Below are 129595 nucleotides of genomic sequence, written 5' to 3'. Positions count from 1 at the left end.
GTTTCAAAGTTTCGTCCACGGTAATCTAAAGTCTTAGGGACACAGCTCCTATACTTATACCAAGTTAAGGGGTGGGATTACCTAGGAGGTCCCGCCTATGGGTGGACCTGAGAAGGGGGTGGTTACACCCCTTTCCCTTTGTCCAGTTTCGCGCCAGAGCGGGCTGGAGTGCCCCAGCAACTGATTTGAACCGGGCTATGCATGGAGCACCTTGTGTGCCCCAGGCAGTGTCTGGAAAATGCATTCTGAATGCAGCCCTCCCTGCCCGAATACACTACAGCCTGTCTGGGGAGGTGCTGGCACCTCCCTGACATAAAACCTATTGTCCAGGCCTCCCCTGCTGGAGTTTCGTCCAGCAGCAGGAGGACAGACTCGTGTCTGTGGCAGCAGCATCCATTTTGTGATGCTAAGGCTCTGTTTAACTTTAACTGGGTTGTACAGTAACTACAAGTCTTCTCCCTCTAGAAGGGTGGAATGCTACCCCCGCCACCACGACTGGTGGGGGGGGGGAGTAGTATTCCAAAGTGTTTGACACCTTACATGACATGTTTTGATAAAGCCAAACCAAAGTTAGCAATAACCGCGAGGATTATAATGCACTTAAGAGTATATGGTATGGCTATATCATAGAACAGCTATAAGGAGATGGTTCCGAAAGCTGCAGAGGGGCTCAGATCATGCTAGGGCACCCTTTCACATGAAACCAAGCACTCTGCCTCCAGGATTGATAATGCCTGCCATAGGAGTGACTGATAGGTTACTATGTGTCTATATATACGGTAGATATAGGTATACTATATCTAAGTAAGGGGTGATTACACCACCTTACCCAGGCTGTGTGAACAGACCTGTGGTGTCAGTTTGGAGGGCCAGCCAGGGGTGGCATAATACATGCTGCAGCCCCTGGTAGGCCTTGGATGCACCTATGCCCTGGGTACCCAGGGTACACTATACAGGGGCTCACAAAGGTGACCCAATACCGAATCTGGTATGTACCTAAAGTACATGGTATCAATTTAGAGAGAACAGCTGTGGTCCTGATTAGCAGGGCCACAGCCAGTCTAAAGTCAAAAAACCAGAGTATCACAGCAAAAAGTGGGGGTGACCATAGGAAGCAGACCCTACTCTCCTACACCTAGCACAAACGCAACCATTTTACAGCAATTTAACAAGAAGGCATGTTTAATTTCAACGAATGCAGTAGAGTAGTCCAAAAGTGTTGCCAAGGCTACTTCTAATCGTAGATATATACCGAACGTAAACACAAACATTGGCAAATCCAATTATGCTAATAATCAACGTCTGTGTTGTGGTATAAGATAAGCATATTGGAGCTGAAGCATGTGTGTAGACGAATGCATCTCTAAAGAACCACTGTGAGGGCACTGCTAGCAAAATGATACAGCGCAATGCAGCTGGCCAGCCTATGGCAAAAGCGGCCTCTTGGATGTGTAAGATTGATTAAAGAGACTAGTGCAGACATTTCAAATAATAATAGTAACAGCAGTGGCGTAACGTAACTTGAGGGCCCCCCTGCAAAGTATATTGTGGGCCCCCCTCCAACCTACTGAGGTGAGCTCAGGCCAGTGTACTGTGCTGAGGCGGGCACTGGAGCTCGGGGACCCCCCGCAGTAAGGGGGGCCTTTGTTACACCCCTGATTAACAGTGGAAGCAAGTCAAACCACAGTTGTGAATTTCAGTGGAAGAAAACACTGGCCACTTTGAAGGATGGTGGTGTATCACTGTGTATTATGGATGCAGCACCCACTAGCTTGTGGGGTGCATGCAAGGATACATACTGTTTCTGAAACACTTGCGGATGTCGCCAGCTTTGTGGTGGGGCCGGGCGGAACTTCTAGTCTACTCAGTCGTAAAGAATCCAGTGGACAGAAGGCAGTGGGGCAAGCCGTGAGGTATCACAACACACACAATGCACCCAATGTGCCTAATTTAAAGAGTGAAATATCTGTAGTTAAAGTCTCAAGAGACATACAAGACAGACCCACAACGTGTAAAGCCTTCGCGGCAGGCAGCATGTTGTCAGGCCGTCTCAATATCTACATTTAGAGAAAAATAATCAAAACAAGTGAAAGCAGACACCAACAGCAAAGATAAAAATGAATTGAGCGGAACTAAAAGTGATCGCGAAAGCAATCCCTATTGTAAAAAAAAAACGCTTGCGAGTGGTGCACGAGCGCCACTGCAAGTCATATGTTTTCAATTATCGCGCCATTGTCTGGGCATGATAATAGAAAACATATGGGCTTTGGTGCGCGTAACAGACACCAACAGGCAATGGGTGGAGCAATGCGCTCGCCTTTGGCCTATTGCGTGCTCTGTTTAAAAAATACACGCACTCAAAGCCCAATACCAGAAGAGCAAACTAAAAACACACGCACAAGCTCGTATAATTCCAGGGTCCATTTCAGAACCCCGGACAAAAGAACTCTCGTTGCGTGCGCACTGCTGTGCAGTGCATCGCTAGGCGCGAGACCTAAGAAATGACACATTGCCTTAATCCAACATTCTCATTTTAGCTCATGACACCAACAACCATCGAGAGGGTTCATAGCAGTATATAAAGGTATTCCTTTAATGTTTCGTTTTCTTTTGCTGTGGTGAGGATAGCCATAATTCCAACCTGCAATTTCTTTTGTTTTGCCACTGATTTGAAATGCATTGTTTTTAATGTTGACCTGATGACTAGTCGGTGTCTTTAATATATTCTCCAGTCTAACCCCCATAAGGTTGTCTCTAGAAGGCATTACACTCCTGGTCGAATGAGCACCAACAAAGAAAAGTCAACACCTACCTCCAGAATTACCCACCTAACCTATCTAGCCAAAGTAGGTTAGTGACCACTTTTACGGTGTTCAGTGATAGAAATCAATTCTTTGTAGGCTCTTCTGGGTCTTGGCTGTCGCAAAACTCTTTTATAATTTTCCAGACATCTCACTTCACACAATTTTGATTCAGTAGTCAAGGAATTCTGGATATTGTTGGATTTGGTGTATCTGAAGATGTAAACCGTAGGGTAAATGATTGATTTGACAACTCCAACACCTGTACGTCCCCAAAGGACCCTACGATCAGCACAGCTCTCCTACACCTTGGTCCCCCGCACCAGAAAGACCAGATCAGGCGGCCGCTCCTTCTCCTTCCTCATGCCAAGAGCCTGGATCGCCCTCCCTCTCCACCTCAGACAGACAACATCCCTTCCCATCTTCACAAGAAACCTCAAAACCTGGCTCTTCCACAGACCCCCTCCTTGATGGACTGGACCCTGCAAAACCTCCCTTCCCCAGCGCCTTGAGACCCTCACAGGTGAGTAGTAGCGCTTAACAAACATGTGATTGATTGTACGTCTGAACCCCTTGTTGTCTGGCAAGCTGACAAAAAATGTGTAGGACCTGGTTTACTTCTCAGGTCTCTGCATACTTGGAACCCGTGGTCCAGAGAATCTGATACTCATCATAAGTTTAGAAAAAAGAGGAGAGAACCTACTGAACTTCCTGCCATGGAAGATGTCTCGCTGAAATGACTTAATAGTGGAGTATAATCTTCTATCCTCTGCTAATTATGAAAAAGATGAACACAATGTTGGAGCATAGGGTATCCAACTTTTTCTCCATTCACTAAAGGCAGCACGCTTACCATCCAGATCTGCAACCACTAAGGATGTCCGGGTGAGTGGGAAGCATGACTGAAAGTTCGCAAGCCATCTCCAGGAGTAAAGGGAACCATGGCTGAGTCCTCCATATCGAAGTCACTTATATAATTTCAGCTTGTTCACTTCTATCTGAGTCACTACCTCAGTGATCATGGAGAACAACTGGAAGGTGCAATTCAAACCTTTAACCAGTCTTATAGGAAAGCTTCCACTTTAGTTTCCTCTGGGTCCTGTTGTCAACTGAGTGTTCGGTCTAGATGCAAACAAATCTCTGACCTAAGAGCTCAGTGTACAGACCAAAAATGTGACTGTATTAAAAATAATATTTTAATCATAGCAAATCAATGTACACTTAATATAACAACACTTTCTAATTAAAAAGACCTCATATTGATGGCATTGCATGATACATTCATTTTACTGACAATACTTTATTTTTGTCATACATAAATGTCCTAAAAATACAATTAAAATCAAGGGTGACAGAAAATAAATTATTTTTAATAAGTCACATTTTTGATCTGGACACTGAGCTCTTTCCTTCTTTTCTTATTTTTAGTCAATTTGTTCCATTGTGATATAGTGCACAATGCCTAGTAATGATATTATCAATTGTGAACTGCAAGTCTTACCTCCTTTATGCCACGTGTTTCTAAGTGTTAATAGGAATAATTTATGTATGTCTCTCCTTTAATGATTGCTGAGTTAACCAAAGTCTGGGGCTGAGATTCCAGCATTTGGTTCACCTGTGCTCAGAACAATGAGTAATCACACAAGAGTGTGGTACCATTCAGGTAAGAAGCAAGTTACTTATTCCTTGTTAGGCCCTTGCGTTGCAGCCACAGTCTGATAGCTTCTGGTAGGGTTTCATCCGCCCTCCAAATGTAATCAACTCCCAGGCTTCACCTGGCACAAAGAATCCAACATTCTTTCCATTATTAAATTCTCACAGGATCCACACTTAACATTCTACAGCTTGCCTACTCACCTCACGCATGGACTGATATATCACATCACTACATCATTCCCTTCCACACAGGGCAAACCAGATATCCCACATCACTAAAAATAACATATAAAACCTGGTCAAATAGTCTCATTGCTTACAACGTTAGAGGAGCTTTAATGCTTCCGAAGTTTATGTACGAGTTGCTCATCTAGTCCAGGATTTTTCTTGTAATTCATATCAAATAATGGAATAAACAGCAGCGTTCTCTATTTTCCAAAATTTGAAGGAGTGAGAACTGATTAGCAAATTGAGGATGTGACCCGAATTGAGGTCTGTGATCGTGGGACGATGGCTGGACGCCTCGGGCTCGGTTATCGAGAAGGGTGAGTGTCCGATACCAGGCGGTCCGGGGCGGGCTTGGGACGGAGCCGCACCACAAGGTCCTATGATTTTTAACATTGAGTATGTCAGAGGAAATAACATTGATGCTATAACAGTAATGCTCACAATAACTGTAATATTGAAAGCCTTAGTAAAATAGACCCAAATTAAATTTCTACAGAATGTACAGAGTCCTATCTGCTGTTGCTGCTGTGCACCCCTTAAGTGCATCCTGGTCCTAGACAGTGCTTCTGTAACAGAGTGAAGGGGACGGGACTGTGGCATGTGAGGTATCATGTGGTAAGAATAATGATACCTCCCAAAGCGTGCCCACCACGAGCCACCTCAAGTCTCTGAATTGTCCCATTGATGCTCTTAGCTCGCTTTGTGGCTTACTCAAGCACTCCGGGCAGGACAGGCTCTGATGCAAAGTTAAAGCCAGATATGTGTCATGCAGCAGATAATGCTAATTTTGCAAGAAAATCAACTCTCTGTGTTATATTCCTGAGTTAGGCCCATGTAACAAAGTAATTTTGTAAAACTGAAGAAATTGCACATAATTAATTTTTAGCAATTTTTAGCAACTTCTTATTGTTTTGTAAAGATTTTAATTAATAATGTACAAATAAATAAATTACCTTACCTTACCATGTTGCGAAGCAGCTTATTTCTTACATTGAGCTCACAAATAACATTTCCAGCTGTGACATTTTGCACATATTTGCATGCACAACAATGTTGGATTAGTTTCTCTGAAACGACACTTGTTTTCACATCTAGCTTCCCGCAAAATTCACGCAACGCTTTGAACATTATGTACAAGGTCTCGTTTCCCACTATGTACAAATGTCACATACTATCTTCATCCACGGGGCGAAAGGGCTTCTACATATCCATAACATCCCTAATATATGCACACATCGAAAGCCTGCTTTTTATTAGCAATAGTCCCGAAGCCATCTTAACTAACTTTTATTTCCTGTTGACACTCTTTGATACTTCTGTTCAAATGTTTAAATATTGTCTCTCCATGTGCCCTATAAGATTTGATGCTCTTGTGGTACTTTACATGTACCAAAAGATGGGTTGATACCTCTGGTCAACATTGTAATTTTGTCTTTCCACGTGCTCCATAAGACTTGTTGCTTTTCTGGTACCTCACATGTCCCACAAGATGGGTTGTTCTTGTTTTTTTTGTATTTGTGCTTGCTAAGGTCCTTTATGGTGTTGTATTCATGCTTTTACCTCCTTTTACTTTTGCTCCTTTGTACAGGGCTCTGATACCCGTACAGGTCATGTTCGCGCTTATAAAACATTTCAAGTAAAATAAATAAATATAAGATGAACATCCCAATAGATTAGCAGAGAAGGTACTTCCGCTGACACATAGGGTCCTTGCATGCTGAGAGATCACCATGCAGCGGTCTGACATATTGTGAGGGGTGACCAAGACGGGGTCCTTCACTATATCCCATCAGTTAATGGGGTTGGATCGTCCCTTGTGGGGATTCTTGGCTCAACACTACACACACTCTAGGTGCACTTACAGTAGGGTTTGCATAGTAGGAGTACGCTAAATTACTGCCTTGTTTATATACCTGCATATATACTTTGTTTAGCACCATGGAAGAACTTTATCTACTATTTACGCTTTTGGTGCTTGGGATCACGTTTATCTGCTTCTATCTAATAATCCTTGCTGCACGTGCATTTTATGCAAGAATAACAGTTCAATAAATATTAATGATAATGCCCCACTGTGTATTCTCTGTATATTTCTCAGAAAATAAGTAAGCATGAGCAAAAGATTCTGTACTGTTTTCACGATCAATGAGGGATCAGGTTGTCATGTTCAGTGGTTGCTAGAAACGATTTGCTTCCTAGTAGGCTAGGGGGGCTTATGGTGGCACTGTGAGCAAGCTGGTCTATAGGGCAACATATCCCGCGTGCATGTCCGGAATCAGTCTTGGCATCAAGCCCCTAGTTTATGTTGTCTAAACAATGCGCAGGTCCTATGGATTGGTAGGAACTACACAACATCTGTTTGTCAGCTGAAACTCTGACCATTTGATTATTCTTACAGCAATGTGTGGGACTTGTGAAATCTACAACACTACTAGAAATCCAAGAATGCAATGTAAAAACCTGGGGTGAAAAGGCCACCCACCACTTGGTAAACATAAGAGCTCTGAAAATGGCTCTTCCTATTAAATGGAGGGATTATTAGGAGGGGAGTTCTTATAAGGTGGAAATATTTCCTAAAGCTTCTACAGCACTTAACAGAGCAGTAATCAGAGTTATATTTAGAGTTAAGGTATTACCCCTTCCTTCGCGGTGTGAAGTTTAGCTTGTGGCATCGGTTATCACGGTCATCTTCATTTAGGATGATAGCTTTAAGACCTGGAGCATTTGCTAAACTAGACTTAACACCTGGAAACCCCTCACCAGAGCTCAAAGTCTACTTAAATTCTGTACTTCTTTTTAACAACATCCTCATGTTATTAGTTTGATCAGCAAATTTAGGGACAAAGTTGTTATAGAACTCAGTAACTCTTAAGAAAGTCACAAGTTGTTTCGTGTCTCCACTAATGGGTAACCCATTATAGTTCTCACTAACTCCTCCTCAGCTTAATTCTCTGACCAGCGTCTGATAATCGAAGGACTGAATCACCTCTCTTTTGAATGTACAATTGACCCCTTCAGCTTGAGCCCCTTATCTCTGAGTTGGGATATCATGTTCCTGAGTCTGCTCAATTATTATGATAAATTTTAACCCCATTAATACCAAAGCGCTTAGAAACAATCTAAGTTGCAGTATTTTAGCACTATACAGGCTCCACGTACTAGTTCGATTTGGTAAGGGGATACATTTGTACTAATCACTTAGATATAACCATATGTATGATGCATATGATAGATAGAGAGATAGATCTACAAATACCTGGGGGGCAAATACCTGGGGGCAGAAGATGAACCTCAGAGTGCAACTAGGAACATTTCCCTACACATTCTCTTTAAATTCTTAGTAAGAATGCTATATAACAGACATTTTTTATTTTCCACCCTTCACTGTCCACAATGAGCATCCGTTTCTGTATGGGTTGCTAAATAGGGGTTTAATGCAAGGTGTCTGCTCACATTGTCCCTCCTCTGTTACATTGAGGGTTGTACTGAAAGTCGTCCCTCGCTACCCCAAGGACATATCTGAATATCTGCTATAAAAAGTCGGTTTCCTTTTTGAACTTTTTGTGGTTCAAGGACACACCTTGAAACACCTAGGATAGCTTTGTGAGGCTAAAATGCATATTCTTCCAGTGGAGGTTTTCAGTTCTCTCACAGGACACTGTTTTCATTTGAAATGACCAAGTACATGGAACCACCATAGGCAATTTAATATTTATTAGCTGTGGCTATCTGGTCAGATGGGGATGCAAGGATAATGTGGAGGGGGTTGCTGTAAGAGAAATCAATTTCCATGCATTTCAGCACCAGTCACATGCTATTTATATGGGGTCATTGGACACTGGTATGCGCAGGTATACATAGGTACCGGTACAAAAACAAAGACATCGCATAAAACCTATCCCATTCGGTCTTTGGTGATTCTTTTGAACTTTGTAAATGACCATAAATGTCATTTGTGGAAAAGGGCGGTGCCCATTACACATAGTGGCTTACGAAATCGGAGCGTGGGACTTCATTCCTTCAGTAGCACAGCAAGGATGCCACTGGCCTCAGTGCAAGCAAGGATAATGCTCCTTTGACTGCTGTTGGGATAGTAAAATACAGCAATTATCAGGGCCCAGTGGCACGCAAGGGTATGGGACCAGGTGGCACTGCACCCATGGCACCAATGGTGGCTTCGTCCCGGCATACCCTTTCTTTGCTCGATTTGGACTCCTGTTTATTGCTCATGCAACATCACAAAGCTAACCACTCTTGCTACTTGTTTTCAAGCAAACAGGAATTAACCTCTTCGATGCTCATGACGGCTCCCGGCCGCCATGAGTCACGGTGGGCGTGTGCTGATGACGGCCGGGAGCCGTCATGACCACGCCCGCGATTGGAATGTCAGCATTGCGGGGGAATTCGCGCCGCAGTGATGAGGTTATGTCATGAGCGGCAGGACAACATAGGGACATTATTTGACTGCCTCTCAAAACGCCAAAAGCATAAGTTTCGCTCATGCATTTGAACTGCTCATATTTAACAGAAAAAGTGCAAAGGCTCTTGTCCCAGTAAGCAACATAGCATCTATAGGGGGAAAGAAAACAAAACCAGGAATTGTATGTTTATATATAAACACCAATGGAAATCCAATTTAAATAACAGTATCATTGCAAGGATTCAAAGTGTTCCTCACTTTCAGATTGTTCTACAGATAATTAATGTTGTATCTACGCTTCACTCCATGCGTCACCCGAACGTCTAGGGATCTGACGGTGATCCCTAGACGTTCGGGTGACGCATGGAGTGAAGCGATCGCGCTATCCTTCTCCAGCCCAGGCATTGATCCGGCTGAAGGGCAATTATCCAGGCGGCATCGACCGCTGGCCGTCCGAAAAGCTACTAGCAAAATACCGATAACCAAAGTCGGCCGGCACCGTCCGCCATTCTTGAAATTCTGCCACGACCAGTGTTGAAGTTGTTATACATGGACTTCGATTCTGTCTACAGTGTACCCGGCCGGGCACACTGTAAGTTGTTTGATCCTTCTTTATCACGCATGGGCTGCTAGTTGTGTAATTACACACTGAGAGATGTCCCCTAATGACCAGTCCTGACGAGACCCTCATTCTTCTGGGTCGAAACGCCGTCGACGCAAGTGGGAATGAACCACGCAAGACAGTGCCTAGAAACTTAGACAGCCACTGTACTAGATAATTAGTGTATTATTGCATTTGGTCAAATTCCCTTGTCTGTATATATACCCAGTAGAAACCTGTAGAACACTCACTTATTGTCACTTAATTACTATTTGGTTCTCACCAAAAACACTTGGGACACATTGCACTTTCTTCACTTTACTATGTGTATAAATTGTATATTATTGATAGAATCAATGTTTTGAAAATACAAAAACCTTGATATAAACTACATGTATTATGAGTTGTGCCTTGCTTCTCTCTTTGCCATCCCTTGTTAAACCCCCTAATGTTTTTTGAAAATTGCTATTATGCTTTGTATTGACTTTGCAACATACAAATACTATACCGCAGGAACCATTGTTTTCCCTTGATAGTCGAGGGTGGAGCGGCGCCTCGCCGGTGGGGGCCGATGTTCTGACCGACCGCTGCCAGCGGTAACGACACGAACTGATCGTCGTGGACCCTCGTGGGACAGAGTGGTGGCGTGGGATCGGAGGGGGCACTTGACTCCTACCCCCTCCCCAACGTTTGTTGCCCAGGCATAACCGTAGATCGCTCTGTTATAGATGGGCGCCTCCCGGGGCCCGGCGGGACTTTAGCCTTTTGGTGGCTCTCCTTTCTGGACCCTGTCCCACAATTTGTTTGTCCTGGAGATGCATCCTGCGGTGTCCCCACGGTGCGGCCCGCTCACCTGGATCTGTGCAGGGGACCAGCGCCGATCGGCTCAAGATGGCGGCTGGCGCCTTTCTTCGCGGCTCGTGTCCGGGCCGGGCGGCTGTTGCAGAGATGGGACGGGGATGCCCGCATCGCACGACGGAGTTCACGCCCCGAGATGTGTTGGCTGCCTTAATGACTCTGCAGGAGACTGTTGATTGCTCCGCCCGAGTCCTGGGTATGGGACTGGACGCCATCGCTGTTCCGCTACCTATGTCGACCATGGTCCTGCTCCGGGAGTCGGCCGCTGCCCATGCTGCTCCCTCTGTGGGGAAGGATTCGATTCCTCAGAGACTCGTCGGGCCGCTTGGAGCCCGGACTTCTTTGCCCGTGCTGGCCGTCTTGATCGCCTGTATGACTTTGTCCTCGGGGCTCATGTTTGACCGGCGGAGGGGAGTGGAACGCTGTTTTCCTTCGTGGACTGGCCCCGAGGGTTTGCGGCCATGGCCAGACTGTTTGACTTTCTCCTCCTGGATGCTGTTCTTTTGTGTCAGCTTTTGGAAGATCCTGGGACCGGCGCTGTGGTTGCCTCATCTTTACTGTCTGTATTTGGGTGGCTTTGAATTATTATGCTTTTTTATGGCCCAGTTCCGTCCGGGCCCTTCTATCCTGTTTGGACCTTCGAGACTGTGCTTCCCATTGCTTATTAATAGAATTTCAGACAGTGTTCTTATCTGACAGGGTCAGGGCTGAGGTGGCCTGTCCTCTATTTGCTTTATTATTGACGGGCGGTGTCGTGGATATCTGTGATTGCTATTTCTTTGTTTCCATACCCAGACTCTATTGATCTTCTTTGTGGTATTGCCTCCTTTTTGGGATTTTCGTAGTGTTGGGGTGCAGGTCGGGGCCGAGCGGCGCACTGGGGGTCCTCCTCCATTTCTCTTTTTTTTTTTGTTTTCCTTCTTTTTTATCTTTCTATATTTCGGGTTCTATTAGGGCGACAGGCACGCGGCTGGGGGGTAGGCCATGACCTTTTGCGGGTGTGCAGGGTGGGGGGTTGCGGGTGGGGCGTATGTTTGTGTTCATTATTATGGCCCTTTAGTTTTCCTTTTTCTCAGTTGTCGTCGTTGCCAGTGTTTCTTGCGGTGTGTATGGCGCTGAGGGGTGGGTTTGGACCTGTTGTATGCTGGGGCTGTGCCTTTGCTTCTCCTGTTATGTATGTTTTGTCCCCTGGGGCCCCCCTCATCGTATGGACACGGTTTCATCTATCCTGCTTTAAGCACTATTATGGGAATGCGTGTGATTGCGCGACGCTTCTTTTTGTTCTTTATTAGTAAAATGAACCTTTCATATCCTTACTTGAGCTGCTATGCCGCATTCGAATTCTGTATTGTTACTGTATAATCCTGTATCTTGAATTGTTGCCACAATGCTTATCGCTTGCAATGTTTTGAATTTACTAGCGGCCGGCCGAGATGGTTGTAGGCCCATCTCTGTACTCTGATTTGCTACAAATAAAGGTTCGTTAAAAAGAAAGCCATTAAGTCTTGCCTATGCATAGTGTCATGTATTGGAGTGGTATAGATTGGAATCATGTACAGTGGCGTACAGTGGACTGGTGTAGAGTGCATGGGAGTAGATTGTTGCAGAGTATCGTGGCGTGTAGAGTGCTATAGCATAGAATTCAGCAGGATACAATGCAAAGACATAGAATGCAGTGGCGTAGATTAGAGTGTTGCATAGTAGAGTGCTATCAAAGGGGATGATGAACGGAGCCTTAGAGCAAATCAAACACTCACCCCCAGTCAACTGATCTGGGTTTAATCCATCATCATTCTTTAGCTTACTCCACCACCCCAGTTCAGACATGGCCATATACAAACCAGTCTGACCCTGGTGCTCCGTGGGAACAGTCCAGCCGGAGCTGCCAAGACATGTCTTCCCTGGACCGGAAACAAGCATCCTGGGACCCCCTTTGGTATCCCTTTGTTCACCCTAAGTTGGCAGGGTGTGCCCAGACGTGGGTCCCTTGCTCACTTTGCCACTGGATTCAAGCTAGCCTGGCTGATTAGCCAGAAACCAGTCCCAGCATGCTTAATTCCGGTCAGGGAAGACATGGCTTGGCAGTTCGGGCTGGACTGTTCCCATGAGGCACAGGGTCAGACTGATTTGCATATGGCTTTGTCTGGTGGAGTGAGTTAAAAAAAATGATGATGGATTAAACCCAGAACAGTTGACTAGGGGGGAGTGTTTGATTTGCTCAATCGCTCCGTCCATCGTCCCCTTTGGTATCGCATAGTAGAGTGCAGCAGTACAGAGTAGAGTGGCGTAGAGTAGAACATAGTTGTAGTAGAGTACAGTGGCATAGAGTGCAGTAGAGAGGAGTGCTGCAGAGTGCAGTGACGTAAATGGGAGTGATGCAGAGTGCATTGGCATAGAATGCAGTAGTGTAGGGTTGAGTGGCATAGAGTTCAGGGGCCTAGAGTGCAGTGTTGCATAGTAGAGGGTCATAAACTGCAGTGGTGTAGAATGGCGTAGAGTGCAGTGGCATTGAGTAGAGCAGAGTGCAGTGGCGTAGAGTGCAGTAGAGTGATGCAGTTTAGTGGTGTGGCGTAGAGTAGGTTGGTGTAGAGTGCTTTGGCACAGAGTGTTGCAGAGTATAGTGACAGTGTAGTGGCGTGGAGTGCAGAGGCATATAATTAAGGGGCATACAAGCAGCATTATAGAATGTAGTGGCATAAGCGTGGTGCATAGCAGACTGGAGTGATGCAAAGTGGAGAGGTGCAGAATGGCATAGAGTGCAGGGGCGTATAGTTCAATTGGATAGTGGAGAAGAGTGGTGCAGGGGCAGAATGGAGAGATGCAGAGTAGAGTGACAAAGTGCATTGGCATAGAGTGAAGTAGTGCAGAATAGAGTGGCATAGATTTCAGTGGAATTGAGTGCAGTGTGGAATGCAGTGGTTTATACCGATTTAGAATACAGTGGTGTAGAGTGCAGTGGCATGTGGTATAGTGCAGTGGCATAGAGTAGATTATTTCAGAGTAGGGCAGAGTGGTGTAGGGCAGAGTGCAGTGGCATAGAGTACAGTCGTATAGACTTCAGTGGCGTCCAAGTGCAGTGGCATAGATTTGGGTGTTACATAGTAGAGTGGTGTTGAATGGTACAGTGTAGAGCGCCATAGAGCGTAGTGGTGTAGAGTAGTGCAGGGTGTAGAGTGGCATGGTACAGAGAAGATTGGTGTAGAGTTCAGTGGTGTAGGCTGCAGTGTTGCAGAGTAAAGTAGTGTAGAGAGGCACCGAGTGAATGGATATAGAGTAGAGTCGTGTTGATGACAGTGGTATAGAGTGTAGTGGCACTGAGAACAGTGGTGCAGAGTAGAGTGGGTGGGGTAGAGTGATTTGACAGAGTATTGTAGAGTATAGTTACATAGAGCACAGAGGCAACAAATTCAGTGGCATACAATGCAGCATCGTAGAATGCAGTGTCGTAGATTAGAGTGGTGCATAGTAGTGTGCAGTGGTGCAGAGTACCGTTGCTGATGGCAGAGGGTGCAGTGGCATAGTGCAGAGATGCATGGAGTGATGCAGGTTAGAGTGGTGTAGAGTGCATTGGCATAGAGTGCAGTAGTGCAGAGTAGAGCGGCAGAGTGCAGTGTTGCAGAGTAGAGTGCATTTGCATAGTGTGCAGTGTTGCAGAGTAGAGTGCATTTGCATAGAGTGCAGTGACAGAGTTCATTGGCATACACTGCAGTGCCATAGTGTGGGGTGGTCTAGAGTAGAGTGCATTGACAGACAGTAGATTGTTTCAGAGTGAAAGGCATGGAGTGGTGCTGGGTAGAGGGCAGTGGTATAGAGTAAAGTGGTGTTGGGTGCAGAGTAGATCAAATTGATGTACAGTGGATTGACAGAGTGCAGGAGCGTAGAGTTGAGTGTTACATAGTAAAGTGCATTGTCAGAGTACAGTGGCATAGAGTATAGTGTTGCAAAGTGGAGTATAGTGTTGCAGAGTGGCCTATAGTGGAGTTGTGCAGAGTAGACTGGGGCAGTGACTAAGAGTGCATTAGTGTAGAGTGGCATAGAGGGTACACAATGGTGCAGAGTAGAGCAGCATAGATGGAGTGGTGTAGAGTGGCACGGTGTAGAGTGCAGTGGCATGGATTAGTACAGAGTAGAGTATGCATGGTGTGGTAGCACACTGCCATTACAGGCAACACATTTTCAACTGAAAAAGGCCATTATATTTGCCCAGACATACAGTTTTACTAATAAAACTATGCAGTGCACAAACAATGTGTGTAAATGGCATCACCTAGCGTATTGATTTGTCTTAGCAATATTAAAGTATTTGTTTCCAACAAACTTCAGAATTAGCATCAAAAGTGCTTCATTTGTGCGTTCCTAATTCTGAAATACTTCCAAAGTTCATTTAAGTGTTGTGTGCTAGAAAGAAAACACCTTTCCTACCCCCAGTAGCCAACAAGATTGTCACATAAATCCTACCACTTTGAAGTCAGACATTTTGAAACCTAGAATTGTTAATCTTTTCACTGCAGATGTTTGTGTAGGTTACCATAGTCAGATAATTAAATTCAGTCTCATAGAGGGAAACGTGATTGGTGTATTTATTGTTCACAAGGACCAAGCAGGTGTCAAAAAGCATGACTAAGGGTGAAGAGTAGAGTGTGAATACGTCAACATTTAAACTTGCATACTGTACAAGATAGCCTGCCGCAAAATGCATGAGTATGTTTAGCATTTAACTGCTTCCAAAATATATACTTCTGTATTAAGCAATCATTTTTTATGTGTCCATAAACTCAGCTGGTAATCCCCTTACATCTCAAAATTAATACATCTTTGCCATCATGAAGCTTCAAATTACTCCTTCAATTAAAGCCATATTCTGACTTCCTAGCAGCCTTTATATTTGCTGATGAATCCATTGCACACATTTATGTCTTTCAGGAGAGAAAGCAAAATAAATGTTTGTTTGTCTCGCCACAGGCTTCACAGCAGAGACCATCCTCCCTTATATTTCAGCCCAGGTGTCTCAACCTAAAGAATTAACCATTCCTGGACTGTTTTTTAACAAATAGGAGAGGGAACTGTTTTTGTTACAAAACAAAAAAAAGTTTGAGCCTGTTCCCCATATCTCCTGTCCACTTCGACCTCTAGTTATTGCACAATAGCTTTTACATGCTCTTTTGATGGTGAATGTTTAATGATGCCATAGAAAAGGACAGTTCCACTTTGCGCCAATGCTCGAAGCACCTTAGTCACCCCCATTTTGTAAAGGACCATATAGCCAGGTCACTTTTCACAATCCCCAGTCTGTAAATACCAACATCCATGCCAGCTTAAATCCAACATTTAAAGCAATGTATAGAAAAGCGCCCAGTATTCCAGAGTTTATAGCATAATATCCAAGCCAGTATCCACAATTCCTCACACACCATCTCTAGACCAGTATCTAGATTCCCCTGGTATTCTAACCATCATTCTCAGAATAACATCCACAAAATTAAATGATATCATGTACCATCACAAGGCTGCTATTCAGTATACCCTATAATGTGATTGTACATATGAACATGGCAACCCAAAGCCTGTCAGGTACCTGGGAATATAATTATATTGCAAAAAAAGGTCTCGCCCTACTGATTTTACTTTTTTTTAAAAAAAAGTCTGTAATGCATCAATTATTACAGCCGAAAGGCAGACACACATATATGCAACCATACCAATCTTTAACTTCGTATTATAGTTTTAAAAATTAAGAAATCATGTTACAAACAAGAAAAATCAATATTATACATGTTAAAACTATTTGAATAAGGTTATAAAGAAGCAAAATCGAAGGGTGCATTAACAATGCAGAGTTTAGTACAACGAAAGTGTTTTACTATCATATAATTGCAGAAAACTAGGTCGGATTTACTTAAGGAATGATCCATGGATCTCAGAGTATATGCACTACCTTTTTCACTGAGCCACAATCCGGTTCAAGGAAAAACAAAGAGAATTTGGTGATTAAATGGGATATTGCCCACTTAGCTTGGGAACGGCCGAAGATGAAACAATACTGGGCTGGTGTTTGGGACCAAGTGAGATTGAATTTAGGTTTGGGATCTCCCCTAACTGCTCAGGCTGAGTGTTATAATGAAGACTCGTGAACCCAAGTAAGTTAACTCTTCTTTATTGATGTCACCCTGCTCTCCAACTGACAGGATTAAGTCGCATTCCAAAGATGACTGGGGGGAAGATACCAAGTGGATGGGGGGGGGGGGGTGTGGAGCGTACCACTTTATTAAAGTTTGATAAGCATGCACAGGTTACAACACATCTCCCTTTGAACCAACAAAGCATTTGCCAAAACAGCTTAAGTTACAACACATCTCCCTTGGACCGAAGAGAAAGAGGGATGGAATAGAGGGGGAGGAGAAGGGGAAGGCAGGGGTGGGGGGGGGGAACTGGCACTCAATGACAGTAACACACAGTGATGAGGACCCTAATAACACAACCCCCAAGGGGCGGTTGGAGAGGCTAGGAGGGTATAACTCTGGTCAAAAAACAAGTACCTCCTCCTGGAATAGGTAGAAAAAAGTTATTAGAACACATAGTTTGGATCCTGTACCTCTTCGCTTTGTACCATTCTTACTTGACTCCTCTCCCCTTCCTGACACACCCTTGCGAAGTGGCCCCTTCTGTTACACTTCATACACATAGAATTTCGAGCCGTACAATGCATGCTATTAGCTAGATGATTATTGCTTTCGCACCTGAAGCATTTCAACCCTTCTGTGACATTAAAGGGCTTATCACTCTTTACCTCTTTAGATTTGATCTTGTTACCTTCTCCTTCTCTTTTATCTTCCAACACCAACCCTTTGATTTTGTTCACACAACCCATGGATTCTTTAGGTTGTTCCATCTCCTGGATGCATTTTGCGGTGTGCTCAATGGAGTGGGCGATGGCCACCGCTTCCCTCAACGAGGGATTCTTTGCCAGAAGTTTTTCTTTTATCTTGGGATTATGGGTGCACCTCACCATTTGATCCCTAATGAGGGAATCGTTCAACTCCCCAAACTCACACAGCTGTGTGAGACCTCGGAGGGCAGCAATGTAATTAGTTATGGATTCACCCTTTGCCTGCACTCGTGAAAAGAACTTGTGACGCTCAAGCACAACGTTAACCTTGTCCCCAAAATGAGTCTCTAGTTTAATCATTGTAATTTTGAAGACATCAGAATCTAACTCGTCGTCTTCCAATGTTGGGTTTGGGAGAGTGTCATATATTTTCCTCCCTTTCACTCCAAGATTATGAAGCAAAACATGTTGCTTCCGCACCGCTGAGAATTTCCCCCCCCCTATGGCTATTAGATATGAGTCAAACAAGTTGATCCAATCCTTCCAGTGTATATCTGGATCGCCGATGTCATTTAGGAAGGAGGGGGGGGGGGGATTCATAGATGAAGCTGCCATGTGGAAGATTAGCAGCTGGAAGCACCACTGCACTAGAAAGGAGTGAAAAGGAACCTTTGAGGTCCTACAGATGCCTGGATATTTGAAATGTTTACTTACAGAAAACAGGGAACTAAGTTATGCAGAGGGGAAAATCGTAACCCAGGAGCGGTAATTGACTTCCTGTGACAGGTGAAACAACAATACTAAAGGTAGAGGGGGACAGCTGTATGACCTAGACAATGAGCAAAAAAAAAAAATACTGCTTACACCTGAAGCTAGGAAAACTGTAGGTGTACTTAACACAGTACCCTGAAACTGATGGAGAAATTCCCCTATGCCTACGCTGCTTAATGGAAAGTCAAAGAAGTCCACAATTTAATTAAATTGGATTATTAACGCACAGTTGTCACCATTAGAATGTTCACCCCTCCCAAAACCCATGCATGAGCTGATTATGTCTGCTACCTAAGTACTCCTCCTCTACAATCAGGAGGTTGCACTTATAATTCTGATTTGACTGTTGTGCAAATGGACGATCTCACATCTATCACGTATGTACCATGTATACACAGTTAGAACATTGCACGGTGCACTAGAGAACTTACAGTAGTACCTTTTTTTTCCCTTAGTAATATGCTGCGAGGACAAGCAGCAATGCACATTAATGAAATGGTAGGTTAGAGCTAATTAATGCTTGTAAGACCACACACAGTAAGCACAGATGACCTCAGAGCCTGGATATAAACATGGTCGTATTTTCACCTAAGAAATTCTAAATGTGGTGTAGATGAAAGAAACGTTGCTTGAGAAATAACCAACAATATACCCCTGCTATGAACTACATCAATTTAAGTATGTTCCAACTTCCTGACTTGATGCCGATGACCTGCAGTTGGTAAAATGCTCGACGTCAACTCCTGACTTGATCACCACTGGACACGTGAGGGCACTAGATTACAGGTATTGATTCCCTCAAGATATTTCAACAGTATGAAATCTGCACCTTTTCAACCATGCATTTAATGATATGGAATTTCTACGTGAGAATTCCTTCCCCACAATTATTATTATGTCTTTACTTCCTTTCCTTCCGCCCGCAACTTGTAAAAATGGTATGAATATTAATAACACCACAATCCATAAAATGTTCTGCAGGCTGTCACCTACTAACAGGTTTATAGTCTTTACAATGCTGTGCCTGTCAGCGCGAGGAACAGTTCACTTATTAGGTTTTTAAAAAAAAAAAAAATTTTATGCGCAACCTTTTCTTCAACTCCGAACAGCTGTGCCTATCAGCGTAGGAAATGAAAAATGCAAATAGGCTCGAAATTTCTCCTGCCGTTACCCTCCGCCTCAGATTTCAAATGCGCTTCTCTTTCTCAAAGACTGAATGTCATATGTTTCACTTCAAAGTCTTTATTTCCTATTAATCACTTGCATCGCCGTCACTATGCCATGCGCCCTCTTGTGGTTTCCTCGCATCATCGCACCCCGAAGGTCTCTCGGCTTAGCTGGTACTTCATAAATCAGTGTAGCACCGCGCCGACTGTCATTCCGCCATAACAACAGCTGCAAGGTCCGTTGAGGGCACTTATAGATAAACGTGACTGGATTTAATCACGGCTTCTGCTTCAATAAATCTCCCGAAATCACCGGATGACAGACCTTCCTGAATACTTAGGCTACTGGTCCGTCGAACAGAAATCACAAATGGAACTTTTCACCTCATATGTACCAAGCACGAACTTCACAGCATCACTTGAGCACCGGTTGGAGAGAGTACTGAAAGGGGAGGTGACATGCTGGGCCCCCTGCGCCAGGTTCTTCTCCTCGTCGCCAGTGTTATAATGAAGACTCGTGAACCCAAGTAAGTTAACTCTTCTTTATTGATGTCACCCTGCTCTCCAAATGACAGGATTAAGTCGCATTCCAAAGATGACTGGGGGGAAGATACCAAGTGGATGAGGCGGGGGGGGGGGGGGTGTGGAGCGTACCACTTTATTAAAGTTTGATAAGCATGCACAGGTTACAACACTGAGCTATTGCATGATACATCTGTGATGGTTTTACACAACGACAGCGGTAGAAGAAGGGGGGGGGGGGGAAACACAATCGGATCCTATGACTTTTGCAAACACAAAGCATATCAACACAATTCCAGGTTGAAGGACATTTTCCATGTGGCATCATATGAGAGGATTGTGTGCATATATAGTATTAACGCTCAGATGGGCAAGTTTGGTAAAATATTCAGTAGATATTATATGATATGATCATATGTTTGGTGGAACTTCCGACCTCCAGAGGGATCATGATACTTGTGAGTACTGTGGAGGAATGTGAAAGAGTATTTTGACGAGAGGTGGATTCCGGTTGGTATTTTTTGTTGTAAATGGTTTTCCTATTGATTTTGAATTTATATTCAACAGGGATATAGATAATTGCTGTCCTGACTCCAGAGTAACCGATATACCATGCTGCAAATTCATGGCTCTTGTGTGCTAATTTTGTTCATTTTCTGTATCACATTAGAATATCCTTCAGTAAAGAAATAATGATTTTAATAAATCAATAAAAAAAATAAAAAAATAGAAAGGTTAACAGCATCCAGAGTAAGTTGGGTTTCAGAATCCATTATTATGAACTTTGAGGAGAAGCTCCTCTCTGGATTTTCTGAACCCTCCTCACATTTTATATTTAACCGCATGCGCGCTAGCGGTTTTCTAGCTGCGCTTTTGAAAAAGCCGCGTTACATGAGCGTGCGAGCGGCGCAACTCATGACGAGCTCAGCTCGTCATGAGCGCGGAAGGGGTTAAGTACATAATACATCACTCTCTGTATGCCAGGTGGTCAACTTGATACATTTTTATAGTGCGCACTAATTTATTTATTATTTGAGGGAAGTGTTGTGTAGAACCAGATGAATGGTCGTCTTGTAGTCTGAACAAATTTTCCTACATCTTTTCCCCGATATATGTTTTCCAAGGAAACTCGCGAGTGCTAATTTCTGCTGGAAGAAAAAAAAAAGGTGCCATTTTCTCACTGGTAAACATTAGTTTAAATAATTTTATTGAAAGTTAGGTTTCATCAAAAGTCCTTCGAATCAATTACTACTACCAAGTTTCATGTTGGCTTCACCTCACACACAACTTCCCTGCTCCCCTCTAACTAGCAGGCCTCAGTAACATTCCTTTAATGTTGGTGGTTGTCTAGGAAATCATCTTCCCTTGCTGATCTGGTCAGAAGTTCAATTTAATTGTTTGCTATATCTTGCAGCCCTGGGGCTCTCGGGTTCTTCAGACAAGTTATATCGATGCAGTCCTCAGCTAGAAACTGTCGCACGGCCCCCAGAGCTTTTAAAATTCCTCTTCTTTTATTGTCAGTGTATATACCCGCTTCTTACAGTTTGCCCTCATGAATTTGAAACTGGACAGGTGTCAGCAACACAAATTATTGAAAAAGTGGGCAAGTGTCTAAATTTTATCAGGAGAACCTATACAGAGAAAACATTGTGACCAGCAGGTAGAAATGGTAATGGCGGGCGGGGGGGGGGTGGTCCTGTTAGGAACTCTTTCCCTATCCCTAATTAGCATGCAATGACTGGGGTCTTCTACACTTAAGGCTAGGGTGGCAGAAAAGTGAGGTGTCTAACTAAAAACAGACAGGTTGGTTTAAGGGAAGGAGAGAGACCAATTTATAAATTGAAGGGCTTTTGTTCCCTCCAGCAACCCCATTTTCTTAAAAATTACTTTAACAGACAATGTTTTACTACTTAAATCAGATTACTTGATCCTGAAGTTATCATTCAAAACACCATTACCAGTGCTGGTCCATTCTTTCCTTTTAAACATCCACTCCAAAATATTTTGGGTTACGTCTACAGACTGATTTTCATAGCTTTTTTGTAGCTCTTAAACGTTTCTTATATTTGCATGATTTTCCAACACCGGATGAATTTAATAGGTAAAAATAAGAACACGGTTCACACCATCAGTACAAACAAATTGATTTATCACATAAATAAGAGAAAAATCCTACTCAAATCAAAAAGAGAAACCCCACCAACAACCCCAGATAAAAGTCACAAGATAAAAAAAATGGACCTATAGGTTATCTCCGTGGTCCTCCCATCCCCAAATATAAAATCTTTAGTTTAAAACATGGTTTTTGAAGAACACTGAAATACCCTCAGTTACATTCATCCCATGGCTCTTGGCATTTGTAAACTCATGACCCCAAGGTCAGCAGGACACTGCGATCCTCCATGTGTGTTGGGGTCAGGATCACCTAGGTTACAAAACCTGGTATCCAGACGTCCACAGTGCAAGGGTAAATCGATGGCCACTTCCATCATCTGGCAGGCGTCAGGGATGGGACACCTATGTAAGAGACTATCCCATGAAAAGTTTCCAGCCCTGAAGCTTCACAGCTCAGATTGGGGAGGATGCTTACCTTATAGAAACAGACCGCGGGTGAAAATTCCAGAGGATAACACCAAACATCAGTGGGGATTCTCATGGCTGATTTATTCAGGAGTTGGAGGTTCCCTTGGAGTCAACAACCACTCCATGGAACGGACACGATTCCACACAATTAACCTGCACTCCACTGGCCCCAGCCATGAGAATACCAGTTATGGCATAAAAAAAAAAAGAAGCTTTTTGCATACATGACTGGTACGGAAAGGGCAGCAGGGAAGCATCCTTCCATATATGTGCAAAATAAAACTCTTCTGCATGTCCTACCTCTGTTTTTTCATTGAACAACTTTCATTATATAGAAGTCGGATCAGCTGCCATTCTCATCTTCTAGGGTCCTACCCGCAGGTCTCGCCAGGTTTCTTTACCAGAGTCTTCTTTAAGTAACCACGGTCTATCTTGGATCTTTCTTCCAATCTGTCCCTGTAGGTGTGTCTCCTAATGAAGCTCAGCCAGTCTCAAGGGGTCATTTTCTTATCTGTCCCTTCTATGTATGTTGCTCTAATTAAAATCCTTTTGCTCCCCTATGGATTGCCACTCTAAGAAGTCTAGGCGGATATTGTATTCTTAGATACTGCTACTTTTCTGCCAGTTTTGTTGTAGTTTGACTTATGGTCAAGATGAGATTTAGCATTTGAAAAGGTCACCAGATTGCTTTGAAAACCAAGGCAATTTTCAAAGCTAATAAAATGGTTACAGGGAAGCTTGGAAGAAAAGAAATCAATCATATTCACAGTCAGATTAGACATTTCACCTAAACTAACAAAACATTCTTTTTAAAATGGATCACTAACAACTGCACAATACACAAAATAAATAGAGAACACACAGTTTTCTAGGAATCAAATGCCTGTTATTCCATACAGGACAGTTTATTTCCTGTAACCAATCACCTGTCATTCCCTTTGATACTCATCATCATTACACTTTGATATTATTTATATACATTTTGCAGAAGACGTTTATAGGCTTATTTGGCATTAGGTTAGTGAAAGATAAATCACACCTAAAACTTTGGAGAAACAACAACTGAAGACAAAAAAAAATGCTTATAGTCGAATGAAAAAAATATATCAATATAAAAAAGTACATGGATTTAAAACACAACTGGAACTTAAGTGCATACTTTTGTTAAGTGTTACTTCACTAATCAAGTCCTGCTTTGACATGAACGGAAAGATGAGGATTAGCCAAACAGCCTTGAAAATCTCAAGGAGAGGTAGAAATAAGCTGGTCCTTTGCAACTCTGGTTTGAAGAACATACGTAAATATTAGTCAGATGCCGATGGACAGTTGTAATCTTTTCAGACTGGTGTATCCACAGATATCTTTGGTTCAGTTTTTTTCCATATTTAGGCAAATGTTTCAGAGTCGAGGATCCTGTAGTCTTGAAGTGACTGCCTTCCCATCAGTACACAATCAATAAATGCTGCCAGCATCTAAAAAATATAAAATAAAAAAATACTACAAGTAAGAAACCTATACATACCTAAAACCAATAAACATGATAATATTTTGCTGTATGTATAATAGTAGTAAGAGGGTTTCAAAGTACAAATGCACTACAGACAGACCAGGCACTTATTTGAAAGAAGAAAAAAAAAAAAAAAAAAAAAAAAAAAAAGGTGCTTCCTGCTTCCTGCTACATGCATCAGATAGCAGAAGACCCAGACTTAATATTTATTTTTTAACCCCCCAAACCTCTTTTGTCACCATTTCTTTTTTTGCCACTGCCCTTTGTCTGAAAAATGATATCCTCAGTTTTACTTTGCCTACGTTTTCCAAAGTATTTTTTTTTAATTTAACACAATGGCTTATATAAAAGCTAAGGGTTACTGTATTTTAACAGTATACTTTTCTGAAAATTAACCCTTGAACATTTCTGTTTACATTTTAGAGAATAGAGGGCATTTGGTGTTCATCTTTCCATTTCAACCTGAAATCACTGTTTAGCTTTCTGTTGGGTAAGCAGGGTTGCGTTACAGCTCAAATTAGAATTGTTTTACAAAAAAAAGTGTTGTTTTTAAAATAAACAAACAACAAGCATTGGCATAGCCAATATGTCTCGCCTTTTTTACCTTGTAAGTGTGTAGTCATGCAGCACATTATCATGGGTGCGGTGCCACCAGGGTTTGAAGAGCAACACAATTAGTACACACCGGTCGTGCAGTCTGATTTAGGAATACATGTTTGCTGCGTGAAAAGGAAACAATGCACTACAACCATGATGTGCCACTCACTGACACTGCTGCAGACAACACAGATTGTGCAGTGCTGCTTCAAATTAAGCCCACCACTGCACAAATGTGTACTCAAATGTACATAAATGCCCATTCTGAAATTGGCTACAATAGACAGTTAAACAATGTGTGTATGTATGCTCCCCATATCTAAACTGTTTGATATGCACGGCATACTGTGGTGTTGCGGTCTAGCTGCCCAACTACCACATGAAGGGCGCAATACCGGATGGGACGGGGGAGGCCTTTGTAGACGGGGGTAGGAGAATCGTACGCCCGCGCTCTCCCTCCGAGGAATAAAGTAACATAATAAGCACTACCTGTGTCCGTGGCTTATTTGCATGAAGTGTGACCTGACCTTACAAAGTGGCAACGAGGATGGGATGAACCTCGAACGGTGTTCACCATGCTCTGCACCTGCCCATGAACGTTTGCATTGAGCCGCTAGGTACCACCACGGACCTGAGTTACAGCCATTGGAGGGGGAGTGCAACGGTGCGAAACCTGCCAGGGGGCTGCATTTTCCGATTCCCTCCCGAGCTTACTAATAGGCCTCACTGCCAGCTGCATTCCAAGGCCAGCCTCCGCTCCGGTGCATGTGCGCACCCAATTACGAGGCCCTGCAAAACAAGGCACCATGAGGCAGCAGTAAAGAAGTAATGATATGCAGTGCTTCACAGAGCCTGCAACAGGTAGTTAAACTCTCTCCAACACCCTTGAAAACACACACCAGCCAATTCCCTCAGAGGCTGCTTCACGCACCAGCTCATTGCTGCGGACCTGGCAACCCCTAAAGACATTCACTCCATGGCCCTCCATGTCAAGTTGCCCTGATTTGCTGTGTGGGGCATCCTGGAGCACACCAGCACATACCCCTGATACACTAAGTAAGGGACACGCTTGGCCCACTTCCACTTGCATTGTGCGACACTGGTCAGAGTGTGCAAGCCGTCCACTGCTACTCCTATCAAAGGAGGTCCTCAGTCCAACCTCCACTGATCAGCCAAAATGTGTGCACAGACCTTCTCGCTCACCAACCCCCTCCTGTTCCTGGCGAGCCAGCCATGAAATGGACTGATTGGAAGGGCTACTTCCTAAACTATCTGTCTGTCTGCCCTGGAGGATGAAGGGGAAAGAGGCCTTCGAGTGACCGCAGGAAGAAAATTCTGTTACATAATCTAGGACCGGAGGGGTAGCGAGTCTACTAGAGTATGGTAAAAGAGACTAGGGGTCCCAATGACACAGATGTATTGCAGCATGGGTTGGAAGATTTGGACTGTCATTATCAACCAGTTGTGTGTACGGCCATAGACCGTTACAATTTATTTCAAAGGAAGCAAAAGGATAAGGAGACTGTGGAGGACTACGTGGCTGCCACCCTCTTTTGTTGCGCTGAAGAGACTGGCAGTAAATTGCAACATGGCCACCATCATGATGATCTAGTGTGAGATCAGATAATAACGCACACAGTCAACCCAGATGTACAAGAGAAGTTGTGGGTTAGTGGGGATGCCCCCCTGAATGAGATTATTGCTATTGTAAAAAAATGCAGAACTGTCCAAAAGGTGCACTGTAGCAGCAAAGAAGGACAGCTGCAATAAACCCACCATGTGCAGAGTGAGAGACATGAAAGCGCCTAATGACAAACCTTCACCCACTGCTGGTACCAGAAACAGCAGGAAGCTGATGAAAAAAAATACTGGACCCAACAAATTCCCTGGTGACCAAAAAAGGCAGTTGCTACAGATGTGGAAGCCAAATGCATATGGCCAATGACAGGCGGTGTCCTGCTTTTTGAGTCAAATGTTGCTTTTGTGGGGTGATGGGTCATTTTGGGAAAGTCTGCAGACGAAAACCTAGCAATGTTACCGTCAAATGTGTTATGTACGAGTCTGAAACTTAGAGGGCGATGCTGATGACTGTATTTTATGCATTGATGACCAAATCATGGGGATAGATTGCAAGAGGAAGCCCTCTTGTATGCGGACCATAGGGGGTGTCCAAATATCCATGGTAGCAGACTTAGGGTCACCATACACCATTATTCAACAAAATATCTGGGAAAGAGACTTTAGTTGCACCATAGGAACTCCCCTACACCCCACCGATGTACACCCAGTCACCTTCACGGGAGAGAAAATTCCCATGGTAGGCTTCCGTCAACACACATTTGAATTAAAAGGCAGGAACTCCGTAGGTAAACTGTACGTTGCTGAAAAGGGGCCCTCTATCCTCGGGTGGGCCGATCAAGGGGCGTTAGGAATCCAGCTCAACCCTGGCAGAGAGACGCGAGTGCTCATGACAGACAACCCACCAGCATAGTTAGAAGCCAAACTTAAAGAAGAATTCCCCTCAGTCTTCTGCGGTACCATAGGAAAACTATCCAAACTCACGCACAGAATCCTCCTGAAGGACGGCACCGCTCCAGTAGGTCATAAAGTCTGGAACATCCCTTTTCAACTGCAGAGAAGCTGTGCAGATGGAACTGCAGCGCCTGGAAGACATCGGCATAATCAAACCCATCGACATCGCAGAATGGCTGGTGCCCTTGGTGGTGGCACGTAAACCAAGTGGGAAGGTGCGTCTCTGCATAGACCTCCGGGAATTGAACAAAAATATAATCGTAGAAAAATTTCCGTTACCAAAAATCAGTAAAATGTTAGCTCAGACCAAGGGGTTCAAATGGTTCTCCATGATAGTCCTTACGGCGGCGTACCACCAGATATCGCTTTATCCCTCCTACAGAAAATTGACGTCCTTCATCACCCTATTCAGGTGCTACATATTTCGGCAGATGCCATTTGGGCTGGCTTCTGTAGCAGCGGTTTAAAAAAAAAATTCAAATCGATGCACAAACTGTTCAAAGACATCAGTGGAGTCTTGTATTTCCAAGACGACATACTAGTCATGGGGAAAACTAAGGCAGACCACGCCACAAAGCTGACAGCGGTGCTGCGGACACCATCATTCAATGGCCTCACGGCAGAATTGGAGAAATGCAGGTTTGAACTACGCTCAGTAACATACTTGGGGCACGAAATAAGTGACTTTGGGATATCTCCGAAGCAAGCAAATGTAGAAGCTATCCAGTCCGCGCCCACGCCTCTGAACAAGAAAGAGGTCCACTCATTCCTAGGAGTGGCTGAGTTCTAGAGCAAATTCGTCTGCAACTTTGCCAAAAAAAGACGCACCATCTACGTCAAATCTTGCAAGAGAAGAATGCCTTCAGCTGGTCACCAGAGTCTAATGAAAAATTTGAGAAAGTCAAGAAGTATATCAGAGACGCTGTTTCCCTGCACGGATTCGACAGCTCCGCTCCAAGCATCTGGACCACGGATACCAGTGAAAAGGGCTTAGGGGCTGTCCTGTCACAGATGGCCACTGATGGGACGGAAGCCACTGTAGTTTTAAATCCCTCGCCCCCAATGAAGAGAAGTTCAGCGTCATAGAGAAGGAGGCTGGCAGCCGCATGGGCCATGGAGAAATGTTGACCGTATCTCTGGAGCTCCCGGTTTACCCTCAGAATGGACCACAAGCCGTTGGTTAAAGTCCTCACGTCCAGTGGTGTGGTACTGAAAATTCTGGACCAGTGCCATGAAACATTGTCGTATCATGACGAATTTGGTATCAGCAGACTGGAAATGACGAGTATACTATGCACAATCATTTTCGTCGCATTCGGGTGAAGAAAGCACCCTGAAATCAGAGTTTCCATCTTGAACCCTCAGGTTCCATTTTGTGAATAGCAGCCATTTTGTGGATTGCCCTTACAGTAGGCCTTCACTGTGGCAGAACAAGTATTTAAGGACATAACCTTAGCATGGGTTTCTCTGTCTCTGAATGAACTACAGAGAGTAACCCTTTTTCACCTGGAACTGACCTTTCTGTAAAACTAGTTTCCTAGCTGATTGGTGTCTAAGTTTTTCAATTACTGATTAGGATCTTGTTAACCATTAAGTTTCCTTGCGCATGTGTTATCTTAAACAATATCTAAATGGTTTCTTTTTCTTAAAGACTTTCTTTTCTGAAACTTGGGTTTTTGTTATGTGTCGAGACTGCCATCTAGTGTTACTTTTATATAGGTTTTCAGAAGTTAGTTTGTGCGCAAAACAGTCTGACCTGTTGTGAATCACATATACATATTAACCAGGGATTTCTTCGTGCACTGGAGTTAATTTTAGAAGCTGGCCTTTCCTTGCCAAACCAGTTCCTGCCCTTTAGTTGATCAAGATTATAGATCAGAGCATAGGACATCGTAAAGATTTACTACACACAAACGTGCCTATCTTACTTCCATCTGTTCTTGTTCCTGCCTCCACGAGCTATTTATGACATGGGCTGTGACCTTACTGTTTTGGGTTTATCCGGCCTTGTCAGCTAGAGAATGTATGCATTATGTGGACATTGTTTATGGCCTGGACTTATCTTGAAAGTGGGTTTTGCATCTGTGTGCACGTTCTGGGAATGTACTTCAAATGTGTGCCTAGGGCACAATGCATGGTATAAAGGGTCTGTGCTCAGACCATTCAGCAGACTGCCTCATTCAATTGCTAAGGCAGTTGGGTGACGTAGCCTCACAATTAATTGTAATAAAGATGTCTTTTCATATTTCAGATTCTCTGTTGATTTCTTTGCTGCATTTGAATGGATTACTTATTGGTAAGACCCCTGAGAAGGAGTTTGTGGATTTTTGGAACCACAAATGGCGCGACCAACGCGGGCTTCATCAAGAAGTGACTGTCTGGAGGAGTAATCTTGTCAGAGGACATAAATCTACTGGGGAAGGCAAGACAGAAATCTACTACAAGAGGTACTCTGTGCACAGAGGTTCTGGGGGATTTTTTTTGGTCTTTGCGGCCCAGTATATTTTTGATTGTTCTGACTTAAACTCTCCAAAAGATGTCACTCCTGACTGAGGAACCTTTTTGGCGTAAGCGTTTTTTTTTTTTAAGAATAGAGACTGTTAGTGCAGTTAGAACTTGGCAGTTAGAATTTGGACAACTGTTTGGTATAGCTTTGATAGGTTTGTATAGGTTTGTATATGCGAATTGCAATTTGTGTAGGCAGGTAATGAAGGGATTTTTCTCCATCTGCTTTAGTTGAGGTATAAGTGGGTCGCTCCCAGTCCTTTGTTCTTTGGTTCTGTGGTTCTTTGCTTAGATTGTTTGGTCCTTAGTTTATTTGAAGATTGCAATTTTCATTAACCAAGGGTCTTGTAAATTTACGAGTGTATCGATAGAGATAGCGCCCTTGAAGTTGGAGGCTGGATTAGTGAGCTATAAGATGCCTGAACTTAGCGAATTTGGAGATTTGTGTTGGCCAACTTTGTATACGTTTGGATTTGCCGGCTTCCCCTAAAGGGAATATCTAAATAGGTTTAGATATACAAACATATTTCTTCCTTGGTGACTTTGTATCCCCAGGGAATTAAAATATGACATAATGCAAAACAAGGATCCTTTGCTCTGTGCAATTTTACATGCAAAACGAGTTTTGGTGTTCTGCCACCTAAAGCTAGTGTATGGAGTGTATTGAGTGTATTTTTGGTTTCCTGCACATACAGTGGTCTGTTGGGCTGTTTATGCAGTCTTTTTGAACACTATTGAGAAGTGTTTCTTGTAAATATGGTTACAGCTACAATGGTTGGGTTTTGAGTACAGTCTGGGCTGTCCTGTTTTCGTCCTGAGTGTTGATTTGTGGGTTTGATGTATGTTTAAATGTTTATGTGGCTTTTTCTCATTAGTGTAACTTCGGTATGTGAGTGGCGTTTGCGCAATTCATGAATCAGATGCCTGAAAGCGCTGTATTGTGTGTCCTCAATGTTTTAACACTTTCTGTTTATGTCTGCAATGAGCTCAGTGTGTGTGTATCATGTATAATAGATATAAATAAGGCCCCTAAAAGAAAAAACGAAATTGTCTATTTTTGCAAAAATAAATAAACAGCATTTTTTTTTTCCTTAGTTGCACTGTATTAGATGTTCACAGGCAAACCTTTCAGCTGCAGTATATTTGATAGGAATGTTCATTTAGCCAGCACTTTTCCAGTTAAACATGGGTGGAATTTTGCATAACCGTCCTTTTTAGATGTGGCGCAGAAATGTGACGCAGGAATGTGACGCGTTTTAAGTTAGGCATATGCGCTCAGGTTTGTGAGTTAATGCATCCAAAATTATAGGCAAGGGATGCAATGGGCTCTTATATGTAGAACAATCACAAAAAGGAATAATTGGATTTATTTGAAGAGAAAAATTATTAATTATGAAAAATAATTATTAAAAGTGCTACAAAAATCGTTTAATATTTATAAAGCTTAACACTCATACTATGACCTCCTAGCATTAAAATTTGATTTAAGCTATGTTGCATCACTAAAATGACAAGCATTCGTGTGTATAATTTTCCCTTGGCATAGGCACAAGCAAGCTCATTTTTGTAAAATATAAGTTATTATTTTCAAATGCCTGACTCATGGGTTATGTAATAGACATTCTAGTAATGCATATTATGCAAGAAAATTGTAGGATATTCATTTTTTAATGTCCAAACTATGAAAGTCGATTTTGAGTAAAACACTGTTTAAACTGCATTTTGCTTTCATTCAGAGTACTTTTAAAGTGTCTCAGGCTTAAGTAAATGCATACATTTAGGTTTTGATACATATATATTTGCAGGTTGTGCCTTCTTACGAGTCAGTGGGTTAATATGCCAGTACAAAGGCTTGTTTTAAATATCAGGGTTGAAGGTTCTAGCTTCAGCTAGGCCTACGGAGAAGTCTGTTCATTTCAGACTGATGAAGTGTGTACCATAGGATTGCAACAAGCATTTACTCTAGAAAAAAAAAAAACTGGTCTGTGTGTCTTTAGGTTTTGAGAAACATTGACAGTAAATGTAGTTTAATGATCTGGGAATAGAGATAGTTTTAGCGCCTAAAAAAAAAAAATAAAGGAGAATTTATTTTTCAAAATAGAGTGAATTATTGCAGGTTAGGCCTTCTGGCTTTGACAACGTCAGTGTGGCAGAGGCTGAGGGCTGAGGTTATGCAGAGGCTGGCTGAGCCGCGCTGCTGAGATGTAATCTTTTAGTTTTCCTGTCGGGCAATGGAGAAGGCCGTCGTGTTGACATTTATGACCCTTTTAATTAGGACTTTGCCTCTGAGGAATGTAGAATGACCTTGTTGAACGGGTCTCTAAAGGTAGGGTTTCTGGTTTCTCCGTGAGAACATCAATAAAATGAAAGAACTCAATTTCATATGGAAAATCAAAGGGGTTTCTTTTCCAAATGTCGTGTTAAATGCTCTGCAGAACTGATACATTTGTGTCTCCATGCTAAGAAAATTAATGTTTGCCAGCTGCATTTATTTGACAGAAAAAGAAGTGTTGCATTAAGTCTTAGATAGAAAATAAGATGCAGCCCTTTTCCAAAATTCTGAAGGATACAGGCTACAGGCCTGAGTGGAAAATAAGATTTGCTAAAAGGAATTATTTTTCACCATGGAAATTATAGGTGCCAAATTAATATGGAATGTCAGTGTAACAAGAGGGCTTCAGGTTGCAAGGTGACTGACAAGATGGTAACAGTTAAGTAATGGAAACTTATTTTTGTGTTTTCTTAATGTGTACCATGTTTTGTCTCCTGATTAAAAGTTATAATTGATATTCGTTTGTGGGCAAAAATGTCTCCCTTGTGTGTTGTGTATTTTTTTCTGTTGCTTCTGCCTACAGACCATTCATGGATTGTTCTGGGTGATTTAAAGCAGACAAGACACGCGAGTTTGGTTAATTGAAAGGAAATGTGTTTTTTGCGTGATTATCCTGTATGTTAGAAGAGAGACAGTACATTTGACAGTGGACTCCAACTGCGTTGTGTTCGACTGTCAAAAGGAGGGTACAGGCCTACAGGCCCAAATATTGGGTTTTTTGGGCTGCAGGTTTACAGTGCATAAAGTACATGTGCCATGGTGCTGTGTGTCACCGCTTTATTTTTTGTATGTTTTGTTTTATGTTGTTACTATTATAAGTTCCCCAGTGTTGTGAAAGGATCCGTATGACGATACGTATTGTTTCACAACAGTTGGATGGTTTTGGTATAAATGATAAATTTCACAGATATGATTTTTTCATATTGTGAACCAGACAGGCAACACTTTTACCAGTGCATGCCTAAATTTGGCTATAATGATATTGAAGAAAACGAAAAGGTATACAGGTTCAAAGCGTATCACCTGATGTTAGTCACTTACTGCACATTCCCTTAAAGGAATAGGCAGCCCTACATTTTCATGTATCCTTGATTGGACGTAAGGATAAATTATAGATTTGTGACTCTTGTACATGGTGACCTAATTTCTATATTGCATTACCTAATCATGTTCTGCTTCCCAAATAGCATATGGCTTTGTCCCTTGAAGGGAAACCAGGTTTAATTTTTCCCTGAAGAAGGAACTGGAACATTAGTTAGGATTACCGTATATGATGTAGTTGCCAGTACTCTTGGTGCTGCGTCACAGGCCTGAGGCACCCAAGCAAACTCTTGTTCTTCCTATAGATTTTTCTTTTGTTGCTTCTTCCCTGACCGATGTCGCATCATGCTTAGTTATTGGGGATTTTAGTTGTGACCTACTTCCATTTCCATATTTCTTTCACCAGTCAGCCCATTTATTATTATGGGTGTATTGTTTATGTGCACACTTCTACACTGAAGTGATGTATCAGGGATCCCCCATGTTATGTAAAATGTTTTTTTCAGTCTGACTGTTGGGGTAGTGACAGGCTGGTTAACTGACCCAATATTATAGTAAGACACGTTTTCCATCTCAATAGGAGATATCTTAAGTTTACCTTTTGAACATGACACATTTTCAATGCCTATTTTTATTTCTCAGTTCCCTTTTGTTCCTGCTGCTCTAATTTTTGGTGGGATCAGATGTGTTCTAATCATGCAAATACCAGGACTTTCTAGTGTTTGTCCTTTGTCTGCACATTTGATCATTAGCCTTCGTATTGCATAGTGCACTTGATGCACATTTTTAAAGGGACTTTTCTTCATATCCTTGATAATCTGTATTATGTCATTTCTCTATTTTGAGATGTTCTAGATAAGGAATTTAGGAACACCTAGGCTTAATCATTGAGGAAAATATGTATTTGCACCATTAGACAATGCCACCATATGTGAAGACATCCATTTAGATAGAATTTTTGTCTAGTTATTTACCCTTAGATGATGAAGGATATGCTCTCACACGGAAACCTAATTGAAAAACTTAGAGACACTGTTTTGCCTACTGCCTTTATGTTTGAATTGCTTTTTGAAAATGACAGTGCATTCTAGACCAACATTGTCCCATGGCGTGTGGCCACTCCCTTGCAGATTGTAGGCCACCTGCTTGCAGTCCCCTTGTTAAAACCCATGAACTATTTTTGTGCTTGATTTGAAGGAAACTAACAATTGTGTTACATTTCCTATATCACTAGGTTCTGCGGGATCTTCCAGAGTCAAAGGAAGAGTGATACCCTGCAGACCTGTGATCGAGACTAAGCCCACTCAGCATCTGTGACCGCTACAGATGAAGGACAGATTTCTTGGCTCTACAATTTCTGCAACCAGAAAGTCGCGAGGCTGAACAGCGATCATCAGCGTGCCGTCAATGGTACCTCCCAAGCAAGGCGTTTGCTTCTTTGGAAGGCGTTGCAGAGAAAAAGAGGAGCTGGTTCCTTGTTGGTCACAGAATGACAGTTTTGTTTGTGTGTACGTGCTGGAAACCTCTGTCAGTGTACAGTCCCTTGAGCTCTTGGCCCGAGTTTTGGCCACACACAAACCCCTTTTCCTTTTGCTCCAACGGAATGGCAGTGCACTGGAAGGTCTAAGATTGGAAGAAGGCACTACATGTGTGGTATCCATAAAAGAGCAGCCTGAGCATCCTCTGACACTGAGTGAAAGTGTTAGAGCCTGAAAGTGTTGAAGTTTGTTGCTCTTTTACTTGAGTTTGCACGAGATGATCTGTGCTCATGATCCATGAAGAGCACACTGTATGTAGTGTCTGCCACAAAGGAGAGAGATGAGTGCCATGCCTTGAGACATTGAGACTTTGTGAATGAGCTATGAGTGTTTGCCAGGAGGGCACTCCCAACTAAGCAGTACTTTTTTCTCATGAAAAGGCCTGAATGAAGGGGCCCAACACGAAGAAGACACTGGAAGCGGATTTGATGGACAATAGAAGCCTGCCAGGAGAGGCTTTGACGGACTCTGGGTATTTTCTGTGAGCTTGTATAGAATTGGAGTTTGGAAACTGATTTTTTTTTTTTTTTTGCTGCTTTGCTGGCATTGTTTTAAAGTACTATTCTGTTTAGTAAAAGCAGAATAAAGTCCACGCTCTGTGGAAGAGTATCCCTTTTCATCTGAGAGCATTGATAAGGAACACCACTGTTTCACTTGACATAATAAATTACTGAAATGCATAGGAAGCTATATAAAATGTACAAGATAATTTTAGTAATTACTTTTTGCTTATGGTTGTGGAAAATTATGATTCATTTGTAATAGCGGTCACTAATTTTGTCTATATGTTCTTAATGACGTGTTTTCTAGTGTTTTTTAGACATGGCATTATCTTTATGGGTGGGATTGTTTTTACTGCCCAATTCACATCTGTACCCACCTCCAAACCTATGTCTTTTCCTACTTCTACTTCTTTGCATCTTTCCAGATTTTACCTGAACATGGATAGTTAGGAGATCAGAGTTTACTGATAATTCCTTTTGTACAGTTTCTGCAGCAACACCAGTTAGTAGTTGAACATCACTGATTGTTGGGCGTGTGGTCTTATACCACATACTACAGATAGAGGCATTCCCTATTTGGTCCTGCCATATATGGCCTTTGTGCCACTACGTGTGTAAGGAGACCTGTCCCGAGAGAGTTGCTAAGTAATAAGATGATACTACAGCAACACCTTGATGATCTGATGAGTATAGACCTAGATTCAGACTGACATGGGTTTAGGTTATTGCCTATGTAAGGGCAAAAGGAGCGTCTGTGGTACTGAAAATTCTGGACCAGTGCCATGAAACATTGTCATATCATGACGAATTTGGTATCAGCAGACTGGAAATGACGAGTATACTATGCACAATCATTTTCGTCGCATTCGGGTGAAGAAAGCACCCTGAAATCAGAGTTTCCATCTTGAACCCTCGGGTTCCATTTTGTGAATAGCAGCCATTTTGTGGATTGCCCTTACAGTAGGCCTTCACTGTGGCAGAACAAGTATTTAAGGACATAACCTTAGCATGGGTTTCTCTGTCTCTGAATGAACTACAGAGAGTAACCCTTTTTCACCTGGAACTGACCTTTCTGTAAAACTAGTTTCCTAGCTGATTGGTGTCTAAGTTTTTCAATTACTGATTAGGATCTTGTTAACCATTAAGTTTCCTTGCGCATGTGTTATCTTGAACAATATCTAAATGGTTTCTTTTTCTTAAAGACTTTCTTTTCTGAAACTTGGGTTTTTGTTATGTGTCATGACTGCCATCTAGTGTTACTTTTATATAGGTTTTCAGAAGTCAGTTTGTGCGCAAAACAGTCTGACCTGTTGTGAATCACATATACATATTAACCAGGGATTTCTTCGTGCACTGGAGTTAATTTTAGAAGCTGGCCTTTCCTTGCCAAACCAGTTCCTGCCCTTTAGTTGATCAAGATTATAGATCAGAGCATAGGACATTGTAAAGATTTACTACACACAAACGTGCCTATCTTACTTCCATCTGTTCTTGTTCCTGCCTCCACGAGCTATTTATGACATGGGCTGTGACCTTACTGTTTTGGGTTTATCCGGCCTTGTCAGCTAGAGAATGTATGAATTATGTGGACATTGTTTATGGCCTGGACCTATCTTGAAAGTGGGTTTTGCATCTGTGCGCACATTCTGGGAATGTACTTCAAATGTGTGCCTAGGGCACAATGCATGGTATAAAGGGTCTGTGCTCAGACCATTCAGCAGACTGCCTCATTCAATTGCTAAGGCAGTTGGGTAACGTAGCCTCACAATTAATTGTAATAAAGATGTCTTTTCATATTTCAGATTCTCTGTTGATTTCTTTGCTGCATTTGAATGGATTACTTATTGGTAAGACCCCTGAGAAGGAGTTTGTGGATTTTTGGAACCACAGTGGCCATGCCAGTGCCACCCCGCGCATCGCCATGATGAACCTCAGACTGCTGGACTTCATCTACGATGTAGAGTCCTTACCAGGGAGAAAGAACAAGGTGGCGGATTACCTCAGCCGGTTAGCTGCGATGGAGAAGGCATAGATACACACGGACTGGGATGAGTACACTATAGCGTTCACAACAGACCAAGAGGAGGTGATTAGTGCACAAGAATGGGAGACAGCATACAACACGGATCCCCAACTCTCCTGCAACAAAACGTTAGTTAAACAAGGATGGCCTGAGAATGGGCACGTGAACGTCGACCTCATAAAATTTTGGGAATTGCGGGATGAACTCTCCATTAGCGATGATGCCTTATTTTTGCTACCAGGAGACAAAGTCATTCCTCCACAACGGTTAACAGATCGCCTACTCATTATTCATGAAGGCCACCTGGGAATAGCGAAGTTGAAGAGAAGAGTTAAACAGTCTTACTGGTGGCCTGCCATCGACAACCAAGTGGAGAATTACGTGAGAGACCGCCTTTGGGGAAATTCACCACCCTGGACAACCCATGGGAGGAGTTGTCTATCGACATCTTGGGCCCTATTCTGGATTCATGGGATGTACCGAAATACTCCATTGTCCGATACTCTAAGTGGCCAGAGGTAGAAGTATGCGAGAAAGTGGACACGAACGCCATGATCACCTTTCTCACCATAGTTTTGAGAGGGATTCCGAGAGTCATTACAAGTGACGACAGCCCCCAATTTATGTCGGAGAAATGGAATGCCTTCATCAAAAGAAACTGCGTCACAACCCAACACACTCCAGTGTACCACCCTGCAGGTAACGGCCTAGCAGAACGATTTAATCGAGTTCCCATGGGCTCCGTTCAAGCAGCCATCAGTGCAGGAAAGAACTGGGAGACAGAAATCAGACACGGTATGGGTATACGGCATCACACCCACTCTGACTGGCTACAGTCCATTTAAGATCCTTCGAGGCAAGGGACCATTCACACGTGACAACACTGTTTGGATGAACCTCAAATTACAGAGCAAATGGTCCCCAGCGGTGGTCAGAAGCAGTTTGGAGAAGGCACAGATAATCTACACGGACAGCTATAAAAGAAGCACGGAGTGCGAGAAGTCTCCCTAGCAAGGGGGGACAGGGTCTGGGTGAAGCTAGGCCACCCAGGCAAGAAGGGAGACAGCAAGTTCAGCAAGCCCTTACAAGTCAGAGAAACTTACTCACACTCCGCCCCGTTGAGTGACTGCAAAGTATGGTCACAGAGTAGGATGGCTAAGTGCAACAAAGTGATCAGATGGAATACAGAGGACTTCACTACAAGCACCGCACATAGTGGATGGGAGCTCGATAACGATGAAGAGGGATTGGCCACAAACACACTGATAAGAGGTAAGATGGGGCGGGACGTGGCGACCCCAGGGGAAGAGAGTAACACTGGGGTTACACAACACACGACATCCAAAGGTACAAACAACAGCTCCAACCCAGGCACCACACAGGGTGCTTCCACCTCACATGACAATGCCCTGGAAGGGAATACTGGGGATGCCAGTTTCCACACAAGAGAAGCTCAGGAGTCATGTCTGCCCCTCACACGTACCCACACGGGTAGAGTGGTTGTATTACCTAAGAGATATAGCGAAATTGAGATGTAAAAGCTTATGCACCTCATTATGTTTACACTACGAAGATTCCCGATTTCCTCTTTTTCCTTTGTCCCCTCACCCACCTTCCTCCCCCCCCCCCCCTTTCGCCTTGTAAACATGGTTATCTGTTTTTATTGCGCAACCATGGTATAGGCACCACTTTTGTGCTTTTGGATATGCATAGCTATGCTACTTTTTGGTGTTGTTAAAGGGGGAAGATACGTGGTGTTGCGGTCTAGCTGCCCAAGTACCACGTGATGGGCGCAATGCCTGATGGGACAGGCAGCGGCCATTGTAGACGGGGTACTGAGAGAAGCGCATGCCGGCTCTCTCCCTCTGAGGAATAACGCAACGGAGTGTGACCCCGACCTTACAAACACACACATGCGTCTAATTTCGGCTTCTGGAAGCCAGGGAAAGTGAACTAAGACACAAATAAATGCTTATTTAGGGATCACTGGTTTCATGTAAATATTTGCATTGTAAATGCAAGTGTAAAAATATAATCAGTGCAGGTCCACATTTTATGTGGAAAAATGGCTGCTTATGCTCAAAATGTAGTTTATGGTATGCAGAGTGAAGAAGCGATTCTATGTCAGGACGGAGGCGAGGATTATGCAGTCCTTTCTTCTCTTTATTAAAATCAGCAATTCAAAGAAAAAACCAATCAACACAAACTTCTTAAACCACAACTCCCATGAGCACATGGGGCATAGTGTCCATAGTAACTGTCATCCAATCATGGAGCCGTCCGCCGTAATATTAGCCATGACGTCCCATCCTCTTCCTCTTTCTTCTCTGCTCGTCAGTTAAGTCAACTTCTTATCCTTCCTGACGCATTGTGTTTTGTTGTGACTTTGCTAATATATTAATTGCCTGTGCGATAGCGCTTGCTTGTGGTGCGCTTTTCTCGCTTGTTTGGCATTTTTTCAGGCTCGGCAGCTCGACGCGCGTCAGGCTCTGCTTGCGCCGTCCCTGCCGGTTGAACGCGGGCTCTGTGGCAAGCGGCCCCGCTTTCCCTTGCTCCGTGGGGCGCCACCGCTGGGAATCAGGCTGCGCTCGCGGTGCTCTGATCCCTGCGACGGCGCGCTGAGTCAGAGCTTTCACTGACTCACCAACCCTCGCCCGACGCCGGTATCGGTGGATTTGTGCACTGCGCACAGCGCCATCTAGTGGCGGTTTCAGGTCACCGCACCCTTAATTTTCAGTCAGCAGCACTGAAAGAGCACTGGCGAGGGGGCTACCTTTGGGGATATTTATAAGGTGTTTTGTGCTCACGCCCTCGCATCTAGCATGCAGTCTTCGGCTCAAATTGACCCCCTTTCTCAGGAGGCGGTGGAAGTGACTGGCACCTCACTCTTGCCACCTGAGGTGAGTCGCGTTTTCTCGCAGGCACTTGACACGGTACTGGCACCTCTGAGGGAGCGAGTGGATGCCCTTACCCAGAGTATCCCCGGGGTGTTCGGTGGCGCGGGGCCTGCGGAGCGCGAACCCAAAGGCGCGCAGGGTGGGGGTAAGCGGTCTGCAAAGCGTCACGCGGGGCACTTGGAGGAGTTTGATCGCTTGAGAGACTCCTTTCGTAAAAGTGCGCGTACGCTGAGGACTTTACCCTGCCGGGAGGGACTCTACCCCGGAGAGGATGGCGACGAGGTCGCCCCGGACTCGGACCAAGAGTTTGGTTTCCCCTTGGAGGGAGAGGGCGTTACTGATGATGATGATGCCTCCTCGGACGATGAGGATGGGTATTCGGGGCGCCCTTGGCGACCGGCACCCCATTCCTCGGGGACGGGCGAAGGCGATGTTAAGATCCCAGATATGTTTGACCCGACAAAGATCTACCACCCGAGATCTTCGGAGTGGACCCCGGATCCCAAAGTTGCAGCGTACGTGGCTGGTAAAGTGCGCCAGCCTCTAGAGAAGGAGGTTAGAACCCGCATGCGGGGTGAATGCCCACGCCCGAAGCTGGAAGGCAGAGTGTCGGCCACTCCTGACATCGACGACAAGCTCTACGCGTTCTTCGCAAAGTTTATGAAGGACCCTAGGAGGGGCATAGACCGCTCCTGGCGCAGCTGTCAGGACAAACTCCTGGACGTCGTCGGTCCTGTGACACAGATTATCCAGCTAGCCGAGAGGGCGAAGGAGTCAGGGACGGCGATGTCCACGGAGGTCGTGGCAGGTTGGGCGCAGAGGGCCCTATGCTTTCTAGGTAACGCAAACTGCGCGTTGGCGGCAGAGCGGAGGAGGTCTCTCCTCATTAAAATTGATCCTAAACTTGGAGATCTGGCCACCTCGGAGGCGGGGCCTATCGCACAAGGCAAACTTTTTGGAGAACCTTTTATTAAGGAGTTAAATAAATTTGTCACAACCTTCTCTGCCCTGGACAGAGCACAATCGTCCATCAAGAAAATTTTTCCGGGTCGGGTTTTTGCAGGGGCCGGAAGAGGACGGGGTCGCTCCTCCGGCCGCCAACAACAGCAGCAAGGCCCTAACAACAAAAACCAGCAGCGCCGGAATAACGGCTGGAACGACGGCCGTCAGGGGAACTTCTACCCTAGCCGAGGCGCCGGCAAAGGGCGCGGCAGAGGCTACCACGGCGGCGCCAATGCGCCGGGAGGTCCATCCGGTGAGTGTTACCCTTTTTTCCCCATCCGTGCTGGGAGGGAGGTTAAGGGATCACCTCCCCAACTGGTGCAAAATCTCATCAGACCCCTGGGTGTTACAGACGGTCAGGGGCTTCCGGATAGAGTTTTATGGCACCCCTCGTCAGAGGGTTCGCCCTCGTCCATTGGTTTTTTCGGTAGAAGACAGTCTTCTGATCGAACGCGAGGTTTCAGACCTCCTCAGGAAAGGTGCGATTCGCAGAACACACCTTCACCCTGCGGGGTTCTTGAGCAATATTTTCCTAGTCCAGAAGAAGGACAAGGGATTCCGACCGGTGATCAACTTACGGGAGTTCAACGAATGGCTGGTGTACCGCCATTTCAAGATGGAGGGAATCCATCTCCTACGCGATATTCTCCTGCAAGGGGATTGGATGGTTCGTCTGGACCTGAAGGATGCGTACCTCACGGTACCGATCTTTCCCCCTCACAGGCGCTTCTTACAGTTCCTGTGGAACGGGGAGGTCTTCGAGTTCCAAGCTCTCCCCTTTGGCCTCTCGTCGGCCCCATGGTGCTTTACGAAGCTCCTACGGCCAGTGGTGGAAACGCTACGCGAGAGGGGTGTTCGGATGATCATTTACCTCGACGACATCCTGATTATGGATCAGTCGCAGGACCGTCTTCGTTCCAACTTGACCATGACTATTGCCCTGCTCCAGGATCTGGGGTTTGTAGTGAATGCTCAGAAGTCGGAGCTCCTTCCGGGGAGACAGATGACCTTTCTGGGATTCCTTATAGATTCGGAGGCGGCCTGCCTCAGTCTCCCGCAGCAGAAGGTGAACAAGATTCGCAAGGAACTCTCCCACACGCTGCGGAGAGACAGGATCTCCCTTCGTCAGCTGGCGCGAATCGTGGGTCTTCTCTCATCCTCGATTCAGGCGATCTTTCCGGGTCCGTTACACTACAGGGCCCTTCAACGTCTGAAGGCGCAACACCTTCGGAAAGGTCTAACTTACTCCGAAATCATCTCCCTTACGGAGGAGACGAGGACGGAGTTGCGATGGTGGATAGAGCACATGAGTGCGTGGAACGGGAGAGCGATCTTCGGCTCAAGCCCGGACCTGATTATCGAATCAGATGCCAGCAGAGCGGGTTGGGGAGCCCGGTGCGGCGATGTCACGATGGGGGGCCGTTGGTCGGAGACGGAGCTACAGCTCCACATCAACTGCCTGGAGCTACTGGCGGGCTCTTTCGCGGTGAAGTCCTTGACACAGAACCAAGTTTCGTGTTGTATCCTGCTACGAATGGACAACGTATCGGCGGTGCAATACATCAATCGCCTGGGCGGGCCTCGGTCCAAGGCACTGGCGAACTTGGCAAAGGACTTCTGGCACTATTGCCTGGAGAAGCGAATTTCGGTGTCGGCGGAGTATCTCCCGGGCACGCAGAACTCGATCGCGGACTGGCATTCCAGGAACTTCCTGGATTTCAGCGACTGGCGGCTGCACCCTGCGGTCTTCCAGGCTTTGACGGATGTTTGGGGACCGTTCTCAGTGGATCTGTTTGCTTCCCGGCTCAACCGTCAACTTCCGAGGTTTGTGAGTTGGAGACCGGACCCGGAAGCGCTGGCGGTCGATGCATTCTTACAAGATTGGTCGCTGGAACAGGCTTATGCCTTCCCTCCGTTTCTCATGATTCCGCGAGTAGCGGCGCAAGCTCGCCGTCAGCGGGCTTCGCTGGTCCTAGTGACCCCCTTCTGGCGGGCTCAGGCCTGGTTTCCCCCTCTGCTCGAGCTCTCGTGGGATCGTCCGATTCGGCTGCCCTTGTTCCCGTCGCTTCTGTCGGGGCCCCTGGGAGAGGGGCATCCGATGGTGCTGCAGGAAACCTTACACCTCATGGCGTGGAGGATTTCAGGGGACGCTGGCAGGACGGACGCCTTTCGGCGGGCGCTAAGGAGCTCATTTGCAGCGCCTGGGCCCCAGGTACCGTCAAGAGGTACCGATCGGCTTGGCAGCGATGGCGTCGTTGGTGTCTGGGAAGACACGCCGATCCCGTGGGGGCCGACGTTACCCTCATCTTGAACTTTCTGGCCGAACTGGTCCAATCGGGTTTAGCATATCGCTCAGTCAACTCTTTCAGATCCGCCATTTCAGCGGGACATTCCCTCATCGACGGTAAACCGGCGGGGGAACACCCTTGGGTTTGCAAGCTCATGAAAGGTGTCAGGCTATCCAAACCCCCAGAACCCAGATATTGCAACCTCTGGGACGTCAACATCATTCTCCGGTTCCTCTGCTCATGGCGTGATAACCAGTATCTGAGTAGGAAGGAGTTGTCTGCTAAGCTTGCTGTTTTGCTTTGTCTAGTGTCGTGCAAACGTGTCTCAGATGTCAGAGCTTTGGACGTCACGGCACGTACGTTCACTCCGGAGGGAGTGACTTTCACGGTCGCTAGACGGACCAAGACCAATATTAGATCGGTGTCGTACCCGGCATTCCCGGATCAACCAAAGTTGTGTGTGGTGCGTTGCCTCAAGGCCTACGAGGATATGACAGAGGAGTGTCGTCCTCCTGGGGAGCGACAGCTTCTCATTGCACTGCTGAAGCCCTTTAAGGCGGTTTCGGCTCCGTCCATCGCTAGGTGGGTCCGTTGGATCATGACCGAAGCGGGGATAGATGTGACTAGATTCGGTGCTCATTCCACGAGAGGAGCAATGGCTTCTAAGGCCATTCAGCTGGGCGGTAGGTTAGAGGACATCATGGCAGCAGCTGATTGGTCCTCGGAGTCCACGTTTAAAAAGTTTTACTTCAAGCCTATCTATGGCGCGGCAGAACTGGTGGTGGATATGCTTTGAAACTGCATAATCCTCGCCTCCGTCCTGACATAGAATGAAAAATTTCCTAGCTTACGTAACGGAAAGTTTCGATTCTATTAAGGACTAGGAGGCGAGGATTATCCCTCCCGAGACTGGTGGTCTCTCCCCACCCATATACCTACGTATTTCAGTAAGTATTGAGTTTACGATTCTACAATGTGTTGTGGATGCACTGAATTGAATTGTGCCAGGTCATTGCTTGGATACATGTTTTTCCTCTTGGACTGTGCTGAAGCTCATGTTATACCGATTATTGTATAGACTGTATACTGCCTTCTTGCCTTCCCTCTTGTAAGAAGAGCTGGATAACGTTGTCCTTGTTTGATTTAGGACACGACCAGAAGGATTGAAGGTTTTTTCCTGGAGTTCTTCCTCACAGAGAAGAAGAGGAAGAGGATGGGACGTCATGGCTAATATTACGGCGGACGGCTCCATGATTGGATGACAGTTACTATGGACACTATGCCCCATGTGCTCATGGGAGTTGTGGTTTAAGAAGTTTGTGTTGATTGGTTTTTTCTTTGAATTGCTGATTTTAATAAAGAGAAGAAAGGACTGCATAATCCTCGCCTCCTAGTCCTTAATAGAATCGAAACTTTCCGTTACGTAAGCTAGGAAATTTTTCATTATTGGTAACGCTCTGACGCGCATCTATGCATCATGCCATGGAAAAGAAATGAGCTCTTATGTGCCAAATAAACAAAAACAACTAATGTGACATGCGTGCCTTTGATGGTTCCAGCATGTGGCAGTGCTACCTGCAGTCTTTTAGACAACGTGTGTCCCTGTGCTTAAGTTTCTTACAAATTAATCACGGAGTGGCAAGTGTTCAATGTAGGGCTGGTGATATATAGCGGTGCCAATATACGCCTGGCCCATAAATGCACCGGCCAATGATTTAACTCAGGCTTCTGTGCAAGAGCATGCATAAAGGTATTCAATTATATAAATGATCTAGTAAGTGAAATCAAATTACAACGAAAAAACTATTTTCTGTTTTCCTATTGTGTAAATACATTGAATTATCAAAAAATACTTCAGCGGTGGCGAATGGATACACATGGCACACACTATTTCAAAAGCTTCATTCTGTGGGCTAATAGATCGGAGCACGCGTTTTAACCAACCATGAAGTCATAGTCTGAGAATCAACCCATACAGGGACAAAATAACTGACCGGCTTAAAATGAATCATAGTGCAAGAGCTCAACACGCATCAAGAAATCTATGCTGATGCACAAAGCCACGTGTATCCTGGTGCTAGCGGGTAAAAAGGGTGCAAACAGTTTTTGTGTCCATTTTAAAATTAGCACAGAGTGCATCCAGCAATTGCTTGTTGTAGTTGGAGGCAACAACTCAGAGAACACAACAGAAAAATGTCTAACCAGTCACATTTGTCAGGGACTGGTCCTTTTCTAGCATTATTAGAAAACCGGAAAAAATATTCTAAGATAGGTAGCCTCCTAACATGCACTAAAGTAATGAAACATCCCTACAAGTATGACGAACCAAATGTGTGAGAAACTGCAGGATTTACTCAGTCAGGGTTCAGCTAGATCACCCGGATGTATTTTAAATAGTGGAATTACGTGGCAATAGGAACTGAACTAACCAAAGTGAAAAGTAAAATGCGAATGTCGCCATCTTAGACTGGTTAGAAATGTCAAAAAATGATTGGGGTGATTAAAACAGGGACTGCTACTCCGCTAAGGACCGAGGAGCATTGCCCGTCTGCTCTGAACAGGTCAAAATGAATAAAAGAATAATAACGGATTATTAATATGTATTGTTTTCCGTCCCTGCTCAGCTGGTTAGGGGAAGGGCTGGGCCGTCACAGTGGAGCAGGGGTAGGAGTGGTGAGCACACTCGTAAGCGCATACGACTGTTTGGCAGTCCATCTTGGGCCAGCCAAACAGTCATGCGCACTTTGCATGTTTTCCAACAGGCTGTATTGCACAGCCTGGGTGGAGAACATGCCCAGCTTCCCAGTCCTTCTCTAAGCGCCGAACCACAGTGCTCAGACCAATCACATTGCTGCTATCAGCAGTGTCGTGATTGGCTACTGAAAGTGAGCGACGAGGACTAAGAGGCAGCAGCTGGAAGGCAGGTAAGTTGTTTTTAATTTTATTTTCCATTCGCTCCCATCCCCGTTAAGTAGCAAAGGCCACTGGATTAATGTACAGGAAGATAGTGTCCAAAAACACAAAGAGTACATTCACATGATATGCATGTGCTCAGAATGTTCCACGTGTGACTCAAGAGTGGAATTACCCGAACAGTGAAGTGCAAGGAAAAGAAAAATAGTTGTGCGCCTTTAAAATACACCACTGAAGCTCAAAGCGGAGCAACTCTAAGAAAAAGTGTGTGCACGTTTAAAATACACACCACAACAAAGGCAAGACTAAAAAAATGAATAATTTTTTTTAATGATCCGAAGGGAAAGACTACTTATAAAAGGGCCAGTAGCCATGGGAGGGAACCAAACACCAAAAGGAAGGACAAATAAAGCCAAGCCACTACTGAAGACCAAGGATTTCCGAACTGCACACCATAGAAAAATTTAAAAGAATGGGTTTGCTCGAAGCTCACAGAGGAGATTCAGCATGTCTCGAAGAATGCGCATGTGTGCTGCCTAGGCTCTACCTAAAAAGCACAAGAGTGGGAGCTACATACTGAGGTGCCCCCTCCCCCTCAGCCCCATATACAATTGAAAATAGACTAGATTGGGAAAATACTATTTAAAAACCACTTGTATAATGGGGCATTTCTCATTTACAGTACTACCAACATTGTCACATGGAGTATAGTAAAACATAAAAAAATAAAATTAGAAGAAACATATGTATTTGAGCAATCCGAAGACATGTTTCAATAATACAATACTGTTATTATGAAATCTACTCAACTGCTTAACAGCAGCATACGAGACAATATCTAGTGTGGATGAGTGTGCGCACCTCCACTGGTCAGGACGTCAGTTGACTGACTATGCTACGTGATCTAATATTTAGACTACTGATTGCAGGTTGGCTATTCTTGAGGGAAAGGAGCAAGTTGCAATGCAGAGAAAATGAAGCCACCCGTGCATTAAAGAGCTTACAGCCAGATTCATCATTCTCCCGTTTTGCGAGCCCCTAATAGCGATTCATAAGGAATCGCTATTAAGAACTTGCAAAACGGGATTCATGTAGGAATTGCAAAAAATATTGCGATTCCTACATGTTCCTTATTTGCGATTAGCAAATTGCTAATTGCAAATAAGGAATAACTCCCCATGCATTCCTATGGGCCTACAGGCTAATCGCAAATAAGGATGCGATTTCAAGGGTGCAGGGGTGTCCAAAGGACACCCTGTAGCACCCCTGAAATGTAATCTACATTGGTGTTGCGCACACACATGTCCTTGCACACACACATGTCCAAAGGACATGTGTGTGTGTAACATGCAACTTAGAAAAATGAATTTAAATGCATTTTTCTAAGTTTTTGCTATTTGCCACGAGGTCTGACCTCTCGGTAAATAGCGGCCCAAAATTGCAATTTCGCAATTTTAAAATGATTCTTGAATTGCATTTAAGGAATCTCAAATAGAGATTCCTTAAATGCAATTCTTCGCAAATGTGCGAATTCTTTAATAGCGAATTTTGCATTTGGGATGATGAATCCCAAATGCAAAAATTGCACTCGCAAAAGGCAAGATTCTGAGAATCTTGCCCTTTGCAAGTGCAATTTAGCTTGATGAATCAGGCTGTTAGTGTAGTTTAAAAAAATTAATTTAAGTATTGTCCAGGACCCTCCTAAAGTTATTACTCCATGGCCAGATATGTAGAGAAGAATAATTTTGCCCTTGCAATAGTTTCTATTAGGGACAAACTCTGCAATTAAATAGAAGGTGGCAGGATCCAATTTGCTACCAGTATGCTAAGGAGAACTGAAAAGAGAGGGCGGATGAATAAGGGTCACTGATGACGCCCAGGGGTAAAGTTAATCTGACATATTGACAGTATGAAACAAGCAATAGAGTACTCTGCATTTCAATATATTGGAATCAGGATAATCAAAAAATGTGCGCCTGACATCCCATGAAGTAAAGTATTAACTGGCAGGAAAACTGCACTTCATGAGGGTGTCCTGAAATGCAGGCAGCTTAGCTTCATGAAATACAAGTATTTGGTCCTAGTTACTGTATTAGGCATTAACAGGTTCAGCACAACCAGCAGAAATACTGATAGTTCAGGTCATTACTCCTGCTAATGTACTTGTGGCGTTAAAGTATTTCCAATGTATGGTCAAATCCTAAAAGTTTATAGGTCCACTCAAATGCATTTATGTAACATAAACCCACGAGAAGGTTCAAAGCATGCATTATCCAGAGACAAAAAGGTCAGATAAATACAGAAAATTTAATATCGCAGTTCAGAGAATGACCTTAAATATTATGGTCACGTTAAACTGATAATAGGTTGTAAGCTCCAGTCAAGTACCTTTTGCACAATAGAAGTTGAAATAGGAGTTACCAATATTCTGTTTTCTCTATGATGGCATGAATGACATTTGTTCATGTGGTTCTAGGACATTTAGGAAACGTTCTGTAGATCAGGTTTTCCTTTTTATGAAAGACAAGGTGGAGGTCAACAACCCACTACACACTGCAAGCATTCTTAAGTGCCACGATTGACACATATGGTACCATGAATGGAGCACTGGCACTACATTTGATCATTCTTGAGTCAACTCTTCATTCAGTTGGGTGCCTGCCATGATCTACAGAATAGAGTTGTGCTTAAATTTAGTAAGTAAACAGTACTGCAAATATTATATTTGTCCTGGAGAGGAGATGGCTAGCTTATTATAAGTTAGATTCTTTTTGGCTTCAACTTTAGTCTGGCATAATAAGCCAAGACCTTGTGATTTTTTCTAAAAGGATTTGTATAGTAAAGTTACTTATGAGAAACTTTAGCTAGTGTTCCTCATCCACTTGATGCTATTGTGTCAAGTCACTGGTTAACCTCTTTCAGTGACCACTATGTCCATTTACAATAAGTACAAAGTAGTTCCATTCAGTGCCAGGGACCGATGCGATAAAGTGTACTTTTTGGGGCCAACATTTTTTTTGCTTTTAGCCAATTTGTTTGATTGATAAGGACCTGCCACCTTCCCCAACAATATTGTTTTCCAAAAACCTAACAAAAAAAAACGCATGGACAGAGCTAAACTGACCATGTGAGACCTACTAGATTTACAAATTCTTCTTTACAGTATTGTGTAGAAGACAACCAATGGTTAGTCTCCCTTCTAGTTTCAGTCTTGCTTTATTTGCCCATACGACCAACTCCAAACTAAGCTGATAGGGCACTCCTACCAAACACGGGTAAAGGTAGTTATCCGGAGAATGAAGAGAGGGAACTTGGGCATCTTAGATTATTCTATTACTTGGAATCAACAGAGTAATTGTGTGTCCCAGTGTGGTACTAGGATTCTTCGCAGAATAGAAGTCTCCTCCATGAACATACTCACACATTTTTTGCAATTTAGGTGCATAGTCTTTAGACCTGCTTCTTACTATTTAATTTTTGTCCATAAGCTATTGATAGTTTACACCAATAGATCATTGTGAGATCTTTATTCCATATATCATGTGATAAAATAACTTTTAATGTATATGGAATGGTTTCCACAAGGCAGGTGTTTGCTTAGAAAGACTACTTTGGTCAACATAGCGGTACCTTCTAATGCTTCAAATGTTGGCAGCCGACTCGCAGTTATGTAAAAGATAGTTTCCAAAGAGAAGCCAATCCCATTCACTAATGCCATTTAGTTTGTAGAACATAGTTTGTGGAGTGACTGGATACATTCTATGCTAAACATTAATTGGCAAAAATGTTATATAAAAATATAAAAAAATAAAAAGGAATACGCTCAAACAATGCTTAATCTTCCAAATAAGCTAGATGGTATTGTTAGCGGATGATGTGGCTGAGAGTGGGAATAAGTATGAAAGTAAATACGGATGTTGGAAGGGGTGGGGTTATATAGGGGGGAGGAACAACTTACAAACATGTGCACAATAAAATGAAAATCTCCCAAGATAGATCATTTGCAGTTCAACATTTCTTAGAAGTATAAGCCAAGAGTCAGAAACAGGTCTATGCAGCAGCCACAATTACGCCTTCTACTCGTACCTCCACCGCAATTGCCCCAATGGAACCCCAGTAGATGTACTTCAGGAAGCGCTGTAGTGATTGGTGAAGCATCCCTTGACAACCCTACAGAGAAAAAAATATATATAAGATCCATCACAAAATGGCTGTGCTTGCTATTTCTGTACAATATAAAAGTTTAACAATATCATCTGAAGTTCATGAATAATTCCTGTGTCAAATGAAAAAAACTGAAAAATAAGATTATATATCTCTCCAAATGCACTTTTTACAAAGAGCGTGGCGCACACCCCTCCAAAATTTCAAATTGCTTTATTCCGTTCCTTCGGCAGGCAGAAAAAAAAAAATGATACAATATAAATCATTTTTTTCTTTCTGCCGAGGGAGCGGAATAAAGCAATCTGAAATTTGAGGATTGTGCGCCACGCTTTTTGTAAAAAGTACATTTGGAGATATAGTCACGGAAGTATAGCGAATTTTTAAAGGAGAATCTGGCCACAACCACAGAATTAGTTGAGGTCGTGAAGAATACAATTACTCTAATATCTCCATTTGCATCAATCACGGGAAGCGAGTGGAATGCAGCAAGCGAGTGGCTTGCTGCATTCCACTTGCTTTCCGTGATTGATACAAATGGAGATATTAGAGTAATTGTATTCTTCACTCAAAACTCTTCACGACCTCAACTGATTCTGTGGTTGTGGCCAGATTCTCCTTTAAAAATTTGCTGTACTTCCGTGACCGCTGATGAAAACCGCTAGGGATATCTACCTGAGAGTTATCTAACATAAAGTGATAGATTACTGATGTTTGACATCGATTTCTATGACCCTTGCCTGCCCAGAATTTAAACTACAGGCGTCTATAACATTAGGAGCAGCACAGACTCACTCTCTTCCATTCGGAAGGCCCATATTTGAGACAAACAAACATTTACATCAGTCCAATTGAGATTACATTGGTCTTTTATACAGTTCACAATTGACAACTGTCCTGAAGAGGGTCTCGCAAAGTTGCATTTAGGAGACCGAAACGTCGACCTCCACCTCATCTATCTTTTGTTCCATTCAGATTGATATTGATTTTGGATAGGTGTATTTAGGTTCGGTTGAGTCATTTGTCAATGTATTTTTTATTGACCTGCAGACCTAATTATCTTTGAATTAATTGTATCTGTATATCAAATTATCGACCTTTCATTATTTGATAAATTCTTTTTTCAGTACACCTTTGTTATTTATGTTTTGTGTATGTTGTTTCTGATCAATGACTATATATTATTAGTTATTTGATTTCTGATGAATTAATTTCACAAAAGGATTATTTACTCATTATTGTGACCATGACCGTTGCTTGAACTGCTTGGCCGGTCTTTGTCTACATGACACCAAAGGTTCAGTAGACTGTAGCATCTCTTGCAGCATTGTTTCCCATGGCTTATACCCAAACAAGTGTGCACCACATTAAGAACTAAAGAACAGGGGGTAACTAGGTGCACAAGAAAAGTGATTCCAGAATAAATAAATGAAACAAACCAAAATAAAGATCAATGCCCAGACAATTTATCTTACAAACATTGCGACAAGACGCTCAGATCCAAAAAAAATTAAATTTTAAACTGGTATTAGCGCCTTGAGGCCCTCACGGGTGAGTAGTGCGCTTAAAAAAAACCCTGATTGATTGTGATGCAAGAATAACCGGTGAATAAAAAGGGCTTATTAATCATGTGAAGCACAATAACAGACTAAAGACAGAAATACAGTGTGGCAAATAAAAGAAAATCACTGGATAAAAGATCTTGGTTGTACAACATTCAATTAAATAGCCTCAACTCAGACTTGCTGTAAATTTAAGCAAATTCATATGGGTTGGTGTTTCCACCCAATTACAGTAATGAATTCATCATCAGGTCTTTCAAATTAAAAAAATGCATCAGAGATAAGGGCCTGGGTAAAGGTGCCAATTTAAAAGTTGAGGTTTCCGCATCACAAATGAACAAACAACAAAAGCAGTATTGCCAGTAAATCTGCAGGGTGCCCCTTCCCTTATACCTACCCGCTTCCTCTCTAGCGAGCCTCTCTTTGCTGCAAGAGATGAACGCATGGAACCCCTTTTATACCCTCACATCACCCACCAAGCCCACATCCCTGCACCACAGGTGAATGTGCACTGCTTTATTGCAGGTAAATAATTACAAATAAAGCACCCCCTAGCTACTACTCCAAGTCACAGCCTAAACTTCCCACATGCTAGTTGTACATGTGAAGGGGAGAAAGGTTAAGGGTATTCTGTTATGGTTTCACAGTTTGGGCATGTTAGGGCCTAGGGTCAGGGCCACTGCCCTTTTGCACCATTCCTACAATGTAAAGTACATTAAGACCTCTGTGGTCTATTGATGTCATTTAGCAGCAAGATGAGTTTTGTGGGGAGAATAAATCCGAGATACTTCAATTAAAACTCCAACTTCCACGGGACGTAAATACTTGACAAATGCACTAAGTTTAGTTTTCCTAAAAGTAGGTCTGCAGTTTTTTTTAAAGATACAGTTGCAGAAATATTTTGAGAAAAAAATCCATTATAATTTGAAGTTGTGGTTGAACTCGAACCATTGTATTTCATACCTAATTTTGTAACTTGACAAAGGGGTTGCAAATAGGCACACGTTTTATAGTGACTTATACCACATTTGATAGTACAAGGCGTTTTGTTGTTTCATGCCCATCAAATTTCCCAGGTGCAGAAATGAATAAAATATCCAGTCCTGATTTAAAGGTCTCTCCTAGCTGTAGAGGTGTGATTTTGAATGGCCTCATGTGGATTATCCCAAATACTTACAGCTGGCTCAGAACTGCGCCGCCCCCCCCCCCCCAAGTTCTATTAGTTGTCCTAGTTACTCTAATTTCCTGGATTCTTCTATGATGACAACTTACCCTTCTTATGTTTGCTCCTCCCATGGAGCATAGTATCTGTACAGTGCTTTAGACTGACTGACATACTTCTTCACGGTTTACTTTGAATATTTTTTTTTCTCCCTCGATAAGCACTCAGAGTTCACAAGGCTTCCAGCTCATCCTCGTGTGCTGCTCCTACCACCAAATTCCAACCATACTCCACATCGCACCTCTATGCTGCTTTCTACTCCACTAACCCTTCTTCACCAACTCAGACTTAATTTTATTTAAGTACGAATACTACTGCTGCTCTCTACTGAAGAAGGGCTAAACCCAGAAACAAGTGTCTAGAGATATACATTAATGTCTGCACAAACTTCGTACTGCATTTACCAGGATACAAAGAGGCAAACTGTGCTGGGATGTGAGGCAGTGTGCTCCCAACCTCCTTTCTGTTCAAAAGGCTCCCTTGAGGCAGCAAGCTGACGAGCTGTGTAGATGTGCCATTGAGTGGTACTGTGACCTGAGAGGAATTTGGCAGCATTTCCAGCAACCCCAGATGACTGCTTTTGCTTTCTACTACTGCTGCGCTCTACTGAAGAAGGGCTGAACCCAGAAACACGTGTCTGGAGATGTACAGCAATGTCTGCACCAACTTTGCTGAAAAACTACAGCTAAATTTCAAGGACCCACCCACATAGCAGGGCACACCCTAGATATTATCTTTTCGAACTCCCTCTCCTTACTTGTAAGGCCCCAAAGTCAGCCACCTGGACTGACCATGAAATCATCGACTTCCATCTAAAAGGCCCCAGAGAACCCCCCAGCCCATTCCATCTAAACTAACCACCTACAGGCAATGGCATAAAGTCAATCCAACCGCCTTTGCATCTGCTTTTACACCCCCCAAATACTTACCAGGGACTGACACCAAAGACAAGCTCGCCAACTTTAGCAAATCCATCCTAGCTACCATTAACCTGATAGCCCGAAAATTAGGCACCACTAAACCCAGAGCAACGAAGGCGCCCCGATTTTCTCTAGAACTCCACAATGAAAAAAACAAGTGCAAAAACCTTGAAAGGAAATGGCGCCGCACCAACCGCTCTACCCACAAAGAGAAGTACAGGGTTGCCCTCACCCATTACCACAAAAACATTAAGCGCGCCCACAAGCTGCATATAGCCACTCAAATTGACCAAGCTGAAAACTCCCGAAAAGCCCTGCACCAAATCCTTAAATCCTTCACTAACCCTAAAGCTTGTGAATCAGACGAAATCCCCTCCCAAGCGCTATGTAACATCAGCAATCACTTCGTACAGAAAATTGACGCCATATACAATACAAATCGCCTCCACCAACCCCCCCCTCCCACAGCTCCCCTCTGTATCCCCTCACAAAACAAACACCTCATGACACACTCCCCCCCGCTAACCCAAGAGGAAACTGAAAGAAAAATGCATACAATAAAATCCGGAGCCCCTCTTGATCTCATTCCCGCCAAAGTCACGTCATCTCTTGCACAACAACTATCCGAGTCAGTCTGCTCCCATCTAAACCAATCCATGGTGGAAGGATATCTTCCCCCTTCAAGGAAGGCGGCCCAAGTCATCCCCATACGGAAAAAAAAACTTCCCCACAGAGAACCTCACTAATCTCCGCTCCATCTCCCTCTTACCATACATGAGCAAAGTCTTGGAAAAACATGTCAACAAACATCTCTCCAAACATATCGAGACCGCTGGCTACTTGGACCCATCCCAATCCGGTTTCCGACCCAAATATAGCACTGAGTCAGCTCTAGTGGCCGTTACCGATAACATCAGGCTCACCCTAGACCAGAACCAGCCCACCCTCCTAGTGCTATTAGATCTCTCCGCCGCTTTCGATACGGTCGACCACCAGACTTTGCTCATGAGAATGAGGGAAGCAGGGATCGGGGGAGTGGCCCTGAAATGAATGATCAGCTTCCTTTCGAACCGGTCTCAAACCATCAACCTTAGCCCTTACAGCTCCAAAGCACAAGAACTAACCAAGGGGGTGCCGCAAGGATCTTGCCTAAGCCCCACTATGTTTAATATCTACATAGCCCCCTTTGCAGCTCTTTTAAGGAAGCATAGGCTTGTCCCCAGATCTTACGCGGACGACACCCAACTCACCTTCACATTCAACAAAACCTCTCAGACCGCCCAATCCACCTTCTCCGCCGGCATGATAGCAATATCCTAATGGATGGAAAGCAACTACCTCCCGCTAAATGCCGGGAAGACAGAGGTTCTGCTTTTCGGCGATGCCCCTCTATGTTGGTCCCCCCCACTGGAGGCCCCCAGAACTTGGGAAGGCCCCTTCCCCAGCAACCACCGTTAAACACCTAGGAGTGCACCTTGAACAGGCCCTCACTATGAAGAAGCATACCTCCCACACCGTGGGTTCATGCTTCCACATACTAGGCCTCCTTAGGAGGGCTTTCCCTTATCTACCAGACTCCAACAGAAAGACCTTGACTCAAACTCTAGTAATGAGTAAGTTGGATTACTGCAATGCCCTCCTGATCGCAGCCAACGAATCCTCCTTAAAGCGACTCCAAATGATACAAAACACAGCTGCCCGCCTGATACTAAATGCCCCTCATAGATCTCCATCCCTCCCCCTCCTTCACCTACTACACTGGCTACCCATACGGCAACGCGTGAAATTCAAGATCTGCTGCCTCACCCATAAAGCGAAATAGGGCAGGGGGGGGGGGGGGGGGGGGGGAGAACAGCCCCACATATCTGGCAGAGAGACTACAACCATACACTCCACTTCGGACTCTACGCTCAAGCTCCAAAGCCCTCCTCCACACAACCAGAATGAAAAAAAAACAAGGACTGGAGGAAAGTCCTTCTCTCTCCAAGCCCAGCTTATAGGGAACCAGCTCCCTCTTGCCTTGAGACAATGCCCTGATCACTGGAATTTTAGGAAAACCCTGAAAACATTTCTGTTTTCGGTCTAGCTACTGATTTCGTTGCATGTCCTGAGCGCTGAGATACCCCCTCGGGGGGGATTCAAGTGCTATACATAAAAAAATGTTTTTTAAAAATCAAATCAAGGAAGCACTAATCTTGTATTGCATTTACCAGGATGCAAAGGGGCGTGCTGGGATGTGAGGCAGTGTGCTCCCAACTCCCTTTAAGAACCAATAGTAGTCCTTTAAAATCAGTACTTTTTTGTGTGACATTTCTTGGAGAGCCCGTCTGCCCTCAACCTGCAGCCACTGAATGGCCCAGTCCCAATCCCATTAGGATGTATATTGGAAATTCACGCATCATTGAGACACATTTTTCTTTTCGGATGATTCTGCTTTTTACCAGTGCTGTACAGCATCACCAAAAACATTGGCAAAGCCCATGGATTCCAGAAGCAAGACCTATTGACTTTAACCTGGGCTGCAAATTCCAGATTTCATAGATCACAAGCATTGGCACCCTTTTATACAATGAGGGCTATAAGTTCCATAATAGAATGAACAACTTGGAACGGATGAGAAACTCGCAAATTAACCTAGGAAACTTGAGGGGTGCTGTCTGAATAATATTAAGATGTGTAGCACTAAGGTTACAAGGTAACCTCCTAAAATATTCTAGTCTACTATTTGTAGTTCACAATGGAGGATGATAATCTTAGAATCTGAAACAATATGAGAGATATTTACATAAGTATTAGTCTTATTTATTCAGTATGATTGACAACCAGGTAAGGAGAGACTTACCTGTTGATATAGGAGCTCGGGCTGGGACACATCGCCTGTACAATTTGAATGAGATTTGATACAACAGCTTTCAGGAACACTTCTATTGGTGGAATGCAGGTGCCAGGGCTCCTCAGTCCAATCAGTGTAATTACGTACACCGCAACACTCAAGCTACATGGAGAAGAGAAAACAAAAAAGCATTACAACACCAAAAGTTAAAAATCTATACTGAAAAAGTGACATTTACTTTGTTTGCGATTAGGTAGCCAACATTGCGTTTTGAAAGGAAAGTCAGTGATAATGTTATTCTTGTTCGAAAATACTGTGAACATTGCTGTATTAGAACATTGGAATGTGGAGCACTCCATTGACGACAAAGGAGTGCTCCGTGCTTCTACGGGCCGGTAAAGGCCCGCAAAGCAACATTCCAATGTGTTCACAAAGGCCTCTCGGAGCAAGAGGGAATTTAAATCCCCTCCGGCTTTGAGTAGCCTTTGTTTTGTTTGTTAGAACATTCTGCCCTCTAGTGGCAATACGTTCTAATAGCCTTATAGCCCTTCGTAGCTGGGCTATACCGGCTATTAAAGGCTATACCGGCTATAATAAATGCTCCACTTGAACACACCATTGATGTTGCTCAGGTAGACCACAAATTCATTTTTGGTATTCCTCGGTACATAGTGGAGTTCATGTAGCTCTACAGCACAGACAAGAATACTGTAGGAAATCTACCTTTTCTGCATGGCCACCATGGATTTTTCACTTTTTGGTGGCTTTTTACCTCTGCTAACCAGTAGGAAAGTTTACCTTTAAACATTGTCCTAATTGAGATCATTAACTTGACAAGTCCCAAGTATATGGTACAAAGGGTACCGAGCACCATGAAGTTAAGTGCCACTAGTGGACTGCAGCACCTATTGTGCCACCCACTATAGTTGCAGTGTAACCATTGCTTCAGACCTACCATTGTAGCTTGACTATAGCAATGTAAAATTGCAATTCAACTTGTGAAAATAAGTTCCTTTAACAGGCCAAACATTTATTTTTATATATTCATGTGACCCACTGCCCGCATGGTATTTTAAAAGTAGGACATGTAGAAATGTGATTTAAGATGACTCAGCAGTGATTATCACCGAATAGCATTTTTCACTGTGTCGGGCCTAGGTGTTCTATGTAGAAAACCAGAGTATAGATTACATTCCCAACACAGTATCCTCTGGAATGGCACTAGCTGGAAAAATTAGACAATGATTTAACCGCATGCGTGCGGGCGGAATTCCGCTCGTACGCGGAGATTTTTAAAAGCGCATGTTACGTGACGAGCTGGGCTCGTCATCAGCGTGCGAGGAGGCTACCTCATGACGAGCCCAGCTCGTCATCAGCGTGGAAGGTGTTAATAGTTAATAAAAAACAAATTCAGTTGTGAAGTTGAACTTTAATAAATATTAAGGGAAAGTAACGTTTTACCCTCACTGGAGTTCCTGAGGCTTATTTGCTCTCCGATTTCTCCCCGCTTGTTATCAGCATGTGAAAAGGGTGTGAAATTCCTCCCTGGATCAACACAATAGGTCACTGGGATGAACAGGTTGACCTGAATCTGGATGAATCCTTTGAGCGAAGGAAGAAGAGTGGAGGGGACGGGTGCGGGGGGATTGGAGCAGCTTCTTTGATTTTAGTGTCAAATCTTGCTGAAGCATCAAATCCTGCTTTAGAGGTCTGCTAGGTTTACGTAGATCCCTTTGGGCACAGTTGAAAGGTAGTGAACAGGATGCCAAGAAGCTTTGTATATTAACTTTGGTGGAACAGTGGCTACTTCGAACGGGATTTTAGTGTTCAATGTGGGAGGGCACTTAGAATACCATAGCACACTCCGCATATATCCCCAGCCCTCAGATATCAAGTTTAGTGTGCTCGAAGACTTCCGCCATCTTGAAAATGCCCAGAGTAGGTAGGGTTGGCCCCAGAAACCGTTGTCCTATTGGTTAGAGCATGGCCAGGAGTCCTTTCCACTGGCTAGCTCATGCTAGGTACAAACAGGGCACATGCAGGCATCCATTTCAGTACACTCCTAGACCCAAGGAAGATTAGAAGAGGACTAACTGACCTGACAGAACCCTCAAAGGATTGGAACTGCTTTCTTCTACTAACAAAGAAGTGGACTTCAAGGGGCAGAAGGTTGACATACTGGTAAAACTATATGGACACAATCTACAAGACGCCTAGGTCTTCAACTCCACAGTTGACCAGTTTCAATTGGAACTGGATTCACCTCTCTTATTTGGCCCGAGACTGACACTCTGAAGCCCCAAGTGTGCCTCCCCTGAAGTCTTGGGGGGCTTTAGAAGTGTACTACGTGGTGGATTTGGACTTAAATGATTGAAGTTAGAGGCAACATTTTTGTCCAAGGCACACCTGGTTAGTGTATCTGAACATCACTCCACAGCAGTCCATGTCAAGTTGCACCTACAACTGGCCGACCTAGACCACAGACTATCAATGCAATTATGTGCTTTGTGTTACTATTCCTACTTAAACCTTTAAAAACTCACATCTCCAGGTTCCGCCTATTGCATTCTTTTGTCATGGTTTATAAAGGTTACTTTATATTCCAATTTGGTTTAGGATTTTTATTGTTTTGCATTTTGACTTTGCGTTTTGGTACTGCATAAATAATTGACACTTTGCCCTAAATTGAGCCTTTCGGCTCTGTGCCACGGCTACCAGAGGGTTGAACTCAAGTTCATTTAGGGACATTCAGGGTTCACAAACACAAAACAAGTGAGAGGGGGCCCCTTAACCACCAAAGGGGTAGGGCACCAAATAGGCTGTAGTCAAGAACAGATCCCCTTTAGGTATACTTCACACAACAGAGCCAAACCACTCTTCACATCCAAACTATTACCAGAGCATAACACCAGCAAAGGCTCAATATATCCACAATATAAAAATATTTTATTAAAAATCTTCAAATACTTTAGAAAAAAAAAAGACTATACATCATTAAAAAAGATAAAAACACACATAATTCAATCTACAAAATTGATCATAGGGAGAAATTGCTAGAAAAAAGACTTTCTAATCAACAAAAGGCTCAGACACTAGATCAAGATCATCTTTGAGACAAACAGTTTTATACATTTGATATTAGCAGTTCACAAAAGTCACCACAATCTACAGTGTGCCTTTTAATAGTATGCGTCAACGAGTTTCGGTGGCTGTCTATTCAAACAAGCATTTGCAATGCAACAGGTCTCGCATTATGAAAGTTTGAGCTATTGGTCTTGTAAATGACAATTTTTTAAATTTATGTGTTGGTTTTGAAAATAGCTAAATTAATAGCTTTGTCATTTACAATGCCAATAGTTTTAATTTTCGCAAATGTGACACCTGTAGCATTTGTAATGCAACATGTTTTGTATTTACGTGACTTAGATGTATTGACATTACAAATAACAGCTTTTAATTTTTTTAAAATAATTAATACTTAAATAAAAGTGATTGTAATTTATAATGGCAATAGCTTAAACTTTTGTAAATAACGTTTGTGAAGATTATGTTCAGCGTATTTTATTGTGATGAAAATCCAAGAACAGAAGTGAAATATTAACATATTTTTGTGATATTTGTAATAAAGCTTGAAACATTGAGAGAACATAATTGAACCAGTTGTTGTTGAATGGTTGCGCTGAGTGATGCTGGGGTGGCGCTGAGTGGTGGCGCTGAGTGGTGGTGTGGTGGCGCTGAGTGGTGGGGTGGTGCTGAGTGGTGGTGTTGTGGTGCTGAGTGGTGGTGTTGTGGTGCTGAGTGGTGGTGTGGTGGTGCTGAGTGGTGGTGCTGAGTGATACTGGGGTGGTGCTGAGTGATACTGAGGGGGTGAGGGTGGGTGTGAGGGAGTTTGGGAGGGTGAGGGGATGTGAGGGGATGTGAGGGGATGTGAGGGGATGTGAGGGGATGTGAGGGGATGTGAGGGGATGTGAGGGGGTGAGTGAGGGGGTGAGTGAGGGGGTGAGTGAGGGGGTGAGTGAGGGGGTGAGTGAGGGGGTGAGTGAGGGGGTGAGTGAGGGGGTGAGTGAGGGGGTGAGTGAGGGGGTGAGTGAGGGGGTGAGTGAGGGGGTGAGTGAGGGGGTGAGTGAGGGGGTGAGTGAGGGTGAGAGGTTGTGAGAGAGGGTGAGAGGTTGTGAGAGAGGGTGAGAGGTTGTGAGAGAGGGTGAGAGGTTGTGAGAGAGGGTGAGAGGTTGTGAGAGAGGGTAAGGGTATGTGAGGGTTTTATGTGGGACTTGTCAGTTACAAATGGAGGCTTTGCAGAGTGTGCACATTTTCGTGCACTAAACCATGCCAGGGTGTGGAGGAGCAGGCGTGCACAGGATAGAGTCATGAAAGAGGGCCGTGTAAACACCCACAATGTGGATGAACATTTTCAATTTCTTTCCCTCGGTTTCACATATTTTTAAATGTATGCTGGGCTGGTCCAGGTGTAAAAAGTGCTGAACGGCGAAAAGTTAGTTTGAACTCCCCGCGTTTTTTAGAAAGTTATGGAGTGGAAGGAAATATTGACTTTGGATGGTAATGAGAAAGGAAAAGAGCGTCGTTTTATATGTAACCTATGCGCACACCTACACATTTGAAGGATACGGTCTGGCACTCAATAGTTACTTTCCATTTTGGGAGGTGTTAGTCTATTAAATCGAGATTTAAGACTTTATTTGAAGTGGGCCCTGTGGCCATATTTTATATCAATTCTCCTTTTCAGCGCACGTTCATTCAAGCAGGAAAACACGACCACCAAGGGAGGGTAGTTCATTTATTAATTATGTATTTATTTATTTATGGCTCTTGTCATGTCACAGAAGCCTTAAATCACCAGCAACAAAACCAATGAACGGATGGGGGAGGAGTTTTAACATTAATCCTCCCCTGAGCAGGTGCTCTGCATCCCAGTGGATAGAGTTGCCAATCGGTGGAAGACTTCAGTGTGCAGAACGCAACTTTTCATAATACCCAGTTCATACAAGTGCCTAGAGGTTTGCAGTGTTAATAATACTGCACCTCTCAACAGCGTCCATTTAACACAAGCTCCTAGTAGCCTTTCAGGTTGCAGTGTCAATAACTCTGCGCTTCTCACAGCACCCAACTCAAGCAAGCGCCTAGAGGTCCTTCAGCTTGTTTTGCGGATAACGCTGCATATGGAATGGCCTCTAGGCGCTTGTATGAACACGGTTCTGGTGAAACGTGCTGATGTATTAGCACCACAGTCTCGTGGTACTGTAGGCGCGTTTATGATAAGTGTGATGCGGAGAAGCAATTTTTAGCGCTGCATAGTGAATGGCCTCTAGACACCTGTATGAACAGGGTGCCGGTGAGAAGGGCTGATTTATTAGCAGTGCAGTCTCAACCCGCCGTAGGTACTAGTATGGTAAGCGTATGAAGTACCGAATTATTAGCACTGCATATCGTAAGGCCTCTTAGCGCTCGTGTGAAACACGAGCTATGAGAGGTACAGATTAATTAGCCCTGAAACTGAATGTCCGCTACGGGCAGGGGTGAATTGTGTGTAGGTGATAGGTAGAGACGTGCTTACCAGGCAGAAGCACTGAATGATAGGGAATCTGAAAGGCCTCTAGGGACCTATAAAAAAAAAAAACATACATACATACATACATACATACATACATACATTGAAAAGAGTGTCCTTCGTGAAAGTAGCCACACATCAGGTAGGTATAGACTTAGCGCTTTATTGATGGAAGCTGCAGCGTCCTTATGAAACAAACATCGAAATCAGAGTCCAGCGTCCTTATGAAACAAACATCGAAATCAGAGTCCATCTGCCGACGCGTTTCGTGCAATCTGTGCACTTCTTCATGGGCGGACTGTTTAAGAAAGCATTCAGCAAAGTACAGCACCTGTTTGTCACGTGTCTCTCTTCCAAGTGGGTGGAGGCCCCGCCGTGGTTAACCACGGAACCTGCTGGCGCCTAAACACATCAGCGAGGAGGTGCAGGAGGAGCGCGATGGGAGTAGGATGGTGTAGCAGCCTAATTTGATAAACGGCATCAACCCACTGGGGATTTTACAAAGTGTTTGATTTGAAGACAGCACCACAGCAATTCACTTGAATTAAACTCTACAGCACTACGTCGACCAGGAGGCAGTGCGAGTGCCTCCACCCACTTGGAAGAGAGACACGTGACAAACAGGTGCTGTACTTTGCTGAATGCTTTCTTAAACAGTCCGCCCATGAAGAAGTGCATAGATTGCACGAAACGCGTCGGCAGATGGACTCTGATTTCGATGTTTGTTTGTTTCATAAGGACGCTGCAGCTTCCATCAATAAAGCGCTAAGTCTATACCTACCTGATGTGTGGCTACTTTCACGAAGGACACTCTTTTCAATGGATATATATATACATACACACACACACACACACACACACACACACACACACATACACATATATATACATATCGGTTGTGGTGACGAGGTGCTCAGTTACCAGCAATGCAAACAGAATGAACTCTAGTCACTGGTTTGAACTGGGCGCTGTGCGATATATCAGATTGTTACCAAGATAATTTGAACGTGCTTCCTAGATCACACAAGGATGACAGGTTGAGGGAACAACAGTAGCCAAGCCTGTGACCACGGGGCCACACACGTCCCTGCACTGGGGCAGCAAGTAGTCTGGTCATCTGCCCGACCCAATGGAATGTGCCTGTGGAGCAGAGGTCTTCATCTGTGAGCTGGATGGGTATCCAAGGGACGTGAGGCTGTGGCAAAGAGGAGGGCAGGCGGGTGGTAGGGTTGAGGTTTCTAATGGCACGGCTTTCGCAGTCACTTAACACCTCTCTCTAAACAAAGAAGTGAGGCAGGGGAGCCCAAGTACAAAAAGCGGCCGCAAAATGCATTCCTTTGAAGTGTGAAAGGCGGGAGCCCATTGGCGGGTGAGCAGCAGCCTTTAATGTGTGAGCGAGTGGGAGGGAACACCTTATGGGGTGTGATTAAGAAGTGAGCTCAAGCGCGCGCTGGGGGAAGCGTCGCGCTTGAGTAACTCACATGCATTGGGGACAATCCTCTCTGCTTTCAAGAGCTGTTTTGCCTACTATACTCTCGCCGAACAACGCATGTGCGTTGGTTCAGCGAGACCTAAAAAACACCTTTCTCAGGGCAAGATATAATCACTCCCACATGGACATATGAATCTGTAAAGGTATCAGGATACACATCTAGTTGCCACGGCAGTACAATTTACTAGCAGGCCCAATTACAGGGATTATATAATCTTTCCATGGCGCATACCCTTCGGATATAGGAGTGAATCTTTAGGTTTTAATGAAAGTCCCAGTAGTGATGATCTAGTAGAGAGACGTCAGTCCTTGCCGCTTCAAATTATGTTGCGCTTTTTTAGTCTGGCTTGTGTGTTGATAAAATGTCCAGTGTTTATTTGTGAAAAAATAATAATATCTTCACAGATCTCTTAAAACCAATCCTCTTTGTGGATTCAAGAGATGTAACCAAATCAGGCCAAGCGTGTGGTTTCTTATTCTACACGATACGGCCAACAATCGGAGTGGAAAACATCAGAGGTCAATAAAAGTTTTATCAACCTCAGATTAATTTTAAGAAATCTGTGAAGATCTCTTTTTAAAAAAAAATAAGCACTGGACATTTTATCAACACACATGTTTAACACTCCGTCCATCATCCCCTTTGTTTTTGCTTTGTTTGCCCTAAGTTGGCAGGGTATGCCCAGACGTGAGTCTCTTGCTCACTTTGCCACTGGATTCAAGCTAGCCTGGCTGATTAGCCAGAAACCGGTCCCAGGATGCTTGTTTCCGGTCCAGGGAAGGCATGGCTTTGCATTTCGGGCTGGACTGTTCCCATGAGGCACAGGGTCCGACTGATTTGCATATAGCCAGGTCTGAACTGGGGTGGCAGAGTGAGCTAAAGCATGATGATGAATTAAAACCAGATCAGATGTCTGGGGGTGCGTGCTTGCAATGTTCAACACTCTGTTCAACACTCTGTCCATCATCCCCTTTGGTTTTGCTTTGTTTGCCCTAAGTTGGCAGGGTATGCCCAGACATGGGTCCCTCAATCAATCAGGACACTTGTAAAGCGCACTACATACCCGTGAGGGTCTCAAGGCGGGGGGGGGGGGGGTGCTGCTACTGATTGAAGTGCCAGATCTGGAGTAGTCTTCTGAAGGCCAGCAGGTCTTGGGTCTGCCGTAGGTTGGTGGGGAGGGTGTTCCAGGTCTTGGCGGCGAGGTGGGAGAAGGATCTGCCTCCGGCTGTCGTTCTTCGGATGCAGGGGAGAGGTTGGCAGAGCGGAGCTTGCGGGTGGGGGTGTAGAAGTGGAGTCATCTGTTGAGGTACGCTGGGCCAGTGTTGTGGAGGGCTTTGTGTGCGTGGATGAGGTGCTTAAAGGTTATCCTCTTGTTGATGGGGAGCCAGTGTAGTTCTCTCAAGTGAGGGGTGATGTGACTTTGGCGGGGGATGTCGAGGATCAGATGTGCCGAGGTGTTCTGGATGCGTTGCAGCCGTCTCAGGAGCTTGGCCGATGCTCCTGCATAGAGGGTATTACCGTAGTTCAGCCTGCTGGTGACGAGGGCCTGGGTGACTGTTCTTGTTTCAGTGGGGATCCACTTGAAAATCCTACGTAGCATTCAGAGGATGTTGAAGCATGAGTTGGAGGAGACGGTGTTGGCCTGCTTAGTCATGGTGAAGGGGGAGTCGAGGATGACCCCTAGGTTGCATGCGTGGTCTGTGGGTATCGGAGCAGTTCCGAGTGTGGTCGGCCACCAGGAGTTGTCCCAGGCCGAAGGGGTGGACCCAAGGATGAGGCCCTCAGTCTTGTCCGAGTTCAGCTTCAGTCAGCTGTTCCTCATCCAGTCGGCGACTGCCTTCATTCCTTCCTCCCTTGATCACTTTGCCACTGGATTCAAGCTAGCCTGGCTGATTAGTCAAAAACCGGTCCAAGGATGCTGGTTTCCGGTCCCGGGAAGACATGGCTTGGCAGTTCGGGCTGGACTGTTCCCATGAGGCACAGGGTCAGACTGATTTGCATATGGCCATGTCTGAACTGGGGTGGTGGAGTGAGCTAAAGAATGATGATGGATTAAACCCAGATCAGTTGACTGGGGGTGAGTGCTTGCAATGTTCAACACTCCGTCCATCATCCCCTTTGGTTTTGCACAATACTGCTAAGGCATACGGGGTAATATTATGGGTCCACAGTCAACTATAATAAGCCATTTAACATAGTATGACTATGAATGAATGAAACGGATCTTATCTTGCGCAAAACTTAGCCCAAAGGGCGTCAAGGCGCCTAAATCAAATATAACAGCTAAGCCCCCTACACTACATTCAGCAGCATACTCTCATTGATAGGCCCTCTTGAAGAAGAAAGTTTTGAGAGCTTTTTTAAATAGCTCAATTGTGGAAAGGGTTTTTATATCCAGAGGGGTAGAGTTCCAGAGCTGAGGGGCAACCACAGAAAACGCTCTGGCTCCCCATCTGGCAAGTTTAAAGCGCGGAACAACCAATTGACAGAGTCCCGCAGAACAAAGGCCTCTTGTAGGAACGTAGCGCGTAAGAAGAGAGCCAATGGCACTGGAGGAACCTTCTGTCACCGCTCTGTAAGCTAAGCACAGGATTTTAAAAGAGATATATATATATATATATATATATTCCTCCAAGACAGTTCCTCTGCGGGAGATTATGCAGCGCTCACGCATGTGCGGTATCCTGCGGCAGAACCAAGCCGCTATTATCCTCAAAACTTTCTCCCAGCTGGGAAATACGGGTCGCACAGCCAACTTTGGATTTTAAACAGTAATCCTTTTTATTTCACTCATTTCCAAGGGCAACAGGCACAGAGATCTACGCGTTTCGGTGTCACTCCACCTTGCTCACGATCACTGGGCAATGTATATATATACATACATATATACACACACACACACACACACTTCTATACTATATATATATATATATATATATATATATATATATATATATTATATATATAGCTATACATATATATACATATACACATATATATATATATATATATATATATATATATATATATATATATATATATATAGCTATACTATAGCTGGTAATGCTCCACAACATTCTTTGGTGGTCTGTCACCCAAATAGAAACGCGCCTAAAAGGATTGCAGCCATATAAGCATTGCACAGAAGCTTTGGGGAGCACAGAAGGACTCTTATTGCTACAACGTACACCCAATCAGCCTTTCCTCATCTGGAGCCATGCAAAAAGTGAGTTGGTTGGATTCGGTGATGCAGCCAAGGGATACTGCGGACAAGCTCCTTCTAACCTTAAGACATAATTCAGGCTTCTCTTTTCCAACATTTCAACTCTGCAGCAGTCCAAGTAGAAGTTCAACTGGTAGAATGATGATGTTCAGCAAGTTAATAAGAGGTTGGCCTTCCAGCGAGAGGATGCTCCTGTTGCTGTTCGAGACTTAGTCTTCAAACAAGCTTAAAGTTAACTATATCTGCCTGTTGAAGTACACTTCAGACTCCTTGGGTCTTCAAGTACAAAAAAAGGGGGGGGGGGGGAGACTAAGCCTAGAAGTCTCCTTGGTTGGATCTAGCTTTCTGTCTTATACAGTTACTTCTACAACTTAAGTTTGTGCCTAGGTCTTATCTCATTGAAGAATCTTTCAAACTTCAAAGTTTCACCACATGGCATAGCAGTCACAATCTCAGCCCCCTCATCCTCTCTCTGGAGGATTGTAATTTATACAGGAGTCAACAAGTTGCTTTTATGGTTACCTTTTTCTGGAGCTTGTCAACCTGTCTGCTGTTAATGTCAGGAGAACTACCATTGTATTTGAGGAATACATTCTCCATTGACCTCAGTTCGTATTCGATCTGAAACAGAAATAAGAGTTTACTCTATATAAAACTCGATAAATAAAATAAATAAAGAGCAGACGTGCAGTTGTAACCAACGTATATCAGAAGGATAACCTGCTCAAACTGTAGGATACCTACAATGGATGTTTGTCATACTGCTTTGTGTAACACACTTTCCATTACTATGGCCTTGTAATATGGTGCACAAGTAGGTTACACACCCCACATTCTTATAGAGAATGGTATCGTTGAATACCAACACCTAATTAGGTTTGCTGAACGGTTTATCAGTAGTATTCAGAACGGATCAGCCAGAATCACTCAAAAAGGTGCATAATTTGCAATAACACCCCCAAAAGTCACAGATCATTCCTGGAAAAAAATCTGAAAGCTAAAAATAGGGCAAGGCATTGCAAATACAAATACTTAATGTTACCCAATGCGCACATCTTGGGGAAAAGGTCTCCACATAAATGTTATGGCACCTTTTTTTTTTTCTTTAATTTGCCAGCAAAATATTTTTACACATGAAACCCTTTCTAATTTTGGGGGCATTTCTTGCCCATTCAAGCCCAAACATGTATTGGCAATGCCAGTAGGCCTGGCTTTTGAATGAAATTGCATCCTCAATAAAGGATAGGTTTAGGTATTCACTAAGTCATTACACATGCTGTTGGTCGCTTATCGTAGCTCTCATGTCTCATTGCATCAACCCGCCGACTTATTCTTGCACTAATCTATTTGCACAGTTGCAATAACTCATATACTAACTCAACAACATGTGCAAGATAACCTACACAGAAACACGAATTGTGAACTTCCTCAAATATCAAAGGGAAGGCATCGCTTCAAAAAGGGCTTGTACGGGCTCTACTGGATACATACGGTTAAAGGCAAGCATACAGAAAAGGACATAATGATATAGTGAAATATTAGGATGCAAATGCCTGCCAGAATTCACAGGGGAAGAAATTCCACCATCTTCCTGCAATGGTGATGTACTGTCTTCTGTACACTTGATCTTTTCTAGGCAATCTCAGCAATAAGCGCCATTCATACATTATATAAAGGATAAAGATCACTGCTATATAGATAAGCCTTACGCCCACAGTTCCATAGCCTTATATAGGAAAAAGACCACATGTTTCTTGGCAAGGTCACTAAACTCCGATCACAACATGGATTATCTAAAATACTGTTTTTTTTTGTTGTTGTTGTTTTTTTTTTTAAACTTCGACCCCCATCCTTCCAGCTCACTTAAATCCTCACTCTTAACACTGCTACTGAAAATTCCTTGGGTTGGCTATATAAAATGTATTCCCAGAATCTGTATTAATGAAATTTAAAACACTAGTTTTCAGCAGTTAATTTTTGGCAAATAGGTTTTATGCATTTGGACACCAGTTAAACCTGGAATCGTTGTCTAATGTGTAGTTATATGCAGACAGATTTCTGGCAATCTTAAATGAACTCAAGCAGTACAAATAATTAACAAAATGCGGGTATACTAACATTACATAGATTACACAATTTAGTCTTTATAGACATTGAACCAAGTTCACTTTGTGCAATCTAAATCGGATTTTAGGGGATATTGTATATACATTACAGATCGCGAAGATTTTGACTTTGGCTTAGAGCATGGTGTCTATCAGAGATTAAACGAACAATTCACAATGGCATCCTTTTAGTACTGTGGCAAGTCTTTTTTTAGATAGTTCCATGAAATAAATTCATAATTTGGTGTTTTATTTATTGTATTTTTATGAATGCCACCACTAAGTTCCACTGTTTGTAATACGGGGAAGTAAAGTCCTAGATACAAATGAACTTTGATGCATTTAATGCAGATTGCACAAGTAATTTTGCCATATAGGAAATGTAACGATTGTGTATTTAAAGCTTATTTTAAAGAATATGCTTTCAATGTGAAATTGCTGATCTATTTGTTGAATTACACCTGCTGACAATGTGCTTTCCATGAGTGTATGCAAAATGTGATCTTTTTCAAACATTGACTATTAGGATTTTCCTTTGGATTAGTTGCCAATAATGGATCAATATCACGAATAGGATAAAAAACAATAAGACAAAAATAAATAATGGAGGAACGTTGATATTCTATTCAGTATAGTGGATAATTACGTTAATGTTTCACTTAATGTCAGACTAACAATAATTAATACCCAAACACCACCTAGATTAATTACAAATTGTCACTACTTACTCTGTTGGAATAGATGAAACCCAAGACTGCAGCAGATGCTTCCACACAAAGGAGGATAACAATGAAGTACATAAACTGTCAAATGAAAAGAATGAATTAGGAACTAGTGGTTTCTGGTAACAATGTCCTTTCAAATTCATCACTTTAGCAACAATCTCACAACGTGTTTTTACTTTTTTGTTTTTAATTATCATGAACACCAACAACTCTATTTGCTATAGATATATGATGACGTTTAGAGTTACAGGACAGAAAGATAGTTAAATGAATGGATGGAAATAAGCTATTGGAACCAAGATTCCATTTGTCATTCTGAAAACAATTTACAAAAAGGTAGGAGATTGTGTGATTTCAAGATAGTACAGCATGCAGTAAGATCATATTCAACTTTTATTTTGATGAAGTATTTTCTCCAAAGGTGCCAACATAATTTGCATGAAGAAAGAAGTAGGGTAGTGAACTGTTCTCTGCGGCACACTTTCCCTAGGTTTGATGAAATGCAAATCTCACAGGCTAACATGGTCATTGGTTTTGCAATAAATGTATTGAAGTATAGATCATACAATGCTAGACCTGTTATTTAAGATTTCAATTAACGGTAATTTCTTAGCATAGTGTTTTGCCAAAGGAAACTGCATCAAATTGGCACATTTTTGCTGCTCAATAATAGCCAGAGAAGACGTACTCTACCCTCTGCAAGATTTCACAGCACATATAAATCTGCTTCTATATTGACATTGTGTGTGATCGCCCTTTGGGAATTAAAAGATACACTGCAGTAGCTTCTATGAGCCAAATAATAAACTCAACAGGAGCATTGTCTTCTTCAGGATCAGAGTGTAAAGGGTCTCCACTTGTGCCATGAATCCAAACAAAGGCAAGGTTATCAAAGAAGCTAGCAACTGGGGCGAAGCAAGCCGCCTGGCCTTTTATTGAGGAGAGGTGTGGACTCCTAATGCCCTATTCGACAACAGCTTATATCCCAGAGATGGGCGAGGCAACTCAAACTTTTCTTTTGATCCAAAAAGGTCAAAGATTCCTATTGAGGGTCAGGAAATCAACTGGGTGTTACACCCCAAAAAATACTAGTGTGACAGCATATATTAACTATATTTCATCATCTTTGCCCTCTGTGATAGGAATTTGGAACGCAAGGCCACTTTCTCATCAACATGGGTAAAAATACAAAGTTGTTTCTTATGCTATATGATGGGTGAAGGTGGTTTTCTGTCTACTCATGATGGAGCGAGATTTAGAAATAAATTACATTTCAGCTCGCAAAGTTAATCTTCCATAATGATTAATTGAACTAATAATTTTTGCATGATCTGTATTAAACCAACCTAGAATAAAATCGCATTCACAAACATGCAGGTTTAACATTATGTGCTCTATGTTGCAGCAAGTACATTTTAAAAATAATTAACTAACCTTGTTTTGTTGGTCTATTGTCTTGTCAATATTAATTGCGGCTGTTTAATTAATGGCATGTGCCTATTTTATATGTGCTTTTGTATATGTTGTGTCTTTATTTTATACAGGTATGTGGAGAATCCTGCTGGACTAAATGAAGAATCGTAGATACAAACGCTGCTTTATTTGTGCTTCATGCTAGGTTACATAAAATAATGGGTTAACATTGACAAAGGAGGGTGGGTAACAGAACAAATTTTATTTCTTGCATTAATTATTCTTTTGTGTTTGTTTATATACTAGTTAACGTGAAAAGTGGTTTTGGGCCTAGTGCATTTGCAGTTGACAAAAGTTCTGCTCGGAAAAAGCAAGAGTCCAGCGTGAATAAGATTCTCTGCCAAAATGAATATGTGGAATGAAAATAAATAAACGTGATGAGCTGACTGTTCTTTTAGTCAGCGAGGCCAAGGCCAGGAACCGGCAGAGGAGTGTGACAAGCAAAGGAAGTTGTGGACATTTTATTAAAATGTTGCAAGTTGGAGGAAGCTTCACGACTCGAAAGCAGAGGACAATGGACTGTAAGAAAGAGATGGAACTAAGGTTCTGAAGAATGGGATGACATTATGGTCTGTCATTTGACAGCCAATTGAAATTCAGATCGAGCAGAAAGAATATCATTTTCTATGATTAGTTTAGTCAGAAAAGGTATAAAAACCCTTCCCTTGGTAAGCAGGGTGCTGCTGTTTGCTGTTCTTAGATGGACGTGACGTGCTGACGGACTGCATTTGGAGCACGTAATAACTTTTTTTAGGCCCTAAAGACTTTTATCCCTATTTCTTAATGGAGCAAGTGTAGTTAGGGACTTAGAATTTATCGTTGCCTTAAATACTTACAGCCTGATTCATCAATCTCCCGTTTTGCGAGCCCCTAATAGCGATTCATAAGGAATCGCTATTAAGGACTTGCAAAACGGGATTCATGTAGAAATTGCATAAAGAAATGCGATTCCTACACATTCCTTTATTGCGATTAGCAAATTGCTAATCGCAAATAAAGAATAACATACATACAGGCCCATAGGAATGAATGGGGAGTTATTCCTTATTAGCAATTAGCTAATCGCAAATAAGATAGCGATTTAAAGGGTGCCAGGGGTGTCCAAAGGACACCCTGTAGCACCCCTTAAATGCAAATTGAAACAGGTGTTGCGCACACACATGTCCAAAGGACATGTGCAACATGCAACTTAGAAAAATGCTTTTAAAAGCAATTTTCTAAGTTTGCTATTTACCACGAGGTTTGACCTCGCGGTAAATAGCGGGCCGAAATTGCAAATTCGCAATTTTTAAATGGATGATGAATTGCATTTAAGGAATCTCAAATAGAGATTCCTTAAATGTAATTCCTCGCAAAATAGCGAAATCGCTATTACCGATTTTTTTTTTGTGAAAACCTTTTATTGGTTTTATAACACAAACACAAACAACTTGCAAGGAGGAAGAAAAAGAGACATCAATATACACAACGTTGCATTACATGGTGCTGGAGCGGGAAGGACAATCCAATGAGCGTTCGTTCTATCGGGAAAGAGTTACACAATGGGGGGGGGGCAGAAGAAACAAATTGCAATCAGTATACAATAGTGTGTGGAGGAACCCTCGGGCTATTACCGATTTTTGCTTTTGGGATGATGAATCCCAAATGCAAAAATAGCGCTCGCAAAGGGCCAGATTCTCAGAATCTGGCCCTTTGCGAGCCGATTTCGGCTTGATGAATCAGGCTGTATTTTCTTTGAATTATGCTTTTGAATTTTACTTGAAACTGTCCTTACCCTATGCAAAGATTTTAATAAAAATGCTTTAATAAAAGATTTAATGCAAATTCTAAAAATAAATAGTTAATAAATATTTTCTTTGAAAAACAAGCTGGCCTTGTTATTTCATGAGATTAGGTTACTATTAGCTGATCTTATTCGCCACAGTGGCTTAATTAATCGTAAGGGTTTATTAAAGTATGATGATTTCTTTTACTGCAGTATGTAAATAAATGTATACAATTTGTGAATAGGTTAATTAGGTCACATGATTCAGTTGGTCAAAATATGTCATATTAGATTATGGGCCTTGTGAATAATTTATGATTAATGGTAAGTTTTATGAAGTCGGGTAGCGTTTGCTTATGGCATATTTCCTATAGGCCGCTGGATCAATTTCCTGGTAGCAGAATTGATGGTTGCTATGGTAACCAACATGCTATATGGTAGTACATAGGATCGATGTCTAACATATGTTGAGTTCGTTCACTCGTGTTACATGTAGTCGAAAGGTTTTTTCTTGCAGTGTGAAAAATCCTAGTTGTACCGGTACAGAGTAGTGTGACATGAGCGAAGTCACGCAGTGCATTTGATCTGTTTCAGAATAGTGATATTAATGTATATCACAAGTGTTGTGGCATTTACAACACGTATTAGAGATATAGGTGTGTTAGAAAGAATGTATACATAGTGAGGATTATCTATTAAATTCTAGCTTTGAGTATAGGGACAAAGAGCCCATTCTAAACTTCACTGCGAAAAGAGTAATAGAATATATTCAAACTTGAGTGAAGGGTAAAGTAACGTCGTTTATTTTACTAACGATTCAGGTTTTCTATGGCTGGTTAGAGTCCTGCCAGAATTCCGTGTATGTATGGTTAGGGATACTTTCCAGTTGAAAATGCGTAAATGATTCTGTAATTCTGTTCGAGTGAAACTTTGAATTGCTACTTTATGTACATTCAAAGAGAAACGAGTTCATTATTACCTGTTTGAAGGGTAGAGTAAAAGTTTACTTTATCGGCGCATGTATATTCTGTGAGAATAGCGTTGTCTATTCCACGCAAAAGAATATTTGCATGTTTGAATTGCTACTTTATGTACATTCAAAGAGAAACAAGTTCATTATTACCTGTTTGAAGGGTAGAGTAAAAGTTTACTTTATCGGTGCATGTATATTCTGTGAGAATAGCGTTGTCTATTCCACGCAAAAGAATACTTGCATGTCTGAAAATTCTATCACTTTACTTTAGAGAAACAGACAAATGGTTTTTTTGTCGTTAATAATCAAATTTCATTGAGAAAAGTATTCTTAAAATGGCGCTGTGAAAAGTTTGTGTAGGAGGGGTGAGCTCTGGAAGGGAGACGTTAGAAACCGCAGCGGCTATGTACGTCGCAGAGTCCGCGCTGTGATTGGATAACATACGTCACAGCCAGCGTACTGATTGGTTCACGTGACTGACAAACTGCAAGCTGATTGGTTCTTGGAAAAATCAGTAATTTTATTGGTTGAGCAAGGTGGCGACGTGGCTTAACCCAATTGGCTTGTTGGTGTGTTTCGCGCACGGATTGGTCAGTTTAGCGGAACATCTACAAAACATTTTTGATCATTTTAAATTAAACCAAATTGATTAAAACATGAGTTATTTTTTATAAAAAAGGAGAAAAAGCTTACATTAATTCAGAAATTTTAAAATGTTATTTCTCCCGATAAGAAAATTGAAACGCGAGGTGGAAAATTACTTCATATATACACAAAACACCTGCAGCATATATGGAAGATGAATATGGTTATCATACTTGCTTATGGTTTGATGTTTGGAAACATTATACAAAAGACGATGGAGTTTTAGTTTGGCCGGATGATGGTTCATTTAATATGAGAATTTTGAGAAATTTGAGAGAAAAGATGTCAGCTCTTGTACCAAAACCCAGACCTACACAATTCGAAGCTTTAGTAGAATGGGAGGATGAAATGTTTCAACTACAAAGGGAAGCAAATGGTTTAATTAGACCTCCTAAAACATCGATTTACAAGTGAGAAACACATGAAGATAGAATGCGTATGTGGAAATCAGAAATTTTCCTGAAACCCCAATGGGAAGAGAGATTCCTAGAGATTCATTAAGAGCTGATAGAAATGAGGAAGACGCAAATACTTCAGAATATTTGCGATCAAAGGGAGAATTAATTCGACAGTTAACCAAGGGAATGGAAGCGGTGACAGTTCCAGTAACGATTGGTCCTGTTCAACCTGTTTTTGATCAAAGAGAAATTAAACAACCAGGTTTGACAATTCCTTTGAATGCAGAAATCCAAAAGGTAGCTGAGAAATTTTATTCAGAATTAACTGAAATACAGCGAGAGAAAACAAAAATGCCTGATTTAACTTTTAATGAAAGTTCTCTAAATAAAACACCAATGGGTGCAGAGTCAGATGTTGAATTTTCAGAGAGCAGAATCTGTTTCAAAACTTGATGTTGCAAAATTAAAAGCAGATTTAGAAGAGTTAATAATTGGCACAATTGGTCCTGACAGTTTGAAGTATTATCGAGATGAACTCTTGTTCATCAGCAAAAGCATTCAATGGAAAACAAAAAATAGATATTAACAGTTGGAGGAATTGGCTGCAGAGTTAGAAATTGATTTGAATAGACAAAAAAAATTTAGGAAAACATTACAGATTATAGTTTACTGCGAAAGACATTGGGAATTTTAACACAATGGGAAGAATTTTGCATATTAAAGAATTGATTGTGTACATCAAAAAGTTGGGTGATTTGAGTAAGTGGAGAGTAAAGTGGACCGAAAAGAAGGAAGATGAGAGACTAGAGAAACTAGCTAAACAGTTTCCAATGAGAGAGATTGCAGGAGGTGGTTATGTCCATGTTCCATAGACAGGACATTTTGTTATTTACAAATGATTTTCCTCGGCTGAGAGAAAAGCCAGTGGAATGGTATCGACAGGTGGACAGATTCAAAGTTTCGAAAGTTCTGTGGATTGATTTGGATGGATTTTTTGACATAGTTGTCCCATCAGATCTTTGGACAGAATGTAAAATTGCTGTGAGTTGGCCAAAATTGGAACCAGAACGAAATAAAGAAACTGGTGCTCCAGCATCAGAGGTCATGGATTTATATGACAAAGTGATTTACTGGTTAAAACAAAAGATTCCTCCAAAAGAAGTTGATTGGGTAAAAATAGACAGAACAAATCAGGAGCCAAAGGAATCAGTTCATTCATTTTATGAAAGATTGTTAGTTTTCAAGCAGTATAGTGGCTATGAAAAATTAAATGAAAAGGACATGAGCCACTTCATTTACAGATTGGTTTATGGTCTTAGACCAGAAATTGGAGAAATGATCAGGAATAATATTGTCGGATGGCAATCAAATTCTGTTGACGATATTTTGAGACAGGCAAAATACTGCAGTGATGAATTGGAAGCTAAACAGAAGAAATTAAAAGAAAATGCAATGTGGGCACAGGTGAAGGTAGCTGAACATCAAATTGCTAGTTTGGAGAATAAAAATTTACATTTTGCTCAGAATCAGGGACAGGGAAAGTTCAAAAATAACTTCAATAAGCCAAAATTGAATGTTAACATTGAGGAATTAAAACAGAAATTACCTTGTTTTAATTGCGGCGAAATTGGACACTGGAAGCGTGAGTGTAAAAACCCGCCCATAAATTTTAAAAATGCATCATTAAATCCACAGATGCAGAATGATGTAGATCTGCAACAACAGCTACAGCGACAGTTGAATGATTTGAGTCTTCAGCAACAGCTACAGCGACAGTTAGTACATCAGCAGAGTCAGATTCCACAGCCTCCTCTACCAAACTGCGGGGGTGGTCAGAGGTATAATCAAAGTACAGGATTCAGCGGAAGTGAACAGGTAATAAGAAAACAAAGGCCAAATGTACAAATTGCCTCAGGACAATTTTTGTTCACAGGAAACCAAGGGAGTGATTCTGATGACTGCTTTTGACGGTGCCCAAGAGAGGAGGAAGAGTGTGTAATTGGAGCCACTCTTGAGGTTGACCACAGTCTGGTCCATATGTAAATGGTAAAGTGAATGATGTAGAAATCATTTTCTTGTGGACACTGGTGCTACCCGTTCTACTGTTAGATCAGTGGAAATTGAAAACCTGCCTCTCTCTGGGGATACCATCCAAGTAGTTGGCGTAAGTAATCTGCAAATTAAAACAGATTTGACAGAACCTGTGGAAGTGGAAATTGGCAATTTTAAAGATAAACACAGGTTTGTAGTTTGCAACAGCAGTCCTATAAATTTGCTGGGTAGAGATATATTGTGCAAGATGAATTGAAAAATATATTGCTCTCCAGAGGGAATTGAATTACAAACTATAGAGGAAGATGGACTGTATAAATTAACAATGTTAATGGTTGAAGCAGAAGAAACAAAATTATTTCATGTATTTAAAATAGAAAATTTGCCTGAAGAATTAAAAGAGACAGTCAAAAATGAAATTTGGGACTTAACAGGAAATGAAATGGGTCTGATGAAAATCCTGTCAAAATTACAGTGAAACAGGGGATTGAATTTCCAAACATTCCACAATATAAAATGAAAGCAGAAACTACTGAGGGTGTCATTCCTGTGATTGAAAAATTCATTAAGCAAGGTGTTTTGAAAGAAAATGAGAGCAGTCCTTGTAATTCACCGATTATGGGGATTAAAAAGCCAAATGGAACGTACAGGATTGTTCAGGATTTGAGAAAGATTAATCAAATTGTTGTTCCTTGTTGTCCCAAACCCAGCAGTCATTCTTTACCAGATTCCGCATGATGCAGAATGGTATACTGTCATTGACCTTTGTAATGCGTTCTTTACTGTTCCATTGCATCCAGAAAGTCAGGAAATCTTCGCGTTTAGGTTCCAGAGTAGGACCCTAACATGGTGTCGAATTCCTCAAGGGTATACAGAGAGTCCTTCTATCTTTAATGAGTTGTTAAAGAAATCATTGGAAGATCTAAATTTACCTGGCAGATCAATATTAGTTCAATATATTGATGACCTGTTAGCGGCAGCAAAAACAAGAGACAAATGTGTCACAGATACAATTACTCTTTTGAATCACCTAGCAGATGAAGGACAAAGTGTCTCCTGCAAAATTGCAGTTTTGTAAACAAGAGGTAAAGTATCTTAGTCATAGAATTGCAAAAGGAATCAGACAGATAACAATTGAGAGAATTAAAATGATTCAGGGAATGCAACCTCCAAAAACACAGACAGGTCAGAATGTTTCTGGGAATGGTTGGCTACGGTCGTCAATGGATCAGTGGATTTTCAGTGATTGCAAAGCCACTGCAGAGACTGACAAAAGCAGACATAAAAGATCCAATAGTCCTTACTGAAACTGAGTTGGAAGCTTTTGATAAATTAAAAAGAAGTTTATGTGAAGCTCCAGCTCTGGGCATGCCTGATTATGAGAAGGATTTTGAAATGTATTGTAGTGAAAGAGAAGGATGTGCATTGTCCGTGTTAATACAGAGACATGGACATTTAAGGAAACCTATTGCATACTTCTCAGCAGTTCTTGATCCAGTTGCAAAAGCATTACCGGGTTGCTTAAAAGCAGTTGCAGCAACTAGTGTGAGCCTTGAGCAAAGTGAAGGAATCATAATGGGATTTCCTGTAAAAGTCTACATTCCTCATTCAGTTGAGATTCCTCTTACAAGGAGTAAAACGCAACACTTAACCAGTAATAGACTCACAAAATATGAAAAAGTTATTCTTGGATCAGAGAATGTTTCAATAGCAAGATGTATGAATCTAAATCCTTCCACATTGTTGCCTGATGGTACTGTAACTGAAGTTGTAGATGAAAACGATGTGGATCATGAGTGCTTGGATGTTTTAGAATACTGTACCAAGCCAAGGCAGGACATTAAAGATGTACCATTGCCTATTTCAGATCATGTTTACTTTGTTGAAGGTTCCTGTTGAAGAACAGAAGGAGGCTTTTTCAGAGCAGCTTATTCAGTCTGTACTGTTGCAGATGTTGTGGAAGCATCATGTCTTGAGGGAATTCATTCAGCACAAGTGGCTGAATTGATTGCCTTAATTCGTGCATGTGAAAGAGCAAAGAATATGAAAATCACCATAATAACTGACAGCCAATATGGGTATGGAGTTGTGCATGATTATGGACAGCTCTGGTCTCAGAGAGGCTATATGACATCAGCAGGTTCACCAATCAGAAACGCAAAATTGATTAAAAGATTGATTGATGGCATACAATTGCCAGAGAAAATTGCAGTGGTAAAATGTGCTGCTCATAAAAAGGGTGAAGATTTTATCACCAAAGGAAATGCTTTTGCAGATGAAATTGCAAAATTCTGCGCAAGAAATAATTATGCACTTAATCGGGAGAAAAATGATGAGCATGTTTTAAATTCATTAATGCTAACATCAGTAGTTGAGACATGGCAGGAAGTCAAAGATTTACAAGATGAAGCTGATGAGGATGAGAAAAACTCATGGTTGAGAGCAGAATGTAGGCAGAGAGATGAGGATGGAATTTGGACTTACAAAGATGGCAGGGTAGTTTTACCAAATAGCATGATTGCTGACATGGCCAGAATGTATCATGGGCCAGGTCATATTGGAAGAGATTCGATGATTAGGCTTTTCAAAGAAACTTGATTTAATACAAAATTCAGAACAATTGCAGAATCACTTTGTCAAAGGTGTTTGACTTGCCAACAAATGAACCCAAACAGAAAAACAATTGTGGGAACGGGAACCATAGGACGGGAGGGTGGTCCTTTCACCAGATTACAGATGGATTTCATTGAGATGCCTAAACATAATAAATTACAATATGTTTTAGTATTTGTTTGTTTGTTTTCAAGATGGGTTGAGGTATTTCCCACTCGTCACAGCGATGCAGTTACTGTGGCAAAGTTGCTTTTGAGAGAGATCATACCAAGGTACGGTTTCCCTGTGACTCTGGAGAGTGATAGGGGAGGTCATTTTGAGAACAGACTGATGAAATTAATTTGTGAAGCATTACACATTGAGCAGAAATTGCATTGTGCATACAGACCAGAGGCATCTGGAGTTGTTGAGCAAATAAATGGAACAATAAAAAACAGAATAGGGAAAATGTGCCTAGCAACAGGTATAAAATGGACAGATGCTCTTCCACTTGTTTTGATGACTCTAAGAAGTACACCAGATAAAAAGACAGGTTTAAGTCCACACGATATCCTTATAGGCAGAGTCATGAGACAAGCATTCATATCAGTAGGAAAACTGTTGAGCATTAATGACAGTGCAATTTTGGAGTATTGCAGGAAACTGTCTGATGTCATGAATTCTGTATCTAATCAGGTGGGAACTGAAGTACAGTCAAGAGAAAAAGAGCAAGCACATGATCTGTCACCTGGAGATTGGGTGAGAACGAAAGTTCACCAAAGAAGAAACTGTTTGGTGCCAAGGTGGCAGAAACAAAGACAGGTGATACTTGTGACAACGAATGCAGTGAAGTGCAGAGGCATAAAAAGGTGGATACATCCCAGTCACACTATTCCTATACCTACTCCTGAAAACTCTGATGAAGAAAGTGATACAACAGCTGATTCAGATTCTGAAGAAGAAGCTGAAGGAAATACAGATTCTGAAGATCGACAGGGAAGTCGACATCTGGAAATTCCATCTGTGAATGAAGATTTGTCTGAAAAGGATTTGAAAATTATTGTTGTAGACTCTGAAAATGATGAAGACCTGCTAGAAAAGGATGCAGAAGTGACAGAAGAGTCTAATCAAGTTCAGAAGCAAGACCAGGAGAATATCGAAAAGCAGAACGAAAGCTCTGAATGCAGGGACAAGAAATCAGAAACTGGGAAGTTGAAGGTAATTGAAGAACAAGAAGAAGACGTACCAGTTGAGAAAGTAATGTTCCTAACGGAGTGAGGCTGCCGAGTAGAGAAGAACCTGAGTCAAGAATCGAAATTTCTGACAGTGAATTTGATGAAAGTGATGACGATTCCCAAATAAGAAATTCAGAAAAAGATCTTGGAGAACAGAGTCTAATGTGACTGAGCCAAAGAAGAAATTTTTAAGAAAAGGTGATACTTGGCCAAGTGAAAACGGAGGGCTGAGATTTAGATTAATAAAGAAATCCAAAGAACAAGTGAATGAGATAACTAGTCAAAAGGATCCTGACAAGAAAGCAGAAATAGGAAAGAAAATAGAAGTTCTCTAGAAAGACAAAGAGTTTTAAAGCCAAACCAGAAATATAAGTCTCCTGAGTGGGCTTATATTATTATACCACCTGTAGTTGAGGTAAATAGTAGTAGTCAGGAAGAAATTGAAGACAATAGTGACAATGATTGAGGTACTAATTTGTTAAATTTTAGGATTTTGTTTTTGGCACAAGGCTGAAGAAATTGTGTTAGGTGACGTAAGGTCGAAGAAATTGTGTTTAGCTGAAAATAACTTGTGACATAAGGTCGAAGAAAAGCTGTTGGAGGATTTAATTAAAAAAAAAAAAGAGAAAAGGAAATTTTAAAGGGGGGTGTTTAAAATTTAGGTTTACATTTAGACATAATTTTAAAATGTTGTTTTCTTTTTCTGTGAAAAGGTTAGTAAAATGCCTCTTGTTAAGATGACTAATACCTCAAAATGCTCAATCTTTAAGAGATGCTGCAAGATGACTTTGATATGTATGCTCATATTAATTCTGCTCTGGTTAGTTTTAGCTGTCATCTTTCCTTTCGGGATCGATAAGGAGACGTACAAGGTCAATATGACAAGCAAAGCTTCAGTTAGTCAAGACAAAGAGTGTAACAGACAAAGTTAACGAAGTTATTAATCACAGACCAGAAATTCACCAAGATAGGTCTGTTAGTGATTTTTCTAGTAACACATTTTCAAAACTTTTGGGCGAATATGTTAAGGTTATGAGTGTCAAAGATTGTTACATCTGTGTAAAGTTGCCTGCTTCTGTTTCTGAGGGAGTGACATACAATATGCTCTTCCTCTTACATATGGTATAACATGCAGTGTGATAGCTAGCTTATTTTATCAGACTGGTCGTTTAGAAAATTATTACTCTAACTATGATGACATTTTTGCTAACCTGAAAATTGAGAAGGCTTTAAATAAACATAAACAAGCTAAACAGATGAGGGAATTCTTTTTGGTAACTAATGAACTTACCTATGAGTATGCTTATAGAAATAATCTAACCTGCAAATTGAGAACAGAGGAAAAGACTTTCCTGAATCGTGTTGAGGAGAGAAGAGCAATTTATAAAAGAAATGAGATGATCAAACAGACAAAATCTAAGTTCTGGCAAAAAGAGGACGAAAAGTTAAATGGCAAATCTTTTGAAAATGTTGCAATTCATATAGACAAACCAATTAGTGGCAAGCTTTGCATTAGAAGAGAACACCCTTTTTAATAATTATTTTGTGGGAGCTAGCAATTGTGAAGACACTTATCAGGTCATAGGGGGTTGGGGATTTAAAGGTGGTAAAGACCCAATTTTCCCTGGAATTTACTTGGTCTGTGGAGACAAAGCCTATTATAATCTCCCGGACCATTGGTATGGGACATGTTTTGTTGGTCTTGTTTTCCCGAAAATATTTCATGTTGACAGAAATATAGAAGGTTCATTTGAAATCAGTAATCATGTAAATAGGTACAAAAGAGAAAGTTTCACAGAAATTTTGGGAGATATTTTTGAAGCAGTGATACCTTTAGTAGGTATAACCCTGAATGCAGGAAGAATTAGAATGTTGTCCACAATAGTTGACAGATTGTCAACTGACACAGCTGGTGGTTTCCAATTAGTGGATACCGAGGTCATTGCAATCAGATCGATGGTAATGCAAGATCGCCTTGCCCTGGATATACTCCTAGCAAAAGAGGGAGGAGTCTGTGGTATTTTACATGTTCAGCACTGCTGTACATATATCCCAGACGAAAGCAAAAACATTGAAATGTACATTAAGAACATCACAGAAATGCATTCGGAAATAGTTCCCTTAGAGGAGGATGATTTTTCTGAAAGATTTTCTAAAAGATTTCAGGCTATCAAAACCTGGTTTCAAAAGATTGGTGGATCAATTCTTGGCAAGATTCTAACACCTTTGATTGTAATAATTTTTATGATAGTTTTGTTGAAGATCAGTTGTATGTTACACAAGAGAAAAAAGTATCTGAAGGAAAAGGAGGATTTACAAAATCAAAAAGGAACAAGAAAGAGAGATAGAGCTGGAGGAGTTTCGTAGAGCTGGAGGAGTTTCGTAGAGCTCAATATGATAGTTGTAAACAAACAGCTGAGGCAAGTCTTTAGAAAATACTAGTACAATGAAATCAAACCATGTTCATCTTAGATAAAATTTGCTAAATTTTGGGTGTGGTGATTTGGAAATCACCAGATGAGGGAGTTGATGGAGCGAGATTTAGAAATAAATTACATTTCAGCTCGCAAAGTTAATCTTCCATAATGATTAATTGAACTAATAAGTTTTGCATGATCTGTATTAAACCAACCTAGAATAAAATTGCATTCACAAACATGCGGGTTTAACATTATGTGCTCTATGTTGCAGCAAGTACGTTTTAAAAATAATTAACTAACCTTGTTTTGTTGGTCTATTGTCTTGTCAATATTAATTGCAGCTGTTTAATTAATGGCATGTGCCTATTTTATATGTGCTTTTGTATATGTTGTGTCTTTTTATTTTATACAGGTATGTGGAGAATCCTGCTGGACTAAATGAAGAATGGTAGATACAAACGCTGCTTTATTTGTGCTTCATGCTAGGTTACATAAAATAATGGGTTAACATTGACAAAGGAGGGTGGGTAACAGAACAAATTTTATTTCTTGCATTAATTATTCTTTTGTGTTTGTTTATATACTAGTTAACGTGAAAAGTGGTTTTGGGCCTAGTGCATTTGCAGTTGACAAAAGTTCTGCTCGGAAAAAGCAAGAGTCCGGCGTGAATAAGATTCTCTGCCAAAATTAATATGTGGAATGAAAATAAATAAACGTGATGAGCTGACTGTTCTTTTAGTCAGCGAGGCCAAGGCCAGGAACCAGCAGAGGAGTGTGACAAACAAAGGAAGTTGTGGACATTTTATTAAAATGTTGCAAGTTGGAGGAAGCTTCACGACTTGAAAGCAGAGGACAATGGACTCTAAGAAAGACGGAACTAAGGTTCTGAAGAATGTGATGACATTATGGTCTGTCATTTGACAGCCAATTGAAATTCAGATCGAGCAGAAAGAATATAATTTTCTATGATTAGTTTAGTCAGAAAAGGTATAGAAACCCTTCCCTTGGTAAGCAGGGTGCTGCTGTTCTTAGATGGACGTGACGTGCTGACGGACTTCATTTGGAGCACGTAAGAACTTTTTTTAGGCCCTAAAGACTTTTATCCCTATTTCTTAATGGAGCAAGTGTAGTTAGGGACTTAGAATTTATTGTTGCCTTAAATACTATTTTCTTTGAATTATGCTTTTGAATTTTACTTGAAACTGTCATTACCCTTTGCAAAGATTTTAATAAAAATGCTTTAATAAAAGATTTCTAATGCAAATTCTAAAAATAAATAGTTAATAAATATTTTCTTTGAAAAACAAGCTGGCCTTGTTATTTCATGAGATTAGGTTACTATTAGCTGATCTTATTCGCCACAGTGGCTTAATTAATCGTAAGGGTTTATTAAAGTATGATGATTTCTTTTACTGCAGTATGTAAATAAATGTATATAATTTGTGAATAGGTTAATTAGGTCACATGATTCAGTTGGTCAAAATGTGTCATATTAGATTATGGGCCTTGTGAATAATTTATGATTAATGGTAAGTTTTATGAAGTCGGGTAGCGTTTGCTTATGGCATATTTCCTATAGGCCGCTGGATCACTCACACTTGTGCAATGTGATGCAACAGCACGAAAGCCTCTGTAGGGACCAAAAATGTAAAGTCAGTCTTTGGGTAATGTTACAGTGGAGAAGTGTGGCTCACTGGTTAGAGGAGGCAGACCTGGAAGCAGAGGTCAGCCCGGGACCAGGGTTCAATTCCCGGCTTGGCGGGGTCTTGAGTCCTAAAATGTCCATGGACTCGACAATTCTCGCTCCGGTGCCTACTCGCTTCACGGGTTCACACTCTGCGACTCTGGGCAATAGCTTGCTTAATCTCCACAACGACCCCTCGCGGCGGGATGCCTGGCTTTCACCTTGCGGATACCCTGCCGGGGTTCTCACAGGGGAATACCAGGACGGGTTCCCTAAGCAAGCGCTTAGAAACCGCTTGGTGATTTGCGCTATATAAATTCCTGTACATTTACATTACCAGGGCTGAACATTACATTGTTCTATTCCCCAGTTACATCTTATGTACACCAGGGTCCGCTCATGGTTGGGGAGGGGTCAGCCATTGTGGAAGAGGACAGCGGGCTTTTAACAATTTTTTGGGGCAAGTTCAAGGAAAGTCATGATTGGCTCATCCTAACTGGGGTCACAAATAAGAATCTTACTCTCCACATATCCCACCATCTGGAGATTTCATAATCTTCCATGAATACCCTATAAATGGAACACTCCTTTGGCATGAGGAAGTGGCTACACAATAGCACCTTTTCTGAATAGTCCAATGCGGTTTAATGCCATCTAGGTTACTCTGGCCTCCATCAAGGACAGTGCTAATAGGCTAGAATTCTTGAGCAAGACAACATTGATTGTTAGACAGTAACATTGCACATAATGTCTGCTGGATACGTGTAGTATACTTTATTAGGTTAACACTTAAAACACTTTTACATCAGTGTGTAAATATCAAAATATTGCATAATCATGTCCCAAAATGTACTGCACACTTTTCCTTAAATTGCTAAATATACTGCATAGCTTACCTTTTCTGAAACCAAAAATATAGTCAACCCAGCTACATAATTTGGCCCTTCATCCATGCATAATTCCCTTGGCCATGATGGACGAATGAATGAATTTACTCTTGACTGAGGTGCCCTGTATACGTTTACCAGCTGTTAAGACTTAAAAATAAAAGTTAGTACTTACAGTCCCTTGCTGGCATCGAGCGTCTTTCGTGGGAACGCAGCACCCCACAAATCCTGTGAAAAAGAGGATGCCGGCAGCTGCTATGGCCAGAGCGCTAGGCAAGATGAAGTATAGGTCTTGGAAGAAATACTGGAAGTACTTGCAGGTCAGAAACAAACTAACACCAGCATAGCAGAGAAACCCTCCAGAACCCTAAAAGAAAATAGATTAAAAAACAAATGTAAAAAAAAAAAAAAACGCTTTCGTGCTAAATTATAAGGTGCGCGAAATCACAACTGGAAAAATGTTTCTCAGAAATTTGAAAACTTGGATTATATGGTCACCTTTTCTGTTTGTTTCACAAATAAATCAATCAGACTTGATAGTGCAATGCAGGCATATCCTTGCGGCACGTTTCAGAGTGTTTCTAGACGCTAAATGTAGTGTGTTTGTGAGTGTTGCTCTTTCTAGTTGCTAAATGTAGTGTGTTTGTGAGTGTTGCTCTTTCTAGTTTCAGCAGTGCCACAGTTAGACTGCCAGACTGACATTGGAGTGAAAAAGATTAGCAGGTCCATGGAAGTCCTCAAACCTGATAGGCGTCAATTTCAAGTCCCGCCCCTTTGTGCATTATGCTTATGAGTTAGCGGAATGTGTCTAACTAATTACTTGTGTTTACGCATTTACATTTATGTTCTCATTATTCAGTTATTCACTTATGCGTGTGACATCATTGGATGTTCTTAGCTTAGCTTGTGTGCCACCATTTTGAATCATTTCTCTATGTGCGTGCAAACTGCACTCGCTCATTCCCCCTCCCGTAGGAATAGGAATAATTCCTCATGTCAGCATATTTTCATTTCTTGGTTTACTGTAGCTGAAACTCCTGCTAACGAAACTCCTTATCAGGCCGTTCTCATGTGTTGGAGATGTAGCGGCCTGGCTCTGTGTCCTTGGGAGATGATAACAAGTGTTACTATTGCAGGTGCAGATGCCTCTTGTATGAGGCCATTGTCTACACTCTTGTGGGACCAGTACTTTTCCATTATGGGCGTGTTTTACTCTGCCTTCTCTTATTATAATGTATCACCATGATGATGTGAGTCAGTCCTTCTCGACACACTCTTAGGGGTGAGGTCGATATAGGGCCCTCTCATATGGGAGTTTGTGGCCTAATAAACTTGCTTTGGTTATTCTTCTCCACTGTCCGGCTGACTTATTCTTGGGTAACTATAGGTGAGTGAGGTAAGTCACTCGGGTGGAATTAGCCACGCTTATCAGATGGCGCCCGAACAGGGACTCCGCGATTAGGACCTTTCTCACCCATAAGCGGGTAGCAGAAGGCCGGAGACCCTCTGGTTGGCACGGTGGGCCCGGGTACCCACTTGATGCCGAGCTTGGTTCTCGCAGCGCTGCCCCGCCCTGCTGATCGGAGGAGGTCTCGGTCCATGATCCTACGCCGGAGTCCAGAAGGCGGAACTTTGGAGCTGACCGTGTTGGTCCAGGCAGCCGGAAGTGGAGAATGGTAGAGGTCGGTACCGCGCACAGAAGGTAAGTGGTCCGACTGGTGATTGGAGGAGCCGGAGAGCTCCGTGAGACCGGTGTGTCTCTGGTGATTTGGAGGAGCCGGTGTGCTCCTGGGGCTAGTGTGCTCCGGGGAACTCAGAGTGCCAATGGCGCTCTGATAGACTTGATGGAGATTGGGGAACGTTGGTTTGTAAAAATCCGACTGGATAATACTGCAGGTTGGTGAGCGGCTTGCTACGTGAGGATTTTGGGCTCACCCGAACACCTAAGACGGTGGTTTGCGGGAGAGTGCCGGGTCCCGCGTGGTGTGGTGCGTGCCGATTTGTAGTGCTGCCCAGGTGACGGATTGGTTCCCCAGTCTCGGAACAGCGGGTGTGCGCTGTTCGGTCTGCGGTAGGGTCCAGGTTCCCCAGGACTTGGTCGACGGGCCTTGTCCCATTTTGGTAACACGTGTTTTGGTGCAGGATTCTATGTAATAAATATATGTATATCGAAACTGTGAGTGTGACCTGTCGGTAACTGAGTATATGAGTGTGGATTGTAGGAGAACAAGATGCCGTGTTTTAGTAAATTGCGGTGTTTCGGGTGTTGCGATGAGGTTTCAGATGTTAGATTGGCTGAGAGCCAACCCGCTCCGAAGGAGGGCTCTCCGAGTTTCGACATGTATGTCAAACATGGCTTACCTCCCATTTTGTTTTCCACTTTGTGGCATAAGTATACAAAGGATAATGTGGATTTACAGTTGCCTTTACTGGGCTCTTTTGACGGAGCAAAATTAGATTATTTACAAGACAAATCGTTTGCTAGGCGCAGCCGTCAGAGTATGTTTGATTCTTTGCGGATGTGGCAGAAGGAGGCACGAGAACGGCAGATGAGGGAGGAGAAGGTGACTCTGAAGAGATCGGCACAGACCATGGCGCAGAAGGCTAGGGAACATACTAAGAAAGAACGAGCTGCGGATTGAGCGCACAGATAGGCGTCTTAGGCTATTGGATAACAAGTGTTATGTGGTGAAGGAAGAGGACATAGATGAGATGGAGGATATTTTGAACACCTGACCCCCTCCCCCATATGCTCCACCACCCCTGTACCCCGTGCTTGGAGATTCCGCCTCACAAGTGGTGGTTTCAGTTCCCCAAGTAAGTGCCCCTCCCTTGTCCGGTGCACCTGCTTCCGCTGCAGCGGGACAAACTTCCCCCTCTACCACTGCACCCTTGCTCCCTTTCTCGGTGACGAGCCCTGCGTCTGCTGCGCTATGTTATGTTATGTTATGTTAATTGTTTATTTCTATAGCGCGCGGCTACTCAAAGAGAGTGTCCCGGCGCTTTATTGGAGAAAGAGACAAAACTGCAACATACTAACATAACACCAGATAAAAAAACTAACAGAAGAGTGGGCCAAAGATTCACGGAAGACCGGCTACTGAGTGAACAGCCAAGTTTTAAGGCCTTTCCTAAAAGCCAGTAGACTGGTGGCTCCCCGCAGGGCCAGTGGTAAAGAGTTCCACAACTGAGATGCCAACAGTCCAAAAGAGCGGCCTCCGAGGCGCGCTTTCTTTACCCGGGGGACAACAGCAAGGTACAGGGCTTCCGACCTCAGAGACCTGGTCGGATGATAAAAGACCAGCCTCTTTTGGAGGTACTTGGCTCCCTCCTTGTGAAGAGCTTTGTAGGCCAAGGTCAGCGCCTTAAAGGCGATCCTCTTGCGGATAGGAAGCCAATGTAAAGTTGCCAGCAAGCCCGAGGCCCTGGAGCGCCTACTAAGGCCAAAGATTGCCCTGGCAGCCGCGTTCTGTACCACTTGAAGCCGCTGCAGCAAGTACTCTGGAAGGCCCAGGTAAAGAACGTTGGAATAATCCAACCTGGACCCAATCAGAGCCTGGACTGTCAGCGTCCTATGTTCCACGGATAACAGAGGAAGGAACCTCCGCAGCATCCTAAGGATGCCAAAGCAAATGCCCGACACCCCCAGGATCTGGGATTTCAAGGTAAGCCTGTTATCCATCTTCACCCCCAGATTCTTAGCAACCTGAGAGGAGCAGGACGGAGGGAACATATCCAGTGGCCACCAGGTCTGCCAATCTGGCTCTGTATTGCACCCAAAGAAAAGTACTTCGGACTTGTCGGAATTGCACTTAAGGCTGTTTAGATGGAACCAATGAAAAACAGCCCCAAGGCAATCCCGAATACTCTCCCCATCAAAGTCGCCTCCTCTCTTACAAGAGAAGAGGAGCTGGGTGTCGTCCGCGTAGGATACGATCTGGGCACCATGCGACTCCACCAACGCCGCCAATGGGGTCATAATGATGTTAAAGAGGGTCGGGCTCAAAATAGAGCCCTGAGGGACCCCGACTCCCAGAGGCGGCATCACGGCGGAATCAGGCGGGGCCCAGATCGATGGCCGGCTAGGAAAGAGGAAAACCAGTCGAACACCGTCCCCCGTAAGCCTATCTCGAAAAGTCTAGCGAGAAGACCATCATGTGGAACGGTGTCGAACGCCGCCGACAGGTCTAACATCACCAGCATGACTTTGCCCCCAGAGTCCAGAACCCCTTTAATGGTTTCCGAGACCTCCAGGAGCGCTGTCTCAGTACTGAGATGGGGACGAAAGCCCGATTGGGTGGCATGCAGGATCTCATTAGATTCAAGAAAGTTGGAGAGCACGCCATGGACGTGCTTTTCCAGAATCTTCGTGAGGGCCGGCAGCAGAGAGATAGGCCTATAATTAACAGGGGCCTTCGGGTCTAGACCAGGTTTTTTGAGCAAGGGAATCACCATCGCCTGCTTCCAGGTTCGCGGGACCACACCGAGCCTCAGCGAAAGATTTAAGAGTGGATTAGCCAGCGGGTTGATCACCTCCGCGACTTTCGCTAGAAATTTAGCAGGGCATGGGTCAAGGGGAGAACCCGATTTTAAATTGCCCATGAGAGCCAGGGAGTCCGGAGCAGAGATTGGAGGAAACACACTCAACGTCGCCCCTGGCCCGGCCTGTGGCAGTGTGGTGATGTCGGGCTCAGTCTGGCCCGCAGACGCTGGTACCAGGAATGACTCCTGAATGCGTTGGATCTTGCTCGTGAAGAAGTCAGCAAGGTCCGTGGCCCAGGTACCAGATGGTTTTTGGTCCGAGGTGTTAGACCAAGGTGAGGTGAATTCTCTCACAATGGAGAAAATCTCCTTGCAGGAGTTGGAAGCAGCATCAATTCTCCTGGCTAGATAAGCTTTTTTCTCCAGGCGGATGTCCCGGTGATAAGCCTTAACCACCGTTTGGTATGTCAACTTGGCAACAGTATCATATTGTGCCCGCCAGGCTCTTTCGGCTACCTTGCACTGCTGCCGCGTAGCCGACAGTGCAGCGGTAAACCAAGGCGCAGAGACCCGTTTCGGTGTCGGGCGAGATGTTACTTCCGGGGCAAGATCGTTTAGCCTGTCCACTAACCAGTCTTGCATGGTCTGCAGATCCCTGTCTAGATCACCTGAAAGAAGGCAGGGGTGGGCCTCAGCTGCCTGGGCCAGCATCTCCGGGGTTACTCGATGGAAAGCCCTATGGACACGACCCTGTTGATGTGCCGGGATAGGCACTGATTTAACTATGCCCTTGATCACAAATTTGGCAAGAAAGTGGTCAGACCATAGGACAGGAGTGATCTCTATACCCTCGAGAGGGACAGACGAGAAGACCTGGTCAAGGGTATGCTATCCCCGGTGCTCTCCGCTGGTCCCGCTATCCCCACTGTTTCTGCCAGTGCCACCCCCCAGAGCACGTTGCTAACACCCATTAGAGGAGCGGGAGACGGACTATTTACTCAGGTACGGAAGTTACTTAAGCGTGCTGATGTTGGATTGGATGAGAAGACTATGGTAGCTAATCAAGCTTGTCAATGGGCCAGGAATAATATTTATTCACTAGAGGATATTTGGTCTACTATGAAAGATCATGAGCCTTTGATGCAACAGCATGCTTTGTGGCACATGTCAACGACACTAATAGCGTTGCGGGAGCAGGGATATGGTGGGGAGGCACCAGCGATTCTTCGTGATATTAAGACTCATGCTTATAGGGCTAACACTGGAGTAACAGAGGTGCTCCGTAGTTTGAGGTACTTGTTGGAGTACAGGAATGAGTTAACAGCGGCAGGTGAGACCCATTTCCCTGGGATACATCAGATGCGTGAAGTGCACCCTATATTTCGCCCTGAGGTACCTGAAATAGTAGACCCGACAACACAGGTAGTGACTAGAGCTCGTATAGATGCTCATTTTCAAGAACAATGGGTGTATACGCCCTGGAAAAGGAGCGAGGTGTTAGCTTTGAAGGCGCAGTTACCCGACTCGAGAAAAAATCCAACGGCTTATTACAAAGAACTAACGGAGGCAGCTTCCTCAACAGTAATGACGTTAGCAGATATTGAATTATTTTTTGGATTATTGGTTCCTGTGGACGTGTGGAGACAGGTGAAGGGTTCAGAACATAGAGAGGAGTTGGGCGGTACTTGGGAAGAATTTACGGATTGGGATAAGGAACGAAAGCCAGGTGAGAAGCCGAAGGCTGAGATATTAGCGTTACCAGGGCGCATAATTAAATATATGCACTCACTCATCCCTCCTAAAAAGGTAGATTGGGATAAGTTAACGGTTTGCAGACAGAAGAAGGATGAGGCAGTTTCAGATTTCTTCACCCGTTTTGAAGAAACGTTTATGGATTTTAGCGGACAAGATATATCTCAAGATGGAGGGCTACGTCTTTTTGTTAACAGATTTGTTACGAATCTGCTGCCAGAAATATCGGCCCGACTGCAAGCATCAGAGAGTACATGGACGACATCTACCCCCTCAGGGATTTTGAGCACGGCCCAGTATTATGAACATAGAGAAAATGAGAATAAGGACAGGCAAGAAAAGAAGGCGAAAGATTTAAAGACAAAGGTTTTGTTGCAGCAGGTGGCGAAGGGCAGAGGACGGGGTGCCCCGCCCGTGTCGGTTGGTCGAGGAAGTAGCTACGGAAGGGGAGAGAGGAGAGAGCGTTTGGGACCCAATCAGTGCGCTAACTGTAAACAGGAAGGGCACTGGTGGAAAGACTGTCCACTGCTACGGTCCCATGCTGAACCTGGCAGAGGACGGGGTCGGGGAGATGTGAATAAGGATACTAGACAGTCCGAGGAGGGCAGGAGACCGGGAGGAAATTATTTTGACGGGGGAAAGGATAGACAGCATTTTCAGAGGGAAGGCGATGACTGCAGGGATCGACAGTTCTACAGCGATGCATACGCTATGGATGATTTGACAGGATTTTCCTATAACTAGGACAGCGTAGGGCAGAGTGTGGGACCTGTTTCTGTGGATGTTGACCAACGTGGGCCTTATGTAACGGCAGACTTGTCGGGATCCCATCAGAAATTTTTATTGGATACAGGTGCTACGAAACGTTCTGTAGCACGTTCCCAGGTTCCAGGGGCGGCTCTGTCTGGCAAGACTAATATTTCAGTGGGGTTCTCTGGTACCCCAGTGGTTAGCCCCATCTCTAAGCCCCTAGCACTTACGATTGGCCCCTTCACTATTGACTGCTCCTTCCTTTTGACTTCGAATTGTGGTGAGAATTTACTGGGTTTGGACTTGTTGAAAAGGCTGAATGCTACGATTTACTGTTCCCCAGATGGTGTGTATCTCACGTTGGGCCCTTCCGTGGCACGTGCGCAGCAATGTTTTTCGAAGGAAGAGCCCCTCCCGGTTGAGTTCAGGGATGTCCCTGCGAGTCTGTGGGCCAGCAGCGATACCGATGTGAGAAAAATGGACATTGCACCGGTGTCCATAAAAGTTAAGGTGGGGGCGAAGCTACCTCGCATACCCCAATACAAGATATCCCGGGATGGAGAGAAGGCTTTGTTGCAGATAATACAGGATTTGATTGGGTCAGGGGTAGTAGAGGAAACGGACTCAAATACTTGTAATAGTCCAATTCTTCCAATACTTAAAAGACCCTCCGGTGCCTCGGGTGAGGCAGGTGAGGGTACACCGGATGTCTATCGCTTTGTGATTGATTTACGTCACATTAACAAGGTTGTTGAGCCCCAGTACCCAGTGGTTTCTGATATTACTACCATTTTGACTATGATACCTCCCTCAGCTAAATATTTTTCTGTGCTGGACCTTAAGAATGCGTTCTTTAGTATACCTGTGCATCCGGATAGCCGTTACCTCTTTGGATTCTCATTGGCTGGACGAAGTTTTAGATTTTGTAGAATTCCTCAAGGTTATACAGAGAGTCCCAGTATTTACAGCCAAGCATTAAAAGCACAATTGGATGACTTGGAGCTCCCACAGGGCAATGTCTTGTTGCAATATGTGGATGATATTCTCATTGCATCCGACAATGAGGAAGGATGCAGTGAGTCTACTGTTAAATTGTTACACCATTTGGCTTGTAAGGGACACAAGGTGTCTCTCCCTAAATTCCAATATTGTCGACAGGAGGTCACCTACCTCGGTCATCTCCTATCGAAGGACGGGAGAAGGCTGACACCGGAGCGCGTCAGGGCGATAACTAACATGGCAGTACCTAACACACAGCGTGAGGTGCGCGCATTTCTGGGCATAACATCGTACTGTCGCCAGTGGATACCTAATTATGCTTTACTAACAAAACCCCTTCTGTATCCGACTACCAAAGAAGTGCGCGAGCCCCTACCTTGGACGCCTGCATGTCAAGAAGCATTTGAGTTACTGAAAACTGCTCTATGTTCTGCACCTGTTTTGGGAACACCTAATTACAAGAAGCCTTTTGTACTCTATGTGCACGAGGCGGAAGGTTGCACGTTGTCTGTTTTAACACAGGATTTTGGAGGGAAACAGAGACCGTGTGCTTACTTCTCCGCAATGCTTGACAACATGGCAAGAGCGCTCCCGAGCTGTCTAAAGGCTACAGCGGCTGCTGCAGTCTCGATAAGACAATCGGCAGGGCTCGTACTGGGTTCAGCTCTTACGGTAATGGTACCACATGCGGTGGACATTTTGCTAAATAGAACACAGACGCAGCATTTAACTAGTGCTCGCCTGACTGGTTATGAGATGACACTATTTGCCCCACATGCAACGATAAAAAGATGTGCTACCCTGAACCCAGCCACGCTACTGCCTCTCCCTTCGGATGAGAAAGATGATGAAGTGCATGATTGCCTGTTCCGAACAGAAGAGGAAACAAAAGGAAGAGTAGATTAGACGGATAAGCCCTTAGATGACCCTGACGGGGAGCTGTATGTTGATGGGTCTTGTTTTAAATTAGCAGACGGTACCACAACAGCAGCATATGCAGTCACGACCTTACAAACAGTGGTGGAGACTTCTAGAGTCCCGTACAACTCAGCTCAAGCTGCAGAGATAATAGCGTTGATGCGTGCATGTGAATTGAGTGAAGGGTTGGACGTGAACATTTACACTGACAGCCAATACGCTTTTGGCGTGGCTCATAGTTATGGGAGACTGTGGGCGGAGAGGGGATTTTTGACATCACATGGACAACGAATTCAACATGGCCCATTGATATTACGACTGCTGACAGCCCTAACGCTTCCCAAACGGTTAGCAGTAATAAAGTGTAGTGCACATAAAGCGGTGGTGGATGACGTAGGGCGGGGAAACGCGTTTGCAGACCAAACAGCTAAGGAAACTGCTAGGACAAGACTCCCACGAATGTTTGTGGCTGGACCAGCTAGATGGGTACCGGACGTTAACATGTTTGCAGACACTGTACAGAGTGTGCGGAACATACAAGAGAAAGTGACTGAGGAGGAGCTGGAAGAATGGAAAGGGGCAGTTGGACTCGGATGAATGTTGGACGGATGTAACGGACAAAAGACGATGGTTGCTCTGTCATGTATTCCTATAGGTTCTGAATCGATCCCCCTATTCCTGACCCTATTCTAGTTAAACAAACCAACAAGTTAACTAGCAGTCAGCCCATGAGGCAGAAAACCCCCATGATGCAGATACCGGTATCTGACGCAGTCACACTACGGCACAGGAACGTGTTATCTGATTAGGTCATAACGCTTGCGATCTAATTAGACAAGCGATATTCCTCCAGCCCCTGATAAGGCATACGGAGTTCTCATAACAAATCAAACCTATGACAACCTGGGCAAAACCCTGCGGCCTTTGTTTTGATTTCACCGAGAACTTTAGTAAAAGAATGTGCTAACGAGCAAATCGTATGACATCTTTGACGTATCTATGTCCATCCTTACGTCAATCTCGGCACCTTAAAGGTATAAATATTACCGATCTTGCCATATGCAAACACACGCGTGGTGACGAGACGGAGCAGCCATACTTGCCGAAGCCAAGAGCAGAGCAGACCCCGCTGGCAGCAGCCCCGCCTTCCTGACGCGCTGAGAGACGCGCTGTTTTCTCCTGCCGAGAATCCAGCACCGGCGTTTCTGGGCAGCCCTCGCAGGCAGCCTGGAATAGCGAGACCAGAGAGAGAGAGATAGATACCATTCCTCATTCAACCTAGATTCCAGGTACAGAACTGAATAACCCCTCACAGAGAATTCTTTAGTTATTCACTTGGCAAAAACAAACTTAACTTAAACTGTAACTTTCTATTCCCGCCCACGTATTAGGCTTAGGTCAGGTACACGGGGTAGGCGTATCTAGAAACACCAGTTGAGTACGTTTAGTCAAATGTATATGTGTATGTAATATATTTTATTCATTTTAAACATCATATGGCTTAGAAACCATATTAATGTTTTTACAGTATTATTTTATACTATTGCTTTTAATGTATGCACTTTACTTAACTATAAGTATTGCAATAATATCGATCCATTTCTCTTGTATGAGAAAAGAGACTGATCAATAAATAACACCTTTTTATTGAACACGCCCGTCTCTTCCTTTTCTCTACATTCTGATGAGACTAATAAATAAATTTGCCTTTTATTCACACGACTCTCGAGATGGACTCTTGATTAGGGGAGAGAAAAGTTGTCATGTTCTATGGTTGTCAGAAACTAAATCCCTTCTTGTCTAATCAGGGAAGTTAATTCCTCCTTGAACATTCGAGAAAGTTTCTAGCGAACTCTGAGCTACGCTGGCAAACCCAAAACTTTAAGTCTAGTATCGACAGTAGTAGACCTAGTTAACATCTGGCCTAGGCCTTTACTGCTGTAGGTATTATTCCAATGCGCAGAGCCTATTGGGAAGATAGGAACTACACTACATGGCGCCCAACGTGTTTGGAAAGGGCGATAAAACTAACGTAAGACATTTAGAGTAACTCAGTCGTGCTTTCTCACTCAGACCCCTTTTCCCACATACTCCAAAGACGTCTGGAGTGGGTGAAAGGTTATATCCGCCAGACCTCGCAGGATGGAACTCCTATGTATGGTTCTTGGTATAGTCAACGTTGAAGGATAAACAGTTCCAAAATACCTGATCTGCAAACAAACAAAATAACCTTCAGGACAGTAAAATGTCAGAAAATGAAGAAGAAAGAGAGGCGGTTAGATTAGCAGCTGACATAGCAGAAGCTGATACTGCACTACAAAATGCAGACCCGGAGATAATACTCATCCCGGTCATCAAAAGGAAATCTATAACCTTAAAACTTATAGAAAATGGACTGACACCTAGCGGTGGTACAGTCATATTCGTAATTGAGGCACACGAATATCGGCAGACAGAGGTATATTATTCATGGATATATTTTCCAGCAGCAAATGCTGTAACAAAGTACTTCCACTATTACAAAATAGAGGAACCTCCTAATGAGTACACTCCTTTCGAGGAGGTGGAAGTACCACTCAAATTCCAAGAGCATTTGCTCTTATTTGATGGCGCCCTAAAACATAATAATCACATCACCAGGCTCGGTCCTTTAGGTAGACCAGGAGCAACGTGGCAGGTCCTAGCCGGATACACACCACATCCAGACATCAATGGGATGTCTGCAGCAGAACTGTTAACACAGCTAAAACAATTAATAAAAATTCATAGACAATTAGTTCAGTATGTGATGCGGACATCAACAATTCAGCCAGCCATTAAACTTCCACAGCTGACCCCTCAACAAGGGAACACAAATAAAATTACACCACAGAACATCCAGTCCTGCCTAGGTAAAGTACCGGCTAAACGGGAACAAATACCAATCTGGTTGGCACAGAAAATTACCCAAATAGAGGCGGTGTTTCCTGACACCACCCCATTAGAAAAACACAGGATTCTGACTATCTGTCTTCCAATGGGAATCGCACCACACATTGAGGACTGTGACACTTGGGGTACAGTCTTTGCTTCCATCTACACAAAAACGCACGGTGTTCCATCCATTTTGGTGATACCAGATGTGCTAAAACAAATTCAAGACGAATACGGTCCAGAACCCGCTTTAACTCTTGGTATGAAATTACTGAAAGACTTCAAGCAGGTCTCGGCTATATTATTAGCCAACATAAAAGGTGAAGCAGCCGCCAGAGGTTAAAAGAGACAGATATAGCAGACCAACCAGCTGAAATTGCCAGAATCATAGAAAAATCCTATGAGGAACTAGGTAGAGATAGTTTAGGTGGAATACCAGTAAAACCGCAACTGACTGAAAGTCCAGAAAAAATATTTTTTAATAATAATTCACCAAAAAAGAACTGGGATGGAAACAAACAATCCAATCCTAAAGAAAAGAAATTCCAGTCCAGAGGAAGGTCTCCTAGGCGAAGGGAGAAATCTCCGAACCAGAGACACAGGTCACCCCAGAGTGACCCCTCTGGGAAAAGATATAACCTTAGAAATAGGGATAATATAAAAAAGCCTGATAGATAAAGACATTGATACACGTCCCTCTCAATCTTTTCAGAATTCCTCGCAGAAATCGGAAAGAAGAGGGCGATCAGAACAAAGAGAAGAGCACGCCAAGTCCAAAGACAAGGAACCTGCTCAACTAAAAAAGAAATTACAATTTCCAAAAAAGAAGGTAGCCAGTATCAAGGTAGTTAACAATGCCGAGAATACTGAGGACACAACTGAAAAACGGAGAGTGGGCTCAGACAATGCTAGACAGCGCAGCAGAAGTGAGCATAGCTCGCAAAGTCCTTATGAATCATCTGGAGACAGTGGACACGAATGAATATCTTCAAGTGGAAACTGCAGACACCAGGGTTAGCAAACCCCACAAGATATACGAGATAACATTACGTATAGAGGGAGATAAGACTAGGAAAATAAGGGGACTATTTTGGGATAATCTCTCCAAGGGCTATGATATCCTTCTAGCTGAAAAAGACTGGCCACCAGAGTTTGTCAGGGAGTGCCCTCATGGCGAAGAAGTAATTATGCCTGCCTTCTCAAATCAAATTCCAATTCATAAAAAATACACACTTGCCAGAAAGTGGGCAGTGGCTCTAGCACCTGCTTTATATAAAAATCATGTAGGATGGAATGAGGACTCCCCTCCTCACAAAATCCAGTTAAAATCACAACCTACTGCACAAAGGCAGTACCCAATTAAGCAAGAGGCTAAAAAACAGGTAAATGAAATACTAGATCAGCTAGAATACCAGGGGGTGATTGAAACTTGCACCTCACAAATGAACAATCCTTTGTTTCCGGTCTCCAAACCAGACAATTCATATCGTCTAGTTTTGGATTACCGACACCTTAACACATGTTGCAAAACTTTTGCAGTGCAAAACTCACACAGTGCTGCACTAATGAATAACAGTGCGCAAAAAATACAAAACAACATTAGACATCTCTAATGGATTCTTTTGTCAAAACATAGCACCAGAGAGCAGATATTTAACTGCATTCTCAGTAAATGGCACTCAAAAACAATTCTGTCGGTTAGCCCAGGGGTACAAGAACAGCCCGGGGGTATTCTCAGCGAGAGTAACAGAATTACTTCAACTATATGATGATGAAGCATTATCTTATGTCGATGACATTTACTTAACAGATGATGACTTGGATACTCACTTGAAAAGAGTGAACACCATAATACTTGGGTTCGCTGCAGAGGGTTACAAATTCAACTTTAAAAAGTCCAGAATTGCCCATCTGACAGTCCTGTTCTTAGGATATGAATTATCAAGTGAAGGCAAAAGCCTGGCTGACAATTTCCTAGAGAAATGTGCCGTACTCCAAGCACCTAGAACACTAAAAAACGTAGTCAATTCTAGGCTTCCTAAATTTCGGAAGAACATACATTGCAAATTACGCAGAAAGGGTCAAACCCCTTTATGATCTAATTAAACCAGATTTTAAAAGATCCAATTGGACTCAAATACACACAGAAATTTTGAGATCCTTACAAACAGACATGCTAATTAAAAGAAAATTAGAAACACGTGATAACACACGCAATCTTGTGATTCGAGTCATCCCAGGGAGATGTGGATTCACATACCTGACCTCTAATGAGGGAGAAAAGGTACCAATTGCATTCAAATCACACTTGTACACTAAGGCTGAAATGAAATTTAGCCCAACGGAAAAAATTCTTACAGCAACACAGACAGCTATAGCAAAAGAACGAGCCCTGGCACAAGGTAAACGAATAATAATCGTGACACCAATACCAGCCCTAGAGGCGGTAACAAAGGCAAGCATTCCAAATGCTAAAGCACTGCATCCGAGATGGATACAATGGGCTAATTCTCTTGCTGCAACAGACGTGGTGTACGAATTTGATCCTTACTTAAAGACACAAGAATTTCTCCAATATGAATTTGAATGTCCTCCGCCAACCGAAATTCTGCCTCTAGACCACTACGGCTGTATAATATATACAGACGGATCAGCACAACCCGCAGTGGGGGGTAAGCAAGCTTACAGTGCTGCGTGCGCGATCGTTAAAGGTCGCTGGCACGAAGGAAAATTTAAACCAGCAATCACTAAAACACAATCTTTAGGAGATTGTACAGCTCAGCGAGCTGAACTACTGGCGTTCAAGATGGCGCTTGAAAATACCGATCGAGAATTCCCCACACTCAGTGTGCGATTCGTATTATTGCGTTCAATCTTACAATGAATACTTGCAGATCTGGCTTCAGAATGGTTTCAAGGATGCGAAAGGTGGCACAATCAAGCATAAAATGCTCTGGGAACAAGTAGTTCTTTTACAAAAAGAACTACCAAAGACTCACGTGATACATACACTGAGTCATCAACGTGATGGCGTTCACGTTGCAGGGAATTCATTGGCTGATGAGGCCGCGAAGGCAGCTGTGCAAACGGCTTCCGTAGCTGCCGTCACCCGGTCAAAAACAAAAATAGACAGCGAAATATTACAAGCTGTCAGCGCTTCAGAAAAGGATTCGATAGAACCACTCCCTAAAGGCTTTCCAGTAAAATACTCATACATAACTGATGCAAACAATGTTCCTTTTGCTCGAATCCCTGGAGTGGGGGATAGGGCAATTCCAAACATGGAACATAGGTTAGGACTAATAATAGCGGCACATAAAGGGCTTGCTTCTATTCATGCTGGCGTCTCAGCCACAGTATCATTATTAAAGCAGAGATACTGGTGGCCACAAATGAGAAGACAAACAAGGAACTATGTTCTAGAATGTGAAATATGTCAAAAAATGAAAGTATCAACGGTGAGACGTCCAGCGCAGACGCCCCTTCTAATCTCGGATAAACCATTAGCCTGTGTTTATCTAGACCACTGCGGTCCCTTACAAAGGGATGGTAACTATAAATATATCTTGGTCGCAGTGGATTCATGCACGAGATTCATATGGATGTGGCCCCAGTAAACGGCTGACGCCAGAACTGTTATAAAAGATTTGCGAGTATTTATCGGCACATACGCAATTGGCATGCTGCATTCGGACAATGGTCCTGCTTTTAGCTCTCGGGCTTATAAGGAGGCCATGGTCAGCATGGGCGTGCAATTGCGGTACTCTTGTCCATTTCACCCTGAGGGGAACGGAATTGTTGAAAGAAAAAACCGTGACATAAAGCAATCTATAACGGCAAAGGTATTAGGTTCGGGAGCTGGGTGGGTCAAACATCTAATAAGTGTCCAACGTAGTCTCAATAACTTGCCAAGAAATTCTCTGAAGGGATTCAGTGCGTACGAATTATTATTTGGAACTAGGATGATGATCTCTGACATTGATAGTCAGACTTCAGTGGTGAAAGAAAAAACCTTTGATATCAAAGACCGTTTGGCTATTTTGCAGGACTTAAACAAAACAAGAAAAGACCTGAGCAACATTAAGTTGAAACAACAGCCAACAACCACTGAAGAACCACCACCTGTCCCAGCAAGACCTGTCTGGATTCCAAAAGTCGGGGATCTAGTCAGGGAAAAGATCGCGGTAAAGAAGGAATTTGGGCCTTCTTACAGAAAAGCAGTTCCTGTCTTGTCTGTCAACGGGACAAGATCAGTTGTACTACCGCCACTTGCTGGTAAAAAGGAGAACCGAGTTGTATCCATCGACCTGGTAAAACCACAACATGTGGCCGATAACAAACAGTAGGCCAAGTGGACTCCCAATAAGTAGCAGAACACCAAGGTTTGCTACCAGTACAGAGGTCCTATCGAGGAGGCTAATCACATTCGAAACGCCTGCAGAAGAACAACAAGGACTATGCAACAATGCAATAGAACTCAGACCTCTGAAAACCCAAATAAAAACATTTAGCAGAGACACACCAATCTATAATGAAGTACCAAGTGACAATGCAAGAAACAAAAATCCTGAACCAATTGGAACAATTGACAGAACTGCATCCGGCTACTTCATAAACTTCGATGATTCCTCTGAAGGCTTCAGTGAATCAAAGACACAGCCATCATCAAAAACCTTTAAATAACAAAGCAAAAGAACTTTTGAAACAACTAAAAGAAACATATCTGATTTCTCCATGGATCGAATTTTGGGTGGGTTTTGGTGCATTTATCCTCATACTTTGGCTCATCATGGTACTTACTTTGGGACGCTTCATTGAGGGAAAATATGCTAAAATGGACACAGCAAGTCAGAAAATCAACTTGATCCTCAAACCACACACATCTTCACACGTCGAGAAAAGAGAACTTTCTTCAGCCAACTTCACAGCCAATCCAATACCTGGTGGGGTAGCCTGGGACAACACTGACTATGAAATTTATGGTCCGGTCGAGATCCTGAAAATATCCACACCAAATTAAGATCTCATTGAGTGACTTTGCAAAACCAAACTCATTTGCTGATGATTGGGACTTCGAGAGTATTAACAACATGATGTCTGACTTAGTAATGTCTGCTAAATTTACCAAACATGATTATTTGCAGGGTTCTACAAATTATGACAGTATGTATTGCTATAACCACTATGGTAACCACTTTTTACATAGATCTGCACAACCGAGAAAAGTTTTAAATTATAATCAATGGGAACATTGTGCAACACCTCCAAAAGGGAGCTCAAGAACCGTTTATGACAAATATTCATACTTTTCAGGTTTTAACACAAGTAATGCTGAAACATTTTATTTTAAATTGTCAAACAAGACAGGGATGAAAACCATGATAACCAACACAAAATTGTTATATTCAGACTCATTTTTTGAACAAATGAATACTTTTGGATTTGATTATTGGGACAAAAATGTTGATTTGAAAAGTGTTTGGGGTACAAAAGAATGGCAAGTACAGGGTATAGAAGCTTTGTTTAGAGCCTGCATGATCCCAGAACAAATGATATTTTTAAATGACACTGTTCAACAGACCACCTGTCTTGGCTTAGCCAAAATCAAAGATTTAAATAAACAGTCTATTCCAAAGCCAATAATGTTTAGCAATAACTCTGATACAGATGAAGAGATAGACGTAAACCATATATTAAACCAAAACAGAACACATCCTGATTGGAAACAGTGGTTGATCTGGCCCACAGATACTAATAACTGTCAAGACAGATTCCTGAACAAAACACAGGGGTTCAAAATGACCAGGCCAGACCCTAGATATCCCCAAAGACATCACCCAGGGATAATTACCACCTACAGTGTGGGCAAATTATGCCTTCAATGGCTACAAATTTCCACATTGCCTGACATTAAGCAACACCTAACTTTACTTACTGATGGTGCTGACTTGCGTGATTTCACTTTGGGACCACGCAAACAGCGTCAAAAGCGTTTCATAGCAGCCTCTGTATATGCAGCATACAATGAGGCCTGGAAGGTTACTCAAATTGAAACAGCAGAGAGAATACGGGAAATTGACCGTATTAATTTGGAAAAATCACTTCTGTAGTGGACAATGGGTTAATGACTGTCCTCCAGAATTTTTTCATTGGACAGCATTGTGTCTTCAGCAATCGATATATTATCGCAAGACTTACTGTTATTACAACATGGTCAGTCACAATTGCGTTCTATTGTACAGCTTGGCTGGACGTTACAAAATCTGCGTTCAGGCTATGTGCCTTGGCGTCTAATCAACACAACGTCACTATTCCAAATCTTTAACCTTACTGATAGACAAATCAGTATGGCACAAAAGGGTGCTGGTTATACAATCTTGAGCATTGAAAAACTAGAAAGATTACCAATGACAATGTCAGAACGACCAGTCAGTGAATGGATAATACACGGAATCATAAATATTCCAATCTCAACCTTCAGGTTTCAATACTGCCAAAAATATATACAGGCTGGCATGTACGAGAAATTGGGAAAGGGGTACCTTAAAACAACATGGAACCTGCCCTATTCACATGCATGTGTCAGTAATAAAGGCCAGAAAGTGTTTCTTAGTGGCAACAATTGTGCGATGTCACTAAGCGGCACGCTTCTGTGTAACGGAATTAGTTTGCATGGAGCCTGTGAAGGGAATTCATACAACCTTTCATGTCACCAGCAAGGCGCACCTGCAACAGAAATAGAACCATTCTTTCAAAGACTCTATAATGGGAGTTACATTCTTATTGTAGACCGCAGATGTTGTAGTCTTATGCCCGGGACTCCTTATCTAGTAACTACTACTGCGAAGGTCAAGTGCTGTGGACGCACATTGTTCCCCAGCTCCTTCCCAGACAGGGAGGCAAGGGCATGGCCTGATTTGAAAATTACTTCTATTCGAATAGATACTTTAAGCAGAATGAAAACAGTCCTTCTTCAGACGCCTACCAGGCTCTCGTCATCAAAAGAAACGTATGATCTACAAGTCGCAAGGACGACTGCAGAGATACATACATTATTATCAACTAATTCCCCCGTACATTTCGCGGAAATCCTGAATGAAATCTTAAATATTTCTGATACCAATGGGATCTCAGGGGTATTTAAGACAGTATTTTCGATGGCATTAACACCATTCAAAGCCATACTGGGTATTTTTCCAGATTTCGTCCATTCGATTTTTGGCGGACTTCCCCTGATCCTGGGACTAATTGCAGGAATCCTATTCTTAGTCCTTATTTTTCGTTATGGCAACCCATGTCACAGACAAAACTCTTGCGACAAGGGAAGAAACAATCCTAGCCATTGGATACCGGGACCGGATATCAAAAATGCTGGGACTCTCCCGGCTTAGAGACCTGAACATGACTTGGTTTCTATCATTTCGACCAATGTGGCAAAGATGTGTTTTACCTGTATTGAGGTGTCTGCTATGCGGAAGAATGCGTGTTAGACACCTGTCTGATGCTACAATCGGATGCGCCGATGGATGCAGAAACATTGTTGAGCCCGATTAAGGTTCATGCTTTGTGCTGCCCTCAAAGGCTACCAATCCTGATGACGGCATTCGTGGAAGCTTCACCACTACGATTGATGGGTAGTGAAGTTCAAGATGAAAGCAGCATCGAACAGGTACGACCTTCTGTCAGTAATGCAAATCAGAATGTCAATGGAGACAATCATGCGCAAGAATGCATGATTACACCTATTTCCGAGTTAGTGGAACTTTCCCAGGAAGCTGTTGAGAGTTTTTTCGAAAGCCTAAATGATATGATGTTCTCACCCGAGCAGAAATAGAGACTTTTGAGCAAGCTCGCACACGGCGTTCCCTGAATTCGGCCTTCAACTTTAAAAATAAAGTCACATGAACAATTTCGCTCCAGTTCACGGACAGCAGTTTTTTCAGCAGCCCCAAATATTTTTGCATATTTTTCGGGACACTATCTTCTGCTTAAAGTAAGAACTATTCTTAGAGAACTAAGGTTTCTAAATTTTAGATAGCTTATAGACATTAGCTGCCCGCTGGCATGTTCATAAAGATATTTTATTCTGTGATGGAATGGTCTCGAAACTTTTTTCTGTCAGAAACCATTTCATGTGTAATTCTCATATACCAAATAAGCAATAATGTATACAAATGCGATTACTTTGGCATTTTTCTACTGCTTGAGTGCATACCATATATATATATATGTCTGCAATTTTTCAGTATATTTGAAAATTTCAAAATGCATTAATGTATTTTGGGGTGGTAAGGTATACACACTACTCTATAGTATGTTGTACTATGTTATACTATGCCTAGATTAGTAAATATGTCCATAGTTAGCGTGGAGTGGGTGTCATGTATTCCTATAGGTTCTGAATCAATCCCCCTATTCCTGACCCTATTCTAGTTAAACAAACCAACAAGTTAACTAGCAGTCAGCCCATGAGGCAGAAAACCCCCATGATGCAGATACCGTTATCTGACGCAGTCACACTACGGCACAGGAACGTGTTATCTGATTAGGTCATAACGCTTGCGATCTAATTAGACAAGCGATATTCCTCCAGCCCCTGATAAGGCATAAGGAGTTCTCATAACAAATCAAACCTATGACAACCTGGGCAAAACCCTGCGGCCTTTGTTTTGATTTCACCGAGAACTTTAGTAAAAGAATGTGCTAACGAGCAAATCGTATGACATCTTTATTGACGTATCTATGTCCATCCTTACATCAATCTCGGCACCTTAAAGGTATAAATATTACCGATCTTGCCATATGCAAACACACGCGTGGTGACGAGACGGAGCAGCCATACTTGCCGAAGCCAAGAGCAGAGCAGACCCCGCTGGCAGCAGCCCCGCCTTCCTGACGCGCTGAGAGACGCGCTGCTTTCTCCTGCCGAGAATCCAGCACCGGCGTTTCTGGGCAGCCCTCGCAGGCAGCCTGGAATATCGAGACCAGAGAGAGAGATACCATTCCTCATTCATCCTAAATTCCAGGTACAGAACTGAATAACCCCTCACAGAGAATTCTTTAGTTATTCACTTGGCAAAAACAAACTTAACTTAAACTGTAACTTTCTATTCCCGCCCACGTATTAGGCTTAGGTCAGGTACACGGGGTAGGCGTATCTAGAAACACCAGTTGAGTACGTTTAGTCAAATGTATATGTGTATGTAATATATTTTATTCATTTTAAACATCATATGGCTTAGAAACCATATTAATGTTTTTACAGTATTATTTTATACTATTGCTTTTAATGTATGCACTTTACTTAACTATAAGTATTGCAATAATATCGATCCATTTCTCTTGTATGAGAAAAGAGACTGATCAATAAATAACACCTTTTTATTGAACACGCCCGTCTCTTCCTTTTCTCTACATTCTGATGAGACTAAGAATGCACGTACTGACTGAGTAAAATAATTTGCCTTTTGTTCACACGACTCTAGAGATTGACTCTTGATTAGGGGAGAGCAAAGTTGTCATGTTCTATGGTTGTCAGAAACTAAATCCCTTCTTGTCTAATCAGGGAAGTTAATTCCTCCTTGAACATTCGAGAAAGTTTCTAGCAAACTCTGAGCTACGCTGGCAAACCCAAAACTTTAAGTCTAGTATCGACAGTAGTAGACCTAGTTAACGTCTGGCCTAGGCCTTTATTGCTGTAGGTATTATTCCAATGCGCAGAGCCTATTGGGAAGATAGGAACTACACTACAGCTCCCAAATGCATATGTTCTCCCAGTGGTGACAATGGCTCACGGACCAGCTCACATAAGTGCCAAGGGAATATGTAAATTATTAGATCCAGTGTGGAGTAATAAGAACATTTCCAGGGTGGCCACACGTTTGGTACAACAGTGCATGATTTGCTTACGACACAATCCTGGGAAGGGAACACCCGTCCCTGTGGGCAATTTCGCACCCCCAACATATCCCTTTGAAGTAATACAGATGGATTACATTGAAATGGAAAGAGTGAACAACCTTAAATACGTACTCGTGGTGGTGTGCACATTCAGTAGATGGGTGGAGGCTTTTCCAACAAAAGACTGTACAGCCATGTCGACAGCTAAGATGTTGATTAAGGAATATTTCAGTAGGTACGGGTTACCTAGAGTGATCTGGAGTGATAACGGTACATCCTTCAATGCTGAGCTGATGAAACAAATATGTAAGGGATTGCAAGTCTCTCAAAAATTCCATGCAGCCCTACATCCACAGGCTGCGGGTTTAGTTGAAAGATTTAACAGTACATTGAAACTGAAAATGGCCAAGATACGGGAAAGTACAGGGCTACACTGGCCAGACGCTCTCCCCCTTGCCTTACTTTCCACACGAGTCACAGTGAATTCTAAGACAGGTGTCTCTCCCCACGAAGTTGTATTTGGCAGGCCCGCCAATGTGTGGGGTGTTCCTAGACCTAAATGTTTCTCAGAGATAGAATATCCTATGTTGACAGACTACTTGTATGCTTTGACTAAAGATCTCCATTCTGTTCACCAGCAGGTAGCAGACACACTGAAGCCGCTGCCTGAGGGGCCCGGCCACGGCATCAACCCAGGGGACTGGGTAGTCGTCAAGAAGTACCAGCGGAAGTCCTGTTTGGAGCCTAGATGGTCTGAGCCGCGGTTGGTGCTGCTCACCCCCGCACCGCACTTCGAGTGGAGGGTCGAAAGGCGTGGACACATGCTTCCCACGTCAAGAAGGTTCCACTACCTTTACGCTATGATGCATGGGTGAGAGGTGGCATTGCAGATCACGAAACAGAGTCAGTGCCTCAGTATCTCCCCTTCTCTGATGCTTTGCTGATCGGGGAGGAGCACGACGAGAACGCACAGAAGCCAGCCCCGAGTACGAGTAACGAGGCTTCCTTTGGTCACAGTGCCCAAACGACCGAAGCCACCTCTTTCCAAAACGACCCACCAATTCTGTTCTCAGACCCCGAAGTGCGAGGGAGCACTCGCTATAACTTGCGGCCCAGGAAAGGGAGGCAAATGAACTGAGCACTGGAAGAAGGGCTGAGGTAGGGACTAGGAGTGGACTATATTCGATAGGTTAGCATAGCAATAGGGATGGACTGCTAAAAGGAGCCCTGGTGCACTTCTGAGACATTGCTGAATGGAACATTAGAGTTGTATGCGAGCCCAAGTTCTGTGCTCCTGAGTCGCTGCAGTTGTGTGACTCCGTCGAGGGATTAGGGTTTACGAGATTGAAAGCCTGCCTATGAGGCTTTAACGGACATAGGGAGAAGAGCCCACTTGAAGGGTGAAGAACCCCTCTGGCCGGTTTTGGAGTGTCTGAACTTTTAGTAGTGCCCCTAGTTTTTGAACTTTTAGGATATCCCTTGCCCCTCTCTGTAGGAGACATGTACCCTTTTGGCCGTCCGTTCCCAGAGGAGGAACAGCTTTTTGCTGCTCCTCGCAGACCAGAACAAGATTCACCATGGCGTGCCCCATCACGTAAAAGTAAAATAGTGGTTATTGTGGTGCTCATTATTGTGTTCTTGATAATGCTTGGAATACTGTTTTTTCTGGATGAAGCTTACCCAGTCCACAAACTGGTTCCTACCCCTTCTCCCTTACCGGAACACAATATGGTTACTGTTGATTATGGTGAACAATGTATAAGAAAAGGCTATCGTGATAATGTTTTCATAAAAACACTGCATCATGCACATGCCGTATACAATGTGACAGATTGCTGGGTCTGTGGGTTGCTTCCTTCTGCAGCATATAAGAAGGATAGGTTATTGGCACTGCAATTGACTCCTGTGAATAGCTGCGTGGGCTGGTACACCCCGTTAGGTATGGTAAAGTTCTTTCAGCAGCCAGACTCTCACCCCGCGATTCCCCAGCAGTAAGTCAACACTGACCATGCGAGTACGCCCTTTGCCCCCCTCATTCCTTGGACGATTATTTACTGATGGACGTTTTGACCAAACATTCTTAGAAACTTGTTCGAAGAAAGTGGACAGGTTTCTGATACCCAATGACACTGACAAAGTACGAGAGAGTTTCTTACAGTTGAACTCTTCTTTAGTATACAGACGCCCTCCTGCAACAAATAGTAGTGGTCATTCCCTGGTGCCCCTAGCAGTAGTGGGGCCTTCGCCTTATTTTTGTATTCGGGGTAGAGGTCCGATAAAGGTGGGTGACAGTCTTTGTAATGTAACTGCCTCGATTCGCCTGACCCTTAGTCCTTCGCTCGTCACTCCCCCAAATTTCTATTTTGTATGTGGAGATAATGGGTATTTGTGGTTGCCTGAGGGTTGGGGCGGGACATGCTACTTGGCGTATCTACTTCCCCCCATTTACGTGGCACCTTCGGATTACCATAAGACATATAGGAGGTTTGACATGGTACAAGGACAGCGGAAAAGGAGGGAAATTCAAGTTGATGACGTAGATCAAACAGACACCGCTGGACAGCAGTTTACGGATTTCTCTATGGGCCTGTTGCCATTCTGGGGTCCTATCTTTAATAGTAGGGCCATCAGACGCCTTTCAAGGGTAATGGAAAGGGTAGTGAATACTGAAGCTGACATTGCAGCAAATATGTCCCTGGAGATGCAGGCTATGAGATTATTTACGATCCAGAATAGAATGGTGCTTGACGTCATCCTGGCGGATAGGGGTGGAGCCTGTTGCGTCATCGGGACGTCTTGTTGCGTGTATATTCCTGACTCCGCCCCGACAGTTAATTTGGCTGTGCAGAAACTCCATAGGTTAGCCGCCGAACTTCATCAAGATACTGGTACTTGGTACTTACAGTCATGGTTGTGGGGTCTTTCTCTTCCTGGGGTTGGAAAATATTCATGGTCATTGTAGGTGTAATAGGTTTCCTACTGTCATGCTGCCTCTGTGTTTACTGTCTTCCCCCTTGTTGCTCTATGTGTGCCAGCAATATAAAAAAAGTCTAAGAGACCAACGACACAGTATCCGGTATCCAATGATGTTGAGCTTGCTGATTCTAATTGGCTGATGTTTATTCATGATGATGCTCTAGTTTAGGTACGACTTTCCAGCCCGTAGATTTTGCTGTAAAGGCCCTCCTTTTGGTTAATAAATGGAAACAAACGTGTTAGCCACAGTCCGCTAAAAGGAGGGTCTGATAGGCGTCAATTTCAAGTCCCGCCCCTTTGTGCATTATGCTTATGAGTTAGCGGAATGTGTCTAACTAATTACTTGTGTTTACGCATTTACATTTATGTTCTCATTATTCAGTTATTCACTTATGCGTGTGACATCATTGGATGTTCTTAGCTTAGCTTCTGTGCCACCATTTTGAATCATTTCTCTATGTGCGTGCAAACTGCACTCGCTCATTCCCCCTCCCGTAGGAATAGGAATAATTCCTCATGTCAGCATATTTTCATTTCTTGGTTTACTGTAGCTGAAACTCCTGTTAACGAAACTCCTTATCAGGCCGTTCTCATGTGTTGGAGATGTAGCGGCCTGGCTCTGTGTCCTTGGGAGATGATAACAAGTGTTACTATTGCAGGTGCAGATGCCTCTTGTATGAGGCCATTGTCTACACTCTTGTGGGACCAGTACTTTTCCATTATGGGCGTGTTTTACTCTGCCTTCTCTTATTATAATGTATCACCATGATGATGTGAGTCAGTCCTTCTCGACACACTCTTAGGGGTGAGGTCGATATAGGGCCCTCTCATATGGGAGTTTGTGGCCTAATAAACTTGCTTTGGTTATTCTTCTCCACTGTCGGGCTGACTTATTCTTGGGTAACTATAGGTGAGTGAGGTAAGTCACTCGGGTGGAATTAGCCACGCTTATCAAACCCCAATCAGACCCTCCAGTATTTCGCGATTTGCAATAAAATCGCAAAATCAGCAAAATAGCGCGATAACCGGGGTATTTATGTTTTTTGCCGCAAAAAAAAAAAAAAAAGGTCTCGACAGACCCCAAACAAAATGAGGACCTCCGATTGGCTATACGGGCACACGTCACTACGTCGTGCCGTACTAGCTAATTTAGAGGTGGTGAGTAATTGTACACGCTTTGTGGATTAGAGAGGCCAGGACAGCTCATGGCTCCAGCAAGACTGCTACCTGTGAGTGGGGGCATTGAGGAAGGGGCCTGACACCATGTCTCTTCTGCACGCAATCATGTTTTCAAAGTCGGCACAAACACCTTAGTATAATCGGAACTGCTTCCTCTTGGATCGAGGCAGCCTGACCTTGCTCTGTCCTTCCGATGTGTATATTGGGGCTTAGCAGGTATTGCCAGTACAGGAGAAACACGTCTGTATGTGGCCAGATTTTACTGTGAGCTGTTCCAACTCAGTCTTCCATCCTTCCGAGGGCAATAATACAACGGAGTTTCAATTGGTTTATGGGCAGACTTCAAGTCATTTTAACTGAGAGCTGTAGGTCGACTAAAGATGAAGCTGTGGGACTTAAGGATAGATGGAGATTTTGGGGCAGAAGTGGGAGAATTGTGTTCCGTGATTTTAGAAAGGAGCAAGCAAGGCTTTAAGCAAAATATCAACTTTCCAGTGAAAGTGGTTTATCGCTTTCCTGCATAGGACTTATCGGCGTGAAAATCCATCTTTCTATTTTGGAATATTAAAGAGTTTGCGTTTCCCAGGGCAGTATTTACATTTCAAATTTGTGCGAGTGCATAGCTTCTTCAATTGTGTACAGACCAGCACAATTGTAATTTTGCCACGATTCAAGGTTGACTGCAGTGGTTACATTCTTTTGCTTGCTATTGTTCTATATATTCTGTTGATGTGTAGGTTTGTGTGTGATAAATTAGCAGTTTGTAAATAGCTGTTTGAAGGGTAACATTTGCTCAAATTGTAATATATATATTTTTTTGGGGTTAAAAACTTTTATTGAGCAACAAAATCAGGTTTACAGAGATGGGCCTACAACCGCACGGGCTGGCCGCTAAGAGCAAGGCACAATGTGATAAAGACAATGGTAGCCACTCCGGTGGTCCGGCACAAATCGGATACAAGATGTCGCCCACACTATGAAACAAAATAAGGCATTTTTCATTTTTATGTATACAAAAAAAAAAAAAAAAAAAAAAAAAAAAAAAAAAAAAAAAAAAAAAAGAAAAAAAGGCGAATGCATACTAAACGGAGTCAGCCCAGGAGGGGGAGGGGAAACCCACTAATCAAGAATACGGAGTCATACTCAATAGGATAAGGCAAGGTGGGGGGGCAGTGGGGAGGGCAAGCAACCAAAGGACAATATACGAAATTTCAGGAACGCCGGCCTAGGGAGAGAAGGTAACATCGGGGGCCTCAACCAATGGAGGAGTACAAATGTCTCCACGATAGGCGTTCCACTGACTCCAGATCTTCACCCATGCCCTAGGTCTGCCCCTGGCTGTGTAAACGGTCTTCTCGCGGAACATAGACCAGTCCATGTTTTCTTCCCACACGGAAGCAGTGGGGGGCCTGTGCGAGCCCCAGAGTTGCGCTATGTCCCGCTTCGCAACCATATATCCCAGGGTCGCCCATCTGGTCTGGGCAACCAAATAGTCGGTAGGTTCCCACACGTTCAACAGGCATCTCCGGGCCTCCGGCCCCAAAGCAACGCCAGTCACATCAGCCATTACCGCAAGCACCTCAGACCAATAGGCAGCCACCCTCGGACACTCCCAAATAATATGAAGAAACGTAGCACTCATCCCACAACCGCGCTTGCATAAACCATCCGGGGAAAAACCCATCGCAACCAAACGAGGACCCGTAACATACACCCGGTGGAGGATCTTGAGCTGAACCAAACGGAGACGGGCAGGGATGGCGACCTCTTTCGGAGAAGACAGTGCCGACTGCCAATCCTCGTCATCCAATTCCAGCCCGTCACCGACACAGGCCTCCCTGAGTCGGACAAGCAAGTCAGAGCGATTGTGAATCAGCTTCTTATAAATCAAGGAGATAGTGCTATCGGGGAGATGGCCATCCAGGATACGATCTTCGAGGGGGGAAGACTCGGGGATGGCGGCACCAGAAGCGAGGGCATGATGGACCTGCAAATATCGAAAGAATTCCCTATCACTCAAGGCATATTCAGTCCGAAGAGCCTCGAAAGACTTCACCGCTCCATTCGTATATACGTCACCCACTCTACAGATTCCAATCATGTCCCAGCGGTCAAATCCCTTTGACGTCCAGAGACATCCCAGACGTTCAGAGGCATAAAGCGGAGTCGCCAGCGTCACTCGATCATCCCATCCCAGGCTCACATTCGCCGCGCGCCACACACTAACCGCAATCCTGGTCGGTCCCGTAAGATGGCGCCCAGCCGACCTAGAATAAAGCGCTCTATTAAAATCCCCACCCGGCAGTTGGAATCTATCCATTTCAAAGGCTGGATCCCGACCCGGGGAGTACATGGAGTGGTTAATGGCAGATAGTTGGGTAGCTCAATAATATATCTTCTGATATCAGGAAGCGCCATGCCCCCGTCATACCAAGGGATGGTGAGCTTCGCCAGGGCAATGCGTGGACGCCCGGCCCAAATCAGTTGCCTTTGGAGACTCTCGAGCTCACGGAAATAAGTAGCGGGGATATCATCATAGGAATTCTGGAGTGCGTAAAGGAATCGCGGCAAGGACATCATCTTGAAAAGGGCGGCTCTACCCAGCGGCGACAAAGGTAATTTACGCCAGCGAGCGACGTCCAACCTCAGTCTAAGAAGCGGGGGAAGGAGATTACGTTCAAACCGGAGCGATGAATCCCGTGTAATAAAAATCCCCAGATATTTGAAGCCAGATTGAACAACCTGGATGGGAAATCTATTTGGCAACGGGGGCAGATCACCCGAAATAACATAGATGCAGGATTTAGCCCAATTAATAATCAAACCAGAGTTTTTGCCAAACGAGGGGAGAACGTCGAATAAGACATTTAAAGATTTACGCGGGGAAGTAAGGTAAAGAAGAATGTCGTCCGCGTAAAGCGAAACACGGTCTTCAAAGTCTGGGGACCAACGTATACCCTTGAGAGAAGGCTCCCAGCGAAGCCACGCAGCCAGCGGCTCTAACGCGAGAGCAAAAAGCAGTGGAGACAAGGGGCACCCCTGTCTGGTCCCCCTACCGAGAGAAAAGGGAGCAGAAACTCGACCGTTAACCACAACCTGCGCCAGGGGGTCAGTGTACAGCAGCTTCACCCATCCGATAAACCCCGGGCCAAAACCAAACTTCTCAAGAGCTGCCCAAAGGTAGGGCCACTCTATCGTATCAAAGGCCATCAAGGCGTCCAATGAAGCCAAAATGGCCGGCTCCGTCAGAAGCCCCGCCCTCGCAATGGCTCCGTGGAGGCGACGCAGATTAAGAGCTGTGTTACGGTGCGGGATAAATCCGGATTGGTCCGGATGAATCAAGTCACTAATGACCGTTAGGAGGCAGGTAGCCAAGAGCTTGGCTAGAACCTTGGGCTCAACATTTAACAGGGAGATGGGCCTATAGGACGAACAAAGATCACGGGGCTTACCATCTTTAGGAATTACAACGATCGTAGCCAGGCGCTGGTCGTAAGGGAGAGCACCCCGCTCAAGGGACTCTGAAAACATGGTACGAAGATAGGGTGCAATCTTATCAGGACGCAGTTTGTACAACTCAATTGGCAATCCGTTCGGGCCCAAAGCCTTGCCCGAACGGAGAGAGGAATCGCAGTCGCTATTTCGTCTGTAGAGAACGGGGCCTCCATAGAGACCCGTTCCAAATCAGAGAGGCAGGGCAAAGCTATGTCGCGCAGCAAGAGGCGAGAGTCGTCTGCATCACGTTCCGACACTGGGGAGTAAACCGAACGAAAATAGTCCGCAAAACATTCCACTATTTCAACTGGGTCCGTCACTCTCACACCATTCAAAGTCTGGATCACAGGCACTACTTGATTCGCCCTCTCCTTCTTATCCAACCAGGCAAGCAATTTACCCGCTTTGTCCCCAACATCATACAACCGACCCTGTTGCTCTCTAAACATCATTTTAGCCGCATCCGTGACCAGAGACTTATAGGCAAACTGCTTCAGACCCAGGGCATGGAGTTTGTCATGAGTAACAGTCGATTCCAAGTCAGCCTCCATCTCAAGTATTTCCATCTCAAGATCCACCACCTCCCGGTTCCTCGCCTTCTTGGTTTCAGCAATGAGAGACAGGGCCTGCCCGCGAATCACCGTCTTAAAAGCCTCCCATAGGGACACCGCAGAGGAGACAGACCCCTCGTTGTCTAGAAAATAGTTATCCAGGGACTTAATCAATAGGCCACGGGTCCCAGGGGAGGTCAGGTACCAAGGGTTGATAGGAGCCACCCGGCCCGCCGCCTCCACCCCCACATCAAAGCAAAGCCAGAGCGGAGAATGGTCCGAGATGCCCCGGGGAAGGTGTCTAATCTCCCGAACAGCCGAAGACTGTGCCGCTGGCATGAGGAAGTAATCCAGTCTAGACAGACTCCCATGGGCCCCAGAATGGAAAGTATATTGAAGCTGAGGGGGGGGGCATAAGTCTCCAACAGTCCACCAAACCAAAAGTATCCAAAAAGCCACCCAGCCACAATTGGGCCGAAGGAGTATCCCTCGGAGGGTAACGATCACTCAGACCGGAGAGAACAGGAGTTGAAGTCACCAGCCATGAAAAGAGCACCATCAGGGAGTCCCAACAGCACTCGGCCCAAATCGGAGAAGGTGGAGGTCTGCAGGCCGGGGGGCACATAGACGGTGAACAGAGACAGGGTCCGGCCCTCATATCGTCCCATGAGGACGGCGTAACGCCCCCTATCATCGAGGATCACCTCATCTATCGCCAGGGGAAGGGAGGCCCGGACAAGGATACCCACCCCCCTGGAACCCGTGGTAAACCCCGAGTGCGCCACAAGACGATAGCCCCACCTATTCATGGCCTTACAAGTATTACCCACCAAATGCGTCTCCTGCAGAAAAACAATATCGGGAGACAGACGTCGCAGGCATCGCAACACCACCCCCCGTTTTATACGATCCCCCAGACCATTGACGTTCCACGAAATAAACCTCAACCCACTACCCCCCAAGCGATGCAGGAACCATCCCCCAAAGAGCATGACATTGAAAATTCCATTAGCAAGATAGAGTCGCCTTGAAAAAACAAAACACAAACCTCAAACACCCCACCAACCCACCCCCCAACATCCAAGAAAACACCCCCCACCCTGCACCCCTGCAGTAAGCAAAAAAGCCACCCCAACATGCAGTGTGCCTGTCGCCCGAAAACCCCCCGGAGGAGGAAAAGGCCCCTGTCCCACCCGCCACCCCGACAGAAATAAGGAAGAAGAGAAAACACAGAAAATAGAGGCACTCAAGTATAGAACCCAGGAAGAAATCACATGGTACGGAGACAGGGGACCAAACAAGAAAGTCAACTTTCTACGCCACCCTCGGCACCACCCGGGTGCTCGGCGGGCTCATTCAAGTGGGGCCGGTCCGGCAGAGAGTCCAGCCAGTCATTTACCGAATCAGGCCGATCAAAGAAAAGGGTTCGTTCATTGTACTCAACTCGCAGCCTGGTAGGAAAAAGCATGGCGTAACGCAGTCCCAAGTCCCGAAGACGTTTCTTTACTCCACGGAAGCCCATACGCTGTCTCTGCACAAGCTGTGAGAAGTCCGGGTAGAAGTTCACCGTGGCATTTTCGAAGGCCACCGGGCCCTTAACTCGCGAGGCCTGCAGGATAGCGTCTTGGTCCTTATAGTGAAAGAGTTTTGCAACAATGGGCCTCGGCGGGGCGCCCGGCTTGCCCTGGCCACCCGGAACTCGATGGGCACGTTCCACCGCAAAGAATTTGCTCAAGCCTGATGGAGAAAGGTAGTTTTGTATCAAGTCCTCAACCAGGAGATCAACAGAATGCGGTTCGGGATTTTCCGGAACACCAACCACACGCACATTACAGCGCCGTGCTCTGTTTTCAAAATCCTCCAAGCGCTGAGTCATGAAATCATTCACCTTTCTGAGGTTGCCGATCTCCGTCTGTATCTCCGAGACGTCGGCCGTGAGACTAGATGACTTGAGGTCCAATTACTTCACCTTCTCATTGGTTTTAGATAAGTCAGCCCGAATCAAGTTCACATCAATAGCCACAGTATCAATTTTGTGGGCCATAGCTTCATATTGTTGACCGATGGTTTCCCTCATGCCAGAAATGGCACCCATGATGTCCTGCAGGGACGGCTCCGCAGAAGCCTCCGAAGGGTGTCCAACCGCACTCGGGCCAGGCAAGGCGGCTCCAGGGGACCCTTTCGATTGCGTGTACCGGTCCATGACGTTAGACTGGACCGGGCCCCCGCGAAGGGGCGTCTTGGTCTTTCGCCTCTCCTGGTTCCCTCTGCCAGTCATGGTGGAGACCACGTCCCCGAGGGACCCGCGCGACCTGGTGAAAATGAGGACAGGGCGTCGGAGCCAAAAGTCAACAACGAGGGCACATTGAGGTGTGAACCGGCCTGGAAGGGCACAAAGCAGGCAAAAGGTGCAACTGCCACCTCGCGCCGCTGGACTCAGCACCGGCCAGACACCTCCGCTGGAAGACGCAGTCTGAAGCAGAATCGAAACCGAAAGTTAAGAGGGGGACCCCCAAGTCGAATCTCCCTGCCGCTGTTGTTCAACTCAGACACGGCAACAGAGCCTCACCAAGGCCCGGGCGCACCACCCGGGCGGGCCCCGAAAGTTTGAGTCGACGTAGCGTCCGTGCCCCTGGTCCAATTCGCAATCCAAAAACAGCATTAGGATCAGTCCAGGTTCCTCTACAAGAGTCCTCGTAATTAATCAGGATATAGTCAGGATATCATGCCGGGAGTGGCGGGGGTCCGGAGAGCGCTGTGCTCACGCGGCCATCATGGATGCCCGCCAAGCTCCTCCCCCTCAAATTGTAATATTAATCCTGTTCAATAGGGTTATTAGACTTTTTCCAAAGGTGGCTGCCAATCTTTTTGTATGTTCTATTGTATTTGTTTTTTGGGCGTCCCATTTTTAAATGAGACTTGAGAATCATGCACGTCCACCCTCAATCACCCATGCCAGACGCCAGGCTGCCTTCTGAGGAGCATTTACATGTGCTCTGCATGCACCAGTCGTCCATAGGTCGGCCCTTCATTCCCAAGTCCAGGGTCCCTTCCATCTGCCCCACTTCCACCCTCAATCACCTACGTCCGATGCCAGGCTTTCCTCCAAGGAGTCTGCAGACGTGCTCTACGTGCAACAAGCGTCCACAGGACATCTTTCCCCCTGGGGCTTGGACCGCTAGCCCCAAGTCAGCACAGTGCCACAGAAAACAGGATGACTAGCAACCCTGGGATATTGTGCTTGGCTTAACCTATGATCCAGAGTGTTACCACAAACGAGAATAAGGCAAAAAACTCTCAGACATGTTAAACATGCCTGTTTCAAATTGGAATACGCTGCTAAAACAGTTCCAATAATTTAGGGCTGAGAAGGAATGATTACAAGTAAAATAAAGTGCCGCAATAATGCCGCAAAATTTCCATTTTTGTGCCGCTAAATTTCCATTTTTGTGCCGCTAAATTTTCATATCTATGCCGCAATATCCTGGGGGGGTCTGCAATTGGTCCAAGGCAGTCTGCTCTGTACGGTTAATGGTTAGAAAGATAGATGGATGGAAAGAAGCTATTGGAACCAAGATTCCACAAATTCCCCAACAAGGAAGGTCATAACCATAAAACCCACCTGGATGGGCGTAGACGAGGCTCAATTGTGCAGGAGTTCGGGCCACTTCAGATTTTGCACCCAGCTGAGAACTTCCAACATAATTTTCAAAAGTATGAAGGCTTGCACGCTTCTCGTGTGAACATTTAAAGGTATTTGAGGATTTGCCCTCACAGAAGTTCTTAAGTCTGTGTTAAGCCTCATTTTGAGATCCATCTGCTCCGTATTTCAGGGGAGCTAGGAGGTAAGCAAGAAGATCTAATCTAGAACCATAATCCAGAGAGTGAGTTAGGCTGCAGGGGCAATGACGGTAGAGCATCATATAAAATTGCGTATGTCCCCAGCTTCAGTCTACTTAAATATATTCATCTTTCCTAAGGTCGGGGAGATGGCTTTCTCTGGGCACCTCTCTACAGTAATGGATTCTATAATAACGATCAGGGAGATCCATTGCAAACACCAAATGCTATCTTTGCTTGGGAGGAATCTGCTACACACCAATCTTAGTCCACTCTTAAGGAATCTGTTGCATACATAAGGCCAGTCTACTCTTGCGATGGATCAATTGCACTCTTTAAACCTGGACAGATCCCTGGCAAACACCAGACCCCATCTAGGCTGTGGAGGGATCCACTGCATAAACCAAACCTCGTCCACCACTGAAATGGTGGTGCTCCTGGGATCGTACTCCAGGACTCCTGGGTAGGGCTTGGAATGGGTTGCACTACCAAACACTGTTCACTCTTGGACAATCCCCTTTCCGGCACAAAACCCAGCCCACTCTTGCGACAGATCAATTGCACACATCACACCTAGTTTATTCTTGAGACAGATCCATTGCAAGCACAAGCTCTGCCCATGCTGGAGAGGACTCCAGTGCACACAGGGCACCCCGTCTGCTCTTGGAGGGCAGCGCCAACTGATGGTGGGCCCTCAGGACAGGTGCGGGCCAGATCCGGGCAGCGCCAATGTTGAGCGCTGCAGTTTTGAATTTCACGGGTAATCAGTGAGGTCGTGATTGGCCAGGAGGCCGCCACTGGGGGGGGGTCGCCTGTGCGGTGGTTGGGGCAGCCAGGTAGGGTCAAAAGGGGAGCTTGACTTTTCAAAATGTATTCGATTTCTTCCTTGCTTGGCTGCTCCCGACGACGCTCAATCCCGGATAATAATTTTGTCGGCTCACCTCTGGGTGTACTACCCAAAAAGGACCCAGGGTAGTTCCGATTGATCCATAAATTGTCTGCTCCCAGGGGTCAATCATTGAATGATGCTACTGAAGGGGCTTTCATTGAATGATGCTACTGATGGGGCTTTGTGTTCTATGAAATATCCATAATTTGGATCAGGCGATTGCAATACTACAGTCGCTTGGCCCAGGCCAGGGCCGGCCTAATGCATGTGCAAGCTGTGCACCTGCACAGGGCCGCCAAACCCCACGGGCCGCCACGCCAATATATATACTTAGATACATATTTGCGTGGCGGCCCCTGGCAGGGATTTGGCGGCCTCTGGCCCCCTACCTACACTCCCTGCTCAGGGCCTCCGTGAGCCTAGAGCCAGCCCTGCCCAGGCACTTTGGTAGCAAAATCTGACATAGAATCTGCCTTAGGTTTGCTACCAGTCCATCCACAGAATTTCCATCTTTCGGGGTTCCGGTTAGAGTGGAAGTTCTACATGGACAAGTGCATGCCAATAGGGTGCTCGGTCTCCTGCTCTTATTTGAGAAATTCAGCTCTTTTCTGGAGTCGGTTTCAGGCAGGTGATGGGGCACCATTGGGTATTGCACTACTTGGATGATTTCTTGTTGTTGTGGGCGCCACTCACAGGAGTGTGGCAGGGCTTTAGAAGCATTCTGCCCACGCATTAGGTATTTTGGGGTTCCGCTGGCACAAGGAAAGACAGTTGGGCCGGCCACAAAATTGAGTTCCTGGGCATAGAGTTAGATACTGTTGAGAGCGTGTCACGATTGCCATTGAGTAAGGTAGAATATTTCACACAAGCATTAGCAGACTGTTTGCGCAGAGAAAAGTTCACTTTGCATCTGCTACAGAAGGCAGTGGGAATGCTTAACTTTGCTTTAAGAATCATCCCTATGGCCCGCCCCTTTCCACGTTCCATCGCACAGGTAACGTCAGGGCTGAAAGAAAAACTTCACCACACACAGTTGTCCAGCGAGGTTAAGCAGGATATGCGGATTTGGATGGCATTCCTGCAAGATTTCAATTGCGCAGTAATGTGGCCCAGCCCGGCCCAGTCCAGAACTTGGCCTCATGACAAACACTGCAGGGAGTGAGGATTTTGGTGCCATTCTGGGTTCGCAATGGGCAGCGCAACATTGGCCCACGTGGTGGGTTGACACCGGTGTAACAAACAACATTTCATTTCTGGAACTCTTGCCCATTTTGGTGGCCTTGACCATTTGGCCACACCAGTTGCGCAATCCGTCTATGGTTTTCTGGTCAGACAACATGGCGGTAGTAGAATGCCTCAATCAGCAAGTGTAAGATGATGCTTTGCTTGCTGAAAGAAATTGTGCTGCATTGTACGAGATCAAATGTGTTGTTTAGGGCTAGGCATGTCCCAGGAATAGTCAACCACGTGGCTGATGGTGCCCCAACCTACCAGACCTCGTAGCAGCTAGCCTAGCACCAAGGACTAGGCGGGCCTATGAGGGGGCCATTACCGCCTACTGCACATTTCTAGGGGAGGGCTGGGAAAGGCATCCGTCATCTCATTCATAAGGGAATTGAGGGACAGTGGGCGTTCTGTTGCATGCGCAAAGCGCCACATGACAGCAATAGCCTTTTTAGCAAAGATACTGGGGCATAGGAATCCCACGGGATCTTTCTTGGTTCAAAGAGTGCTAAGGGGTGGCAACGCCTGTAAGGTGCCCAGCCGGACATTAGACATCCGATTAGCATTGAAGTGCTCTCAGTCCTCATGGGGGCATTGGGGAAAGTATGTAGATCCATCAGTGAGGTCCACCTGTTCAGGTCTGCCTTTTCCCTTGCCTTTTATGGCGCTTTCAGAGTTGGGGAATTAGTGGCACGTAATAAAAACGATGGCATGGTGGGATGCAATTTGCCCATGTCCACCTACAGGCAGGGTCAGTATCCCTATCAATCCCCAGATCAAAAATGGATCGGAGAGGGGGGGGGGGGAATGGATCGGAGGGGCAGGGGGAGAGAGAATCACGTTATCTTGCACAAAGCTCTAGGGAGCTTGGGCTGTCTGGTGGGCAACTTGGAGGCGTTCATGGCTTGATGGCCACGGGCGCTATTGATGATCCACCAGGATGGGACTCCTCATAAGGTTTCAGTTTGGGAGGATCCAGACATTGGCACTGGGGGAGGCCGGCCTGGATGGGATTGGGGCAGCTACTGAAGCCACAGCTCGGGGTCTGATGGGACAGGATATTCAAAGAATAGGGCGGAGGTCTTCGGACTGCTAAAAGCGATATGTGCGGCTGCATTTACTTTAAGTCTCATTACTAATGTTGATCTTGTTTCACTTCTCTGCAGATTCCATGTCCTGTCCCGCAGGAGGAAAGCTAGCCGTCGTCTGGTCGACTCAGCCTCGTCCACCGGGTTTTTTTCTGCAGGAAAGGGTGCACCTTTCCAAACTGGGCAAGGATTTTTTTCATGAAGAATGTGCTAGCCTGGATGTTAGGGGTAGCAAACAGGGCAGGACCTCCAGGTCAGCAGCAGATGAGGGGGGCAGATAGGCGGTCAACTATAATGGTCGACAATTGACCCCATGAGAGGGGACTCGGCAATACCAGGCCATGTCGGTTGCACACAGGACACCCTGTCCCTGACCACTCTTGGGAGGGTTCCATTGCACGCTAAACCCTTCCCCAGGGCTTTAAGTGGGCCGGGTCTCACCGGGTCTGAGCACCGGCAGTTTTTTAAAGGGGGCCTCGAAACGGGTCTCTATCGGGCTCTGTTTTGTGCCCTGGCACAGGAGGTCCATTTTTTCCGAGCGTTATAGGGGGAAGAGATCCTTTAACGAGAGTCGTTTTCTCTCTGAATTTCTCTTCTCTTTTCGGAACTAAGAAGCAACAACATTGTATGGTGTCACCAGAGCTTTAGGTGGAAGCTTTTTCAATATTATATACAAGCCACAGTTGCTGCTTATTTATCTTATGCAACTAACCACCATTGACAAAACCAATAGTCCTGACTTCTTGTTAGTATGATGTTACTTGTTGTCTTGTTGTATCATATATCTGGATGCTAGGACAGAAACAACAAAATACCAGGTCGGGCGGCACACTATGCTAAGCACAAACTTTTAGCTTACAAGTTTTAAGCCACGCCCTTAATTACATTGGCCACGCCCCCTTGAGACCCCCAGTTTTTTCATCCCGCTTAAAGCCCTGCCCTTCCCTCAGAGGGCCCTGGACGGCCTGCTTTGAAAAGCTGCAGCTTTAGGCACCAAGCACAGGCCCCTCTGCGACTGTGTACCCATGATGGTGGTGTGTAATATACACACACCTAGAGCAGGTAGACGCACATCCTGACCCAAGGCCTGTGCGCGTGACGGTCTGCTCAGGGCAGCCGGCGTGAGTCACCGTCACGTGCAGGTCACGTGACCGCCGCAAGCATAGCACTCTCTGGAGATTGCACAACCCGGGAAGTGACCCGCAGTGAACCGGCCCGAGAGCAAGCACGGTGGAGGCGCGGATCCTGCTGAGCCCTGCACACAGACTGCATAGGAGCAAAAGCAGGGCCGGTTGAATGGTGGGATTTTGCCTCGGTGGCGTTTTCTGAATTAATGGTTTGCCACATAACATAACCCATCATCTGGTGATCAATAAACTGCCAGTTCTGGAACTTTTGCATATCACCATAGAGCTCTTTGTGGAAAAGATAACCTGTCCCAGCTAATCACAGCAGTTTCTGCTTCCCTCTCAAAGCACAAATCTCGCTTACGGAGAACACAACAGCTAGGCCAAGAGTCAATCTTAGCACGTGGCAAAGAATGCCGAGGTTGTAGCTTGAATTCTGATTGGCTGATCCAAAGTACTGCTTCTAGTCTTCTAGTTCACCGAGTGTAAGATGAGGGGAAAGACAGCCAGACAAACGGGCTGCTCTATTTTGGGAGGTTAAGGGTGAAGCATCTATAGCCCTATAGGGGGTCACAGCGACTATTGCCCTTTCCAGAGGTTGTTAACTTCTGAGTGGGGCAAGGGACATACTGACTGTGGTTTTACGATTCATGTACGTGTGGCTATACGACTACACTCTGCACATTTGTCGTTTGCTGGCTTGTCAACCCACATGCAATTCTGCAGTGTTTTGTGCAATTGTGAGTTTTGCCACATAATCCATCATCTGCTGCATAATTTAACAAAAAAAATATATCGTTTCTAGCTCAAACGGATCAAAAGTTAAAAATAGAGCGACGCTTGTTGCTGTGCAAAGAGGTGCACAAAGGTTGACTGTGCACCTTTTAGTTGCAATTTGATGCATTTGTGTGTTAAACTTCTACTATAAGGTGAAGCAGTTTTCTAGATAGTTAACAATTGTAAAAATTGCCAAATAATTAGCTTAAACTATCACAGAATTTGCAGCATCATACTGCATGTAATATCCATTTTCTTGTCTCATAATTATGTAAACCCTACAGTATTATTTGGTCCTCTTTTGCCGCACAATTCCAGTGGCCGTTCCCATTTGCAGAACCACTGGAATGAATCGATTTTTTAGTTGCTGCATTTTCCACATAATTATGGGTTTGACACATTTGCCACATATTAAACCATCGGCGCTCTTATCTGCAGAGTTTACCAAAAAAGTGAATTTCTAGCTCAAACAAATTAAAAGTTACAAAAAGGTATTAGAACAGCTGAGGCAAAACGCAAACGGGCAGTGATATGTTTGCACATGGTTATAAGGGAAAAAAAGTATTTTTAGCTTAAAAACCTAGTAAAAGAAAAAAAACAGCAACACGAGATTACTTAAAAATGTTGACAATGGGACAATGATGTTTCCCCCCCCTCATTATGGTGACGTGTGCGCAATGGTCGCGTTTACATAAAATTCGGTTGTCACCAGCCCCCCCTTATAACATATAACTTTGCCAGGGCCATGCCCTGCGACCTGTTCGTGCTTACACAGTGAATGTGCGCGGTTACTCGTTTACTAAAAATACACCTCGTTGGGGAAGATTGCCGCCGGCAGGTGCTTGGCAAGAATAAAAGCCGAACCAGAATTGTTGAACCGGAGTGTGGTGTGAAGGAGACAAGAACCGCGCCTTTCAATACAGAGGAGCAGGCAGGCGAAACGTGTACAAGACAAAACCTGCACGTATGGCGTTAAAAAGTTTTTTGTTTTTTTTAATGTACACGGGTTATCCTGAACAGTGTAAGGAGAACACTTTTTAAACATCGTCAGCTTGTGTGGAAAGCCTGTCTGTCTACCTATCCTATAGATTAAAGGTCTTTTTCAACGTGTTTAACACGGGTGCAAACTTAAAGTTTCACACTTTTTTTTTAATTTAAAACAAATGTGCTCGTTCGTTCAGTGCAGCTTTAAAAGTATCCTACCTGCCACCAAGGGCATTACTTGCCCGCTAGCACCGTGTGACGTCGAGACACGACGCGCACTAGTTGGCTTAAGGGGGGGGGGGGGTCATTTTTGGGGTGTCCACTTTGGAGGCGAGGGGAGTCTGGTAATGTCTTGGTGCAGGTAAGTACCGTAGAAAGGATGCCCCGGGCTCTGGTGCAAACATGGAAAACGGGCCCGGTCACTGCTGAGGCGGGAGTAAAATGAGCCTTTATCAGGGTTTACTGCGCCCCTTGGGGCCCGGTGCCACTGCACCTGTTGCACGGGTGGTCGCTGCGCCTCTGAGTGATGCGGAGAGGGTGGGGCGCAAGGGCCGTTGGCTGGGAAGCAGGGCTGCGCCATCCCGAGGAGGGGGGTGTCGGCAGAGGAGACGGGCCGTTTGTAAGCAGGGCAGGTGAGAGATGGGGGGTTGTAAGCAGGGCAGGCGAGAGACCGTTTGTAAGGAGGGCAGGCGAGAGAAGGCGGCTATCAGCAGGGCAGAGGGGCCGATTGTTGTAAGCAGGGCAGGTGAGAGGAGGTGGTTATACGCAGAGTAGGTAGTTGTAGGCAGGAGAGGTGAAAGGAGGTGATTGTAGGCAGGGGAGGTGGTTGCAAGCAGAGCAGGCGAGAGAAGGTTGCTATCAGCAGGACAGAGGGGTAGGGTGTTGTAAGGACAGGTAAGCGGAGGTTATTGGAAGCAGGGCAGTGGAGCGGGGCCGATTGTTGTAATAAGCAGGGCAGGTAAGGTGGTTAAGCAGGGCAGTTGAAAGGGTCAACATGTAAGCGGGGCAGGTGAGAGGGGCAAAATGCTGTAAGCAGGGCAGGTTGCCGGAGGAACAGGTGATATAAAACGATGGTGAGCAGGGCAGATGAGAAAGGAACGTTGTAAGCAGGGCAGGTGAGAGGGGGCGGTGGTGGGCAGGGTGGCAAGCAGGGTAGTGGGCCGAATAGGGTCGGAGGCAAGTGACCCGCTGGGTGGCAGAATTGTGAACATACGTGCTGGTGGCGGGGCAAGGGTCGCCCCTCCCCCCTGAAAGATACCCCCCTGGAGACAGGGCGTCGCTGCACCTCACCCAGAACAGGAGGCTGACGGTCTTAAGCAGGCAGAGGCAGCCGCGCCCCGGCCGGTCCACCATGGCTGGGGTCCCTCCGGCGGGTCCTTCTGTCCGAGCCCCGGAGATGCTTCGATGGGGCTCCCTGAACCCTCCGGTGGCGCTTCCCTCCCGAGCCCGGCGCACTCCCTGCTCCTCCCCGTCCTCCTCGCACTGCTTTCGGTTTCAGGATCCGCTCCCAGGCCCGGCCCGCCCTTTAAAGAGGCAGCCGAGGCCCGTGGCGTCGAGCGGCTCCAGGTGGGTTGAATCTAGAGTGCTGTAGCCTCCGTCGGTGCAGCGGGCGCAGTGGCACCGGCGCCCAGAGGCCTGGTTATTGCTGCATATCACAGGTCAAACGACGGCCGTGGGTACATTTCCCTCCTTGCACCAGGGCCAATAACGCCATGGCTGGGCCACTGACTGTGCATTAAAAAAAAAAAAAACATTTATTTAATGCGATTTTATATAGCGCAAACATTACCCGAAGGTGTCAGAACGCTTTACAAAAGAACCAGTTGCGATACATAAGGATTTAGGAATACACGACTTACATAAAAGATACAAACAGAAAAAATTGCAAATTTACAAGTTGTAAAGTCACTCAAGGAAGAGATACAAACAGAGAAAATTGCAAATGTACAAGTTGTAAAGTCACTCAAGGAAGAGATACAAACAGAGAAAATTGCAAATGTACAAGTTGTAAAGTCACTCAAGGAAGAGATACAAATGGATAAACTCTAAGAGTCACATAGGAATGGTAGTGAGTACAAGGGTCTACTACATACACTAGTGGTTAGAGTTATCTCTATATACGTATATATACAAATAGTAGATTTGCTCAGGATTACATTTTACTAGCGATTAGGCTGGACAAGTATATATCACATATTTACAGAGTTAACGGGGAAATTGAAAAAAAAATCAAAAGGAGTAGAGAGCAGTAGGTGGGGGAGAAGAGTCGGAGGCTGAGATTGGTGAGAGGAGAGAGGGGGACCTGAGGGGGGAGAAAGAGATAAGGCAGTCCTGCAAAAGAGAAGTGACTGAAGGTCGGCAGGGTCGTGAGGGGGAGGGAACGTGGGGAGTGGAAGCTGCTTCTGCTTCTTTCTAGACCTAGGAACCAGGTCATTCAAGGTGCAGGTGCCTTCCTCACACTCACGATAGCCAGGGAAAGAGCCTGGGATGAAGAAACGCACCATGGCTACAAAGAAGCAACTTATTTATTCTTTTTACCCACCAACTAACCAGATGTAGGGACTGTTATGTATTGGGCCCTAGGCCCACATGCTGAGCAATAATGGCTCACCGACACAGTGTTCGGGTATTGGTAACTGGCCCAGGGCACGTGCGCCGGCCCCCTTTTATTAGCAGGGTCGCCTGACCGGTGACACTTGTGATGGGTGGGTGTACAGTGTGGGTGGACCACTAGAACGTGTCCAGCAGGATACCAGGGCCGGACTGGGAACCACAACCGGCCCTGGCAAAGTGCTCGGCCGCCCCTCCCCACTCGGAGGGGGGGAAGGGGGGCCTGCCGAGCACTTTGCCGGGGCCGGTTTTCGGCCGATTTTGTTACAGGGCCGATTTTGCAGCTATGCTGCAAAAACGGCCCTGTAACAAAAACGGCCCCCAGGGCCCCAAAACCGGCCCCCACCCGTGTGGCGCACCGGGGGATTGCCCGGTGCCCGCTATGGCCAGTCCGGGCCTGCAGGATACTACAGGAACCAAGTCCCAATAAAAATAGACGGGGGAATGAGTAGGCAATGTGCCCCCGTGTCACGTCATCATAAGAAGGGCTTTTACATCCCTCTTGAGTCCCCTTTACTGTCTTTGCCTCCGATTATGACTTTAGCTGTTATTGAACCCAACTGAAAAATAATGATACCAGAGGGTACGTAATTTATTGAGTGTGAAAAAAATCACCTATTACGGGTTGGTGGGGAATAAATTGCAGATTTTGGCGTTTAACGCACCATAATTTTCATGATACATTTAATACTGTGAGAAGTTGGCCTGATATATGATGTTTCCAATTCTGGAACCACCTTGTATCAGTCCAAACTAACCCTTATGGTGTCTGGTTGTAAGTCAACCTTGTAGACAAGCTATCTTAATGGTAGCATAGACTAAGCAGCCTTGAAGGCTTACCTCAAGAGGTCGTGTTAAGCGAGCTGTTTTACCAATCACAGTCCTGTAATATCAAATGAAAGGACACCACACAAGTATATATTATAAAAATATATGTGTTTATTCTTAAAATAATCCCCAGTACTCTTTATGAACAAAGGGGCACAAGCGTTAAATCAAAATCACAGTATAACATACAAAGTTGGACAATTATGGATGAGGGCGGGGGGCCACTCAGACCATATACTAAAAAAATGGTATAAGAGATACCAATCGAA

General features: G+C 44.1%; 1 protein-coding gene across 1 annotated transcript; it reads right to left on the bottom strand.

Annotated features, from left to right (window-relative positions):
• Positions 1 to 23296: 23296 nt before the first annotated feature.
• LOC144797818 (tetraspanin-3-like) lies at positions 23297 to 127391 on the bottom strand. The gene is made up of 7 exons (XM_078668616.1): positions 127179 to 127391; positions 86220 to 86411; positions 69924 to 69998; positions 67613 to 67711; positions 56818 to 56970; positions 50197 to 50280; positions 23297 to 23904 (listed from the first exon to the last, which is right to left on the bottom strand). The coding sequence occupies exons 1-7, from the start codon at positions 127239 to 127241 to the stop codon at positions 23818 to 23820; spliced, it is 753 nt and encodes a 250-aa protein (XP_078524742.1). The 5' UTR covers positions 127242 to 127391; the 3' UTR covers positions 23297 to 23817.
• Positions 127392 to 129595: the final 2204 nt, after the last annotated feature.

The sequence above is a fragment of the Lissotriton helveticus genome, chromosome 12, assembly GCF_964261635.1.
Source record: "Lissotriton helveticus chromosome 12, aLisHel1.1, whole genome shotgun sequence".
NCBI lineage: Eukaryota > Metazoa > Chordata > Amphibia > Caudata > Salamandridae > Lissotriton > Lissotriton helveticus.
Note: the sequence above shows the minus strand (reverse complement) of the source record. Positions and strands in the feature narration are given on the sequence as shown.

Coding starts and splice junctions, on each gene's coding strand:
- LOC144797818 (XM_078668616.1), bottom strand. CDS start 127,241: ATGGTGGACCGGCCGGGGCGCGGCTGCCTCTGCCTGCTTAAGACCGTC. Junction 86,412..127,178: donor CCGTCAGCCTCCTGTTCTGG/GTGAGGTGCAGC, acceptor ATTTTCTTTTAG/GGTTCTGGAGGGTTTCTCTG. Junction 23,905..50,196: donor TTGGGGCAATTGCGGTGGAG/GTACGAGTAGAA, acceptor TATATTTTTTAG/ATGCTGGCAGCATTTATTGA.